At 45.2% G+C, this 144,179-nt stretch overlaps 1 protein-coding gene across 2 annotated transcripts; it reads right to left on the bottom strand.

Moving 5' to 3' along the window:
* Window positions 1-36,776: 36,776 nt before the first annotated feature.
* Window positions 36,777-142,228, bottom strand: LOC115463685 (alpha-1,4-N-acetylglucosaminyltransferase-like). Of its 2 annotated transcripts, XM_030194407.1 has the most exons (4): window positions 142,133-142,225; window positions 81,485-81,527; window positions 60,541-60,976; window positions 36,777-38,268 (listed from the first exon to the last, which is right to left on the bottom strand). In XM_030194407.1, the coding sequence occupies exons 3-4, from the start codon at window positions 60,943-60,945 to the stop codon at window positions 37,696-37,698; spliced, it is 978 nt and encodes a 325-aa protein (XP_030050267.1). In that variant the 5' UTR covers window positions 60,946-60,976; window positions 81,485-81,527; window positions 142,133-142,225; the 3' UTR covers window positions 36,777-37,695. The 2 variants fall into 2 exon arrangements, with proteins under 2 accessions (XP_030050267.1, XP_030050266.1); XM_030194406.1 differs by lacking the exon at window positions 81,485-81,527 and having other exon boundaries at window positions 142,133-142,228.
* Window positions 142,229-144,179: the final 1,951 nt, after the last annotated feature.

Raw genomic sequence — 144,179 nt, 5'->3', positions numbered from 1 at the left:
TATCTGTGCTTGGGGATTTGCATACAGAGCTCTAACTGCCTTCGCGAAAATTACAGTGATACCATAAGACCTCAGCACGCCAAACAGGTAGTTCCAATCTACTCTATCGAACGCTTTCTTGGCATTGAACCATATAAGCAAGGCCGGGGTGTGTTCTATTCTTACCTTCTCTAGGCAACCCATATCCGGCGCATGTTCTTAGCGATCACTCTCCCACATGTAAATCCCACTTGGGTATCCATAACCAAGGTTGGTAGAAATCTCGCTAGCCGGTTTGCCAAGATCTTTGCCAGGTATTTTAACTCAACATTCAGTAAAGAGATCGGCCTATATGAGTCTGGTCTGTCTGTTGGTTTACCCGGCTTTGGCAGGACACTAATTTGCGCTCTATTGAGATGTCGTGGCATCTGTCCCTGTTGTATGGCTACATTAAACACTGCGGCTAGCAGAGGGCTTATCTCTGTATTTAAAATTTTGAAAAATTCATTCCTGAAGCCATCCGGCCCTGGTGCCTTCTCCAATTTACTCCATTTAATCACTAATTCTACCTCCTCCTCAGCAATAGGTGCATTCAACACCTCTGCCTCCTCCTCCGATACCTTTGGTAAGTCCATGCTATGGAGATAGGCCCCACTAGGTTGCACCAGATCCTCCTGTTGTGTATACAGGTGCCCAAAAAAGTCGCGCAAAATATTAACTATACCCTCGTCAGTATTTACTCTCCCTCCTGTGCTAGCCTCCATGGTGAGTATTTTCTTAGCACTAAGCCTCCTATTAGCTAGTTGCGCCAAGAACCTCCCACTCTTGTTGGCGAACCTATATAGCTGATACTTATAGTACGCATTCGTTTTCTGCGTCCTCTCCTGTAGGAGTTCATTTAGGGTCTGCTGTGCTTCTAACATCTTTCTGCGAGTTCCCAGGTCATGGCCTTGGCCATATTTCTTCCGTAAGGCCACCACCTGCCTTTCCAATCTGATCACCTCCCTGTTCCTGGCCCTCTTTTTAAAGGCCAGATATGAAATGATGTCCCCCCTGAGGACAGCCTTGGCCGTCTCCCAGAAGAGGACGGGGTCTGCCCTATGTTGTTCATTGTTTGTGCTGTTCTCTTTCCAGTTCTCCAACAGGAAAGGCAAGAACTATCTCGATACAAGTAAGCTGGGAAACGCCATGCCCCTAACTTAGGTTTCCCCTCTCCTATCTGCATTATTTGCAGCTTCACCCAGGCGTGATCTGAAATCACAATTGGGCCTATCTGGACCTCCTCCACTTTTGTCATTAACTCCCTTGAAATCAATATGTAGTCTATCCTGGACATTGTTTGGTGAGCTCTAGACAAATGTGTGAAATCTTTATCTATAGGATGCAGCGTTCTCCACACATCCACCAGCTCTAGTGCGTCACTTATCCTAGAGGTACCTCTTTCCCTTCTAGCCAATTCCTTCCCTGTGGGATTGGATCTATCCCATACTGGATCCATTACATCATTCAGGTCACCCCCCACCACCAGTGGTATGTCTCCCAATGTGTGTATTTTCCGAATGACTTGTGTAATAAACTGCCTGTCATAATTGTTTGAAGCATAAATATTACAAAGCAATAGTGGTTGGTGTTCCACTATCACTGATGCTAGGACATACCTCCCCCATTCATCAGCCACCACCCTCTTGACCTCCACATTGAAGCTTTTCCTTATTAGAATCACTATGCCTCCCTTTTTCCTTACCGCTGGTGCATCATACAGTTCCCCCACCCACCATGTTTTCAGCTTAGCTTGTTCTTCCCGTGTAAGATGTGTTTCTTGCAAAAATGCTACTGACACTTTTTTTATCATTCAACGTTTTCAGTATTTTTTGCCTATTAACCGGGGAGTGTATGCCCCCCACATTCCATGTCATAATCTGCAATGTTGTCATGTCACACCTCTCTCTGCACTTCGGCATTCCACCATTTGCTTTTGTTCATTCTGTTTATACCAAGAGAGTGTCCCAGCCCCCAACCTCTCAGCCCATTGTGTCTCCAAAGCCACCATTATTTGGACTACCCACAATTCCATGCTCACAACTCCTACTGTACAACAACATGCATACAGGACTTCACCCTCCCTCCCCTCCCACCCCCCGCTTTAATTAAATTTGGAATTTTTAGAGGGGTTTTAGGTGAGATAATTGTGGGCAGACATTAAAAAATGGTATTTTTAAAATTTAAAAAAATATAATTTAGTAGGGAATGAAGGGTTTAATTATTGGGAAAATTTGGGGGTAGTTTGGATTAAATTTTAATGGGGTTTTTTTTTAATTATTTTGTTTTTCCATTGATTTCTATGGGAAAAGGAAGGTTAAAATGGGGATTCAGTTGTGCTGACCAACATTCCGTTGGTCAGCAGAAAAAAATTGGAATCCCGAGGGGGACGTTGGATTGGCTGAGGAGTCTCGGAATCTCAAGCTGAGATTCCGTAACCTGGGCAACAGCGCTGCTGACCGTTGGGCAGAAGGGTGAAGGCTGTTGAAGAGAGCGAATGTGTTGTGTATGGTGTCTGTGCAAAGAAATTACTAGGGAGGTAATAAGTACTGGGAAAGAGTGCTGGATGCATGAAATTAAAATTCTAACACTGTTTTGAAAGGGGGAATATCTGGTAATGTGTGAATAACATTTTGATTTAGGTAATTGAATTGAATGTTGTGTATGCTTAAATTGAATATACCCTTCCAGTAAAGGGAAGTACCAGTGATAGAATAGGCCTGGAAGTAAGGTGCCTTTGATTATTTTTATTTATAGTAGTTATCAGCCCCAGTATTTGGCAGACCATTTAAATGTCACCTAGTATAGTCTTTAGAGTTGAAGTGAAGGAGGTAGGGTCTTCCATCCATTTTATTTAATTTAGAGGTGAAGGAGGAAGAGTAACGTGGAAGCCAGCGTCTGATGAAAAGGTGACCGGGCCATCACGCAAGAAAGATTGGAACTGCAGCAAATCCAGAGAGAAGAGGAAAACCAGATAAGTAACTGAGAAATAAATTTTAAATACATACTTACTGAAGGGAAGTCCGGAGTCTCCAAAGGGAATCTGAAAGGAAAAAAAATTAAGGAATCACAAAGTATCAAATTCTTGCTGGTAGCAAGAGGATAAACAAATAACAGCTGTACCAGGTTAATAGATAAAGTAAATGAAAGAAAAGAAACTTATCTGATGTTTGTGTAGAAAAGTCTGTTTATTCTACCTGTACAAGAAAAAAAACAACAAGAAAACCTGTTATAATTTTCAGGTGCAATAGTTATATGGTTTTGTTTAGTGTTGAAGGTTAAACGAAACAGTGAATATTTGAAGTTAAAGAAATATCATAATTCTGTTGGAAACAAATAAAATTTATATTTTGCAATTATTCAAACTGGTCTCCTTCAAATTCAGAATCTATCCTAAATTTAGATTTTTATTCCTCTCCCGCCCTTTGAGGACGGGAGACGAGGTTAGTTGATTTGTACCCCATCCCGGTTTGGGGCAGAGAGTTCCTGAGTGTGGGCCACGACTACTGACAACCACCCCTCAGAGAACCTACAGCCAACATCGCCTGCCTTACCAGGGAGGGCTGGTCACAATATACTCTGCATTTTCTACATGTGACCAACTCTCCATTCTCTACCCTCCAGGAGTTCATTGCTGTGTGTGATGTGCTCCCTCACTGCCGCCCATTCTCTCTCTCCTTTGTTGAAGCAGGCAGCCTCTGGTCCCTTGGAGCCAACAGATTCTTGCACCACAAGTTCAAGGTAAGCTCATACCTCTCAGCCACCTCTTCCCTTTCTGCTATGTAGGTGCTAAACAAACACTTCTTGCATCTTGCAGGACAGCTGGTCAAGATGATTGCAAGAGACAGCAGTGGACTGAAACAGGGGCGTAGCCAGACAACAGATTTTGGGTGGGCCTAGGCAAGAATTGGGTGGGCACCAAGTGTTCTCACCCCCCCCCCCCCCCCCAAAAAAAAAAAAAAGATTATCTCAGCTGGTGGGAAAACGCTTCTTTCCACCTTGGCAGCAGGCATGCACTGAAAACTGAGCATGCGCAGGTGTCGTGGAGAGTAGCATTTTCGTTACCATCAGGGGAAAACCTTCAGCTGGCGGAGCTTGGGATTCCCACCAGTTACCACTAAACATGTGCTACTGTTGGGTGGGCCTGAGCCATAAATGGGTGGGCCCTGGCCCACCCAAGCCCACCTGTGGCTACGCCACTGGACTGTAATACACTGGACTCTGAGAGCCATGATTGTTTCTACCCAATTCATTGTACAGATGTCTTGTTCTCTATTGGACACACTCAGTTGTGGCTGCCTGTGGGGGAGGGGAAGAGGCCCTAAAAATGGATATGTGCATCCCTCATGGTCCAGGGTTCCCCATTCTCTCTCTGCTCTCTGCATTCAAATCTTACCTCTATTTTCATCAGGTTCACAGGTATCCACAGCTGGTAGTTTTTCTCCCGCTTTGCACCTCGTGTGTCTCCCTGCTAGGTTCCATCCTTCTTTATGTGGTGAACCCCAGTCCCCTATTCTCAGGGTCGTTGGGGGTGGGGAGGGGGGGCAGCATATATGCCCTGAATGTCTTTTCCACATTATTCAACACAGTCCTACAATCCTCCATAGTTATGGAACAACATTTCTATATTCTATCCTGCAAACTATTTTCAAGGTGGCCACAGGTGTGTGCCTACCACGGCCTTGAGCCCTTAAGTCATGGTGAGGGAGAGGGGTTCTGGTTACAGTTCCTATTCTAAATTACCTGCAAGTGGCTAGAGCCTGGTGCCTATATAATTCCCCTAGCCTGTGCCCTTCTGTACCTGATGTATTATATTGCAATTGTGATGAAGTAAACATCCATCTAATGCTTTTACCCTTGGTTTCCCTTTTCTCCTCAGCACTATATACTGCAGCTCCCCTATGGGTGAGGTTTTTTAAAGAGGGTGGTACGATGGTAAAATCACGGTGTAGGGTCCCACGCTAAACTTTCACCACTTAGGGAAGATACAAAGAAAGGTGGGGAAATTCTGTATTTTGTATATTATACAGTGTGCAATTCAAGATGTTAAGCGAATTTCCCTAGATGTTACAAAATTTTAAAGATGACAATATTGCACACTAACTTTTAAATTATAATAATTTATTGCACAAGATGTTTCTTTTTAACTTTTCAGAAAATATATCAACTTTCAATCAATAAACTATCCTCTGAAATTCTCAACACTACAAATCAGATAAGTAGTACAAATAATTACTTTCTCTGTTACTCAGAATTTACTTTAACTATGAAATTTTAACAAGAAAATTGATTTTGTGTCAATTGCTTTCTTACAGATGTCCACTTCCTCACTTTGCAATGTAACTGAATCTCAGCATAAACCTCCAGGTAAGTATTTACGTGTAAGTTTAAAGTCTCTGAAACGGTGTAGGTGGTGATTTTTGTACTTAGCTGCTTGAGTTGAACTTTCTTGTATGATGGTAACGTTGGTCTTTTGTGGTAGTTGGTGCACGTGTCGCTCCTGCGATGGTCCTCCTGCGTTGCCCAACAGCCTCTGTACCTGTACTCTGGTTAACCAAAAGAAATTGAAACCCTGTCTCCCTATCCTGTGGGAATTTTTATAGGGATTTTTGTTATCAAAACTGTGGCCAACCTATCTAGAGTAAATCAATAGATAATTAATGTTCCCTATTGCAGGACCTGCCTTATTACTTTTCCCTGCCTAATGAGGAACACTCTTCCATGTATGTTAATCACACCTTGTAACCAGTCACACATTTCATACCTCACTGCCCTCATACACAGCAGTTCAGCTAAGGACAACAGTCCTGTTTCAATTTTTAATCAGCACCAATTCTCACTGCAGACCGGTGCAAGGTGATCACAACCCTGCTTCGTGGTAGGTCAGTGGGAACACACCAGATTTGCACACTCACCTTTCACCAACAGGCTTCTACACAATTTGTATCCCCTCCAAACTCAGGCAGACCCCTCAGTACAACCACCCATTAATACATATGCATTGCACTCAAAGTGTCAGTCAAATGCACTGTGGCCACAACTCTGCTCCGAGACAGATCGATGGAAACACAACAGTTTTCCTGCACACTCACTGTCATTGGAGCCGACTCTGTGGGTGCTGTGGGTGCTTGAGCACCCCCAATATTGAGAAAATTCCTTGTATGTGTCCAGGGAGGGGTAATTACCATTGGGCTTAGCACCCTCAATAATTTTGAAAAGTTGGCTCCTATGCTCACTGTCACTAGCCACCTTCACTTGTTACCAGCAGGCTATTATACAGCTGATAGCCTATTTCAACTCGGGCAAGCCTTTCTGTATAACACTTAGCAAATTAACACATATGCACTCCCTCAGTGCCAGTCAGGTGTGCTGTAGTTATCAGCTTGTCTCTTATACATACACAGGCACAGCACCTTCCACACACACAGGTCTGTCTTCTCCTGTGTCTTCAGTTCCTCTCAACTTGTATGTTACGTCCCTCACCTGTTTGACGCTCCTCCCGGCTAAGTCATTCCTCAGCTTCGTTCAAGAGAGACAAGGTTCAGTCTTAGGGTCGGTTTCAGTTTCCTAAGTCTGGCAGCCGTCATCTGGGTTGGATCAAGGACAGCAGCCATCTTGGCTAACTCAGGAGGGGGCAGCCATCTTGGAGTAACGAGGTCAGGAAGGAAGCCCATATTTGGACGAAGGCACCTCTGCTGATGGGGGCAGCCATCTTGAATCAGCTGCACATACTTGAGCCTAATTCCTCCACTACTTAAAGCCCTGCCTTCAGTCCTTCGTTGCTTCGGCCTCATTTGTTCTGAGGAGTTGCTGTCGGAGTGCTGTTCACCGACTTTCTTCTGTTCCTGATTTCCTGTGTACCGGACCTTGGCTAGTCTTCTCGGATTGCGCTTGTTTGCTGTCTGCCTTGACCCTGGACTGAATTGACTATTTTTTGCCTGTTGGAGTTCTGGTTCTGGACTTTGTCTGTTTCTTGCTATTCTGGTCAGTGGCCGTGCAACCCTGCCGGTTCCAGAAGTCCTGGTGGCTACCTGCAGCTGGGAGCTCAACTCCCGGTGAACGGTGGTCGCTTCCCAGGTGAAGCTAGGGGTTGTCTGGCTGCCTGACCGAGTGCGGTGTCACTCCATCTCTGCCGTGCTCAGTCGGGGCACGGGGCTCACTACTACCGGGTCATAACATTGTATCAGACAACTCTTTATTTAAGCTCTCTCTCCTGTATAAATCAACTCTTACACATACACAGGCACAGCACCTTCCACACACACAGGTCTGTCTTCTCCTATGTCTTCAGTTCCTCTGCTTGTATCCAGCTCTGCCTCCCCCTAGCAACAGGACTGCAGCTAGGCCATCTGACCTAGCAGCACCAATCAGACACTAGCTTGTGGCAGGTGAAACAACTTTTATAGTTTGTAAACATTTCCACAGACTCCATTTTGAAATCAGATTTTTCCATTAGAGTGTATGGAGAAAATGGATTTCCATACAAAATACAAGGTAAATTACATTACACATTAATAAAAATTGTGCCACCATCCAGGTCACATTTTCCTGAATCCAATCCTTGTTCTATATTTTTAAACCATAAACAGGCACCATTTCACATCATTTGCATGTAAAACCCCCAAAGTGCCAGCAGACCCCGGGCAGCCCTAGCAGACCCAGGATGGCTCCTTTACAGGGGACACCCACCATTTCATTTATTTATTTTTTTAATACCCCATCTTCAATACCATTTGCTCATACATTCATTGTGAAAGATGACCCAGCTGTTTGTAGCTCCTTCCTGGCCCTCACCAATGAGGTTTGGCTGTGGGTAAGGCTGTCTGGTGATCAAAGAGCAAACCTCATCTTATGCACTACCTATGGTTATCTGCAAGTTTCTACTTGGCAGATCACTAGTGCCAGACAACATACCTATTATTTACACAACTCTGTGCTGTGGGGCTCTATGGTAAGGGGAGAGGCTGGATGGGCATTTCTGTTCCTCAACAGAAATGCCCACCCAGCCTCCCCCCTTACCATACAGCCATGCAGTTTGGAAGGAACAGGTGGCCTTCTGTATGGCCACACTTATCACACATATATATATATCAAAGTTTCTCTGTCACAGGTCATCTGTCATGCAACCCAGATTGCTGCCTCCTCTCAAATCAACCCCAGCATTTGATAATATGTAGTGCACAAAGTAGAGACACATACCATGTTATATAGAAAAATATAAAATATGTATTTAACAAACAAACAAATTTAACTCACGTACATTATATTTTGGGGAGGGAGGTGTTATTCTCCCCCTGATTCGCCCTCTGCAGCAGGCTAATGAGCAGCACCAGGAGCTGACCATTTGGAGTTGTTGGGTTTGGTTTTTTTTTTGGGGGGGGGGGGGAAGCACATAACTTTAATATGAGGCAATGACATCCACTAAGAGTAGGACCTCAGGCAGGAATACCATTAAACAGTATCCACCCCAGAAAGGGGGATACAGAAGTGAGGCATGTCATCTCATTCATCTCAGAGGAGGTTAGTTGGAAGTTGCAGCCACACTCATGGGAGGGTAGCTGCAACCTCAGGCCTTGATGTGGGACAGAGGTGTAATGACTTACTAGTTGCCTATTAGCCACATGGAAACTGATATTGTACAGGACATTTGCATTATTAAATAAATACATTTACAAATGAGTACAGGTGCCCTGTTTATAATACTTATGTCGAGCCCTGAGGTGATGTCTCACTGCCCTGATCATGTCAGGACTCTGCTGATGTATGTGGTGGAATCTCCGCCTTAGGGATTCCAGATCCCTCCTGATGCCAAATCATTTGCAAGATACAAGTTTGTACACCAGGAGTCAGAGGATGGCCCTTCTTGCCTTCAGCACACAAATTCATTTGGAAATCAAATAGGAGAGACTCACAACACTGATTGGTGGTGGTGGTGGGGGACATTACACTGGTACAGATGATGTCATTGAGGTGGACATGAGGACAGAGAGTACAGTTTGTGTGCAGAATTGTAGGGGTGTGGGGATATTTTTCCTTTCTAGTACATAGATTCTATTAATGAATATGCATGTGCACATATCACTGATTACCCTTGAATGCAGACTACAGTTTGTGCTTGCATTGCTGAGGGAGCTCTTATATGTGTAGCTACAGGAGTGAGCTCTGATAGCCCAGGAGAGGGGGGGGGAAGCAAACCCTTACCTCTCCAACCTGCCCCTTATCTCACCCTAGGCTTGGATGGAGAGAGTCCTGGGGGGCAGGTGGTGATGGTGCCTGAACAGGATACGCCTGTGCTTGGTGCACAGCTGCACCAAATACATAGTTTCAGCTTGGCTGAAATTTGGTTCTCTCCTTAAAGACATGTTTCTCAGTGAATAACCGTTGGAAAGCATGCATTGCCTTATATGGATGTCCTTTTATGCACAGCTCCATATACGGACGGCCATCCCATATATGGGCAGGTCAGTACGTGCACGTCTTGGCATCTCTAATGGCTCCACACATGGATGGCCGTGACGCATGGACGTTCATGGAGTATCACGCTTGCGGGGCCTACGTGCGGAGTTTTCCTTATATGGATCATTATCAAGTGTGCGGGGGGTCCCATGATGCACTGCGGCTGAATGGATGCCTAGAGACCCGGCTCCGCACCTGATTTCCCCTAATCTCTGAATTTACCCGCAGCACCTCACGATAAAAATAAAAGTACCTGATGATCTGTGTAGCGGAAACTTTGAGCTCCGCGCCAGAGCCATTGAGGGAGAGAAAGAGGGGTCAGGTGGCTGGCATGCCCGTAATGAATCAGCGGCCCAAAAAGACCCGAGTGCAAGACGTGAGCACTAAAATGGCGGAGGCGAAGGAAACTGCGGGGGAGGCAGGCCAGCCAGTGGACGCCTTCCAAGAGCTGATTCAGCAAGTTACAACTATACTAGAAGAAAAATTATCCAAATTCCAAACTTCGGTGGAATAGATCAGAGAGGCGGTGGAGAGGCAAGGGGCTAGACTGCAGAATTTCCAGGCAAGAAGACAGGGCGGAGGTGGCAGACATGAGGCTGGCAGCACTGGAGCAAAAGTGTGGCAAGCTGGAACAGCAGCTAGATGACCTCGAAAATCGAAGCAGGAGAAACAATTTGAGAGTTGTGGGTCTACCTGAATCAGTGAAGGACAGAGATCTATGGCAGCTGGTGGAGACATGGATTCCGGAACAATTGGGAGTGCAGGGACCTGACACAACATTGAAGTTCGAGAGGGTCCATCGAATTGGCCTGCTGAAAGAGGGAGAAAGGCAGCCACGGACGGTTATTGTGAAAATTCTCAGCTATGCTGATAAGGAGAAACTGCTACAAGCATTCCGGAAGAAGAGAATGCTGGAATATGAAGGTAGCAAAATCCTACTGTTTCAGGACTATTCGGCTGCTGTATCAGAGCAGCGTAGGAAGATAGGGCAGCACTGCAAATGGCTGTTTGAAAAAGGAGTGAAATTTGCATTGCTTTTTCCTTCAAAAGTACGGATTCTACAAGATAACAAGGCGATATTTTTCACAGATCCCAAAGATCTGGGCGCGTACGTGGAGCGCTTATAGAATGGAGCCCTTGTGAGAAATACTCCAACATGATTGACTTGCATGGGGGCAACAAAATCGCCAACTTATCGACATTGTACAAGAAGCAGGAATGGATAGAGAGATGTACTGAGCCAGGAAAAATGGGAGGTGTGATGCTGGTGGGTATGGTGTGCCCAATGTGCATGGATTTGAACAAGCAACAACTGATGAATGCACCCCCTGAGATGGCCAACGAGCGTGTCGCTTAAGATAGGGAAGATGAACCATGAGTATCCTTAATGTGCGGGACTGGTGCTTGCCTTCTGTGGGCCGATTGGGCAAACATACAAAAAGCTCAGTTAATTGTTCTTTATTCTATCATTATTAATGGTTGCCTAGTGGTGTTATTGCTTTAGTCCTCTTTACAAATGTTGTAGTTAAAAATGTTTAGCATTGGGAGGATTCCAAGATGGCGCTCTGACCAGACGCACCCGGGTTTGCTTCTGATGAGGCTCTGAGTTTTTTGAATCATTCGCGTCCTCGGACCCGTCCGATGCGATGGGAAGGCGGAGGGGAAAGGTGAAGATTTCCCCTCAACTCCTGGAGCCCTTCCAGCGATGAAGCAAACAACTTTACAGTTTCCGACGAAACAACCGGGACCTCTAAGTGCTTCATCTCCTTCTGCAACTCTCGACGCATTGACGTCGATAGAGAGCGGAGACGGGGCTTCTCTGAGCCCTGTGGAACGCACGGCACCACGCCAGCCGGGGAGTGAGATTTTCGCAGCAGCCCAAGCAGCAACGGACACCGGAGTAGTGCAACCAGCGCTGCTTGAGGGGAGGTCTTCTGCGAATCTGAACGGGACTCAGGAACATGTTTTCAACGGCCTCGCAGGCCTCAAAGGTATTACCCCAATAAATTGTTTCCAAGTTATCCCGCCGGGAGATCTTATCTCGCTCCCCTCCATTAGCAAGTGGTATAACTAAACCTGCCGTTGTGACATTAGAGTCACTGTGGGACATGGTCTACAGCACTCATTCTTCCATGCAGGCTATGATTCACGAAAATGCTAATGATATTAAAGTTATTTCTCAAGCCATTCTGATCCAAGCACAGGAGACTGCAGAACAGTCCTCTAAGATAGGAAACATGGACTCCAAGATACAAGAAATGGGGACTTTGGAAACAGCCTTAGTTAAAGATAATAATTTCCTTAATAAACGCTTGGAATACCTGGAAAACCAGGTTAGGAGACTTAATCTAAGGTTCCTCAATTTCCCCAAGTCTCCACTAATTTCTTCTGTGGATATGGTGAAAAAATGTATGACTGAGATTCTGGGGATGGATAAGGAATCATTACCTCCTATTATACGTGCTCAATACATCTGGAGCCTTAAGGGGAGGGATGGAGAGCCCCCCTTACCGGTAGTGGGAGAAGTTATGAACCTTACTTCTTTCCTGGAAAACTCATTGGAACTTATTACCCAGAGGACAACTATGCTGGTCACCTTTGTTTTGGAGCCAGACCGGAATGCTGTTCTAAGACTTTCATTAAGACACTTAGATAAACTCTTTATGGGCTCAAAAGTCAGAGTTTTTCCTGATCTCTCTAGGCAGACGCAGGTGAGGCGCAGGGCTTTTTTAGCCCTGCGCCCCAGAGTCGAGGCCATGGGAGCAAACTTTGTAATGCGTTTTCCTTGTATTTGTAATATAGTGCTAGAGGGTAAACAATACCAATTCATGTGCTAGAGGGTAAACAATACCAATTCATGGACTCTTAAATAGCTTACTGATTTTCTAGATGCAAGAATGGAAGTGAATGTTGTATGTCCTCCCTGAATAGCAGGCTGGAGGTTGACCTAAGAGGTGGCAGATGTAAGTTTTCTTTTTCTTTTTGTTAGGTTTTCTAAATCTTGGAATCATATTTCTTTCCTGGTGGACGAAGTTGATATTTGTTTTATTTTCCTTGTTTTACTGATTTATGTAAATTTAATGTGTATTTCAGTGTCTCAATGTGTTTGAGATTATATAATAAAAAATTGGCTAAAATAAAAAAAAAATGTTTAGCATTGATCTTGTAGTAGAAGGGGAACTGAAGGGGGTGAGATAGAGGGTGATGTAGAGAAGAAGTTAATGTGAGAGATATCAGAAAAAAAAGGGGGGAAGGGCAGCAGCAGGAGACAGGGGAGTTGGTGATGATAAGGGGGATGAATGTGATGATATGGATGGGGGTGTCAGTGCGGGGTGGAAGGTTTGGGGAGGATGGAAGACCGGGAGAGAGGTGGTCTATCCAGGGGAAGGAGGGGGAGGGATTGTCCACTACCATGGAAGGGGAGACCATTGTTGCTCATTACATAGAGAATAGGAATGCCTGGGGGGTCCAGCTGGGAGATCCCTTACAGTTTGCTATTGTGGAAATAAATCTGAATGGAAGATTACTGAGACCACATCCGCATGGCTAAGTTGTATCACTAAATGTAGATGGTGTGCACTCACCAGTAAAAAGATTTAAGATACTGCAGGCGCTGCAGAAACAGCAAACTGATGTAGCGTTGTTACAAGAAATGCACCTGGACAATACAGAGCATGTCAAACTCAGAAGGGACTGGGTAGGGGAAGTATACTATACCTCCTAAAATAGCAGACAGAGGGGAGTAGCAATCTTAATAAGGAAGAATATAGCCTTTGATATGCACAGAATGTTCCAGGATCCAGAGGGTCGCTTTGTGATAGTGGCGGGTCTCTTACAGGGGAGGAAGGTGGCATTATGTAGCATATATGCACCTAACATATACTCACGTAAGTTTTTTGCTCTATTAGCCGCTAAGCTCCTTACATTTGATGAATACCCACTTACATTGGGGGGAGATTTTCATATCACCACTGATCCACTCATAGACTGCAAGCCATCAAAGAAAGTGGGTAAAGACCACGAGGGGAAGGGGGTGAACTTCATTGCCAGTGAACTGGGAGTAATTGATATATGGAGGCTTCTTCACTTAGAAGAGAGGGACTATACGTTTTTCTCTCACCCGCACGGGGTCCTTGCACACCTTGATTATGTGCTTTTGAGCCAGTCCCTGGTGGGGCTAACGGAACGCACGAAGATTGGGGAATTTGTTGTTTCGGACCACGCTCCAGTGTGGGTCCAAATAAGGTGGGGGGAGAAAGCGGGGACGAATAGGTGGCGCATGGATCCTGCCCTGTATCAAGACACAGCCTTTTGTAAGTACCTCAGGCAGGTGTGGTCAGACTACATAGATGAGAATAAAGACCAACTGGTAAATGACAGGATTTTTTGGGAAGCAGCGAAGGCAGTGGTGCGTGGTAAGATAATAGCGTATACTGTGGCCCTAAATAAAAAGTGCAACAGAGACCTTCAGGACCTCATGGTCGCATTGAAGGACGCAAGGACAGGTCTTGTTCATTCTCCATCTGTAACAAATAAGAAGGAGTACATGGAGGTGAGGAAGCAGGTGCAAGCTGTTTTGGATGCCAGGGCTTTGTATGATATTAGACTCTAAATATCGGATGTATTGGTGGGGTAACAAAACCGGAAAATTACTAGCGTTTCTGGTCAGGCAAAGGTCTGGAAAAAACTATATCAGTAAAATAAAGAACGCACAAGGAAAGGTTCGAGTGGGGCGGGAGGAGGTACAGCAGGAATGTGTCAGTTTTTATTCAGCGCTATATGCGAAAGGCTCCTTCTCGGAAAAGAACTGCGAGAAATTCTTCGAAGGTATCAGGTTGCCATCCCTGACAGTAGACCAAGTGTCGGGTCTTAATGCACCAATAGAGGGACAGGAAGTACAGAAAGTCATAAAACAGCTGAAGTTAGCCAACGCGCCTGGACCAGATGGGTTGGGTACAGAGTTTTATAAGATCTTGCAGAACCAAATTGTTCCCCCGTTTGTGGCCATGTGTGCGGATGTGAGGGAATCGCAGAATATGGGAGGGTTTTTAAACCATGTTTATATTACTGTACTGCCAAAGCCAGGTAAAGATGCAGAGTTGGTGGGCTCATACCGACCTAACTCCCTATTAAATCAGGATATTAAGATTATGGCTAGACCTCATAGACCTACCTCCCAGAAATGCCAAAAGATCATCCTGCAAATTTCTCAACCTACACTTCCCCAGCTGTAAAGGACTAAAATACAAGCTAATACATGCTACTACCTTCTCCTACATGAGCACGCAGCTGTGGAATGCACTACCAACTGACTTGAAAACAATCAACAAAACAACTAATTTTTGTAAATCTCTGAAAATGTATCTCTTCAACAAGGCCTATAAAGAAAACCCATAGCTCGACTATACCACATCGCCAATCCAACCCAGTTCTGAAAGTCTTCTTTCTATAACTATCGGCTTAGATCTTGTTTCTCATCCTTAATCTTTTTGCAACACCAATTGTATCTGTTAATCCTGGAATGACTATGCCATAACAAGTCTCTGTAAGCCACATTGAGCCTGCAAATAGGTGGGAAAAAGTGGGATACAAATGCAATAAATAATAATAATGGCGGCAGTATTGGCGGCTAGGCTAGGTGAGTTGGTACCGCATCTGGTCTATAGCGATCAGGTGGGGTTCGTGAAGGGAAGGTATGCATCTGCCAACATATTAAAGGTTAGCCGCATTTTAATGGAAGGCAGCAGGGAGGCTGGTGATAAGATCTTGGCAAGCTTAGATGCCGAAAAGGTGTTTGATAAAGTAGTATGGGATTACTTGTTCTGGGTGCTGCAGAAATATGGATTAGTGGGGGGAATTTCTGGAATGGGTTTGGGTATTATATAGTAATCCAGCTGCTTAAATTATGATTGACATGTTAACGCCAATAGTGCATTTGGGGGGAGGAACCAGACAAGGATGCCCACTATCACCCCTCCTGTTTATTCTTACCCTGGAACCATTAGCAGCCAAGATTCGACAAGACCCGAGTCTGAACAGGGTACAAGTGGGTGGTAGGGAATACCGAATAAACTTGTTTGCTGACGATATGTTATTACTCATTGATAATGCATCCTCAGGCATCCTCCGAGTAATGGAGATCATCAGGGAGTTTGGTGCATTCTCGGGTCTGAGCATTACTTTGGTAAGTTGGAGGCATTGCCAATAAGCAGGCCCTGTGCATGCGCTCAAGCGACCAGCTTTCCCCTGATGTGGGCCAAGGGTGGAATCAAATATTTGGGAGTATATTTGAGCGCAGATACAGCTTGGATGTATAGGAAGAATGTGGTTGAAAGATTGGAAGCAATTAAGAAATTATGCTGGAGGTGGAAGGTCCTGCCAGTTAGTTTTATGGGACGAGTAGCTTTGACGAAAATGGTCTTACTTCCTAAGATATTATACCCGCTCCAGATGGTACCGTTGTGGATACGTAATCAAGAGGAATCCCTGTATCAAAGTATAGTTATGGCCTTTATATGGCATGCGAAGCGACCCAGAATATCGTTTACTAAGCTGGCACTGGATAGAGAGCAGGGAGGTCTTTGGCTGCCTGACGTCAGGGCATACAATGTGGCTGCACTTATGTGCTGGCTTCATGAACTTCATATGGAGGCGGAATTTTTCTCACCGGCTGACTTTTGGAAAAGTTGGTGCTCACCGTTGGCTCCGTTCGTGGTCATGGATTCGGTAAATGTTAGCAGATTGGGAGAGGCTCGGACAAATCCATATTTGATGGCATTGCGGAAGGCCTGGAGGTGGTGGAGAGAGTTAGGAGGAGCAAAAGGGGGGGGGGGGGTGAGCCCGGTTATGACACTGACAGGCAACAGGGATTTCCCGGCGGGATTGGGACAGTCTGTTTTCAATGAGTGGAGAATGAAGGGGTGCAGATACATAGGCGATTTTCGACAGGTGGGTGATCAGGTATTCCCAGCGTTTGCACAGATCAGGCGTGCATGGAATGTCCCGAATTCCCAATTTTTTTGCGTTCATGCAAGCAAGGGATTATGTGTTAACCGTTGAGAGGAAAAGGGGGACTCGTTGCTTTTGGGAAAACGGATTCCTTGTTCTTGCAACTGCCTCACACCTTAAACAAGTTATCACAATGGCATCAGCTAATTTGGGAAAATAGGAAGGCTAAACATCTACAACAACTAGCTAATACATGGAGCAGAAACATAGGAGACACAGTGTCGGTGGAGGAACTGGGGAGAGCATTTGGGGAACTCAGCAGGGTTACGCTGAATGCGGCATTACAAGACATTCAATTTAGAATTTTGCATAGGGTACACATATCCAAAGTGAAGGGGAAAATAATGGGGCTTTGGACTGATGACATATGTGTGAAATGTGGGGCGCATGCGGGTACCCTGTTACACTCATTCATGGAATGCCCGAAGCTGGTGAAGCTCTGGAGGGGAGCCCTGAGTCAGATAGAAAAAATAGTGCAAAGCGTGTTTGAATGGACACTCAGTGACCTACTGGGGGTGGGGGGGGGGGGAAATAAAAAAGAAGTCCAGGGTGTTTTGCTCACTTCGATGTACATGTGTTACAAAACTTTGGATGTTGATGTAAATGTTAACACTTTATTTCTTTGATGGGGAAGCAATGCGGGGACGGGGAGTTGCTATGTGCTGAAGTTTTGTACACCAAGAACTTAATAAAGATACTTAAAAAAAAAAATCAAGTGTGCGAACTTCATATATACACAATAAAATATGTATGTTCCTTATATTTCCCATAGCTGCATGTTCCGCAAGTACAGTGCATGTAGTTGCGGACATCCAGGTAGGGGAAAATATAAGGAACATTGAGAAATATGAAGTACAGTAACAAGGACGCGTTTCTCACATAACTGCCGTATTTTTCCTATACTTTGGGTGTCCCTGATTTGGTCATTTTCAACTGTGATAATGGAATGTCTAAGGGTGTCCTTTTTCCTACACTTTGAGCGCCCCTGATTTGGCCGTTTTCAACCGCGATGATGGATTGTCTGTGGGCGCCCATATAATTTTTTGATTATACCTACCTGAATTTGGTCAACTTCGTGGGGGCACCCAAATTCTGATTTGGACGACCTTTCGATTATGCCCCTCCATGCGTGCCCAACGCGTGCCAAAATGGAGTTACCACCTGGTTACTGCATGGCCCCCGATGCGTACGTCCGAAAAATAATTTTTATTTTCTGACGCACGTAGGTCATTACCACCCGGTTAACGCGCGAGACCTTACCACTAAGTCAATGGCTGGCCCAGACCCAAAATGGACACGCGCCAATTTTTATTTTGCCACACATCCATTTTCGGCAAAAATTTTAAAAAGGCATTTTTTACAGGTGTGTTGAAAAATGGATCTGCGTGCGTCCAAAACATGTGCCTATACTATCGCAGGCCATTTTCAGCGCACCTTAGTAAAAGGACCCCTTGGTGTCCAAACAGCTCTATGATACAAAAGTGCATTGATTGCATAAAATTAGCTGCTGATAAAGGTTTGATTAAGATGACCAAAGCGAAGTCTCAAGAATAAGATGGTTAGTGTCTTTCCCATAACGATTGAAGAGAGGTGCTGTATTTATGCTGACGTGATAATAAAATCTTGTATACAGATGGATGACCATTACTTAACAGGGTGTTAGAGAGGTGATAAATAGTAGGTTCAAAGCACTGAACAGTCAAACACTTAGGGGTCTTTTTACAAAGGCATGGTGAAAAATGGCTTGCGGTAGTGTAGGCGTGAGTTTTGGGTGCGCGCCGATCTATTTTTTTAGCGCACCTGTAAAAAAGGCCTGGGGGGTTTTTTTGCTGAAAATGGAAGTGCAGCAAAATCAAAGTTGCTGTGCGTCCATTTTGGGTCTGAGACCTTCTCACCATCCATCGACCTTGGTGATTGGTAAAGAATCTGGGCGGTAATGATCTACGCGTGTCAAATGCCACTTGGCGCGCATCCGTTACGCACGCCAGAAAATAAAAAATATTTTTCAGACACGCGTAGTGGATGCATGTGAAAATTGAAATTACTGAAAGGGTCACGCGGTAACTGGGTGGTAACTCCAATTTGGTGCGCATTCGGCGTGCATAGGTGCGTACACGGCTTAGTAAAAGGGCCCCTGAGATACTTGAAGCCAATGGAAAAATTGAGAGGAGGTCAGATGAAATTTAGATTGAAGCTCCTGAAAAGTTTGCGTATCATTTTTATTACTAGTACAAATGTCCTTCAAAGTCCAAATATTACACTATGCCCAAGTATTCCAATAGAAAGTAGTATTGTTAATAGAAAACGTAGGATTATTCCAAATAGAGATATACAAGGAGGAGGAATACATGGGGTGTTCAAGCATGTGGTCCAGGTCTATTACACAGAACCTAGTGCTGTGAATAATAAGGTTGCCCTTTTGTGAGTTTGTCAAGGAAGTAGTAATAAGCAAATTCAAAGGACTTGGTTGGAATGTTGAGTTTTCAAGTTGAAGCCAAATCTCTATCAGGGGAAAACCTGTAACAACCCTGTTGTATTATAAAAGCCTTGTGATACACTGAAAATCAGGGAATAGTACTCCAAGCTTCTCTTTAGGGGCTTTAAGTTTAGACAATGAAATTCTAACAGGTTTGGATTTTCAAAGAAACGATGATAATAGCTTATCAACCTGCTTGTAAAATGAGGTATGAAACAGCAGGAATCATACTAAATATAAAGTTTATTTTGGGGGAGACCATCATTTTAATAGTTTCAAGTCTGCCCCATCATGATATGGGTAAGGGGTGCCAAGCCAAAATAGGTTTTTAAGGAATTGTAATATATTATCACCATTATGTATTATAGTATCATGTAATGTGTGGCATAAATCAATACCTAGGTATCTGATTTTCTTAGATGACCAGAGTAAACCATATGGCTGGACTAATTCAGTGGTGGCATGAATGTTTAAAGGAAGTACTTCAGTTTTAATTGATTAATTTTATAGCCAGAAAACAAAGAGAGAGTATGAATGAGGGAAAATAGCGAAGACAATGGGGAAGAGGGATTAGAGACAAATAAAAAAATATCGTCGGCATGTGCAGATACCTTCAAATGTAAATCATGGTGCACTAAACCTGTGAGACTGAACTGAGAGTTGATAGCTATTAGAAGCGGTTCCAAGGCCAAATTAAATAAATATAGGGATTAAGGGCAGCCTTGACATGTTCCTCTATGAAGAGTAACATAGTCTGAGAGATGATTATTGGCTATAATTCTAGCTGTGGGATTAGAATACAGGACCTTAATTTTATTGATAAATTCCAGTGGTGCTCCAAACCAATGTAAAGCTGTAAATAGACAGGACAATTCCATCCTATCAAAGGCTTTTTCGGCATTTAATGATAGCACAATGATAGGGTAATCATGGGATTTGGCAAGCTGTAGAAGATGAAAATAATTCTAGAGTTATCAGTGATAATTTTGTTTGGCATAAAGCCTACTTGACATGGGGATATAACCTTACCTATAATCAGTGGTGTGCTGGTAAATGTTTAACAGGCTCTCTCCCTGATCCACCTCTGCGCCTCCCCAAACTGCAGAGCTGGCTATAGCCGGGGAGAGAGCCTGGGAGGGGGGGGGGTCAATGCATTACTCCAGGAAATAAAAAAAAAAATGATCCCAGGTTCCAATCTAATTCATGTTTAATGTGGGATAAAATGCCATAAATAAGTAAATAAATATAAAATTTTAATGTTGAGCACCTCATTCTCAAAGTGGACATATTCCAAACACTATAATGAAAATAAAATGATTTTTTTCTACCTTTGTTGTCTGATGACTTTGTTTTTCTGATCATGCTGGCTCAGTATCCGACTCTGCTGCTATCTGTCCTCTTAACTCAGTTTCCAGGGCTTCCTTTCTATTTATTTCTTTACTTTCTGCCTTTCTTCTTCATTTCTTGTCCTACATCTGTAAGTAAAAGCTGGGTCCTCCACAGATTTGACTGCCAGTGGATCCAGCTTCTGCCTATTTTCTTCATCCATGTGCAGTTTTTCTCCTCTCTTCCTTTTCCCTCATCTCATCTCCTTCCTCACTCTTCCCTCCCCTCCATCTATGTCCAGCATTTCTTCTCTCTCCCTTCCCTCTCCTCTATGTCCAGCAACTCTCCTCTCCTCTGCACCCCTCCAGCCATCCATACCCACCCAGCGATTCTCTCCTCTCCCCTGCCCCCCCTCCAGCCACCCATACCCAGCGATTCTCTCCTCTCTCCCCCCCCTGCCAGTAGGCTACATTTCCAGCCTTCTTCCAGCCCCCCGCTCCCCAGGTCGTCAATCATCTCCTGCCTGCTAGCTCCCCGATAGCCCTCGTTTTCTTCCTGCTGCCACCCTGCCTTTAAATATTACTACTACTAATCATTTCTATAGCGCTACTAGACATACGCAGCACTGTACACATTATATGCAGGTACTTTGTCCTTAGAGGGCTCACAATCTAAGGGGGGGTTGTACCTGGGCAATGGAGGATTAAGTGACTTGCCCAAGGTCACAAGGCACTGAAGTGGGAATTGAACCCTGGTTGCCAGGGTCAAAGTCCGCTGCACTAACCATTAGGCTACTCCTCCAAATGAAAACTACAATTCTATGCATGAAACAAAGAAAATACCAGGACTCGATCAGTCCCTTCATGATGACCTGGGATGAGATGATGACCCAAATATCTCATTCAAATTATGGAACCAGGACTCTAGGACTTCTGTTTCTGTGATGGTTGCACTGAGAGCTTCTTCATTACCTTTGCCTCCAACTGGCATTAGCCACAATGGTATAACCCTAAGACTGTCAGGCACATGGACACAGCTGTTCTGAGACTCCTTGTTCACATCATCTTCAATTACTGACTAGAAGCACTCTTACACAGTCTCAGGTACTGCAATGAGAAAACAGCACACAGTGCTCAAGATGTGTTCTCTCTCTACCACTCTGTGCTTTCCCGTTTTTTTCTTTCTTGGTTTCCTTCCACTAGATCACTGCCAGGTGTTTCTGAGCCTCTTCCCTTCCCATGTCCCACCTCTGCAACATACTCTCATCTGAAATGCAAGCAACTGCTTTCCAGTCCTCAGTCTGACGTGAGCTAACATTATACATAATCTGCCTAGTTCTCCAATTCTTTTATCCACTGCATCTCCTTTCCTTTGCTCAATTTTGTCATGCAGATAGGATTTTATGACTGTATCTCATAAGATGCCCCAAGCAGGGCACCATAAAAAAAAAAACTAAAATAATTTCATTCTGGCCTTTGTAACCCATTTTTCCAATCCACTGCTCAAGGCAGGAATGCAATTGAAACAGCAAAACCACAAACTTTAAAACCTGTTTACACATATTCAAATTACAAATCTGGTATCTGCAGCCTGACTCTAAAGATAACATCTCCATTGTCTGCTGCTTGGCCACAGAAAGGACACAGCTGGAGTTCTGTGCACTGACCAGGTAAAAAAAATGTGAGTTTACTCATTAAACTCCTAGCTGGCATCCTGTCCTAACCACTGCCTGCAGGTAGGACCTTAACAGTTTGGTCCCAGGACTGGGGGGGGGGGGGGGGGGGGAGGGAGAGGGGTGAGATTGAGGGAGGGTAGAGCAGATCCATGCCAGAGGGAAGAAACTGAAGAGGACAAAAAGTTAAACTGGAGCAGTGCGAGAAGGGCAGCAATTCTTACCATAGGCTGAGGGTAATGCTGTAGCAAGTTCAGCCCAGCAGCCAGCAGGGCTCTCCTCTGCAGTGGCGTAGCCAAGGTTGGGCCTGGGTGGGCCCAGGCCCGCCTACCTTGGGCTCAGGTCTACCCAGTAGCAGCACACCTATGAAGTGTCTGGCAGGGATTCTGAAGCCCCACCAGCCGAAAATTCCTGTCCTTCCTGCATACCAGCCTTCCCTCTGATGTATTCCCTCCTATGCGAAAACAGGAAGTTGCATCAGAGGGAAGGCTGTGGAGCCAACATGAGCAGTGTGTATTATTTGCTGCTTGCTGCCAGTGAAAATCTGCTATTTAAAAGGTATGGGGGGGGGGGGGGGGGAGAGGGATGTTTGAGAGACCATATGGCATGCAGGCGAGAGAGGAAGAGACCAAATCACTTGTAGGACAGGGCGGAGTTCTTCTGCCCACCCATCTTGGACCCAGGCCCACCCAAAATTGGGTGTCTGGCTATGCCCCTGCTCCTCTGTCCTCTCTGAGGTTGGACGGTACAGCTCCACGACCAGCTGGGCTGTGATCAGGAGCGAGGTGAGCGAGCCAGCCAGCCCAGGAGCACACGAATCTGTTGCCTGCAGTGCAGCACGAGGAGGCAGGGTTGCCACACACCACGCATGCACCAATATCAGGTGACAGCTGGTGTGTTTGGGCATGCGTGCCTCCAGCCTCCTGTTTTGTGAAAAAAAAAAAACCCATTCAAGTCCCACTCCCAGCTGAGAGCACAACAACCGGCTCGCTAAATTGTTGAACAATTAACAACAGGCTCTGCAGAACCGGTGCGAGCCAGCTCCAGCACACCACTGCCTATAATCTTTTTTAGCTTATTAGCCAAAATCTTGGCATACAGTTTATAGTCTGAATTGAGGAGAGTTATGGGCCTATAGTTTTGCACCAACTGAGGATCTTTATTGGGTTTGGGAATCACCGTGATTACAGCCTCCGCTATCATGTAACATTCTAATAATCAGATCCCTAGCCCCCCTCCCAAAGCCTCCCTTTCTTGCTGGTAATTTGTCCACAATGTGGTTAAGCACAATATTAAAATCCCCTCCAATAAATAGGGAGCCTTTTCCCTTATCAGATACAAGATTCTGTACCTTTTGCCAAAAAGATAGCTGACCATCATTGGAAAAGGTTAGAACAGCTGTCATACCTGGCGATTCAATCATTAGGAATGTAGATAGCTGGGTGGCTAGTGGGTGGGAGGATCGCCTGGTGACTTGCCTGCCTGGTGCGAAGGTGGCGGACCTCACGCGGCACCTAGACAGGATTTTAGATAGTGCTGGGGAGGAGCCGGCTGTCTTGGTACATGTGGGTACCAATGACGTAGGAAAATGTGGGAGAGAGGTTCTGGAAGCCAAATTTAAACGTTTAGGAAGAAAGCTCAAATCCAGATCCTCTAGGGTGGCATTTTCTGAAATACTACCCGTTCCACGCGCAGGCCCCAAGCGGCAGGCAGAGCTCCTGAGTCTCAATGCGTGGATGAGACGATGGTGCAGGGAGGAGGGTTTTAGATTTGTTAGGAACTGGGCAACATTTTGGGGAAGGGGAGCCTATTCTGAAATGATGGGCTCCATCTTAACCAGGGTGGGACCAGGCTGCTGGCATCGGCATTCAAAAAAGAGAGAGAGCAGCTTTTAAACTAGATATGGGGGAAAGGCCGACAGTCGTACAACAGCGCATGGTTCGGGATAAGGTATCTTGCAAGGATACCTCACAAACAGGGAAGATAGGGTTTCTGGATAGTGAGGTTACACAAGAGACCGTGGTAGGCCAGGTGCCCTTAAATCAGTGGTGTGCTGGTAAATTTTTAACAACAGGCTCTCTCCCCAGTCCAATTCTGCGCCCCCCCCCCCCCCCCCCCAAATTGCAGAGCTGGCTATACCCGGGGAGAGAGCCAGGGGGAGGGGTCATGCATTACTCCGGGAAATTGTTTTTATTTTTAAATGCTTCCAGGTTCCAATCTAATTCAAGTTTAACGTGGGATAAAATGCCATAAATAAGTAAATAAATAGATAGAAACTCTGAACATTGAGAACCTGATTCCCATAACATGATGTCTGTTTTAGAAGCCCATTACCAGGAGAAAAAAAATTTCTGCACCAATAACAGGGTTAAATGTCATAAATAAGTAACTAAATAGATAGAAACTCTAAATGTTGAGCACCTGATCCTTATAATGACATCTGTTTTAATGGCCCTTTACCTGGAGAAAAAAGATCTCTGCACAAATATAATACATGCTAGGGTGTCCCTATAACCAGCCCCTCTAAATGACACACTGAATATGATTTATAACAAATTACTACTCTATCTATGAAACGTTATTCCATTACTATACTTCCTCTGATCTCTGTGTACATCTGTATGCTGCCAAAGCTGGCACGTTTGAAAATATAAGAGACATTGAATTAAAATGCTGCCAACAATAAAGAATGACAACGTAGATGCAGCAGCTCATAAGTTTGCTTGATTTTGTTTTGAGTTTTAACGGCGAAGACAGCTGCGCGGGAAAGGGAAACAGATTAACCTAAATAGCTTCAAAAAAATTTTTTTACTTCATGCTGTCTCTGTCTTCATCCAAACCCAGTACCATCTCCCTCCTGCTCCTCTGTGAGTCCTACCTGTCTCAGCTTCCATTCCCTCTCCAGCAGCTGTAGTGGTAACCAGTGGGACACTGTCATACCGGGGTACAAAGTATATTGTAGTGATCGGCTGGACCGGACTGGTGGAGGGGTAGCATTGTATATTAACGAGAGCCTTGACTCAGATAGATTACAAATTCAGCAGGACACAAATCACACCTTTGAATCATTATGGGTTGAAATTCCATGTATAAAAGGGAAAAAGATGGTGATAGGAGTGTACCACCATCCACCTCGCCAGGATGAGCAGGTAGACGCAGAAATGATAAAAGAAATCAGAGACGCAAACAAAATTGGCAATGCAATAATAATGGGTGACTTCAATTACCCAAATATAGACTGGGTAAATGTAACATCAGGACACACTAGAGAGGTGTGATATTTTACAGTGTGTTGTAAATTGCTAGGGGGTTTTCTAAGAGAGGAATTGTGAATGTAAAATAAAAACTAAAAAAAAAAACAAATGCAACAACCGACCAATTGCCTTCATAATGCCTTCCAATGCTCTCCCCTTCACTCTCACCCCCAAGCCAATGCACACTTCCTTAGAGCTCCTTCCTCTTCAAATTCCTTGATGAAATCAAAGATAGCTTTATGGAGCAGCTGGTGCAGGAGCCAACAAGAGAAGGAAAAATTCTAGACTTGGTCCTTAGTGGAGCGCATGATCTAGTGAGGGACGTTATGGTACTGGGGCTGCTTGATAACAGTGATTATAATATGATCAGTTTTGATATCAACCTTGAAGTAACTATACATAGGAAGTCAAATACGTTAGTGTTTAACTTTAAAAAAGGAGACTATGATAGAATGAGAAGAATGGTAAAAAAAAAAAAAAAAGAGGGGCAACTGAGAGGGTAAAAACTGTACAACAGGCGTGGATGCTGTTCAAAAGTACCATCCTAGAGGCCCAGGCCAAACATATCCCGTGAATTAAAAAAGAAAGACGGAAGTCCAAAAGACAGCCGGCGTGGTTGAAAAGTGAGGTGAAGGAAGCTATTAGGGCTAAAAGAAATGCCTTCAGAAAATGGAAGAAGGAACCGTCTGAAAATAACAAGAAGCATAAAGCAAATCCAAGGCACAGATAAAGAAGGCCAAGAGGGATTATGAAAAAATGATAGCATTAGAGGCAAAAAACATAGTAAACATTTTTTTCAGTATATTAATAGCAGGAAGCCGGCAAAAGAATCAGTTGGGCCGTTGGACGACCGAGGGGTAAAAGGGGCAATCAAGGATGACAAAGACATAGCAGAGAGATTGAATGAATTCTTTGCTTCGGTCTTCACCAAGGAAGATTTGGGTGGGATACCGATGTCTGAAAATTGGTATTTCAAGCGGACGATTCAGAAAAACTTACTAAATTCACAGTAAACCTGGAGGACATAATGGGGCAGTTCAGCAAACTGAAGAGTAGCAAATCTCCAGGACTGGATGGTATACATCCTAGAGTATTGACAGAACTGAAAAATGAGCTTGCAGAGCTACTATTAGTGATAAGCAATTTATCCTTAAAATCGAGCGTGGTACCGGAAGATTGGAGGGTGGCCAATGTAACGCCGATTTTTAAAAAAAGGTTCCAGGGGAGATCTGGGAAATTATAGACCGGTGAGTCTGAAGTCGGTGCCGGGGAAAATGGTAGAGGCTATTATTAAAAACAAAATTACAGAGCACATCCAAGGACATGGATTACTGAGACCAAGTCAGCACAGCTTTAGTGTGGCGAAATCTTGCCTGACCAATTTACTTCAATTCTTTGAAGGAGTAAACAAACATGTGGACAAAGGGGAGCCGGTTGATATTGTGTATCTGGATTTTGAAAAGGCGTTTGACAAGGTACCTCATGAAAGGCTACAGAGGAAATTGGAGAGTCATGGAATAGGAGGCAATGTCCTATTATGGATTAAGAACTGGTTGAAGGATAGGAAACAGAGAGTGGGGTTAAATGGGCAGTATTCACAATGGAGAAGGGTAGTTAGTGGGGTTCCTCAGGGTTCTGTGCTAGGACCGCTGCTTTTTAATATATTTATAAATGATTTAGAGATGGGAGTAACCAGCGAGGTAATTAAATTTGCTGATGACACAAAATTATTCAAAGTCATTAACTCGTGAGAGGATTGTGAAAAATTACAGAAGGACCTTATGAGACTGGGAGACTGGGCGGCCAAATGGCAGATGACGTTTAATGTGAACAAGTGCAAGGTGATGCATGTGGGAAAAAAGAACCCGGATTATAGCTACGTCATGCAAGGTTCCATGTTAGGAGTTACGGACCAGGAAAGAGATCTGGGTGTCGTCGTTGATAATAATACACTGAAACCTTCTGCTCAGTGTGCTGCTGTGCCTAGGAAAGCGAATAGAATGTTGGGTATTATTAGGAAAGGTATGGAGAACAGGTGTGAGGATGTTATAATGCCATTGTATCGCTCCATGGTGCGACCACACCTTGAGTATTGTGTTCAATTCTGGTCGCCGCATCTCAAGAAAGATATAGTAGAACTGGAAAAGGTGCAGCGAAGGACGACGAAAATGATAGCGGGGATGGGACGACTTCCCTATGAAGAAAGACCAAGGAGGCTAGGGCTTTTCAGCTTGGAGAAGAGACGACTGAGGCATATCAGTTTAGTGGGAAATAGCAGAAAAGTGGAACTAGATTTTTGGAATAACTATTCTCATCTCACTACTAGTGTATATGATATACTTATACACACTTTTGATAGTTTGTACCCCTGATGCAGCCTGAGGGCGAAACGTGGCCACGTCGGGTATTATTCCAAATAAATGCATTTGATTCCACTGCTTTGTTGTTTTTTATCTACTGTTTTGTAAGCAGTTATGTGCCTTTTTGTTTTTTTGGTATCCCCCAGATTCTATACAGCGTGACTTAAGTTGTTTATGCAAATCGAGTCATATTCTGGATTTGCGCTTGCAACGTAATTAGTTAAGCCAGTAAGCGCCAATAACTGCCACTTAATAACCAAGTATTGACACTAATTGGCATTAATTAGAATTTACGCGCACAACTTTTTAAGTGTATTCTATAACATGATGCACGTAAATACTAAGTCACATATTTGAAACGGAGCATGGAATGGCGGGTCATGGATGTTTCTAAAATATATGCACATTGTTATAGAATAAATCCAGTCCGTGCCTAATTTAGACGTCGGGATTTATACCAAGTTTTAATTGGCATAACTGCCCATGACTAAATTTAGTTACGTGGACAGGTGTTCAGCATATTCTATAATGTGAACTGAAATTTAGGCTTATTCTTATCATGTTTGCCTAAATTTAGATGTACTTTACAAAATACGCCTAGGCGTATTTTTTTCGGCACAGATTTTTTCAGGTGCCATATGTAGAATCTAGTCCTATGTGTGTCAAAATATGGTAATTTGAATCAACCAGAGCATTTTAAATAATAGGATCATGCCCCCCATACCCACCTTCTTTCCCTTCCCAATCCAACCCCTTCTGACCCTCCACCCAGTCCCCACTACCCTTTCCAGTTGTTTGTTCCCCCTGAGACCACCTAACTCCACTGAAGCAGTTAACACCAGCATCTGGTAGTCCAAGCCTAACTTTAACACCCCTCCCCCCTACAGCCCTCCCAATGCTATTCATACCCTGTTATAATCCTTACTCTCCCTTACAAACATGCATTTGCTAACCATTTACATTATAATATTCCTCTCTTCACCTCTGTCATTCATAAGCGGTATGCATAGTCATCCTGTAAGTTCAAGTAGCAACCACCGCATTCTTCTTTTCCTTTGTGTGATCTCCATTAGAAAATCTCATCAGCCTTTTCCCTTTGGGAACTGGCTGCCATTTGGTTGGGTACTGTTTAAGCCATTGTATTGAGAGCTATCTTCTCGCTTCCCCCTTGATGTTGTCCACCTGGAGTTCAATCAGTGCCCACCATGCCTCTTCTTGTGCTTGCACTCTCCCTTTGCTGAAAATATAATCCAAAGGAATATCCACTCCAACCTCAAACGTTCGTGACACCTTTAAGCGCTTTCCTCTCCTATAGGGTAATTTCAATTTGGAGGGCCTGATTTCCATGCTTCAGCTATTATCCTCTTCTTAGTTCCAAAATTTGTAGGCATGCTGTGATGTCTCTCGATCGAGTCTCTCTTCTAGGGCCTGAGACTCCATGTGCTCTATCCACTTTTATACCGGGAACTCTTCAGTAGTATCCTGCATCTCAGCCAACAAGTATTTAGCAATGTCTTTAATTAGGCTAGCACTGTCTGTAATCACAGTTACTTAACATGTAATTAAACTCTGAAATTCATTGCCAGAGAATGTAGTAAAAGCAATTAGCTTAGCAGGGTTTAAAAAAGGTTTGGATGGCTTCCTAAAGGAAAAGTCTATAGATCGTTATTAAGATGGACTCGGAGAAAATCCACTGCTTATTTCTAGGATAAGCAGCATAAAATGTATTATACGTTTTGGGGATCTTGCCAGGTACTTGTGACCTGGATTGGCCACTGTTGGAAACAGGATGTTGGGCTTGATGGACCTTCGGTCTTCCCCAGTATGGCAATACTTATGCACTTATGAAACCCCTCTGATCCCAATGTTGCTCCAACGAGATCTGTTTTCCAGGTCTAACTTCCCCCAGAGAGCCCTGTTACCTTTGCCAAGAGGCTCCTGCTGGGATTTAAGTTCACACACAGTATCATCGATGCCATCTATTTTGGGCTCGAGCACCTCCTGGCATATACCAAGTTCACTCAGCTCTTTTTTTATGTCCTCAAGAGCCCCTTTTATTTAGTCTCACCATCTGCAGCTCCATGCTTTATATCACTCATCCACTGTTGCAGTGTGCTGTTATATTCCATGTGGCCTGTTTTTAGGCTCCTTGTACCCCTTCCCAAATTAACATGTACCAGCCATCCACAATTTGGGAGGATAAAAGAAACCAAGGCAACGTGCATATAAGAAAGTATATTTTTTTATTTGCTTACCAAGTACAGATACAATTAATAGTTTCTCATGAGAGATCAGTACAGTTACCTAAAGAGGTGTTCACTGTCTGCATCTGTTACGTCCATGCTCACCTCGCCCTCTGGTGGCTCGAACTAGTGGCTGCTATGGACTTTCACCCATTCCAGACTTTAGCCGAGTCCAGTCCGGATCATCCAGGCTGCCAGACTTGTCTATCTTGTTTGACCCTGCACAGCACCCGTAGTTGCCTTTGCATCGCCTAAGGCCCTGGTATGTTGGTGCTTGTTGCACTTCAGCCTAGTTTGATTCCTGTTCTAGTTCCTTGCCTGATTCTGTTTAGTTTATGTGTAGCTTAGCTTGTACTGTCCTAGTCTTGACTCTTGTTTGTATTTACTGTGTCTGGTTCTGGGTTCTCTGTGTTTCTTGTTTAGTGGCTGCCTGGCAGCTTTCAGTCTGTCTTTTGTTTTTCAGTGTTTGGTTCCCTGTTCTAGTGGCTGCTTGCAGCTTTCAGGCCTGCCCTGACCTGGCTTGTATCCTGATTTTCTCTATTGCCTGCTGCCTGCCCTGACCTGGCTTGTATCTTGGTTATTCTTTGTCTGCTGCCTGCCCAGACCCGGCTTGTATCCTGGTTATTCTTTGTCTGCTGCCTGCCCAGACCCGGCTTGTACCCTGGTTTATTCTTCTGTTCTGTGTCTTGTCTATCTGTCTTTGTTCCCTGCTGCAGTGACTGTTGGCAGCTTTCCGTCCTGTCCTTCAGCTTATTCATTTCCTGCCTTGCTTCCTCTGTATATTCCTTTCCCCTCTGACCCTCAGCCTGTTCTGCCTACTGGGGATTCTGTCCTGCTCTGTCCTGCAAGTCCTGTCAGCCGCCTAAACCCAGGGGCTCAACTTCTGGTGAAGGGTGGCCAAGTGCAGGTGAAGACTACCTGTTTCTGTCCAAGTTCTGCCTTGCCCCTGGTGTGGGGTGGTTTTGCCTGCCGCTCCTCGGCAGTGGCCCAAGGGCTCACAAACCTAGTTCCTGCCTTGAAAACGTGACAGCATCTCTGAAATACTGTTCTGATTCAGCTGCTTATATTGTTTGTTTCAGACAATGATTTACATTACTTTTTTTTGTAAATTATCCTTCTCACAGATTATTATCTAGTTCCCAGCATCTGGTTCCCTTAAGCTGCTAGACAACATTCTTCTGTTGTTTATACTAGTTTCTTTCCCAAGCCTGCCTTGCCCGCAAGGGTATCATAATAGATCATAAATACCAGAGATCCTGCAGGCTCATCAATCTCTGATAGATTCCAAAGTCACACAGGCTTATCAATCTCTGGCCTTTTAACCCATTCCATAGTGCATAACTGTGCTCATAATTTTACATCTCCCCCCTTGAAGGCCTTGAAAATAAGGGCTTCACTTATATTAGATTTGTGTTGTTACACAAAACATAAACCACAGCGTAGTCCTGCACCTAGGACCTGTGTCTCACCTTTATTTCGTTAACTTATTCTACATATTCTGTGTTAATGCCCCGGCCGCAGGCTGGCTTAGGTTGCAGGCCACTCAGGCTCCCTCAGCAGAATGAGAATCCTGTTCCTGTCTTACTCGTCATTGCCATACGACCTCATGAGCACTAAAGGGCGATTTCAATTTCCTGCATAAGTGTCTAGATCTTAGTCACCTTGTTAAGGTTAGGCAGTAGGGTGAGTCACAATTCATGCCAACTCTATTACATAGGCTATATATGACAGGTATTGGGCTATGTGTAACAAGACAAGGTGATTATAATGAGATATATATTACCCTTTTTTAACCTTCCCCGGGCCTTATGTTACTTACAATGCCTCCCCATCTGAATAATCCTAGAGGAGGACAATGATGCAGAACAAAAAATCACAAAAAATTTAAATGGTATCTGCAACATTTTAAATCTTTGCGTTAATATGTAGTCTTTCATATAGGACATAGTCATGTCCTTTAGTTTCTTTCTTACTTAAAGCAGTTTCAATGAATTGTTGCACTAAACTCCTAATGCAAGGTATTACACAACAGCCAAGAAGTACAAATACAGCAATAACAATTATCATTGTGGTTAAACTAGATACTATAAGAGTTTTCCATTTCCTAAAAATATTGTCCATCCACCCAGTCCAGGCGGTATCTACACCAGAATTCTCAGCAAGTTCATGTGGCATCTAATTGAGCAGCAATACCTTTAACTGCATCTTGAGTATAATTAATGAAGTGCTGTTGATTATAATAAATGTAATTAATCCAATCAACATTTTTGTTAATAGTGGACCACCAAAACAAAGTGGATTCAAAACCTGCAGCAATTTGGTTGCGGGCCTTGAATTCATCTGGCACCCACCTTGGTACACCTATAGAGTCAATATAAATTCTATCATCAAAGGAACCAGGGATTTCTCACTTCTTTCTAGAAAGAACTAGATTATCAACTGATTGGGTTGCTATGGTAAGTAGAATTACTAATTGGACTAGACCACATTTGCCCTGCCAGTTGGTGGGCAGCATTGAATATAAGGTTTTGGTTCCACAATACCACCATATGTCCGCCCGAGGACGAGAAAAGTCAGAAAAGTCAAGGTTGATGGTACAGGTTAAGTTAGAGTTACATAGTGAAAGATTACCGACTGAGTAAGGATTCGGGACTTTTTCTCGGATTAAACAGGTCTCATAAATTGTCCCAGGGACTGGTGGTCTGAATACTGGGGGTGTTTTCGCTTCCTTGGGTAAGTCGGGGAACTTATTGCCAAAAAAAGTCCTGGAGATTGAAGACACGTGTGCTGATAGAAGTAAAACTAATGGAAAGCCAATAGATAGTATACATATCAATGGTTATGCTAAACAAAAACAATACAGTTCCTTTCTAATAACAGTAATATTATGGCTAATAGGAAGGTGAAGGTTAATAATAAGTCCTATGACAGTGAATCCCTAATCATAAACAGAAAGAAAAATTAACAGATACCAGAGCAAACACAGCTATGCCCACAAACAATAGTCCCCAGATAGTAAACTTAAGAGTCTGTCGCTCCAGGCACTGTTGTTTCAGGGTTGTGGGCTGCATGAGGCAAGGATGTCTGTGTAGGAGACTGGTTGTCAGCTGAGTCAGAACTGTGGAACACTCGAATAGCTTTAAGGTGCACCCAAGAAGTGTGGTCCTGTAATGTTGCTGCTATGGCTAACAGGACCTCAATTCGGAAAGGTCCAACATAAACAGGAGCCTTCCAAGTTTTATGGGTATAATATTTCCTATAGACTAAGCCTCCTGTTTTCAATGCTTTGGGGTCTTCTGTACCACTTTCCCCCCTTCTGTCTGGCAGTTCCTGTGAAATGCAAGACAGAAATGTGATTAGAAAGTTATAGGGCAGTGTAAGGATGAGGATTAGGAAGCAGCAGTCTGTATGCCGTGGGGAGGCTCACATAGGCAGGCATCATGTTGCATCTAGAAGACTTCAATTTAGAGGGCCATATGGTGTCCAGGAAGGTAAATAGTCCATATAATAGTTGTCTAATTCATAAGGAACATGTCATTAACTTAAGGGTGTGCTCAGATTTGATTCAGCGCACAGTTCAAGGTATATGTAGGATATAATAAAAATCAATAGCTATACTGGTCTGACCATAAAAGGATGTCAGAAGTCATATACAGGTCCCTGTACAAACATTTCTACATGCATATTGTAGACTTTCTCATGGGGCAAAGATATCTTCCAAGTAAAAGGAATCTCTAAGGGTTATGCTTGAAGAGAAAGAAAGACCCTAAATTCTGTACTGAATGTGAAAATATTACACTTTAGCTGTAACAAATGCATGAAAAAGGTTGATAAGAGACAGAATATAAGTAGTTAACATATCTACTATAGAATGCAGAAAAGAAATCTTTTGTTATAAGGCATATGCAACTAATTTGTATTCAGGAGAGAAATTTTTTATATGTACTGATTGTATTACCCACAAAATTGGGGAAAAAAGACAAAAGATATCACTTATACTGATTGTATATAAGGGGTAACAAAGACAAACCAACAAAGGAAAAACAAAGAATGAAGAGGTTGTAAATTAGAGCATGTTATTGGAATGCAGTACTGGGCATAACCATTAAATAAACATGGTGTTATTCACAATTATGTATGATAGATTACCAAAACTGTGTCCTAGGGCTAGAAGTACTGCTTATGGTTAATAACATGGCATAGTTACTCCAAAAATAGGAGAACAATGTAAAAACAAATACCATTTTAATGCTCCAAAGAGGTTCTTTATTTCTGCAGGTAATAAAGACAGTCTTGGTGGAGTACTTATATTTCTAAAACAAGCAGGGAAAAATACCATAAATTTTCATACTTGAATATGGACCAAATATTCCTGATATTTTAAACATCCTGAAAATAAAATTGTAGAATTCTTAGCAGGAGTAAAACAATTATCTAGAAATCAGATACACAACATAAAACATTAAAATAGAATTATATAAAAAAGAAAACATTGAATTAACAACAGATACCAAATAAATATAAAATATAAATATTAGATTTAAGCCAAGAGAAATAAAACTGTAAGGCAAACTTAGGAAACTGGTCTTCTACTGATTTTTGATTTTTCTTTTGTTGTCTTTGATGAGGCAAAAATAGTGCAAGGCCAGCAGTTAACTGCTTCGGGCTAAGAACAAAAGGTAATTTAAGCCTTATCAGTTTGGCAGGATTTCAGAGCTCACACAAAGAAGGAGATAGAAAGCTATTTACAAAGGAATGTTGCTAAGTAATCATGACAAACAGACACAAACCATTCATTCCAGACGAAAGAAACAATTCAGCTATATTCCCTCCAAGAAGGAAGAATGTTTTAAAAGAAAACACTGCCTACAACTAAAATTAAATATATCCCTAGTTACAGTGCTTTAGAGCCATGAAATCAAACATTAAAAAAAAAAAAGAATGTAGAGAAGTTTCCCGTGGCCACTAAGAATTTCCTTCAGCAATTCTGTGTTCCTTGTTATTTATTTTTTTATAAAGCACTGTAGATTTAACAATCCAAGCAACTGTAACCATCTGGAAATAAGAAAACAATCACAAAAATTAGCATGCCATCAGAAATACAAGAGTGTAAAAAGTCTGCCACATATAGACAAAACAGGAAAAAACAATGTTGGCATGAGCATGTGAGGAAATCTAATAACTAATGTAAAAGCTACCTAGCTATGAAACATACAACAGAGTATTCAGAAGAATTAATGGCAAGCTTTGAACCCAATCTAATAAAATTGAGCTGTAAAAAGTACAAATCCTAATGAGGTAGGCAAAGGTGCATCCTTGGCTGACCTTTACAAGATTCATATAGATCAGGCAAGAAATAGCACATAAACATTTGCAAGTCTTATGAAGAAATTTGGAAATTAATGATTGTATTGTATTTTAAATATAAATCACATTCCTCCTCTGCGGTTTGAATCGGGCCCTGAAACATAAAGCAGTGGGAAAGAATGGTATTCCACATACTGTAAAAAGAAACAAAAAACAAATGTGGTGTAATTTAAATATAAAATGCAATTAATTAAATCAGCCGTAATAGGGACAGCCGAATAATCCCATAAGACTTGAGTGAGAAAAAATCATAACGGGAACAAGGGCACTGTCCCAGAGGAAGTTCAATACAGGACATAACTGATGGGCAAAACGAATGTGCACAGCTCAAAGAAGATAGCAAAAGGCAATACAAGAAAACAGTTTATTTCAAAGAAAAAGTCTCTGTACATCAAAGTTCAGGAATCTCATATAACGCTAAAAGTTAGTGCTCTCAAACAAAGTAAAGTTTCTGTCACATAACTTAAAACAAGGCAATTAGCAAAAGAACATGGCTAAATATACAGAAGCAGAAACTGGACTGCACTCATGCCCACACATACTTATGAAGGATAGCAAAAGAAAGAAATGATCGCCGGGAAGCAAGGAAAAGAATGTTTAAAAAGATATGACTTTCCTATCCCCAGATTAACTGCCAAAAAATAAATGTTTTAGTACACAAAACAGCGCTTTTTTTTATCAAATAACACAGACTGTTTGCAACTAAAAAAATGTATATATGTATCCCTCTTTTCTCTACTAAGGGACGTCACAAGAAACCTCTCTGTACAATAAACTCTCCAGCACTGTTTCTCACTTTATTCCACAGTTCAAACAGTAATAAATGCTGTGACAAGCTCTTAGCCCTCTCACAAATATCCAAGGCTCTCAACAAGACTACAAGATAATGGGGCAGGGAAGATCCCTCCTTGAACCAGGAGAAAAAAAAACAATTTAATATCCTGAGCTATTAAGGAAAGAACAGTACATACACAAATTACAGATACTGACTTTTTATCATGCACCCTCTTTGTAGGTTTCATTATATTTAATTAAGGTTCGGAAAATAGTCGGATTAAAGGATCTCTTTGGGGGCCAACAAAGGTCGGGCTCTAACGTTTATAATTTATAGTTCTCAATGTTAGTATTAAAAGAAATTTCTTAACTTGCCATTCTTAACTTACTACACTTAAAATGTTATGTGCAAGTTAACTTACCATTCTTCGTCCAAATTATCGGTGTCCCAACCCTGCAATGGATGGGCACGATCCCGAATGGCATATCCAGTGATCTGCAGCTGAACCTGGATTCAATCTGAGTCTTCTGTTTCCTGGAATCGTCTGCTCTGGCGTCCCAGAGACAGACATGTGACTCCCAATATAATTTTTTCTCTTTTTTTTGTTTAATTTTTTTTTCTTTTTGCTTCCCCCCGACTTGAAATCTGGGTCAATCGGAAGGTCCGTGCACGACTCTCAACTCTTAACGGACGATCCCTCCTATCAATGTCGGGGACACCAATGTTTTTAGGCTCCTTGTACCCCTTCCCAAATTAACATGTACCAGCCATCCACAATTTGGGAGGAAAAAAGAAACCAAGGCTACGTGCATATGAGAGAGTATATTTTTTATTTGCTTACCAAGTACAGATACAATTAATAGTTTCTCATGAGAGATCAGTACAGTTACCTAAAGAGATGTTCACTGTCTACATCTCTGAAATACTGTTCTGGTTCAGCTGCTTATATCGTTTGTTTCAATGATTTACAGGACTTTTTTCCTGCAAATTATTCTTCTCACAGATTATTATCTAGTTCCCAGCATCTGGTTCCCTTAAGCTGCTAGAAAACATTCTTCTGTTGTTTATACTAGCTTCTTTCCCAAGTCTGCCTTGCCCGTAAGGGTATCATAATAGATCATAAATACCAGAGATCATGCAGGCTCATCAATCTCTGATAGACTGCAAAGTCACACAGGCTTATCAATCTCTGGCCTTTTAACCCATTCCATAGTGCATAACTGTGCTCATAATTCTACAGGCCGGATCGCTCTATATCTGTGCTCTGCTGTCCTTCAGGAATCTATGCTGCCATCTTGTTCTGCCTAGACCCACCTGCCACTCTCATTACTGCTGTTGCTTTTTCTCAAGAATATCGCCTGCTGAGAAGGTCGATTTGAGGGGTTAGTATTAATTTATTTGCTTAGCTTCAGCTCAGTGCTGCCAATATGCTGATGTCACTTCCTCCTTCATGTTATTTTAACATTTTATATAATTTGTAATTGCTTTATAGTATTAAGATTCTCATCAAGTATAATTTAAGGAAAACAAATATAATTAAAGAAAATAAGGAATAAAAGATGAAGGTCTGAATAGTTTTATACAGGTTCTCATTGCCTCTCTCTACATTTAAGAAAAATATTGGGTAAGAAGCTATTACTTTGAATAATATTGCTCTCCTGTGTTTATTTCTATAATGTGTGCATATAATGTGTACAGTGCTGCATATGTCTAGTAGTGCTATAGAAATGATTAGTAGTACTAGTGTCTTACAATGAATTGATAGGTATATGGACAGTATTTGATAAAGAGGTTCTCAGCCAATGAATTGCTTCCAGCAATCACTTTCTTTCTACCTTTGTTCATGATATTCCAGAAGTGCAATGCATAAGAGCTTTTAAAAGTGTCACTGGGATTCCAGACCTGAAAGTACCTTTCCCATGCAGGATAGGGAATTGGATAGAATCGCTGTGGGTTCAGAATGAAAAAATCTCCACATGTGGTATCTTCTGTACCCTTGACAACTGGCATCCCATATTGCCTTTCTACCATTCTAGTAAGTAGTTTAGGGCCTTGTTGTCCCCATATCTCTCCTCTGTAGTTCTTCACAAAGTCCTCCATGCAGTCCCTGAGAAACTGATAGTGCCTTTGGAAACCAAGTGCCGCATTGTTGCAGGACTTAGTGGTCTCCAATGCCAGGAAATCGACTTCTGGGATAGGCCTCAAGGATATCATATCTGTGTCCATGTAAATCCCACCATACTTCCAAAGCACTGCTAATCTGAAGCCATCTGAACTGACATGCGTCCAGAATTTCTCCTGGGCCGGATTTACCTGTAAATTAATGAAAGATGTTGCGTTTTTATTCTTTCACTTGTTTTGTTTCATTATCAGTATACAATCAGGAACAGATTAACACATACTATAGCATATGCTAAAGTGATTACTCCACTACAGGGGTTTTCAACCCAGTCCTTGAGGCATATCCAGTCGGTTGGCGTTTTCAGGATATCCCCGATTGGTTGGGCATGCCCCAAGGACTGTGCTGAAAAACCTCTGTTGCACTATGTAGCTATTCTGCCCTGAAAAGCCAGAACACAGTAAGTCAAATGTTTGTCAAAACTAAGATAACCCACCAGATGTCCTATAGTTACTGTGCATTTCTTAATATGAAAGCCATTTAACATTTGGATGCATTTTCAAGCCTATAGTAAAAGTCAAAAACACTGGCTGGCCAATATTCAAGGTGAGTTAACCAGCCAGGAACAGCCACCGACCGGTTAATACAATATAGTACAAAATGTATATTTCGCTATGTACCAACTAGGATCAATGCGGATAACAATTTAAGCAAAAAACTAGGCCATCACTAGTCGAAAAATAAATGTACAATAAACTTAGGGGTCCTTTTACTAAGGTGCGCTGAAAAATGGTCTGCGCTAGTGTTGGCGCGTGTTTTGGGTGCACGCAGATTCATTTTTCAATGCCTTTTTTAAATTTTTGCCCTAATTGGTGCATGTCCATTTTGGGTCTGAGACCTTACCGCCAGCCATTGACTTAGCAGTAAGGTCTCATGCGTTAACCAGGCAACTTATTCTCATATATGGGTGACATCCTCCATATATGAGCTTGTAGCAACACTCTCACCACGCATGTGCAGGTGCCTTCCCGCCCAACTCGCAAGCATGGGACTAATTAGTATATTAATATAGCTATAGGAGACAACTCCAAGGGGAGGTGGGAGGGTATGTGAGAATAAGTGGCCTGCTGTCCTCGGAGAATACCTGCTGCAGGTACAGTGGGGGAAATAAGTATTTGATCCCTTGCTGATTTTGTAAGTTTGCCCACTGACAAAGACATGAGCAGCCCATAATTGAAGGGTAGGTTATTGGTAACAGTGAGAGATAGCACATCACAAATTAAATCCGGAAAATCACATTGTGGAAAGTATATGAATTTATTTGCATTCTGCAGAGGGAAATAAGTATTTGATCCCCCACCAACCAGTAAGAGATCTGGCCCCTACAGACCAGGTAGATGCTCCAAATCAACTCGTTACCTGCATGACAGACAGCTGTCGGCAATGGTCACCTGTATGAAAGACACCTGTCCACAGACTCAGTGAATCAGTCAGACTCTAACCTCTACAAAATGGCCAAGAGCAAGGAGCTGTCTAAGGATGTCAGGGACAAGATCATACACCTGCACAAGGCTGGAATGGGCTACAAAACCATCAGTAAGACGCTGGGCGAGAAGGAGACAACTGTTGGTGCCATAGTAAGAAAATGGAAGAAGTACAAAATGACTGTCAATCGACAAAGATCTGGGGCTCCACGCAAAATCTCACCTCGTGGGGTATCCTTGATCATGAGGAAGGTTAGAAATCAGCCTACAACTACAAGGGGGGAACTTGTCAATGATCTCAAGGCAGCTGGGACCACTGTCACCACGAAAACCATTGGTAACACATTACGACATAATGGATTGCAATCCTGCAGTGCCCGCAAGGTCCCCCTGCTCCGGAAGGCACATGTGACGGCCCGTCTGAAGTTTGCCAGTGAACACCTGGATGATGCCGAGAGTGATTGGGAGAAGGTGCTGTGGTCAGATGAGACAAAAATTGAGCTCTTTGGCATGAACTCAACTCGCCGTGTTTGGAGGAAGAGAAATGCTGCCTATGACCCAAAGAACACCGTCCCCACTGTCAAGCATGGAGGTGGAAATGTTATGTTTTGGGGGTGTTTCTCTGCTAAGGGCACAGGACTACTTCACCGCATCAATGGGAGAATGGATGGGGCCATGTACCGTACAATTCTGAGTGACAACCTCCTTCCCTCCGCCAGGGCCTTAAAAATGGGTCGTGGCTGGGTCTTCCAGCACGACAATGACCCAAAACATACAGCCAAGGCAACAAAGGAGTGGCTCAGGAAGAAGCACATTAGGGTCATGGAGTGGCCTAGCCAGTCACCAGACCTTAATCCCATTGAAAACTTATGGAGGGAGCTGAAGCTGCGAGTTGCCAAGCGACAGCCCAGAACTCTTAATGATTTAGAGATGATCTGCAAAGAGGAGTGGACCAAAATTCCTCCTGACATGTGTGCAAACCTCATCATCAACTACAGAAGACGTCTGACCGCTGTGCTTGCCAACAAGGGTTTTGCCACCAAGTATTAGGTCTTGTTTGCCAGAGGGATTAAATACTTATTTCCCTCTGCAGAATGCAAATAAATTCATATACTTACCACAATGTGATTTTCCGGATTTAATTTGTGATGTGCTATCTCTCACTGTTACCAATAACCTACCCTTCAATTATGGGCTGCTCATGTCTTTGTCAGTGGGCAAACTTACAAAATCAGCAAGGGATCAAATACTTATTTCCCCCACTGTAAGTAACTTCACTTTCTCCAAGGACAAGTAGTCCAGGTAATTCTCAAATGTGGATATCCATAGCTATCAGGCACGCAGAAAACAATAACACTAGAGCAATAGGAACTTGCAACAGTGAGCTCAAAAAAGTTAATTAACCTTGTAGGAGTGGACGACTCTGTAATGTAGCATCTACGGGACTGCCAAGATGACCTCCGCCCTTGTGCATAACACTTATGAACTTTTGCCTTACCTGTGGCATGCTCCACATTTGAATAACTACTGGACTTTTGTGCACTTTTGTTCTAACAGGATTTTCTATTTGGACCTTGCATTCACATTTGCACTTTTGCTTTGTATCTAGATCTCAGTTTCCATATAATGAGCCTAGATTAGGACCTGAACCTGTGCAGTTTGAACTTTTACTAGTAGTGTGTATTTGTTAACTAGCAGCTAGATAACAAATTGTAGTAGTCAGCAAGTTAGGAGTGTAGGGAAGGCAGCAGGCTCTGCCAAAGCAGTCTCGTGATCTATGCATAGAGGCTGTATTGTGCAAACGTGCTGGAACACTGCAATAAGTTACATTTTCTTGCAAAGTAACAATTTCTGTGAAAGCTATGAAACTGACGTATCTTTTCTCTGTGAGAACTACAGAACTACTAATGTACTGCGCATGTGCAATTACTGCGCATGTGTATGCGTGACGTATGGTGTGTTTTATGCGCATGATCACTAATTTGTATAAGACCGAATGTCAGATGACGCTCAGGAGGCAGTATCCTGAGACTGAACTCAGTACTGTTCATTGCTAGCAAATAAAGGTGTCCTGCTTTCGGAATCATTTGCCTCTTGTCTCCTGATTTACTAGCCGAGGGCCTGTTTCAACCTGAAAACATGTATAAACTGTTGTGAAGGTGACACCTGGAGCAGAATAAACTAGGCCTAGGAGTTGGATTCTAAACCCCAAACAAATTCTGCAGAACTGTCTGACCAAGCCAACTGTTGCATCGGGTGTCTTGCTCAAGGCAATAGTGGGATGTGAATGTGTAGACTGAAAACCACGTTGCAGTCTTGTAAATCTCTTCAACAGAGGCTGATCTGAAGTGAGTTACCAAAGCTGTCATGGCTCTAACATTGTGAGCCTTGACATGACCCTCCAGAGTCAGCTCAGCTTGGGCATAAGTAAAAGATATGCAATCTGCTAGCCAATTAGAGATTGCGCATTTCTTGATGGCAACCCCCATCCTGTTGGGATCAAAAGAAATAACTGTCTATAGGACCTACTCTGCTCCAGGCAATAGGCCAATGCTCACTTGCAGTGCAAGGTATGCCGTGTGCTTTTGCCAGGGTGGGCATGAGGTTTGGGAAAAAAATGCTAGAAGGATGATTAACTGATTTAGATGGAACTCCGACACTACCTTAGGAAGGAACTTAGGGTGTGTGTGGAGAACTATTCTGTTGTGATGAAATTTAGTATAAGGTGGATCCACTATTAGGGCCTGAAGCTTTGTCAAAAGCAAACCTTGCATGAACCAAACAACTAGCAGCTTTCCAGAGATGGGCTTACCCTCTACATGGAAATGGCAAGCACTAATCGCACTGAGGTGAACTCTTACAGAGTTGGTCTTAAGACCAGACTAAGAGAGGTGTAGAAAGTATTCAAGAAAATGGGTCTAGGGCTTTGCCCTCATACCAGACAGCAAACCTCCTCCATTTGAAAGAATAACAGTGGAATTTTTCCTGGAAGCCAGCAAAACCTTGGAGATACCCTCTGGGAGGTAAGAACATAAGAATAGCTATATGGTTATGGTTATGAGTTATTCGAACTTTCTAGACCACTCCAGTGGCGTAGCCAAGGGTGGGCCTGGACGGGCCCAGGCCCACCCATTTTGGGCTCAGGCCCACCCAGTAGCAGCACACCTATGATGTGACTGGCAGGGATCCTCAAGCCCCAGCAGCTTAAAACTGCCAACAACTGTCCCTCCTGCATACCTTGTAAATAGCAGATCTTTGCCTGCAGCGAGTAGCAACTGATACATACTGCTCGCACCGGCCCCACAGCCTTCCCTCTGATGTATTCCCGTCTATGCAGAAACTGGAAGTTGTATCAGAGGGAAGGCTGTGGGGCCAACATGAACAGTGTGTATTAGTTGCTGCTTGCTGCCAGTGAAAATCTGCTATTTCAAAGGTATGCGGGGGAGGGGGATGTTTGAGAGACCATATGGCATGCAGGTGAGAGAGGGTGAGACCATATCACTTGTGTGACAAGCATAGGCGGTCGGTGGCCCAACTGTTTGGGGAGGCTAAAGGGGGTGGGGTTAGGGGGTGGGGTCAGGGGCGGGGCTTACATCCATAATTTTCTGACAACTCAGAAAAAAAATAAGTAAAAATAAGTCACAATTAATACCTTTTATTAAATTTAGATATTAAATATGAATCATATGTCAAAGAATAAAGTGGTTGCTCAAAGCATGTACTAACCACAATTGCTCAACTGCAAAACACTATGCACAAATTTGTGCAAAAACACACTCAGAACCTTACTGTACCATAACACTGGGCAGACCCTAATAAACCAAGATACCACCCATACGGAAAATGCAGACCATCAACAATATGAAACAAGGGATCATAATATCACAATTCTCATGTAGAGCCACAAAACACCGTTCACAATGAGCTCCTTTTATGAACGACTATATGTAGATCCTTCAAGAGGTAGTGTGTCATGATTTAGGCTCTAAAACCCTTTCTGATGATTTGGTGCCACTTCAGTAAGCCCAATACACAATCTCTCCACTGCAAAACACTATACACAAACTTGTGCAAAAACACACTCATGTAGCCTTACCAAACCATAACAGTACTAATTCCAAGGACAGGACGAGCTAAACCTTATGCGTGGAAAGGCAGCACTGTAATTACACCAGGCTCTAAACATAGTAACATAGTAGATGACGGCAGAAAAAGACCTGCATGGTCCATCCAGTCTGCCCAAGACAAACTCATATGTGTATACCTTACCTTGAATTTGTACCTGTCCTTTTCAGGGCACAGACTGTATAAGTCTGCCCAGCAGTATTTCCCGCCTCCCAACCACCAGTCCCGCCTCCCATCATCGGCTCTGGTACAGACTGTATAAGTCTGCCCTCCCCTATCCTAGCCTTCCAACCACCAACCCCTCTTCCCCCCCACCTGCTCCGCCACCCAATTTCAGCTAAGCTTCAGTGCACAACCTAGTGAAACAAAAAAAAACCCCAAAAAGAGCTGAAAATACTACACGCTAGCAGAATACTGCACCTTGATCACACATGAAAAACACATGACACAACAGATATGAAGGCAAAATACTGAACTGGAAAGTTACCTCAAGAAGTCAGACTCAGCATGCAGCAATACTAGAAAAATTGAAATTTACATGCAAAACATCACAGATGCACATTTCCAAAAGCTGACATATTCCAGTTAATAAATTCTGAATAAAATACTTTTTTCTACCTTTGTTGTCTGATCATTTAGTTTTTCTAGTAGGTTTGGTCCCAGTGTCTTCTGTTTTATGCAGTGTCTTCTTTCCATCTGATATTTTTTCTCTCACCAGGTCCACCATCCTCCTGTGTCCTTATGCGTCCTGTCTACCATCTGTAGCCCTGTCCCTATCCTTCAGTATCACGATCCAGCTCTTAAATTCAACAGTTTACCCTCCATCCATATCCAGCATTTCTCCTCTCTCCCCTCCATCCATGTGCATATACTTCCCTCCCCTCCATCCATGTCCAGCATCTTCCCTCTTTCTCTCCTACCATTCCATCCAGTGTCATCCCTCTTTCTCTCTCCATCCTTCCACCCATTATCCTCTCCCAATCCTTCCGTCCATTGTCTTCCTCTCTCACCCCATCCTTCCAGTGTCTTTCCTCTTTCCCTCCCTACCAGTTTCTTCCCTCCTTTCAGCATTTTTCCTCTTTCTCCCTCCTTTCATCCAGCCAGCATTTTTCAGTCTGACAGCTAGGGTCTCCCCCAGTTTCTCCCCAGCAGCTTCTCTCTCTCTCTCCTGCCCATGTCCCCTCTTTCTGTCCCCATCTTTCCACTCATCTCTCTCTCTCTCTCTCTCTCTCTGTGTACCCCTCTTCCATCCAGCATCTTCTCTCTGGCTCTCCCCTGCTCTTTTCCATGCCCCTGGCTCTCCCCTGCTCTTTTCCATGGCCCCCCTTTCTCCCCTGCTCTTTTCCATGTCCCTGGCTTTCCCCTGCTCTCTTCCATGTCACCTTTTTCTCTCCCCATCTCTCTCTGGCTCTCCCCTGCTCTTTTCCATGTCCCTGGCTCTCCCCTGCTCTTTTCCATGTCCCCTCTTTCTTTCTTTCCCTATCGCTCTCTGGCTATCCACTGCTCTTGTTCATGTCCCCTGGCTCTCCCCTGCTCTCCTTCTCTCTCCTTCTACCGTTTCCACACGTTCTCTTCTCTCCTTCTGGGCCGGGCCTCTTTACAGCAGCGCTGACAGAAGAAGAAAAAGAAGCGCGGGGCCGCAGCAGCGTTCAGACATGCGCTGTAGGCTCTGCCGGGCCTCTGCCCCCGGAACGGGAAATTGACGTCACGGGGCAGAGACCGGCAGAGCCGACAGCGCATGTCCGAACGCTGCTGCGGCCCCGCGCTTCTTTTTCTTCTTATTATGCTTATGCTGGCTCTGAGAGAAGCGGCGGCGGCAGCGGATGAGGGTAGGTGTCATTCTTGGCTGCCACTGCACTGCTCAATAGAAGCGGCGGCAGCAGAAGATTTCGTCGTCGGGAGTCTCTGGCTAAATTTGGAGAGGGAGGCAGGCGGGGCCGCCACGAAGGTCACAGCTGGGCTGGGGAGGCTTAGGGACATATTTTCAAAGCACTTAGACTTACAAAGTTCCACAGTAACCTATGGAACTTTGTAAGTCTAAGTACTCTGAAAATACGCCTCTTAGCCTCCCCATGCCTCTTATATGGGACGCCTATGGTGACAAGGTGGAGTTCTGCCCACCCATCTTGGGCCCAGGCCCACCCAAAACTGGGTGTCTGGCTACGCCCCTGGCACTCAAGCTGCCATGGTAGAACTAAGCGGTGTACAGTCTATTACAATAAGCAGTAGGAAAGGAATGCCATTAATAATAGGAAAGATAAACACTCTCACAAAAAAAGGGAGGAAGAAACACACAGAAGAAAATCAGAGAGTGATAGCAGAGAAAGAAAAGGTAGAGGACATCCAGTTGGTGAAAATCTACTTAATCAGACACTTCAAACACCTGTCTAAACAACCATGCTTTTAGCTAAGCTTTAAAAATCTTAAGGCAGGATTCTGTACGGAGGGGGTGGGGAAGATTGTTCCAAGTGTGTGGGGAAACATAAAGAAAAAGGCACAACGCTTAGTAGATTCATAGTGGGCGAGCTTAGGGCCAGGGAAGACAAGCCTGTGGTCATCAACAGATCGGAGCATCCATGCAGACGAGTAAGGGATCTTAAAGCAAACAAGATAGTCTGGTAGGCCCATCCAAAGGACCTTAAAGGTTAGAAGAGCTACTCTGTAAATTTTACAGTATTCTATGGGTAACAAATGGTGATGTTTGAACAGTGGAGTGGAGTGATCGTTGCAGTGAGCGTGATGTAGGAGATGAATAATGGTGTTCTGAAGAGTTTGAAGTTTTTTCAAGGATGATGGTAAACCAGCATAAACAATATTGCAGTAATCGAGCCGAAATGTGAAATGAGAAAGAATCAATTCGTGAAAAGTATTGTCTTTGAAAAAATGGTGAACTGCACATAGCTGACAGAACAGAAAAAAGAAGTCTTGGATAATTGAGTGATTTGTGGCTGAAAGGATAAAGTAGAGTCTAAGACGATCCCAAGGTATCAAAAACTTGTGACCGGAGTGACCTGGGTCCCTAATAGGGAGATAGGAAATGTAGGAGGAGACAGAGCACCAGTGAACCAGCAGGCGATCATCTTATCCACATTAAGCAGTAGTTGATGATCTACTAACCTTTTTGCAATAGAGTCTAAACATGTCTGTAATGCGGTCACAGAAGTGCGGGAAGGGTAAGAAGGGTAGGTCAGGTAAAGAAGAAGAATATCATCAGCGTAAAAATATGCTGAGATCCCTAATGAGTGGATGAGGGCCGCAAGAGGGCTCAGAAATAAATTGAATAATAAAGGGAAAATAATGGAACCCTGGGGGACACCACAGGAAAGTTGCTTAATGCTGGAAAAGGAAGAAGCGGTAAAAACTGTAGAAGAAAAGTGAGACAGGAAAGAGGTGAACCAAAAGAAAGCTTCGCCAGCAATACCCAGAGAAGCAAGATGAGAAAGGAAAAGGGAGTGATCTACAAGGTCAAAAGCTTCGGAAAAATTGAGAGAGACAGGCAGAACAATTCTGTATTAATCAGGAAAAGAGTGTATATTGCTTAGGAGTGCTGTCTTGATTGTTTCAGTGCTGAAATGTGTTTTAAACCTTGATTGGCGAGGATTCAGTGCTATAACATTATCAGAAAAGGAAGTCGATCAAAGACTACTTTCTCAAGAACTTTGGACATGAATGTGAGATTAGAGACTGGGAAGTAATTACTGGGGACTGAGGTGTCAAGATTATTTTTTTTCAGGATAGGATGAACAATAACCAGTTTCCAGATATCCAGGAACTGGCTTGAAGAGAGGCTGAGATTGATTGTTGATAAAAGAGTAGGAAGAAGGCCAGTTTAGGGATCTTTAGCCATGATGAAGGAATAGGATCACTTAAACAAAAGGTTGGCTTTACACAGGTCAGAATTTTGCCCAAAGAGAAAAGAGTTTGTATCTGGAAAGTTGACCAAACTGATGTACTTAACTGAGGAAGGAAATAAGATGAAATATTAGGAATAAAGGACAATGACTGAAGAAGTTGCGCGCAATGTGAGGAATAACAAGCAATTATCAGCACTAATTGGAATTTACGCGCATATCTTTTTAGGCATATTCTATAAAGAGATTCGTATAAATTCCAGTGTGTGAATCTGAAAAGGAGCATGGCCATGGGAGGGGCATGGGTGGGTCAGATGCATTCCTAAATTTTATCTGCGTTGTTATAGAATTTGTGGGATCCGCACCTAATTTAAGCCTGGGGGTTTACACCAGGTTTTCATTGGTGTAATTGGCCATGCCTAAAAGTAGTCAATGTTCCCAGAGCTATTCTGTAAACTACGCCTAACTGTAAGTGCGGTTTATAAAATAGCGCTAAACACTGTTTTGTTCAGTGCCAATTTTTTAGGCACCATTTATAGAATCTAGGCTTATGTAAGTTAAGTGGGTATTTGCAGATTAGACCTTAAGTGCATTGCTGGCAGTTTCTCAGGTGAGGGTACATTTACACGAATAGGTGCTAGTATTCTAGACATTTGTATGTGCAAGGGGCATGGAAATGTGGGGGCCTAGATTATAAAGTTGCCCTTATAAAAAAAAAAAAGCCTCAAAATAGGCACCTACTTAGCCTTTTTTTCTTTCGGCTAGGGTTCTGCATTAATTATAGTTAACTTTATAAAACTTCAAACTTTTTCTTTTTATTATTCATATCAGTACAAAAATATTTGTTGATTTTCCCAATTCTTATACATTTAAAGTGTTTAAATTTGTGTGCTCAGAAAAATAAATAGTGCCCTTTGTTGGGATACCAAAACAACCAAGAGTTTCTATCATCGCATACCAACAGTTCCATTATATACTGTCACATCTGGGAAAGTGAGCCCTTGTGCCCCGGCTGAGCACGGCGAAGATGGAGCAGCACCGCGCTCAGTCAGGCAGCCAGACAACCCCTAGCTTCACCTGGGAAGCGACCGCCGTTCCCCGGGAGTTGAGCCCCCAGGTGCAGGCGGCCACCAGGACTTCCGGAACTAGTGGGGTGAACGGTCACCAACCACAGAGGCAGGAAAGCTGACACAGTCCAGGAACCAGGGAGGCAGCAACACAGCAGAGTAGTCAGGAGTCAGTCCAAAGTCTGGGCAGGCAGCAATACAGCAGAGTAGTCAGAAAACAATCCAAGGGTCAAAACACAGGAACACAGGATCATAAGCTAACCGGCAGTAGAACACAGACGAGGACCGCGACCTCTACAGCAATAGAAGCCGAAGCATGGAAGGACTGGTGGCAGGGCTTTAAATAGTGTAGAAATTAGGCTCAAACATGTGCAGCTGTTCCAAGATGGCTGCCCCCATCAGAGGAGATGCTCTACGCCCAAATATGGGCTTCCTTCCTGAAGCTGCCCAAGATGGTTGCCACAACCTAAGATGCCCATCTCCAAGATGGCTGCCCTATCCTGGAGATACCCAAATCCAAGATGGCCGCCACATCCTCGAATGCCCATACTCTGCGCAAGCAGGGTGTACACTTGGAGGAGTGTAACAGAGTGTAACATATACATTTGTGTTTTCAATGATAACGTCAATAGAATTTTTGTACTTATCTTCTGTATTATGTGGCGATCATATCCTGGAAGCCTTGTTGCAACAGGCATACCCAGTTATTAACAGCCACTATTCACCATTTCACCATTCCTGGTTTCCTTCATTTCATTGCTATTATCATCAAAATTGTCAACTATCCCAACCTTGCAGTCTTGGAGGGGCATAATTGAACGCCTATTTTGGCGGTGGCGCAACAGCTGGCCGGAACCGTATTATCGAAAAAGATGGCCGGAGTTCACCGGGTTTGAGATGGCCGGTTTTGTTTTTCAGCGATAATGGAAAAAAATGCCGGCGACCTCAAACCCGGCGAAATCCAAGGCATTTGGTTGTGGGAGGAGCCAGCATTTGTAATGCACTGGTCCCCCTCACATGCCAGGGCACCCTAGGGGGCACTTTTAAAAATGTTTAAAAAATACAAAAAAAGCTCCCAGGTGCATAGCTCCCTTTCCGTGGGTGGTGAGCCCCCCAAATCCCCCCCCCCCAAACCCACTCCCCACACCTCTACTCCATTACCATAGCCCTTATGGGTGAAGGGGGGCACTTACATGTGGATACAGTGGGTGTTGGGGGGGGGGGGGGTTGGAGGGCTCAACACTTAGCACCACAAGTGTAACAGGTAGGGGGGGGATGGACCTGGGTCTGCCTGCCTGAAGTGCACTGCACCCATTAAAAACTGCTCCAGGGCCTTGCATACTGCTGTCAGGGATCTGGGTATGACATTTGAGGCTGGCATACAGGCTGGCAAAAAAGTGCTTTATTTTTATTTTTTTCGTGTGGGAGGGGGTTGGTGACCACTGGGGAACTACGGGGAGGTCATCCCCCATTCCCTCCAGTGGTCATCTGGTCAGTTGGGGCACCTTTTTGAGGCTTGGTTGTGAAAATAAAAGGACCAAGTAAAGTCGGCGAAATACTGCTTAACGCCATTTTTTTTTCCATTATCCGTGAAAGCCGGCCATCTGGTAGCCTCGCCCATGCCCGGCCATGTCCCGCCTTCGCTTCACTGGTGACACGCCCCTTTGAACTTTCGCCGGCGAGGCGACGGGAAAGCGGCGATGCTGTCAAAAAAGCAGCTTTCGATTATACCGATTTCGCCGCTTTTCCGAGATCGCCGGCCATCTCCCAATTTATGTCGGAAGATGGCCGGCGATCACTTTCGAAAATGAGCTGGTTGGTGACCTGTTATAAAATTGCCCTCATGATATCAACTTAGCCAACTGAACTATCTTCAGCAATACCTAGGATAAGAGTTGTATAAATCTATCAACAGGGCTCACTTAAGAAATTCATGGTTTTATGTCATTATTGTAGATTACCTTTCAACCCTTGAGATGTATTAGGATGTTTGTGTCTCTGGGTGTAGCTACAAACACTGCGTTATTTAGGATTACTATTATCCTTAGAGCGTGAATACTCTTGATACATTTGGGTAGGAATTGTTTCTTGTTATGAATGATATTCCTTTCTGATTTTTATATTGGTATTTTTACTGTATTTTGTATCTTGTAAACTGCTGTGATCTGAGAAGGTCTAGCAGTATAGTAAATTTTAGTAAATCATAAACCATATTTCCATATCATCAAGCTGATCAATCCATAGACTGGTGGGTTGTGTCCATCTACCAGCAGGTGGAGATAGAGAGCAAACTTTTGCCTCCCTATATGTGGTCATGTGCTGCCGGAAACTCCTCAGTATGTTCTCTATCTCAGCAGGTGGTGGTCACACACAGCAGCAGCTCTGGCTAGGCCTCCAAGCCTAATTTTTAGGTTTTGTTGAGTGCCTGGGGTTGAGGGCTCTTTTGAGCAAGTGCAAACCTGGTGGTGCCAGGTCCCTCCTTTTCTCCCCCCTCCCGCTGGCTCCGTTAAAAAAAAAAAAAAAAAAAAAAATTTTAAACGTCTTTAAAGGCGTTTATTTCGACGTTTATTTAAGCGTCTATTGCAGCTACTCACTGGGACACCAGGTCGTTACAACTCGGAGCGGACAGCAGGTAATTTTACCTTTTTATAGCGGGCGGGGGTTCCCCGATTCTTCTCCTCGTGGCACATGGCGTCGGAGGGCGAGGGCGCAAAGGGTCGCTCCCCGGGTCGCTTGAGCGCTTCTAGAGGGGATGCGGGGGTCTTAAAGCCTGATTCGCCCTTGTTGGGTGGCAGTTTCGTGACCGATGAATGTCCCGGTCCTTCCTCCGGCGTGGCGGTTTTTCCCGCCATAAACGCCCATCCCCCGCTCCTCGCCTCCGCCATTTTGGCCGGCCACGCGGCTCGGACGGCTTCTTCTTGGGCCGCCCTTGAGGTTGGAGACATTAATGCCATGAACGCCCTTAATTTGGGCGACGGCACAGAAGCGGCTAAAGTTAAGAGCCGTTCTTCCCGCGCGGCTCCTTCGCGGAGTTTCGCGCCGGACGCCATTTTGGATGCGCAGCAGGCCTCTCCCCCGCTGTTGCGAGCGCCGGTTGAGAGTGCGCCTAGGGCTGTTGCCCAGGCTGCGGAAGTGCACAGTCTGGGGGGTTTCTCCCCCGAGTTTGTTTTGCTGCTGCATCAGGCCTTCCTCATGCACAACGCTGCCCCCGCTCCCTCGTCTGGTAAAGAGGTTGAGGTTCCCAGAGGTAAACGCCCTCGGGTTGATTCCCAGGCCTTGGAGGAATTTGTCTCCTCCGATGTAGATGAGGGCAGCGTGTCTGAGGTCTCCCAACGGTCCTTTGCGGATTCCTTGGAGGAGACGGATCCCCGCTCGGATGGAGCGGATGACCCCTCTGCAGCGCGGCTTTTTCGCCCAGAGGATTTGCCCAACCTGTTGTTACAGGCCATGGACACTTTGAAGATTTCCTCTCCGGAGGACGTCTCTCCCTCAGCCCCTGTTGGCTCTGCCATTATGCTGGGGACGAAGCGCCCGCCTAGAACCTTCCACGTGCATGATGCCATGCACACCTTAATTTCGGCTCAATGGGATGTCCCAGAAGCGAGCCTTAAAGTGGCTAGGGCTATGTCCCGCCTCTATCCTTTGGCTGTGAGTGAACGTGAGGCCTATCTGTGGCCTACCGTGGATTCTTTAATCACTGCGGTGACTAAGAAAACGGCATTGCCGGTGGAAGGTGGCACGGCCCTAAAGGACGCCCAAGACAGGAGATTGGAGGCGGCCTTAAGGTCGTCCTTTGAGGCGGCTGCTTTAAGTTTGCAGGCCTCGGTTTGCGGCTCCTATGTGGCCAGGGCGTGCCTGACTATGGTGCAGCGGGCTTCCCCCTCGGATCATTCCTTGAGGGATGATTGGCCAGCCCTGGAATCGGGCTTAGCCTATTTGGCAGACTTGCTGTATGATGTCTTGAGAGCATCAGCTAAAGGCATGGCTCAGACAGTCTCTGCGCGGCGGTGGCTTTGGCTGAAACATTGGTCTGCTGACCACGCCTCTAAATCCCGCCTGGCTAGGTTGCCTTTTAAAGGCAAGCTGCTCTTTGGGGTCGAGCTGGACAAAATCGTGACCGATCTCGGCACGTCTAAGGGCAAGAAGTTACCAGAGGTCAGGGCTCGGGCTAGTGCTCGTCCCGGTACCTCCAGAGGACGGTTTCAGGAAGCCCGTCGGTACCGCCCGGGCAGGTCGGGTTCTTCTGCCCCCTCTTCCTTTAAGAGGCATTTCTCCCCCAAGCAGCGTTCCTTTCGCAGAGACCGCCGTCCCGGAGGTGCTCCCTCCGGTCCTCCCCCAGGGTCTCGTACCCAATGACGGGGTCTTGGTCCACGCCCCAGTGCAGATTGGAGGACGGCTGTCCTCGTTTCTGGGCGAGTGGACCACAATAACTTCAGACGCTTGGGTGCTGGAAGTCATCAGAGACGGCTACAAGCTAGAGTTCTGCCGACCCTTAAGAGACGGGTTTGTACTCTCTCCCTGCAAGTCTCCGGTCAAAGCTGTGGCAGTGCAGCAGACTTTGAACAATCTGATCCGCCTGGGTGCGGTCGTTCCGGTGCCAGAAAGTCAGCTTGGCAAGGGGCGTTACTCCATTTACTTTGTGGTACCAAAGAAAGGAGGTTCTGTCCGGCCTATCCTCGACCTCAAAGGGGTCAATCGGGCCTTGAAAGTGCGGCACTTTCGCATGGAGACTCTCCGCTCTGTTATAGCGGCAGTGAAGGCAGGGGAGTACCTGGCTTCCTTGGACATCAAGGAAGCGTACCTGCATATTCCCATCTGGCCTCCTCATCAACGCTTTCTGCGTTTTGCAGTCCTGGGCCGACACTTCCAGTTCAGAGCCCTCCCGTTCGGGTTGGCTACTGCTCCGCGGACCTTTTCCAAAGTAATGGTGGTCATAGCGGCCTTCCTGCGAAAGGAAGGAGTACAAGTCCATCCTTATCTGGACGACTGGTTGATCCGAGCCCCCTCTTATGCAGAGTGCGGCAAAGCTGTGGACCGGGTAGTTGCTCTTTTGAGCTCCCTGGGATGGATCATCAACTGGGAGAAGAGCCAGCTGCGCCCGACTCAGTCCCTGGAGTATTTGGGAGTTCGATTCGACACCCAAGTGGGCAGAGTGTTCCTGCCAGACAATCGGATTGTCAAGCTTCAGGCTCAGGTGGACCAGTTCCTGGTAGCCTCTCCTCTTCGGGCTTGGGACTATGTGCAGCTGTTGGGCTCTATGACGGCCACGATGGAAGTAGTGCCCTGGGCCAGGGCTCATATGAGACCACTACAACACTCTCTGCTGCAGCGCTGGACTCCGATGTCGGAGGATTATGCGGTGCGTCTTCCCTTGGATCCAGCAGTGCGCAAGGCGCTGAGCTGGTGGATGCAGACAGACAAGTTGTCTGCAGGAATGCCTCTGGTGACCCCAGAGTGGATTGTCGTCACGACGGACGCCTCATTGTCGGGCTGGGGAGCCCACTGCTTGGGAAGGACGGCGCAGGGGCTCTGGTCTCCTGCAGAGGCGAAGTGGTCTATCAACCTCCTGGAACTCAGAGCCATTCGGTTGGCGCTTTTGGAGTTCATCCCGGTACTGGTGCTGAAGCCTGTACGGGTACTGTCGGACAATGCCACGGCTGTGGCCTATGTCAACCGCCAGGGAGGTACCAAGAGCGCCCCTCTAGCCAAGGAGGCTATGAGTTTATGCCAGTGGGCGGAAGCGAACCTGGAACAGCTGTCAGCGGCCCACATTGCCGGAGTCATGAATGTCAAGGCGGACTTTCTCAGTCGCCATACCTTGGAGCCCGGAGAGTGGCAGCTATCTGCTCAGGCGTTCTTGGACATCACGAAGCGCTGGGGCCAGCCGAGCCTAGATCTGATGGCGTCATCGGCCAATTGCCAAGTGCCGCGCTTCTTCAGCAGAGGACGGGACCCTCGATCCCTGGGAGTAGATGCTCTTCTCCAACAATGGCCGACACAAGAGCTTCTCTATGTGTTCCCACCCTGGCCCATGTTGGGCAGGGTCCTAGACCGGGTGGCAAGACATCCCGGCAGGATAATCCTGGTGGGTCCGGATTGGCCCAGACGTCCCTGGTATGCGGACTTGATCAGGCTCTCAATCGACGATCCTCTGCGGCTGCCAGTGGAGCAGGGCCTGTTACATCAGGGTCCCGTGGTGATGGAGGATCCCTCCCCCTTTGGTCTTACGGCCTGGCTATTGAGCGGCAGCGTCTGAGGAAGAAGGGCTTCTCAGACACGGTCATCGCCACTATGCTGAGAGCGAGGAAACGCTCTACTTCTACTGCTTACGCCAGGGTTTGGCGTATCTTTGCAGCGTGGTGTGAAGCAGGCTCACTTTCTCCCTTCACTGCTCCAATTTCTTCAGTGTTGGCGTTCCTGCAAGAAGGTCTGGACAAAGGCCTGTCGCTCAGTTCCCTTAAGGTCCAGGTAGCGGCTCTGGCTTGCTTCAGGGGCCGCCTGAAGGGTGCTTCCCTGGCTTCCCAGCCAGATGTGGTGCGCTTTCTCAAGGGAGTTAATCACCTGCGCCCTCCTCTGCACTCAGTGGTGCCTGCGTGGAATCTCAACCTGGTGCTAAGAGCATTGCAGAAGCCGCCGTTTGAACCCTTGTCGAGGGCATCTCTGAAAGACCTGACGTTGAAAGCAGTCTTTTGGTGGCTATCACTTCAGCCAGAAGAGTTTCCGAGCTCCAGGCGCTCTCATGTCGAGAGCCTTTTCTGCAGTTCACTGAGGCAGGAGTGACTATTCGCACAGTGCCTTCCTTTCTGCCCAAGATTGTTTCTCGCTTCCATGTGAATCAGCAGCTCTGTCTCCCTTCCTTTCGTAGGGAGGACTACCCAGAGGAGTACTCTGCTCTTAAATATCTGGATGTGAGACGAGTCATCATCAGATACTTGGAAGTGACCAATGATTTCCGGAAATCGGATCATCTGTTTGTCCTGTTTGCAGGTCCTCGTAGGGGTCTGCAGGCTGCTAAGCCTACAGTGGCAAGATGGGTCAAGGAAGCCATTGCAGCGGCTTATGTGGCCGCAGGGAAGGTGCCGCCTATCCAGCTGAAGGCTCACTCCACAAGAGCTCAGGCGGCCTCGATGGCAGAGGCCGGTTCCGTCTCCTTGGAAGAGATATGCAAGGCGGCAACTTGGGCTTCGGCCCATACATTCTCCAAGCATTACCGCTTGACTGTGGCTGCTCGGGCGGAGGCCCGGTTTGGAGCTTCAGTGTTGAGGTCAGGGATGTCAATGTCCCGCCCTGGGTGAGTACTGCTTCGGTACATCCCACCAGTCTATGGATTGATCAGCTTGATGATATGGAAGGTAAAATTATGTATAATCATACCTGATAATTTTCTTTCCATTAATCATAGCTGATCAATCCATAGCCCCTCCCAGATATCTGTATTGTTTTATTCTGGTTGCATTTCAGGTTCAAGTTTACTCTTCAGTTACTTCAGAAAGACTTCGTGTTCAAGTTTTTTCACTTGGATTCTTCAAGAGTTAAGACGAGTTTGTGTTACAGTGAGCTGCTGCATTCCTCTCCCCTCCGTTTTACGGGGCTGGATTGAGACTTATAATTCTGCCGGCACTCCCTCCCGCTTCGTGCGGCTGTAGGGCAGTTTTGTACCCCTCCCGCCTCGGCGGTGTTCGGGTCAGTCAGCTCCTCCCGCGGTTGCGGTTGCAGGATAAGCCAGATCCCCCCGCATCGGCGGGTGTGGTGTCCCTCCCCCGCTCCGCGGGGATGAGCTGGACGGATTCCCCTCCCCCACTTGTGTGGGGATGAGCTGGGTTAATTCCCCTCCCCCGTTTCGGCGGTGGTGAGCTGGGCAGAGTGTCCCTTCGTGGGTGTAATTCTCTAAGTGCTGAGTCCTGCGGATGGAGCTTTGATATCGACATACTGAGGAGTTTCCGGCAGCACATGACCACATATAGGGAGGCAAAAGTTTGCTCTCTATCTCCACCTGCTGGTAGATGGACACAACCCACCAGTCTATGGATTGATCAGCTATGATTAATGGAAAGAAAATTATCAGGTATGATTATACATAATTTTACCTTTTCTCTCCGAACTTAACTGGAACTGCTTCAAACTAAATATTTGCACAATGTATCCACTGGAAAGGGAAATTTACGCATGGGAAGCACAAGAATTTGCAAACTGAGGGGCTCTTTTACATAGTTGCAGTAAGTCCAATGCGGGCTTACCGCTCGCTTTTTCGGGACTGCCGCCAGCCCAACGCAACTGCCGGCAGTAGTCCCGCCCCGTGCGCACATCATTTCTGGGGGGAAAAGAAAACCCCAGGAAATGGCTTGTGTAGCAGTAACCCGGTGATAATCAGGCATCACTGCGCGCTGCCCAGTTACCGCTGGGTTACCGTGGAAGCCCTTATCGCCATCTCAGTGGGTGGTGGTAAGGGCTCCCCGTTGCATGGCCATATGGTAAGAGTTCTCTTAGTGCATGGCCATGTGTGCTGGGGGCTTTTTTACCTGCTGCAGGAAAAATGGCCCCTGCCACTACCGCAGGGCCTTTTTTCATGACGCTTCATAATAGGGCCTTTGACCATTCAAAAGGTGCTATAAATTAACAGTTTAAAAGACAGCACTTTACTTCAGAAATGGTATATTTTAAGAGCAATGAGAGAATTATGATTTGGGGTACAGTTGGTATTGCAGTTATGAGACAGGTTACGGTAGGAGAATGCAACCACCCTCCAATGATGGGGTGACGTTAGCTCCAGAGAGAGAGATATAAAGGAGTTAAACTGGAGAAACACATAAAGTACTGATGCCCCAGTATTCAAAAGCAGTTATCCGAATAGTGGGAGTTGCTAAGCCAATAAGTGCCTTATCTGCAAATTATCAGTGGCACAATGGTGATAATTCTCAATAGATCACCTAAAGTTATGTGGGAGCAAAAAGGTCCTAAAGAAGGCACTATGGAGCACTGCATGCCACTATATAGCAAAGCTGTATAGAAATAATGGTGCCTGAAATTATTCAGCTAACCTGACTTTGTGAAATACAGACTCTGGCTATTTCCATCTTTCAGTGCTGGGGCCCAGGGCCACCGAGAGGGGGTGGCAGGGAGGTCAAAATTCTCCGGGCCTGGGCCTGCAAGGGGGGGCCGGCATCGGGGTCTCTCTCCCTCTCCTGCTCCCAGGCCGCAGTCCCCAGTCTCCACCTGCCTACCCTCAGCTCCCTCGACAGCCCCCTTCTGTCTGCCACTGGGCCTCCTGCATTAAAAAAAAAAATCTCTAATTCGGCAGCGCCTCGCGTCTGTGTGAAAGCGGCAGATCGCCTTGGGCTTTCCCTCACTATATCCCGCCTGCGTCTGATGTAACTTCCTATTTCCACGAGGGCGGGGCACAGTGAAGGAAGGCCCGAGGCGATCTGCCGCTTTCACAGGGATGCGAAGCGCTGCGCTGCTGATTTAGAGATTTTTTTTTTTAATGCAGGGGGCCCGGTGGCAGACAGAATGGGGCTGTCGAGGGAGCTGAGGGTAGGCAGTTGGAGACTGGGGACTGCGGCGCCGGCAGCCTGGGAGCAGGAGAGGGAGGCAACAGCAGTAGCAATGGGGGCGGGTGGCAGCGATCCTTGGGGCAGGGCCGGGCCTGGCTTGGTCTCTCGGCGGCCCTGCTTGGGCCTGGTGCTTGTTAGGCCTCATATTTGCTTGCAGTCAGCAAGCATGCTGAGAAATATCCCAAGGACTGCAGAATTCCCCTTGGTAATTGGGGCAACACAATGACTGGACAAACAATATGATATCTACACACCGTGATCAGTGACCCTGCTATATCTTGCATAGCATATGGCATATTGTTTTGCTTCTCCAAGTCAAAACATATGAAGTCAGCAACTTACTGTTCCAGACTGGTAGGCCCTTATTACCTAGAAAAAAAGGTATAAGAAGCCTCCACAAAAATATGATTTTATCTGGTTGTTATCCAGAGCAGTTATCAGAAGGACTGCTGTTAGTGAAACGGCCTGATTCGAGCCAGCCACATCATGGAGACATCTCCTGCTCGTTAAAGGTGGCCCTGCTGTTTGCCTGTTTGTTGAGGCATCATCGTTTTACTGTCACCTTCCCTGTTTCCTGAGTGTATTTTTGTTCTTGTTCATGTTTTGTATTATTATTCATTTTAATTCAATACAATTTCTTGGACAAAAAATAAACAAAACAGGAATTTATCACAGCTTGTGGAATTTAGCTGTGGGGCAGTATCCAGTATCCAGCATAGTGAAAGCTCCGGAGAAATAGAAGACAGTGGACAGTGACGCTGGAAAAGCTTGAGAGCAGCAACGCTGCTGGGTGTCAGAGAAGTGCACATGTTTCCACTAGCGGTAGAAGCTGGTATGCCTTTTTCAGCATTTTTCCTATTAATTCATGAAGTTGTTTGATCTTTTTCACACAGAGACATATTTATTTGGTTTCTTATTTTGTATGTGAGTCTAGTGGGGATTTTTTAGAACCAGTAGTTTTTCCCCAATTGCTTGGAGTTTGTTTTACACTGGTTCAGTTTTTGTCCCCTAGTAGGAACCAATGATATAAAAGGACCCCTAAATGTGATAGAGGGTGACGTGGAGGGGCATAATCGAACGGGGACGACCATCTCTAAGAGAGTCCACCTCTAAAGACGTTCCGGTGAAGGGCGGGGCAACCCGTATTTTCGAAACAAGATGGACGTCCATCTTTCATTTTGATAATACGGTCGGGGACGCCCAAATCTCAACATTTAGGTCGACCTTAGAGATGGTCGACCTAAATGTTGAGATCGTCGACATTAGAGATGGTCGTTGCCGTTTTTCAGCGATAATGGAAACCGAGGACGCCCATCTCAAAAACGACCAAATCCAAGGCATTTGGCCATGAGAGGAGCTGGCATTCATAGTGCACTGGTCCCCCTCACATGCCAGGACACCAACCGGGTACCCTAGCGGGCACTGCAGTGGACTTCACAGATTGCTCCCAGGTGCATAGCTCCCTTACCTTGGGTGCTGAGCCCCCCAACCCCACCCCTACCCCCAAAACCTACTCCACACAACTGTACACCACTATCATAGCCCTTAGGGATGAAGGGGGCACCTACATGTGGGTACAGTGGGTTTCTGGTTGGTTTTGAAGGGCTCATATTTACCACCAACAGTGTAACAGGTAGCGGGGGGGGGGGGGGGTATGGGCCTGGGCCCGCCTGCCTGAAGTGCACTGCACCCACTAAAAACTGCTCCAGGGACCTGCATACTGCTGTGATGGAGCTGGGTATGACATTAGAGGTTGGCATAGAGGCTGGCAAAAAATGTTTTTTAATATATTTTTTTTTTGGGTGGGAGGGGGTTGGTGACCACTGGGATAGTAAGGGGAGGTCATTCCCTACTCCCTCCAGTGGTCATCTGGTCAGTTCGGACACCTTTTCGAGGCTTGGTCTTGAAAAAAAAGGGACCAAGTAGTCGGCAAAATGCTCGTGAGGGACGTCCTTCTTTTTTCCATTATCGGCCGAGGGCGCCCATCTCTTAACCACGCCCCATCCCGCCTTTGGTACACTGACGACACGCCCCTATCAACTTTGGTCATCCCCGCGACGGAAAGCAGTTGAGGACGCCTAAAATCGGCTTTCGATTATGCCGATTTGGGCGACCCTGGGAGAAGGACGCCCATCTCCCGATTTGTGTCGGAAGATGGGTGTCCTTCTCTTTCGAAAATAAGCCTGATAAGCTTTAAGATTTCCCCTATCAGGAAATTTGAGGTTCCAGTTATTTAATTATTTTTATTATATAAGATATCGAATATTACGGCTCTGTTGGAATTTTGAACAAACTTTTTGGTATGTAAGTATTGTCTTTTAGAAGTTTGTTATCCCATTACGGAAGTTGTATTCTATTAAAAAAAACAACAACAAATAAAACAGTTACCTTTTGGTACCAAGGATAGAGAGGAGTGTCTTTAAAAACGTCTTCAAAGTCTAAGGGAAGGATGTGGACATTTGCAATAGATGACAGCAGTGGAATGGCCTTGTAGAAGGAATTCTCGGTGACAGTCAAGTCTTTGGTCAGCCCTTTCATGAAGAAATAAACACTTCTGTTGGGGTACGTCCGAGCTGCTGATTCTACTGCACATACTGCTAAAGGGGAGGGCTCCAGTTTCTCTGTGGTCTCAGCGAAAAAGATTCCAGTATTAGATTTAATAATGTCTTCAGCTGTGAACTGCCTATTTAAGAATCTGTGCAATGTCCGTAAAGACTCCGTTTTCATCCAGTAGACAGCAGAACAAATAAATATCAAAAAGAAAAGAGGTAGACATAATATCCATAATTTCATGACTGATTGTTGGAGTAAAGCGCTGTAGGACCTAGTGAGAGAAAAAGAAAGTGGCCTGATATTAGAAATTTTGAAATGCCCATTAAAAGGCTGCTATATTCATATTTCACTTTGAAAAGAAGCTGCCATTAACTGGTATGAACATTTATAAATATAACATATTATTTCAATTCAGCAATGCAAGGAAAAGAGCAGAGCAAAAAGACATAAAAACAACATCACAAAATACAAATAAAAAGCAATTCTAGGTACTCATATTTGTGAGTATGGTGCTTAAATATTATTCTATAAATGCCACTTAACTTACATAGGGCCCCTTTTACTAAGCGACAGTAAGCCCAATACAGGCTTACTGCTCGCTAATCCATAACTACTGCGGGGCTACCGCAGGAGCCCGGCGGTAGTTCCCATCCCCAGCATGCGCCATTTCCGGTGCTACAAAATTATTTTTTATTTTTGTAGCACTGGTGCAGTGCTGCGTGCAGCCCAGTTACCGCCGGGTGAGGTGGCAGTAAATGAACCCCCCTGAAATGGCCACGCAGTAAGTGATTCACTTACTGCATGGCCATTTCTTTAAAAAAAAAAAAAAAAAAAAGACAGCCTTTTACCTGCTGCGGTAAAAGAGGGCCTCAGTGAGCGTAAAAAACATGCCCTGATGCTAGCACAGCCCCCCCCCCCCCTTTTACTGCAGCTTAGTAAAAGGGGCCCTTAGTGCATATTTGAGAGAGAGTGCACACAGAATGGGACTCCCACTTATGTGCATAACTTCCAGAATATTGTAAGTTTCATGCATTCCTGCCGAACTTAGGTGCATGCAGTCACACCAGCTTTATAACTAGCAGAAGTGTGGGCACTTATGTTTTAGGCACTTTGGGGTCCTTTTACTACTAAGATGTGGCAAAAGGGTGCCTGCGCTGGCATTAGCGTGTGTTTTTGACGCACGCTGAGGTCCCCTTTTACCGCAGTGGGTAAATGGCAATTTGTTTTTAAAGAAATAGCCGTGGAGCAAGTAAAGCACTTGCCACATGGCCATTTTCAGGGGGGAGCACTTACTAACTCCCATTTTGAGGTGGCATTAAGAGCTCCTGCGCTAACCCAGCAGTAACTGGGTAACAGGCGGCATTGCCCTAATACTTCTGGGTAAACACCAGTGCTATTGCACGTGCTGGGGTGAGAACTACCACCGGGCTGCTGTAGTAGCTCGGCAGTACTTCCGATTTAGCAAGCGGTAAGCCCGCATTGGGCCTACCACTGCTTAGTAAAAGACCCCCTCTGACAGTTAAACACTAAGGGGTCCTTTTACAAAGGCTGCTGAAAAATGGCCTGCGCTAGTGTAGGCACGTGTTTTAGAAGCACGCAAATCCATTTTTCAGCGCGTCTGTAAAAAGGCCTTTTTTTGGCCAAAAATGGGCGTGCGGTAAAATAATAATTGGGTCTGAGACCTTACCGCCACCCACTGACTTAGCTACATTGAATCTGACTTTGCTTGGGATAATGTGTGATATAAATATTTAAAAGCCTTTGGATGCATGACTGGGGACACAAACATACACTTATTTATTCAATATCACAATTCCTCATGTATAGCCACAAAACAACCTTTTAGGGTGGAAAGAGTTCACAATGAGCTCCTTTTATTATCGACCAGTTAGAGATAAGAGTTTTCAGTTTTGTCACAATATAAGTCATCACAAGAACAAAATATAAGAAAACTAATAGACTGCATTAGGGGCTTATAGCCCATTTAGTTATCTACTATAATAAAACGCACCTTCAACGTTCTGAAGCTGACTCCGTGGCTTCAGTGAAGGGTTCGTAACATTCGTAAGTCTGTCACATCTCTCTCTGCCCCGCCCTCGCGTCAAAACGTGATGACGTCGAGGGCGGAACAGTGAGAGTGAAGGCAACCCTGCACAGTTGAAAGGCAATGGTACGCGACGTCGAGGGACCTATCAGAGGGAAGTGTATGGGAAGAAGGGAGGAGCGTCAGCAGAAGGGGTCATTTTGTGTACTTGCCAGGCAACGGTACGCGACGTCGAGGGACCTATCAGAGGGAAGTGTATGGGAAGAAGAGAGGAGCATCAGGAGAAGGGGTCATTCATTTTCTGTGTAGCACGCAGGAGAGGAACATCGCTGGAACGACAACAACATTGGCTGCTTTATTTTTCTGTATTTCCTGTGTGGTAATATTTTCCTCTATTTGCAGTGTGGTAAGAGGGAGGGAGGGGACAGCCCTGTAACTTGGAGGGAGGGGAAGGGACAACCCTGGAACTTACAGGGAGGGAGGGCATGGCCCTGGAACTCGGAGGGAGGGAGAGAGGGAGGGGAAGGATGACCCTAGAACTCGGAGGGAGGGAGGAAGAGGGGAGGACCCTGGAACTCGGAGGGAGGGGGGATGACCCTGGAACTCGGAGGGAGGGAGGGAGGGAGGAGGACGACAACCCTGGAACTCAGAGGGAGGGAGGGGGACGACGACCCTGGAACTTGGAAGGAGAGAGGGGACGACGACCCTGGAACTTGGAGGGCGGAAGGGGAGGGGACCCTGGAACCCAGAGGGAGGGAGGGGACGACCCTGGAATTCGGAGGGAGGGGGACGATGACCCTGGAACTCGGAGGAAGGGGACGACCCTGGAACTCAGAGGGAGAGGATGACCCTGGAACTCGGAGGGAGGGAGGAGGACGATGACCCTGGCACTCGGAGGGAGGGAGGGGATGACCCTGGAACTTGTAGGGAGGGAGGGGATGACCCTGGAACTTGGAGGGAGGGAGGGGACCCTGGAACTCAGAGGGAGGGAGGGAGGGGATGACCCTGGAACTCAGAGTGAGGGACGGAGGGAGGAGACGACCCTAAAACTCAGAGGGAGGGGGACGACCCTGGAACTCGGAGGGAGGGAGGGGACCACCCTGGAACTCGGAGGGAGAGAGGGAGGACCCTGGAACTCGGAGGGAGGGAGGGAAGGAAGGGGGGGCGACCCTGGAACTCAGAGGGAGGGAGGGAGGGGATGACCCTGGAACTCAGAGTGAGGGAGGGAGGGAGGAGACGACCCTAGAACTCAGAGGGAGGGGGACGACCCTGGAACTCGGAGGGAGGGAGGGGACCACCCTGGAACTCAGAGGGAGGGAGAGAGGGAGGACCCTGGAACTCGGAGGGAGGGAGGGGAAGGATGACCCTGGAACTCAGAGGGAGGGAGGAAGGGGGGAGGACCCTGGAACTCAGAGGGAGGGAGGGGAGGACCCTGGAACTCGGAGGGAGGGAGAGAGGGAGGGGAAGGATGACCCTGGAACTCGGAGGGAGGGAGGAAGGGGGGAGGACCCTGGAACTCAGAGGGAGGGAGGGGAGGACCCTGGAACTCGGAGGGAGGGAGGAGGGGATGACCCTGGAACTCAGAGGGAGGGAGTGAGGGAGGGAGTGAGGGAGGGAGGAGGATGACAACCCTGGAACTCGGAGGGAGGGAGGGGGACGACGACCCTGGAACTTGGAGGGAGAGAGGGGACGACGACCCTGGAACTTGGAGGGCGGGAGGGAGGGGAAGACCCTGCAACTTGGAGGGAGGGAGGGGACCCTGGAACCCAGAGGGAGGGAGGGGACGACCCTGGAATTCGGAGGTAGGGGGACAATGACCCTGGAACGCGGAGGGAGGGAACGACCCTGGAACTCAGAGGGAGAGGATGACCCTGAAACTCGGAGGGAGGGAGGGGGACGATGACCCTGGAACTCGGAGGGAGGGAGGGGACGATGACCCTGGCACTCAGAGGGAGGGAGGGGATGACCCTGGAACTCGTAGGGAGGGAGGGGACGACCCTAGAACTCGGAGGGAGGGAGGGGACCCTGGAACTCAGAGTGAGGAAGGGAGGGAGGAGACGACCCTAGAACTCAGAGGGAGGGGGAGGACCCTGGAACTCGGAGGGAGGGAGGGGACCACCCTGGAACTGAGAGGGAGGGAGAGAGGGAGGACCCTGGAACTCGGAGGGAGGGAGGGAGGGAAGGGGGGCGACCCTGGAACTCAGAGGGAGGGAGGGAGGGGACAACCCTGGAACTCAGAGGGAGGGAAGGGGACGACCCTGGCACTCAGAAGGAGGGGGGAACCCTAGCACACACTCATTCTCACACACACACTCTCTCACAGACACAGTCACACCCAGTCTCACTCTCTCTCTCTGTCACACACACACACTCGCACATTCACTCTCTCTCTCACACAGTCACTGTCACACACACTCTCTCAAACATACACACTCCGAGGAAAACCTTGCTAGAGCCCATTTCATTTCTTTGAGAAACAGGCCTTTTTTACTAGTGTTTAAATAAAAGAGATCTGCACGAAACAAAATATTTATATTTATTTTGACTTATGAAACCACTTGCTCTTGAAACATGTTCAAAACAGAATAATCTATTTGTGTACCTAAAAGGTAAACTTGTACAAAACCGATAAAGATGTGATTCCATGTGCCCCAATGAAAGGAGAGTTTACTTCTACTTCCATTTAATTTCAATATATTCCATCATCTTTATAACACCAGGCTTCCCAAGGCAGATTACAACAACAAGATGAACCCATCAGGAAACAGGATATCCTCACTGAAATTTGGCCATCTGTATTGTATAGAACAATGTAGAAAACTTAGTACAAAATATAGAGTTTATAACTGCTTTTGCTACCAGCTACAATAATTTTTTAAGCTGTTTTAGTGATATGCAATTTTTATTTCCAGATATGGGAAGCTTTCGAATAAATTAAAAAGCTGTCAAATAAGTAAAAAAAATATGTATATTTTTCCTCCACCTTTTAAGGCACTGCTATCCAACTGAAACAGCTTTAGACTTGTTACAGATGGACCAGGTATCGGCAGTCCCTTATTTCTATTAATCTTTTGATAATATACTTTCCTACATCCATGACCTCTTTATCTCTCGTACTCTCCATCTGCTTGCCCTAACTGAAACTTGGCTTTACCCTGAAGACTCTGATTCAGTCGCGGCCCTATGCCATGGAGGTTATCTTTTTTCCCATACTCCTCACCCGGTTGGCCGCGGAGGTGGTGTCGGGCTACTACTTTCACCCTCTTGTAGATTTCAACCTCTTCCACCACCTCAGTCTCACTGCTTTTCCTCCTTCGAAGTCCACTCCATCCGTCTATTCGCTCTTCTGCCTCTCCAAGTAGCAGTCATTTATCGACCCCCTGATAAGTCCCTTTCTTCCTTTGATGCCTGGCTTTCCTTCTTTCTTGAACCTTCATCTCCTTCCCTCATTCTTGGGGATTTTAACATTCATGCTAATGATCCCTCTGACTCTTATGCTTCTCAGTTTCTTGCTTTATCATCCTCTTTCAATCTTCAACTGTGCTCCACTGCCCCTACTCACCAGAATGGCCACTGTCTTGATCTTATCCTCTTCTCAAACTGCTCATCTGATAACTTTCACACTTAAACACCCTCCTCTCCAGTCCCATCCAATCTTAACCAACATGTTTAGGAATCTTCAGGCTATTGACCCTTCTACTCTGTCCTAAAGTGTTTCAAATCTCTTCTCTACCACTATGTTATCCAAGTCTGTCAATGAGGCTGTCTTTTCCTATAATACTATTCTCTCCTCTGCTCTGGATACTCTCGCTCCTCCCATTCCCCGTTCTGTAAAATGTACCAAACCCCAGCCTTGGCTGACCTCTAGAATCCGCTACCTACGTTCCTGTGCCCACTCTGCCAAACACCTTTGGCTAAAATCCCATGCCCATGCTGACTTCATACATTTCAAATTCTTGCTGACTTCCTTCCAGTCTGCTCTTTTACTTGCCAAACAGGACTATTACATCCAGTTGAAAAATTCTCTTTGCTCAAACCCTCAACATCTCTTTGCCACACTGAACTCTCTCCTCAAAGTGCCTTCACCTCCAACTCCCCCTTCACTTTCACCCAGACTGGCTGAGTACTTTCATGATAAGGTTCACAAGATTAAACTTGAATTCTCAACAAGGTCACCTCCACCTCTCCTTCCCTTAATCCATTCTCTCAACCCTCCAACCCCTGCCTCCTTTTCTGAAATCACTGAAGAGGAAACTACACATCTTCTTTCCGCTCGAAAACTAACTACCTGTTCCTCTGATCCTATTCCCACCCATCTACTTAACACTATCCTGCTTATTTTTGAAAGGAGAAAAACGCCCATGTTCGGGAGATGGGCGTCCATTTCCCGTGTGCGGCCAAATCGGTATAATCGAAAGCCAATTTTGGTCGTCTTCAACTGCACTCCGTCGCAGGAACGAATAAAGTTGACGGGGGCGTGTCGGAGGCGTGGTGAAGGCTGGACTGGGGCGTGGTTATCGGCCGAGCAGAGATGGGCGCACTCGGCCGATAATGGAAAAAAGAAAGGCGTTTTTAGCGAGAATTTAGGACACTTTTTTGGACCCTTTTTCTCACAAAAAGGTCCCAAAAAAGTGGCCTAAATGACCAGCTGACCATCGGAGGGAATCGGGAATCACCTCCCCTGACTCCCCCAGTGGTCACTAACCCCCTCCCACCAAAAAAACCCACTTGCAAAAACCTTATTTCCCAGCCTCTATGCCACCCTCAAATTCCGTACTCACCTCCATGACAACAGAATGTGTTTGATCCTCTCACAGCCTTTCCCTTGGTCAGATGTGGCTCTCGGGTGCACTGCAGGGTCACATCAGCATTGCATTGTGGTGGGTGTAGGGTATTGGGCTCCGTGATTTCACTAGCTTGTGTTACAGTCTCACGATGTTGGTAGCTGGTAGGCTCTTCTCCCATGGTGCTTTTCCCTCTGCTTACTGGGTCAGAGTGTGCCCTGTTTTGTTTCCGGTAGTCCATGAGGTAGTGGCCATTTTTGTAACACAGTTTTAGATCCTTTTCGTGTGTTAGCCACGATACAGAACTTAGTTCTTACCTTGAATGTTGCTGAAAGAGGGCATTGTACACCATTCTGCCAGCTCTGAGCTACTGCTAATCTTAGTACCAGGGAGACTCGTTGCCAGTGGGGCACAAACTCTGATCCGCAATTAACTGTGAGTAAACGTGCTTATTCCAATAAAGGACGTTTTCAGCGAGATTAGTCTGATGGTGTGAACTGCTGTGCCAAGGTTATACAGCAACAACAAGTCCTGTCCCTAGAGCAGTATTAGTGGGTAATGCAGTGCACTTCAGGCAGGCGGACCCAGGCCCATCCTCCCCTACCTGTACCACTTGTGGTGGTAAATGGGAGCCCTCTAACCCCCCCCCCCCAAAAAAAAACCCACTGTACCCACATGTAGGTGCCCCCCTTCACCATTAAGTGCTATGGTAATGGTGTTGAGTTGTGGGGAGTGGGTTTTGGGGGGGATTTGGGGGTCTCAGCACCCAAGGTAAAGGAGCTATGAACCTGGGAGGTAATTTAATGTTTTTTCCTATTTTTTAAAAGTACCCCCTGGTGCATTAGGCGAGGATTTGAAAGATGCATGCGATTGGTGGAGGTGGTGGAGAGAGGGACCTTTCTGGTGCGTCTGGGGTGTGGCTGGGGGCCCCAGAGGCTGTCTTAAATTGGAACATCTGGACAGATTCCATAGAGGGTTCAACCATGAGCGGTAAGACGCGTCTGATCTCCTGGAATATCTGTGGCATCACTTCTCCTATTAAAAGAACTAAGATTCTGGCTGCTCTTAAACGCCACCAAGTGGGAATTGCCTGCTTACAGGAGATCAGACTGTCAGGGGAGGAACATGAGAAATTAAAACGGGGTTGGGTAGGAGAGGTGTTCTACTCGCCAGCTACCGGCAGACGTGGTGGGACAGCAATCCTCATACACAAAGCCTTAATGTGCACAGCCAAACTAGCATTCAAAGATGGCGAGGGCAGATATGTGGGAATTAAGATTAACTTGCAAGGAGCTGAGATTCTATTGGTGTCAGTATATGGCCCTCACACAGAAGCAGACAGATTTTATTCCCAGCTACTAGCACACTGTCAAGCTCATGCAAACCTGCCCACGGTGATAGCAGGAGACATGAATCAAGTAATGGACCCGGCGTTAGACAGGTCTACACAGTCACCTGTGAATTTACGCAGTCCCCATCACTTTTAGATCTGTTCTGCCAGAAGTTAGGCTTGCTTGATCCCTGGAGATTGCTCCATGAGGAGGAAAGAGATTACACACACACATCTAGAGTACATCGCTCCCAGTCCCGGCTAGACTATATATTTACATCCCAAGATCTGTTTCAGAGGGTAGTCGGGGCCATGATTGGCCCGGAGGAGATCTCTGACCACTCGTTGGTGTGGTGGGAGTTAGAACCTACGGCTTATTTCAGTAGGCCCCATAGTTGGAGGTTTCCATCCTATTTGTTTCACTCGAAAGAGCTTCGGGAACACCTACAGAAAGACTGGGAGGAATTTTACACACACAACCAGGGGCACTTGGAAGACCCAATCTTATTTTGGTCCATGGCAAAAGCAGTACTAAGAGGTGGGATGATAGTGTTTGTCAGCAACCGCAACCGGAAAATAACAAGAGGTATCATAGACTTAGAGAGGAAACTTCGATTAGCTAGACAGCAGTACAGTAGGCGGCCTACACCCGCACATTATGAATCTTTCATGGCCACGAGAATAGCACTTAACAGTTTGTTACATGAGCGCACGACTTGCTCCCTTCTTTATCGGAAGTACAGATTATACAAATATGGGGATAGGGCCGGAGGGATGCTAGCGAGATTAATAAAAGGAATGCGCAAGAGGAACTACATCGCAGCCATACGTCAACACATAGGGGACATTGTCACCAAGCCAGAAGGGATAGCGAGGGTATTCCACAGACACTTTGCTGACCTATACAAGGGATCCCAGGAGCCCACGGACATAAGAGTAGCCATTCAAAAATATCTTGACAAGGTTCAAATGGGAAAACTTATGGAGGAACAATTGCCACAAATACACAAACCGATAGAGACCAAAGAGCTGCATAAAGCTATTGCCGCACTGAAGTTACACTCAGCGCCGGGGCCCGATGGTCTATCAGGGGAATTTTATAAAATGCTAAAACCCCAGATAACAGGACCATTATTGGATTACTTCCATGCAGTGGTGGGGGCGGGGCGGTTCCCGATCCATGCAAACACGGCACTCATAAGCTTCATACCCAAAAAAGGCAGAGATCAACTACAGCCTGGTTCTTACCGGCCTATTTCGCTCATTAATGTGGAGGCCAAGCTGCTGGCCAGAATTCTGGCGGACAGGTTGGCCCCGCTGCTGCCACAGCTGGTGCGGGAGGAGCAGGCTGGGTTCGTTAGAGGGCGCCAGTCGGTTATAAATGTACGTAAAGTGCTCCTGGCCACCTCCGCAGAAGCCGACACACCATCTTCAGGGCTATTAGTGAGTTTAGACGCGGAGCGCGCGTTTGATCGCGTGCTGTGGCCCTTCCTCTTTGAAACTTTGAAGTGGGTAGGGTTAGAGGGATGGTTCCTACAGGCTATATCGACTTTATGTACAGGGGTACGGGCCATGGTGTTGGTCAACGGGGGCCGAACGGAAGGCTTTGATATACAGAAAGGGACGCGTCAGGGGTGCCCCCTGTCACCATTATTATTCTTGCTGACCCTAGAACCTTTGTTGTGCGAGCTGCGCAAACACAAACAAATACAAGGGATACGCTTACATAGACATGAGCTAAAGGTACTGACGTACGCGGATGACTTGATGTTCCTGTTGAGTCATCCTCGGACTTCCCTGGACCAGCTCCTCTGCACCATCGAGGGCTACAGCGCACTATCTGGCTTTCAGCTAAACTTAACAAAATCACTAGCGATGCCGCTGGACCCGGAGCTGCGGCGGAAATGGGGGGGGTTCCTTTCCTCTACAGTGGGCGGAGGGGCAGGTTCAATACTTCGGTGTGGTGATTCCCTCTGATAAGGGGCTGCTATATGACAGGAATGTCCTCCCATTGTTGGCACAGACGAAACACACGCTGCAGCTCTGGGGGCATTCCCGCTGTCCCTATCGGGCCGCATTGGACTATTAAACATGATGATAGCGCCCAAGTGGCTTTACCTGTTCCAGATGTTGCCACTATATTTGAGACGGAGGGAAGAGCGGGTTCTGAATGGTGTGACACAAGCTTTTCTGTGGCAGGGGAAGAAATCCAGACTCCCACTTCACATTATTCAGAAGCCCAGAGCTCATGGTGGGATGGGACTGCTAAATATCAGGTACCTTACAGTGGCGTGCTCAATGAGACATATAAGGGATTGGTTGATGGAGCAGAAAGACTTTTCTAATACGCGATTGGAGATGTCCCTCTCTCCCAATGCACATTTGGGCTGGCTGTTCAACGCACTTGGAAGGGAGATAGCTGCCAGAGTAGGGAACAACCCATTAGTTACATCAGCACGAGCAGCATGGAGGTGGCTCTGCAGGAGGCACCACTTTGATTGGAAGGTGACTCCTTTTCTGCCATTATACCACAACCTGGACTTTCCAGAGGGTTCCTCCTCGGCGTCCTTTAAGCGCTGGAGAGACAAAGGAATACTTTATTTGTACCAACTTCTGACTGAAGAAGGGAAAATACGTCCCTTTGCGGAGCTTAAGCGAGAACACCATTTGGCTCAGACTGATCATTTTGCATATCTGCAGATTCAGCACTACCTGAAAGCCCTGGGCTGGATTAACCTTAGTGAAGATGTACAAGACACCTTAAATACGGCTATGACCCTTGGAGCCCAAAACTCAGTGCCCCTCCGATATCACCACAGGTTCATCCAGGACTCTACAGAGGACATTGATTACATTAGCAGAGCACAGGCCTCTGGACCAGAGACTTGGAGACCGAAGTAACAACAGAGATATTCAAAGACTTTCTTCGTTCAGCCCAGAGCGGTGCAATTTACACGCGTCATTGGGAGTTACAGTATAAATTTGCGATGAGGCTGTGTATTTCTCCATCAAGAGCGCTGAAGGCGGGGTTTGGTGACTCTGGGGCGTGCCCCAGATGTGGACAATTACTTGCAACACTTGGTCATATGTTTTGGTATTGCCCTAACATAGCAGACTTCTGGTCTCGGGTACTGGCCGAAATTCAGACATACTGGGGTCGCACCATACAGAAACATCCGTTGCTGCTCTTTGGAATCTACAAAGAGTCTATACCCACAGTTCCGGGACTCACCTCTTTCCTCAGACGAGCAGTGTTGACTGGGAAAAAGACTATACTATTGAACTGGCGAGAAACAACAACCCCGCCAATAAGCGTTTGGAGGACGCAGATGATTGAACTACTAAAACTAGAAAGATGTGGAGTTAAAGATTTCGCCTCCAAAGAAGGCAGGAGCCTAAAGAAAACGTGGGCGAACTTTTGGGATACACTGCAGCCAGCGGCAAGAAGCAGAATACTGAATTGAATACGTTGTTGGCAGGATCCGTGTGACTTGGACTCCTTGCAAAGAACAGAGACAGTGTGGGGGTATGGGGGGGGGGGGGGGGGGGTAGGGGGGAAGGGAGGATTTTGGGGAGGGATTAAGGGATTTGGACAGGAAAGGAATGTTGGGAAGGTTCTTTGTACCTGTTTTGAAAATGTTTTTGCAGATTGTTTTCTCCATTATATGTCTTGTTCCTTTTGAAACTTAATAAAAATTATTTAAACATAAAAGTGCCCCCTAGGGTGCCCGGTTGGTGTCCTGGCATGTGAGAGGGACCAGTGCACTATGAATCCTGGCCCCTCCCACGACCCAAAGCCTTGGATTTAGTCGTTTTTGAGCTAGGACGCTTCGGTTTTGATTATTGCTGAAAAACGAAAACGCCCAGCTCAAACAAACGCCCACATCTCAAAAACACCCACATCCAATGCATTTGCCAGACATAAACCGTATGTTCAAAACTAAAGATAAACGTCCATCTTTTTCGAAAATATGATTCGGCCCACCCCTTCACGGACCCATTCTCGGAGATGGACGTTCTTACACATGGGCGTTTGTGTTCGATTATGCCCCTCTACCTCTCCTACTGTCATCTCTTTTATCTGTCATAACCTCAATCTTTCACTTTCTACTGCGACTGTTCCTGATGCCTTCAAACATGCCATAGTCACACCACTCTTTAAAAAACCTTCATTGGACCCTACCTGACCTTCCAACTATCGCCCCATCTCCCTCCTCCCTTTCCTATCCAAGATACTTGAACGTGCTGTTTACCGTCGTTGCCTTGACTTTCTTTCATCTCAAGCTATTCTTGATCCACTTCAATCTGGCTCTCGCCCCCTTCATTCAACCAAAACAGCGCTTGCTAAAGTCTCCAATGACCTGTTCCTGGCCAGATCCAAAGGACTCTATTCTATCCTCATTCTTCTTGATCTATCTGCTGCTTTTGACACTGTTGATCACAGCCTACTCCTTGATACGCTGTCCTCACTTGGATTTCAGGGCTCTGTTCTTTCCTGGTTTTCTTCTTATCTCTCCCAGTGTACTTTTAGTGTATACTCTAGTGGATCCTCCTCTACCTCTATCCCACTGGCAGTTGGTGTACCTCAGGGATCTGTCCTGGGACCTCTTCTTTTCTCCATCTATACTTCTTCCCTTGGTACTCTGATCTCATCCCATGGTTTTCAGTATCATCTTTACGCTGGTGACTCCCAGATCTACCTCTCCACACCAGAAATCTCAGCCGAAATCCAGGCCAAAGTATCAGCCTGCCTGTCTGACATTGCTGCCTGGATGTCTCACCACCATCTGAAACTAAACATGACCAAGACTGAGCTTCTTATCTTTCCACCTAAATCAACCTCTCCTGTTCCCCCATTCTCTATTTCTGTGAATAACACTCTCATCCTTCCTGTCTCATCAGCTTGTAACCTTGGGTCATCTTCGACTCCTCCCTCTCCTCTTTACATATTCAGCAGACTGCTAAAACCTGTCGTTTCTTTATCTGTAATATCACCAAAATTCGCCCTTTCCTTTCTGAGCACACTACCAGAACCCTCATCCACACTCTTATCACCTCTTGCTTAGACTATTGCAACTTGCTTCTCACAGGTCTCCCACTTAGCCATCTCTCTCCTCTTCAATCTGTTCAAAATTCTGCTGCACGACTAATATTCCGCCAATGTCGCTATGCTCATATTAGCCCTCTCCTAAAGTCACTTCACTGGCTCCCTATCCGTTTCTGCATACAGTTCAAACTCCTCTTATTGACTTATAAGTGCATTCACTCTGCAGCTCCTCAGTACCTCTCCACTTTCATCTCTCCCTACACTCCTACCCGGGAACTCCATTCACTGGGTAAATCTCTCTTATCTGCACCCTTCTCCTCCACTGCTAAATCCAGACTCCGTTTCTTTTATCTTGCTGCGCTGTATGCCTGGAATAGACTTCCTGAGCCAGTACGTCAAGCTCCATCTCTGGCTGTCTTCAAATCTAAGGTAAAAGCCCACCTTTTCGATGCTGCTTTTAACTCCTAATCCTTATTCACTTGTTCAGAACCCTTATTTTATCATCCTCACTTTAATATTCCCTTATCTCTTATTTGTCCTGTTTGTCTGTCCTAATTAGATTGTAAGCTCTGTCGAGCAGGGACTGTCTCTTCATGTTCAAGTGTACAGCGCTGCGTACGTCTAGTAGTGCTATAGAAATGATAAGTAGTAGTAGTAGTAGATATTGTTTTAAATAGCGTTTGCTATTGTTTTGGGTGTACTAAAACTGCAGCAAGCTCCGCCTATTGCTGGCAAGCTCCGCCTCCTGGCTTCAGCTCATATGATCACTTTGTCTCCTGTTTTCATCCAACCTCCTTGTATCACCCCTTTGAGGGAGTTGGTGGTACAAGGCGATTTCCTTAAGGACACTGCCTCAAGGAGGCTGGAACTGAGCTACCTTAAAGCAGGGAGTAGCTTAGCCTGTCTGTCCAGGAGGGTGGGGTTCAAGGAGAGAGCAGAAAGTTAAAAGCCTTCTAGCAGTACATGAGGGGGAGGCCTCGAGTGAGGACCTCTCAGGGTGTTCTGGCTTGGCTGTAGTACTTGAGGGGAGTTCAAGGGAAGAGGAGTGCCCTCTCAGATGCTTGCACCCTGTGTTATAAAAATCCTCAAGTCTATGCCTCCAGGGATTCCAGAGATTGTGTGAGAGGTAACTGAAGACTGTCAAGGTAGGCTAGTTATCTCTTGGCTGTTGGAACTGTAGAACCATGTATGGGACAAGCTGTGGAGACTGTGATTTGAGAAAGCTATAGTGGGAGGGCAATATTTATCCAGCGGCTATGAGCATTTTACTCACGGCCTCTGGTGTTATTCCTGAATATTCAATGCTGGGCATTGAATATTCATTTTTTGAGGCGCTGGCTAAAACATAACCGATTAAGTCGATATTCAGAACTTAAGCAGTTATGAGTTAGAACATAAAGATAGGACCAGTGGTATAATGGAGCTGGCTCGTGAGAGCTGGTTGTTAGTTTTTCTTTAATTTTGCAAGCCGGTTGTTTCCTCAGATCAGCTGGGGCAGGAGCGATCCTCCTATGTATGCTCCTGCCCATGCAATCTCCACTCTCCGTATAGAAAGTGACTGCCGTAAGTTTCAGCAGCAGTTTCACAAGATTGCCACAGGAACTCATGGCAGCCATTTTCAGTACAGAGAGTGGAGACTGCACGGGCATGGGCATAGGAGAATTGCTCCTGCCCCAGCTGACCACTGGACCACCAAGGCTGTGTAAGATAGGCCTGGGGAGCAGGGATCAGGAGTGGGGTTTGGGTATGGATTTTGATAACCATGTTGCCTGCTGCATGAGGGAGAGAAGAGGACAAGTTGCGTGGATGAGAGAGAAAGAAGGGGACAAGATGCAGTGGATGAGAAGGACAGAAGGGGACAAGCTGCATGTGGATGAGAGGGACAGAAGAGCAAGGAGAGGGAGACATGTTGTACATGGAGGAAAGGGAAAAGGGAGAAATGCCTCACTTAGAAGGAGAGGGGGACATGTTGCTCATGGTTGTTTGTTTTTTTTTTGAAATATATTGCACATGGATGTTTGCTTTTTTGAAAATAGATATCTTTTCTAATTTTGTATTTAGGAGAATATGGAAGAAAATGTATTTCTGTTACTTTTACCAGTGCTTTCACTGCGTTTAGAATCTGGCGTTCTTGGGGTGTGGTCTTCAGTTTTTGTCTGCATGTTTTTTGTGTCCCCCTATTTTGTATCAGTTGAGGATTTGTCTATGACCTGCATGTTTGACTGAGGCAGTGGCGTAGCCAGAAGGCAATTTTTGGGTGGGCCAACAGTTCAGATGGGTGGGCACCAGGGTTGCCAACTTTTTGAAATTGAAAAACTTGCCACCTGATGCCCCACCCCATGCTCCACCTCTACCCCACTCCCAATAACTTCAATGAGGGTAGCAGTGCAGGCTTCAGTGACTGTAGGCCACATTGAGGGCTAGGGGGAAGTACAAGAGATTGCACTCTTCAGCCTCCATTGAGACTCGGTCCCCTAACACACATTCTTAGCCTGTATAGCAAGACCAAACACTTTTCAGCATATCTCTCCAGTTACATGCTGTAGAAATGATCCCAGAAAGTATAGTCTAGTATTAAATTCTGCATCCACAGAACCCCCTGGCTTTCCCCCAATGGGTGCAGAGCAGAGTTAGGACATTTCCCCATAAAACTCACCGTAATTTCAACAGCCACCATATAGTAAATAAAACAATCTTTAAAACAAAATGTCACTCATAACCTAGAGCAAATCTACAATGCCAGCACTAACTTCCAAAACAAGGATCCTACCTATGAAAAAGGCATTGCCTTACATATTACAGAGGGGCCCTAAAATATCAATACATCCATTGGGAAAACTGAACAAACCAAACTTACTACAGAAGGCTGCATAGAAAATTCATGCTAACAGAATACCTTGATCACACACATGGAACAAAAATGCCAACTATAGAATAATTGACTACAAATTATAAAAATAACCAAAACCCCAGGAAGCCAGACCTTGCATTCAATACAATACCAGAAAAACAGAAAGTAATGAATTTCCTCCTGTGCAAAATATAAAGATAGTGCATGACAGGAATGGTGTTAGAGGAGTGCAACTGGAGCAATTGCTGTTGGTCCCCTGGCCAGAGAGAACCATAAGCATGATGGAAGCTGAAGGCAATGCAGCCTGGTGATGGCTTTGGGGTTCCCTCCCAAATTTATGGCCTGGGCTCCAGCCATGTCTAACACCAGCTCTGGCAAGATGTACATTCCAAATCTGACATATTCTAATCAGAAAATAGAAAATAAAATTATTTTTCTACCTTTTGTTGTCTGGCTATTTTACTTTTCAAATCAGCTTGGTCCTAGTCTCTGGTTTCTTCTTTCCTCTGTCTTAACTCACTCACCAGAGTCTCCTGTCTATTTGTCATGTCTTCTCTCTCCATGTCCACCATCCATCTCCCTTCTCTGTATCCCCATGGTTCCTTGTCCAGTATCCCCTACCCCTGTGTCCAGCATCATCCCTTGTGTCCCTATGCCCTCCCATGTCCAGTACCTCCCTTCTGAGTTCCTATTCTCCCCTATGTCTAGTATATCTCCCCTGTGTCCATATACTCCTCCCTCCCCGTGTCCAGCATAGCCTCTCTATTCCCAAATTCCTCCCCCCCCCCCCCCCATCAGGCATTGTCATCCCCATATAGCATCTCACATCTGTTTCTGTATTTCCCCTTTCTCCCTCACCCACACCAATGTCTCTCTCTCTCTCTCTTCTGTGATCCCACCTGTCCAGCTTCGGCTCTTTCTTCCACTGTGAGGTAAACATTTGTCTCCCTCTTTCTTCATCCCATTGACCCGTCATCTCTCTCCCTTCCCTCTAATCGTTCCCCCTGGTACAGCACCTCTGTTCCTTCCCTCGAGCCTCCCCTGCAGGCCTTCCCTCCAGCCTCTAGCCCCCCTCCCCACACAGGTTTAGCACCTCTCTCCCTTCCTTCCAGCCTGCCCCCCTTGAAGGTCCATCAACTTCCTTCCTTTCCTCCAGCCCCCAGCCTCTCCCCTTTGTAGGTCCAACACCTCTCTTACTTCCCTCCATCGTCATCCCACTATTGCAGGTCCAGCACCTCTGTCCCTTGCCTCCAGCCCCCTCCCCAATAAGTCCAGCACCTCTGTCCTTTGCCTCCAGTCAGCTACTCCCCTCCTTTTGCAGGTCCCGAACCTCTCTTCCTTCCCTCCAACCAGCCAACCCCCCCCCCCCCCCCCCCCACACACACACACACACACACTCGGTCCAAAACCCTATCCCTTCCCTCCAGCCAGTTAGTCTTCTCCCCCCCCTTGCAGGTCCTGAACCTCTCTCCTTCCTTTTGGCCCCCAGCCCCCCCCCCCCCAGGTGCAGCGACTGTCTCCCTGTCTGCCCCTCTCCCACCCTGCAGGTACAGCCACTCAGTCTCAGCCCGCCCCGCAGGTCAGCATTACTCCGTCCAGCATTACTCCATCCTTTTTCCTCCCTCATTCTCACTGTGCTGCTTCTAGTTTAAATTAAGGGCACCAGCCGACAGTGATTCAAAGACGGAGACCCACTCCAGGGCCTTCCCTCTGCCGTGATCCACTCTCTCTGTCGCAACTTCCTGTTTCCAAGAGGGCGGATCATTGCAGAGGGAAGGCTCCGGAGTGGTTCTCTGTGAATCGCTGCCGGCCAGCGCCCTTAATTTAGATAGGTGCTTTGAGGCACGGATGAGGGAGGGAAAAGATGATTCACCTCAGCCACCACTCGGATCGTTGCAGAGGGAAACTAGACGCTTCGCGGTGGGGGTGAGGGAGGGAAAACAAACTTCATCTTAGCCACCATGATGCCCGATTGCGATTGACTATTTTTAGGTGGGCCTTGGGTGGAAATGGGTGGGCCTGAGCCCAGGCCCACCCGTGGCTACGTCCCTGGACTGAGGTGAAGGATTCTGCTGGAATGTAGTGTCTGTGTAGGAATCTGTAACAGTCCAGTTTCTTCCATTTTCCCAGTAGTGGGTATATTGGTATATAGAGTGAGAAATGTCTGACAGTAAATCACATGTCAAATTTAATGTCAATAAATATAATGTGAAAAGAATTAGCAGATTGGGATGAATAGCAATCATACTCCCTTGTTTATTAAGCCACGCTAGTGCTGGCAGTGCGCTAATGCAGATACAGCCCATTCATTTTGAATGAGCTGTGTCGGCATTGCAGTGTGGCTTAGTAGACAGGGGAGCATAGATTGACTACAGATACAGGAGTGAGGAGAAAATCAATTGGCCATTTGGAATTTACAGTAAAGAATATTATATATTTTAATACTATTTGTAAATTGATTTCTGCCTGCGCATACCATTTGTACCAATAGAATGTATAATACTGTTATTTACATATCTACGGGTGTTTTTTTTTTCTTTTTTGGAGAAAGAGCCCATTGTTAAACAATTACCAGCATACCACTGGATAGGACTGTGATTTATGTGGTTCAATTTATACAGTTACCTTGGCCGGTTAAATGCTGAATATCGGCACTTAACCAGCCAACTGCTGAATCTGCCCTTGGAACATCCCCCAAATAGCCGTTTTTCACATATTTATTTTATTTATTTGTTGCATTTGTATCCCACATTTTCCCACCTATTTGCAGGCTCAATGTGGCTTACATTATGCCGTAGTGGCGATCGCCATTATCGGATTGAGAAATACAGAGTGGTATTGCATTAAAGTTCATAAGTGAAGTACTTTAAGCACATAGGTACTAACCACTGATTTTCAGCAGTGATAACCAGTTAAGTGCTGCTGAAAATTAATGGATAGCCCAGAAAAAGTGATTTAATTAATCAGCAGCTAGTTGAATCATTTTGAACATTGACCAATAGGGCTGGTCTTAGGGCGAGGCGACCAAGGCGACCGCATAGGGCCTCACGCTCAAGGGGTCGGCACGCCTGAAGTCGCCCCGCCCCGACCGCCCGAGCTCCAGTCCCTCCCTCCCTCTGAATTTTAAATTTACCTCGCATCGACAACGTCCCTCCCTCCCAGCCAGCTCCAAGGCCGACGTCCCTCCCTCCCTGCTGTAAGGCCCCCCTCCGTCTGAATTTTAAAAGCTACCTCGTCGACGTCGGGTTACAGCGCCGGCAGGTAACAGCAGCAGTCAGGGAAAAGCGTGCTCAGCGCTGCTCGGTGCTTCGGGAGCCTTCCTTTCCCGAAGCTCCGAGCAGCGCCGAGCACGCTTTTCCCTGACTGCTGCTGTTACCTGGCGGCGCTGTAACCCGACGTTGACGAGGTAGCTTTTAAAATTCAGACGGGGGGGGGGGGGGGGGGGGCTTGGAGTCCTGTGGTTGCTGCAAAGTAAGGAAGGTGGGTGTGCTTAGTTTGCAGTCTCTCACCTAGATTCCGATCTTTATCAAAAAACCTTTTCTCCATTCTATGCCTGTGGGAAACATTGTTACTGGATAAGATCCTTTGAGGAAAGAGAGAGGCTGAGTGAAATGCTGAATTGCTAGAATCTTTACTTTAGATGCGGCAGATTACTAATGTTTAGCTTGAAATTCTAGGAGCTGGGGGCCCTAGGAGGGAGAAGCCCTGGAGCTGGGGGCCCTAGGGGGGAGGGGGCCTTGGAGCTGGGAAGGAGCAGCCCGGGAGCTCGGAGGGAGGAGTGGCCGGCCCTGGAGCTAGGGTGGGGCCCCATCAAATTGGTCTGCATAGGGCCCCGCACTTGCTAAGACCAGCCCTGTTGACCAACATATGTTTGAACTATGGAGCCACGTCTGCGACAGGCTATTGGAATTGTGGATATGCTTGAGAAAGCATATTGCATATTGAAGTGTGGCACAGTAACAGAATCAGGCTACTGAAACTGTGGCTGTGCTTGAAGAGACTAAGCCTGTGAAGAAACAGGGATGGCTATTTCCCTTCTGTGTACATAATAAAGCAGGGGCTTAGTCAGACACCCAATTTTGGGCAGGCCTGAGTCCATAGTGGGTGTGCACGAGAATCCCATCCCCCTGCTGAGCATCTCTCCCTCCCCTACCCCCAGGCGATCGGGGGGGGGGGGGTCTCTTAACTGCACTCGCTCAACCCCCTTAGTACCTTTTAAGTCCTTAAGGGCTCCTTTTACCAAGCTGCGGCAAAAGGAGGCCTGCGCTGGCATCGGTGCGTGTCTTTGACGCGCACTAAGTCCCCTTTTTACCACAATGAGTAAAAAGTAGATGTTTCCTTTTTTTCAGGAAATGGCCGTATGGCAAATTCCTGGTCCTGCAAACAGAAAATTATAGAAGGTGAGCCTGGCGTCGGTGCAGGGGAAAATGGAAGAGATCATGATAAAGAACAAAAGAGGGGGGGAAGGGGGGAGGGGCTAAAAGGGGGGGGGAAGGAATAGAAAAAAAGGAAATAAAGATGTAGGCAAGGGAAGGAAAAATAAAGGAGTTTGAAGTTGTAGGAACGGTTTAAATGATAGACTTAGAATATTTAACTAGGTCTAAGCTTTGTACTTTACATTAGACCACATAGTCCGAAGTAGGTAATTAGATGAGTAGAGAGAGCTCTTGGACATGATAGAGACATTAAATGTACATTAGTAAAGCTATAAGTGTAAACTCACAATTTATAACCTGATGCCTTCCTCTGTTTGAATGTTCACTTGCCTAATAAACAAAATATTAGAATAAAATAAAGCAAATACAACGGCATGGATGAATGAGATCAAGCCAACATGGATATAGTGAAAGGATATCTTACCTAACCAATCTACTACATTTCTTTGAAGGGGTGAATAAACATGTGGAAAAAGGCGAGCCGGTTGATATTGTGTATCTGGATTTTCAAAATGCATTTGACAAAGTACCTCATGAAAGAGTCCTGAGGAAATTAGAGAGTCATGGGATAGGAGGTAGTGGCCTACTGTGGATTAAAAACTGGTTAAAAGATAGAAAAAAGAAAGTAGAGTTAAATGGTCAGTATTCTCAATGGAGAAGGGTAGATAATGGGGTTCTCCAGAGGTCTATGCTGGGACTGCTGCTTTTTAACATATTTATAAATGATCTAGAGATGGGAATAACTAGTGAGGTAATTACATTTGCTGATGACATGTGGAGGGGCATAATCGAAAGGGATGCCCAAGTTTTGCTGAGGACGTACTTGCAAAATGTCTCGATGGAGGGGGCGGGGAAACCCGTATTATCGAAACAAGGTGGTTTTGGAGGGCTTACATTTACCACCATAAGTATAACAGGTAGGGGGGAGTTGGGCCTGGTTCCGCCTGCCTGAAGTGCACTGCACCCACTAAAACTGCTCCAGGGACCTGCATACTGCTGTGATGGACCTGAGTATGACATTTGAGGCTGGCATAAAGGCTGGCATAAAATATTTTTAAAGATTTTTTTTTAGGGTGGGAGGGGGGTTAGTGACCACTGGGGGTCAGTTCGGGCACCTTTTTGTGCCTTGGTCATAAGAAAAACAGGACCAGGTAAAGTCGTCCAAGTGCTTGTCAGGGACGCCCTTTTTTTTCCATTATGTGTCGAGGACGTCCATGTGTTAGGCACGCCCAAAATGGGCATCCTTCTCTTTCGAAAATAAGCCTGATTGTTTAGTACAAGCTAGCCTCCAGTTATTGTTACCACCCCTCTCGGCTGGACTGTAGTGATGTGCTCCCAGATACCTGATTGTTGTAATCGTGGCGAATATCCAGGGAACACACACTCACAGCCGAGGGAGTGGAACAAATAAACTAACCTCGTCCTTTACTCTCAAAGAATAAAGGAGGAAAAGAAGCTAAATTTAGGATTTGTTCCTGAACTGGAAGAACTGCACCTTCAGATCTGCAAATTATCGTTTTCTTTATTGAATACAAATGCAAACAAATTTTCATTCAAATAAACTCAATTTCACAATTAGTGTGTGGCTTAATAGAACTGCAATAACATATTCAACATTCAAATGTAGTTTTACATGTATACCCTTAACTTTTTCTGTTTCTTTCAACAAAATCACCTAAACAGGCAGAAAAGAACCGTTTCAGATAAATATTTAAATTGTCTTTTAATCAAAATCAAATATTTGTTTTAATACTCTTTCCTTGCTATTGATGTCAGAATTTGAGTCTTTATGGATATTATGGATGTTTGTGCAAGGATCTCACTTGAACCCAGAACACTTAGGCAAGTCAGGAAAACATGGATTTTTTTTATATTTGATGTTGTTCTGTTCTTTAGTTTTCCCTTAAAATGTTGTAGACCAAAAAAAACTATATGTCCTTCAACACCCTTTGCCAATGTCACTTAGCTGTGGTTGAATTTATTTAGGTGAGGTCTTTCTTGCGTTGGAGCTCAGCCGGAACCCTTCAGAGGATAATTCACCAATCTCCCTAAACCTCACTTATAAAGAAAATAATCAGGGAAGCAAAATCTTAAACTCCCTGCTTGTCCAGGAACTGACTCCACTCTGGTGACAATCAGTTCTCAATACTGTTGCCACACTCTCTAATTGAAATAAAATAAGTTAAAGGTTTTCTCACTACAAAACCTATTTCTCACTGTTGTTTCCCTATTGTAAACTGTTGCAGAAGAAGACTTTTGCACTGCATTCAGGGATCTCACACAGTAACCCATTCCATATTCAAATGGTGATTCAACATTCCATCTCACAGACTTCACATAAAAACATAACATTTCCCCTTATAGTAATCAGATCTGTTTTGAAAATACAGCACACTCATACAGAAGCAGTGCAGGATTTTCTGTAATCTGCAGTCAGATTCCAAACCCTGTATTCCAAATATCAAATTCACCTTCAACCTCTCCTCTGTTACACCTTAAATCCGTATACACTATTGCCTGACTCCCTTATAGGCTTTCTCATTTAGTACAATTTCCAGCACAAAGCACAACCTCTCTCACTCTTATCAGGATAGGCAGCCATGTGTCCTCTTAGTACCTTTGCATACAGACTCTCATTCCACCTTCCATGACCTTAAATTCCCTTAGAACTTAACCATTCCATTCACTGCCTGCAGGGACATACCTCTGTTTCACTCCAAACCAAACTAAATTTGGTTTAAAATTTCTCACAGCTTTCTCTCACGCAGAACACATCCGTTTTCCCCACATGTATACAGCAATACAACCATGAGAAAGGCAGTCTGTTTATTGAAGTACTCACTTCTAAGCTCAAATCATCTCATTCTCAGAACCAAGGCTCATCTTCACTCACTTTCAATATCAAAGTACCCTTTTTCAATGTCACATTTCACTTTAAACTCATAAAATATACTTTTGTTCCTTAGGTTTCACACACCCAGCAAATGTTTTATTTACTCTCTCTCTCTCTCCATGTTCACAGCCCTCGTCTTCAACTCACCCAGTCTCCTTAGCAACTCACCCCCCTAGAGGAACATCTGACATCACTCAACCAATCAGCTTGTCAGAGAAAGACAGGTTTTTTTTCTTATCTGTTTGGAATCTTGGCTGTCCCAACCCCCATAGAAGTAAATGCAAAACTTCCTATATAGAGAGTTTCAAAGTCAATTGTAACCTGACTTGTACCCAAAACAGCAAAGAACATTTTAAAGTACAATCCCCACCTAATCAAGGGTTATTCTTTTGTAAAATAAAACCATATTTAAGAAACATCTCACACTTCACCTAACTCCATTAATAATTTCCAAACTAACTTTAAACCTTTTTCCAGCCAGCTACATCCACCAAAACCCTGGAACAGCCCCCCCCCCCCAAGAGCCCCAGAAAAAAACATTTAATATATGTTACCATATATTACATTATCTCCTGGGAAGAGCGGAGGAGCGTACTTCACAGAGACCATGGCTCCAAGTTTTTAATGAGAATTAAGAGGGAGGTTTGCTTGCCGTCTGATAACAATTTCTTTGCTATAGCAAAGTCCAGGGCCGTGCCGACATGGTAAGCGAGGTAAGCAATGCAGGGGGGCGCCGACCTCTAGAGGGCGCCACTCACTTGCAAAATCTTTTACCTGAAGTTGTGATTCTCCTCTCTCCCCTGCCCTTCCCACGCATCAGGAAGTGAAGGTAGCATCAGGAAGTGAAGGTAGCGCAGCAGTGCTGAGACAGACACGCTGTTCTGCTAAAGCTGCTTCAAAGAGTACAACCAGCAGCTATTTATGGCTTTGGTGTGTGAACAACTTTCATTCAGGGTGAGCTGGAACAACATTCAAATTAAAGAGAACAGGTTTGGAGGCAGGTGTGCAAGTGAGACTGGGGAGAAATAAAAAATAAATAGTGTAATTGTTATCTGTAAGTGGTTCAAAGTTTTTGTTTTTTGAGCATGTACACTGAGAGGAGGGCATGACTGCAATGATGTGTACATAATTATCATAGCTACAGCTAAAATCCATTTAATTGGCTGAGCTTCAAAGAGGAAGTTTACCTGACGTATAGTGTAGAATAGCTGGTAAGTAAAAATCTGCTTTTTTTGTGTGTTTGTTTTTATATAAAACATTCTGCTTGGATAGGGAGAGTTTGTAATATTTGAAAATACATTTTGCTTTAATGAAATTGCTAAACTTTAGAGTCAGAGACTTATCAATGAGGGATACATACAGTGGAAAGGAAGCCCTGGAAACAGAGTTAAGAGGACAGATACCAGCAACAGAATCAGATACTAGGCCAGCATGATCAGAAAAAGAAAGTCACCAGCCAACAAAGGTAGAAAAAAATCATTTTATTTTCATTTTAGTGTTTGGAATATGTCCACTTTGAGAATTTACATCTGCTATCTTATTTTGCAATGTATAGCAGTCTCCAAGAGACTGGGCTCCCAGTGAGCCAGGGAGGTCAGACTGTGTAAATGAGATGAAGAGACCTCCCCCCCCCCACACCCCCACACACCCCACACACCCCCACACACCCCCACACACACCCCCACACACCCCACACACACCCACACACACACACACACACACACACACACACACACACACACACTCTCTAACAAAGACAGGAACATGCATAATCAAACCTTAGGTCTCTGCAGTTACAAGGGCTGGCCATTCCTAATTATGCTAATAGTTTTTAATAGGCTAAGTCCCACTGAAAAGCCTTTGTATAAAGGCAGTGCTTTCTCTGGAGAGCAGTGTTAAGAAACAGCAGGAATTGTGTTTATTTTTTAAACTGCTTTCCTGTGTAAGCTAATTTACAGTTTTCTAGTATATGCTTGACATTGAAGGGTGTGGTAGACCCTTTTGTCAGGTCTGGCTGAGCCTGTAGTTTTCACTCTAAAGGAAAGACAGGTAGCAATGGAGAAACATCTAATGAAGAAGCGAGACGGGGGGGGGGGGCACCAACTGATAGTCTGCAGGGGGGCACCAGAGACCCTTAGCGAGATGGGGGGGGGGGGGCACCAACTGATAGTCTGCAGTACCCACCAGAGACCCTTGGCACGGCCCTGGCAAAGTCCTCTCTTCATGACCATGAATTTGGCTGGACATTATTACTCCATTGTGATTGGTCCATAGGCATCATCTGACCCAAAAAGATGTCAATAATGGACTGAAGAAGGAGAACAGAAAGGAGAAGACTTGCTGGTGAATAGAAGGCTCGGAGAGAGAGCGCAAGAGACTGATTTCTTAAACACCAGTGAACTGCATACCTTGTAACAAACTCACAAGGTTAGCTCAGCTACAGTACACGGCCTCACCGAAAGATGGTGTATCCAGAATACAGACCTTGGACTTTATTCCTGGACTGAGAGACTCGTTAGGTTTGATAAGTCTTATAACTATTTTTTATGAGACACATACTTTACTTTGGGAGCTACACATTTTTGTGCAAATGTAATTTCTGATGAAACTATCTATATTGAATTCTAGTCATTAGAATGTATCTGGATCAAATGACCTTTGAACCTAGGACCAATCACAGAACATGTAATTAAGGGCCCAATCACAGAGCATGTTACTATGCTGTCAGTTCAATGAACCGAGTGGGTCTGAGTGTGGTGAGAAGTGGGAAAAGTAAGTAAAGAAATGTTGCTTTTGTACTTTGATTCTGAAGGAACTAGATGATTATTTTGTAGGAATACATTTTAAGATGCTGCTGCTTAGTAGCTCATGTAGATGTGTTTAAATATCGCTATTTAGACAATTTAGTATAACAAATGAAGATGGTTATGGCATGAAGTAGATTAATGAAGTTAAGACCTGTTACCTGAGTTGATCAAGATGCTACTGTTTTTTTAAGAAAACCGCTATGATACATGGATACATTTTGATATAATGCATAAATATGGATGTGGCATGAAATAGACAAAGTAAGTGAAGACTTGATACCTGTATATCTTGATTTTTATGAAATACTGCCTAATCGTCATAAATGAAAATATAGGTATACGAGAATACATAAGAGCATTATGTCACTGATAAACTCCTATACTACACATTTGAATGTGGTTGTTTAGAAGTTTTTAATTCATAATATATAAGGACAGATATATAAATGTGCTTTGTGATTTTGATCCTTCACTATTGATTTCATATCCATTCATGTATTTTATAAATACATCTGTCTAAGGTTGCTAAGACCCATATGATATTATTAGATTTACTAGACACACCCACTACTTCATCAACACCAAGCATTGAGATTCTGTCATATGTTCTGCATTTCAGGTGGTTTGATTTTTTACTATGAAGGGTAGACCCTGTTACCCACCCCTTTTAGGTATGTAGAGAAGTACTTTCTGTAAATCTTCAGTATGAACACTTGAACACCTAAGTCACATGAAATTATATGTTTCATTGAATAGCATGTCACTATGGATAATACACTGACTTATTTATTTTGCCTTCACATTCATTGTCACACTACGGTCTCCTGTTGCCTGTTTGTGAGTATATATTCTTTTTAAACTTTGATTGCTATTATATTTAATGTTCTTTTAAATTAAAGTTCTCTGTTTTTATTGTTTTACTATTTTATATTTTTAATATGATTTTAAATTATTTAATACTTTTTTGAGTTATTGTTTGTAAGTTTTGATTTATAATGATGCTGTAGATCAATTTGTATGTTTTTATCTTGTAGATTTTTTACCCCTGACGCAGCCTGAGGGCGAAATGTGGCCACGTCGGGTAACACTTTTAATAAACCACTTCTCCTTTTTTATTCACTCGATTCTGTGGTTTTTATGTAATCTGCTTTTATCTTGTTGATTTCTCAGTGGGCAGATTAGCGCCTCTTGTTTTTGTTCTTGTCATAATATATACACTGCATGTCTTTTTCCTGCCATTTTGGTGCAATACAGATATTGTTTGTTCTAATTTAGGATATCTTTAAATACATATTTGAAACATGTCTCTCTTAATGTAAAAGGAGTTACAAATCCTATTAAAAGAAAAAAGATTTTGTCTTATTTACAAAACCTTTCAGCTTCTGTGGCTTTATTTTTACAAGAGACACACCTGCTTATAATCGAAAGAGAAAAACGTCTATATAGCGACCCAAATCGCGAGATAGACGTTTATCTCCCAAAAACGAATAAATCAGTATAATGGAAAGAACAATTTTAGAGCGTCCGTGGCACACGTACGTTCAGAGAAAAACACCCAAATAAGGGGCGTGTCAGGGGCATGTTAGGGACGGTGTTACGAGGTGGTCGTCTACAACGTATAATGGATAGCAAAATGATTTGGGGTGGGCGTGAACATGGGCGTCATTGCTTAGACCCGAAATAAAAGCGATCAGAGCAAGAGGGAAATCGTCTTTAGACCCATTAGCGATTGTGTGGAGTTGGAGAGTGGCGAGATCGGTGTTGGGAGAGAGCTGAATTGTTGGTTGCAGAGAGAAAGCTGAGTGTGCTCTGCCTCTTTTGTGTCTTACCCTTTGACCTTTCCCTACTCCTACTCCTTGCTTTATCGCCCCCTTCCTCTCCCCCTATCCCTCTCCATTCACTGTTCCCACGTGTATACTGTAGTCCCTGACCTCCGTTTGTCTCTGTGTTCTTGTACTGTTTGGCGAGTGAGTGGACAGAGGGCGTGGTGGCTGCAACTGAGAGATCTGTGTGCTGTTTGTGTTTTACTACTAGTACTAATACTTGCACTGGTGGGGACATGGATGCAGTTAATGTACTGGTGGCTGGCATGGTACAGGAAGAGGGCACACACCGCAGGAGGTATTCACAGCCCCGAGTGTTCAGGCCCCGCACCACCTTCCTACAACTCACTGACCAGCAGTGTCTAACAAGGTTCAAGTTTGATAAGGCAACCATTGTGCAGCTTTGTGAGCAGCTGAAACCCCTCCTTCAGCCCCAGACCCGTAGGAATAACCCCATCCCTGTCCATCTCAAAATCACAGCCTTTCTCTCTGTCCTGGCCACTGGGAGTTTTCAATCTGTATTAGCTGCTAACACAGGGCTCACCCAGGCTTCTATTTCAGGAGTGGAGGAGTGGCCTAGTGGTTAGGGTGGTGGACTTTGGTCCTGGGGAACTGAGGAACTGAGTTCAATTCCCGGCACAGGCAGCTCCTTGTGACTCTGGGCAAGTCACTTAACCCTCCACTGCCCGCCGCATTGAGCCTGCCATGAGTGGGAAAGCGCGGGGTACAAATGTAACAAAACACTGTCTCACCCAGTTCCTGGATGCCTTTCTAACTCACACCTCTCACTACATCATTTTCCCCACCACCACCACCCCCCAGGCCCTGCACAACAACATGCTGTTGCTAGATTCCCCTCGGTCATAGGTGTGATTGACTGCACACACGTCCCACTCAGACCCCCCCCCGGCCACACGAAGCCACCTACAGAAACAAGAAGGCATTTCATTCGATGAACATGCAAGTAGTATGTGATGCCCAGGGGGATATATTAGACGTGTGTGCCAGGTACCCCGGGTCCACCCACGATGCCTACATCCTACAGCACTCAGGCATCTTCCGCAGGTTTGAGCGAGGGGAGTTCACCAGTGGATGGCTACTAGGTAAGTGCAACATGGATGTACCCATACTATACTCCTCCACTGGGCAACCCTCCGCCCTGGCTTCTTCCACTTCACTCCACAACCCACTATCCTAATCCCCCCTCCCCCCCCCCCGTACCTGCTCCAAACAATACACCCTCATCTATCTCATTCTGCTTTTCTCCAAAGGTGACCGAGGGTACCCGCAGAGGACATGGCTCATGACCCCCGTGGTCCACCCACAACCAGGGGCAGAAGAAACCTACAACAGGAGGCATCGCAGCACCCGGGGGATCATTGAGCGGACCTTTGGCCTGTTGAAAAACCGCTTCCGCTGTCTGGACCTGTCTGGAGGAGAGCTGCTGTACAGTCCAGAAAAGGTGGCCAAGATCTTTGTGGCGTGCTGCATGTTGAACAATTTGGCCCAGCGCAGAGGAAAGCCTCTCCCAGAGGAGCCACAGCCACCAGAGGAGGCCCCAGAGGAGCCCCCTCCACCCCCAGCCCACAGAGCAGAGCTCAATGCTTACCAGCTTGGCGTAAGAGCAAGACAAAGACTCATTGAAACAAGTTTTGAGTGAAAGTAAGTGCACATTTATTTATATTAAGTGCATAAGTGTTCACCCCCCCCCCCCCCCCACCAACTTCCTTTGCAGCTGGTGCTGCAGGGGAAGTATCTTCACACTTTGGTGATGTGCTGCTCCCACTGTCCTCCTCCGTATCCACACAGCAGCCTGCGGCTTCGGCTGCGGTGTGGAAATCTGGCCACCTTGTTGGCTGTAGCCTGGCCACAGGACCCAGAATGGGAGCTGGTTTGGTGGTGGGTGCTGCAGTAGTGGCTGCGGAGGCGCCCGATCTCATGGCCCACCTCTTAGCTGGTGGTGGTTGCTGCCCACTGGAGAAGGAAGTGGATGGCAGGTCTTGCTGCACCACCACCGCTGGAGTAGGTGGGGTCACCTGAGGGCGCAAGCCTTCAATGCTGTGCTGCAGCTGTTGCAGTTGCTGGAGCACCTCTTGGTGGGCTTGCTGGTGTGCCTGGAGCACCTCTTGGTGGGCTTGGCGCTGCGCCTGGAGGGCTTCCCGCTGCAGCTGTAATTTTTCCTGCCGGTACTCCTCCAGGCGCACATTGTGCCTCAGCAAATCAGTGGCCAGCCGCAGGAGTTGCCTCCGTTGGCTGGATGGCCTGTGGCGAGGAGCTGGCCCCCTATATGCATCCTCGTCAGCAGAGTCAACCAGTGGTGGAGGTGCCGCCTCTGCCGGTGGTGCTGGTGGAGGTTGAGGCTCTACTGCTGGTTCAGCTGCTTCAGGTGGTGGTGGTACAGGCTGTACTGGTGCAGGTGGTGATGGTGGTGATACAGGCTGTACTGGTGCAGGTGGTGGTGGTGGTACAGGCTGTACTGGTGCAGGTGGTGGTGGTTCAGGCTGTACTGCTGCTGCAGGCGGTGAAGGTTGAGGGTGTCCTGCTGGTGTATGCCTTTGTTGGGCTTGCAGGCCACTAGGGCCAGCCTCCTCAGAGTCATCACCTGTATAGCACAAGGGTGAGGAAGTGTGTTAGTGAAAATAACCCACTTTTGTCTTTCAGCATTCATATACATTGGCCCCCAAACTGCTGACCCAGCAAAGAGATGGTGAGGAGGAAAGGAATTGACACCGATGTGAAAGAAAGCCCCAGGGCCAGCTGGGTAGAGGTGGTGGACGGACAGCCAAGAGAAGGACACCGCGCACAACTTTGTGGACAAGCTGTTTGTTGTATATTAGTTAAAGTGTATCTTGATCATTTATAGTGGACTAAGTAAGAAAGATAATTTCTGAAAATCCATGGTAATGTAATGGATGGTTCTTTATTTCTTTGGAAGTATTTCCTGTTTTCTATACATTTATTTTTGTGAATGTATTATTTTGAAATTTAATAAATAAATAAAAAAGAAATCCATCATCAAGCGCATTCTAAGGAATTATTTTGTAGTAACCCAAGAAACACTACTCATATATAGTGCCCACCCATATTAGCTCTGGGTCCACCCATAATGTCAGGTCTGGCTACGCCACTAGTCCTCAGTATGGGACTCTAGACCTATACCCAGATTGGCTGAGAATTTTTGCATGAAAAGCCAGTTTTCTAGTACAAAGAGGAAAAGATAGTGCTGCTACTGCATCTTTCTTTCTTAGCCCTGTCTCTGCAGTTATGATGCTTTTTCTGTTTTGTTTTTTTACACTTTTGACTTCAAGCAAGTAAATATTCAAGCTAGTATTTTTCTTTGATCCTCTCTGGCTGAAAGTAAGACAGAAAATGGTGCTATGATCTGCTTTCTTTCACTTTCCTAGACAGGTGCATATGACATTATTTGCCATAAGATTGGGAGAAGGGTGGTATAGGTTTGTTTGGATGCTTGTGAACATGGTTTTTCAACATCATTCATGAAATTCCCTTCTGCCTTTTCCTCCTCCCAAAGTGGGTTCAGTTGTATGCCTTCCCCTCCCCCACCTACCCAGGGCCGTGCCAACACGGTAAGCGGGGTAAGCACCGCAGGGGGGAGCTTGCCTTCAAGGGCGCTGCTGCGTGCTGCCCCGCCTCCCACCTACCTTTAAAAAAAATTTGTGAAGCCGAGTTGCAGACAGCACCTCGCGTCTGCCCTGCTTGTAAAACAAGTAAATCTCTCTCTTCTCCTCCTCATCGTCGGGCCTCACTGTGTCCCACCCTCCTCTGAAGTAACTTCATATTTCCGCGAGGGCGGGACACAGAGAGACCCGACGATGACGAGGAGAAGAGATTTAATAGTTTTACAAGCAGGGCAGACACGAGGCGCTGCCTGCAACTCGGCTTCACAACATTTTTTTTAAAGGTAGGTGTCACACTGCACTCCTCCTTCTCCAGGCTCCATCCTCCTTTTCCACTGCTGTGCAATAATGGAGGCAGATCTGAGTGGGAAGGAGAATAGAGTGGGGGAGGGGAGAGACAGAAACAGGGGGAGGTCAAGAGAAGAACATAAGGAGAGAAAGTCACAACAGGGGCAGAGGCAAAGATTTTGCCTTTTCCTGTGCTTGCTGCAAGGGCGCAAGAGCTTGTACAGAGCCACCGGCCCCTGGGACGCCCTAGACTCCTGCACAGGAAGGCCTGGCTTTTTAACAATGGGGCTATTGATTTCCAATGCAAGCTGACATAAATAGTCTCCTGCAGCTGTTTAAGCTGTCCCCGAGGACTCGGGCTGACATCCAGAATAAATAACTGTGCTCGCCCTTCCTGCAGAACAAGCTGGCACCAGGGGCAGAGGCAAAGGGGAGTTTAAATCAGTAACCGCTGCAAATCTGAGCTGGGAGTTGCAGAGCTGAGGCCCGAAGTGGCTTTATCACTGAAGGAAAGCTCTCTGACCCCATACTGAAACCTTCCGAACTTCCTAGTAGTGAATAATAACAAAGACCTGCCACCAGACATAAGCTGTGGAGTACAGGAAAGCCACTCGAAGAAAGCCACGGGGTAGAGTAGAGATACATAAGTACAGGCACATCATCATTGAAAAGGCTGGAACTGTACATAGGGACAGAGCACTGTTGAGACTGCTGTACCTGTCAGCAACCAGCCTCTCCAAATGACACACTGATCAAGGCTCACAATGAATAAATCACAAAGAAAAGTTATCCCATTATTATACTTCCTCTGTGTACATCCCCATACCGCATAAGCCGGCTTCCCTAAGCGAGTTCAAACAAAAATGCCACCAACAACAAAGAACGACAACGTGGATGAAGCAGCCCACAGCCCCGTCCGCCCTGCCCCGAGATTATAGTTCTGGCTGTGGGGGGAGAGGGAAAACATCGACCAACCTATGAGTCCGTGGCGTGCTGTGGCCTCAACCCTTCGATGCCATGCCGTCTCCCGCTCTCAATCTAAGGGTCCTGGCTGGGGGCTCACTGGAGATGACGAAATTAAACCTCACCGTGCCAGATCGATGCATGCCGTGCACTGCAGGGCAGACCACGTTAGTGCAAAGGCTAGAGGAGATGCGCTGCAGTAGGCAGCCATAGAGAATGGAGGCAGTCGCAGCAGCAGAGACGAGAAGAGTGTGGAGCGGAGCGCTGTGGTGCCCCACTCCCTCCTTCCTGTTTCTCTGTGTCGGACGTTTGTGTCTTAAGGGGCGGGAGTTGGAACACTGCGCAGAGCTGCTACCGGGCATGTGGCTGGTCCCACGCTGCAGTCTAAAGGAATCATAACTTCGCTGCTGAAGCTGCAACGACGGAGGAGGGAGTGGTGGCTGGTTTTCTGGTGGGCGGGCCTGGGATGAAAATGGATGGGCCCCGGCCCACCCAGGCCCACCCATGGCTACGCCCTTGGTGCACTAGTCCCCCTCACATGCCAGGACACCAACTGGGCACCCTAGGGGGCACTTGTAACAATTAAAAAAAAAGTTAACTACCTCTGAAGTCCATAGCTCCCTTCCCTTGGGTGCTGAGCCCCCCAAATCCCCCCCAAAACCCACTGCCCACATGTCTACACCATTACCATAGCACTTATGGCTGAAGGGGGGGGGCACCTAGGTGTGGGTACAGTGGGCTTTGGGGGCGGTTTGGAGGGCTCCCATTTACCACCACAAGTGTAACAGGTAGGGGGGATGGGCCTAGGTCCACCTGGCTGAAGTCCACTGCACCCACTAACAACTGCTCCAGGGACCTGCTGTGATGGAGCTGGGTATGACATTTGAGGCTGGCATACAGGCTGGAAAAAAAAGTTTTTAAAGTTGTTTTGTTTGGGTGGGAGGGGGTTAGTGACCACTGGGGGAGTCAGAGGTGGTCATCCCCGATTCCCTCCGGTGGTCATCTGGTCATTTAGGGCACTTTTTGGGGACTTGTTCGTGAAAAAAAAGGGTCCAAAAAAGTGACCCAAATTCGCGCTAAAAACGCCTTTCTTTTTTCAATTATCGGCCGAGGGCACCCATCTCTGCTTGGCCGATAAACACGCCCCAGTCCCGCCTTCACCACGCCTCCGACACGCCCCTCGTCAGCTTTGTTCGTTCCCACGACAGATTGCAGTTGAAGGCGCCAAAATCGGCTTTCGATTATACCAATTTGGGCACCCACCGGAGAAAGGCGCCCATCTCCCGATTTGGGTCGAAATATGGGCGCCTATCACTTTCGAAAATAAGGCTGATAGTGTCACTTAAGCTGAACTTGGAGGGCTTGCTGCACACGTAGTGCCACTTATCCAGGAGTTGGGGGTTTGCTACACACACACTGTAATTTATACATGACTTGAGGGACTTACTGCACAGACAGTGCAACTTAACCAAGACTCGGGGAAATTGCTGCACACATAGTGCTACTTATCCAGGACTTGGGAGACTTGCTATTCACGCAGTACCACTTAACCAGAACATTGGGGACTTGCTGCACATGCAGTGCTACTTGACCCAGACTTGGGACACTTTCTGCATACACAGCGTGACTTAATGAGCACTTGTTGAACATGCTGTGCACACAGTGTCACTTAACAAGGATTTGGGAGACTTGCTGCATACACAGTGTCACTTACTGAAGACTTGGAGGACTTGCAACACACAGAGTGCCACTTTAGAGGGCTTGGGGTACTTTATGCACACATTGCCACTTAACCAGGACGTGGGGCACTTGCTGCACAACTAGAGGGGCATTTTCGAAAGGGACGTCCAAGTTGCGATTTGGACGTCCTTGTAAGACAGCAAAATCCAGGGGCGGGGAAACCCGTATTTTTGAAACAAGATGGACGTCCATCTTTTGTTTCAAAAATACCATCAGAGACGTCCAAATCCTTAAATTTGGATGTCCCTAGATTTGGTCGTCCCTAGACATGGACGTTTCTGACTTTTGGAGATTTTCGGAACCAAAGACGTCTATGTCAAAAACGGCCAAATGCAAGCCATTTGGTCGTGCGAGGAGCCAGCATTTGTAGTGCACTGGTCCCCCTGACATGCCAGGACACCAACCAGGCACCCTAGGGGGCAGTGAACTTCATAAAATGCTTCCAGGAACATAGCTCCCTTACCTTGTGTGCCGAGCACCCCAAAACCCACTACCCACAACTGTACACCACTACCATAGCCCTTATGGGTGAAGGGGGGCACAGTGGGTTTTGGAGAGCTCGCTGTTTCCTCCACAAATGTAACAGGTAGGGGGGTATGGGCCTGGGTCCGCCTGTCTGAAGTGCACTGCAGTACCCACTAAAACTGCCCCAGGGACCCGCATGCGCTGTCATGGACCCGAGTATGACATCTGAGGCTGGCATGACATATTTTGAAAGATGTTTTTGAAGGTGGGAGGGGGTTAGTGACCACTGGGGGAGTAACAGGGAGGTCATCCCCGATTCTCTCCGGTGGTCATCTGGTCATTTTGGGCACCTTTTTGTGCCTTAGTCGTTATAAAAACACATCCGGGTGAAAAAGTCCAAGTGTTCGTCAGGGACATCCTTGTTTTTTTCGATTATGGGTCAAGGACATCCAAGTGTAAGGCACGTCCAAGTCCAAGCCCCGCCTTCACTACGCCTCCGACACACCCCTGTGAACTTTGGCCGTCCTTGTGACGAAGTGCAGTTGGGGATGTCCTAAATTGGGTTTTGATTATACTGATTTGGACGTCCGTGGGAGAAAGACATCCATCTTCCGATTTATGTCGAAAGAACCATTGACGAAATAACTAACTTTCGCAAATCTTTGAAGACACATCTCTTCAATAAGGCCTACAAAGAGAACCCATAGCCTTACAAAACTACCTCACCAACCCACCCAGTTATTAAAATCCACCATCTATACTATCCTGCCCAACACCTTCCTTCTCTCTTCCCTTTCTTAATTTCTGTATATTACTAATTGTATCTGATATCCTGGAATAACTATGTCATAACAAAACGCTGTAAGCCAAATTGAGTCTGCAAATAGGTGGGAAAATGTGGGATACAAATGCAATAAATAAATAAATAAATAAAATGAGCCCAATAGTGTCACTTAAGCAGGATTTAGAGGACTTTCTGCACACACAATGCCACTTTACCAGGACTTAGGGAATTTGCTGCACACATATTGCCACTTAACCAGGATTTGGAGGTCTTTCTTCACATTCAGTGCCCTTTCACCCTTGTTTGCTACCAAAGTGTTAAGTTTTCTTAGATGAGGGCTGATAGGAGTGTGGTTCCCCCTCCCCACCTCTGATCCATGCATATGTGCCATGTTTTTTAACATTACAAAAGTAAGATTTTCCTGCACTTTAATAATGTATTTATTGTTTCTGCTATATGGGCTGTAGGGCCCACGCAGAGCTTTTCAACTCAGTCCTCAGGGCACACCTAGCCAGCCGGGGCTTTTAGATTATCCTTATTATCTTGAAAATCCTGAGTGGCTAGATGTTCCCTGAGGACTGGGTTGAAAACCTCCGTGTGACTGTGACACCTTAAATCCACTGCAACAGGGCCGGTCTTAGGCAGAGGCGACCAAGGCGACCGCATAGGGCCCCGCGCCTAAGGGGGCCCCGCATGGCGCCTCAACTCTGCCTCGCTCATGCCTCCGCTCCGACCTCCGCCGCTGCTCGCCTTAGTCGCCTGAGATGATCCCCATTCCCGCGGCTCAGCCGCTCCGCTCCCACCACCACCGGCGCGGCGCCCACTCCCGGCTTGGGCCCGCTGAGCCCGCCATCAGCTCCCGAATCCCCGGACCCCGGCGACTAACTGAGCAATGCCAAAGAGCCAGCCCAGGCAGCGACGGCCCCGCCCCCGACGGTGATGACAGACAGTTGCAGCGCGACGGCTCACCTCCAGGCTCCAGCTTCCCGCTCAATGTCCCGCCTTCTGATGTATTTCCTGTTTCCGGACGCGAGGGCGGGAGTCACTGAGCGGGAAAAGCTGGAGCCTGGTCGGAGGTGGTGAGGACGCGAGGTGAGCCATAGTTGCTGACGCCCAGTGGTGTGCTGGAGCAGGCTCTCACAGGCTCGCAAGAGCCGATTGTTAAGTTTTTAAGAATTTTGGGAGCTGGTTGTTAAAGTAGAGCTCTCCATGGCTCCCAACTGGCTCCCAAAATGTGAACTTGGGCCCCCTGCTGAATTATCTTTTACTTTGCTGGTGGGGATGCTGAGCCCTGCCAGCCAAGTAAATAGACTACTGCTGCTCCCCGCTCCTTGTTTCCAGCTCTGGGCAGCAGTCTGGGACTTCTCGAGCATGTGAGAGAAGTTCCAGCATGCTGCTCAGAGCAAGACGTTGGGAGTGGTGGCAGTCTATTTATTGGCTGCCAGCAAAGGTATGCCTAGCATGCCCGCACGAAGGGAGGGAGGAGAGAGAGGCAAGTGTTGCTCCCCCGCCACCCAACTGCAGAGCTGGCTACGTCCGGAGAAAGAGCCTGTTGTTAAAAATTTACCAGCACACCCCTGCTGACGCCAACAGTTGTGCACTTATGCCAAATCGAAATCGGATTCCATGCAGGCAGGAGATCAGAAGTGTTTCTCTCATCTAACGACGCTTGTGGACGGTGCAAGGGTTAGAAATGTCTGCCTCCCTGAGAGGAATTTGGCCCAACAACATTAGTTGCTGGAGAAGCTGAGCAAGTAAGATCTTCTGGCTTGGATGAGGCTGTTTCTAACATATCTGGGTTATTTTCACATAGATCTGCAGATATTTCTCCTGATAAAAATTTGGATGGCAATAGCAGATTTAGCTAAAACACTGCTTCCAGTAATTAATGATATGACACCTCGAATTAATCATTTGGAAGCTAGACTGCAATCACAGGAAGAAAAGATTACTAAGCTAAAATCTGAGCATGGAAATCATTGAAGTAGCAAAATCTGATATAAAGTAGGTACAATCAGTTCAAACTATTTAGTAACTGATGAGGCTACTTGCCTCTCTGGTTTGATGGGTTACAGAGTAATAGGGGAATTTGAAAGTACTGGATCTTTTCTTAATATTTTTCCTTTATTCTCCTTTGTTATGAGAATTGGAACTACTAATTGTAGTGGACTTGAACTGAATAATTTCTGGGGAGGGGAGGTTTCATGATAGCATTGTGCTTATTATTTCAATCAGTTTTTTTGTACAAGTTTAGCTTCATTTGTCTTTATTTGAAATTTCATAAATAAAAAAATGTTCTAAAAATGGAATAATCTTATCAATGGGGTGGAGCTAGGGTGGGGGCGGAGCTAGGTGGAGGTGGGGCTAGGGTGGGGCCCCACCAAATTGGTCTGCAAAGGGCCCTGCTCTTGCTAAGACCGGCCCTGCACTGCAGTGTGTGTTTATTTATTTATTCTTTAAAAGAAATACATTTTTTTGCATCACCTTAGTTTGAAAATTCTGGAGGTAAGATTTTAAGATGTTATGGCATTTGGCAGACAGGTGTCCATTATGTTTCTGCTGAGTGGAAGAAGGCAAAAGGTCTGAAGTTTAGTTTACCATGTTGATCCATTAAGCTTGGGTAACAGATTGTTTTAGGATGTGACCTTGCTCCTGTTTCCTTTAGATGTTACCAGAAGGTAAGGATTTTGGCATTCCTAACAGACTTATTTTCGAAAGAGAATGACGCCCATCTTTCGACACAAATCACAAGATGGGTGTCCTTCTCACAGGGTCACCCAAATCAACAGAATTGAAAGCCAATTTTGGGAGTCCTCAACTGCTTTCCGTTGCGGAGACGACCAAGGTTCACGGGGGGGGGTCGTAGACATAGCAAAGGCAGGACTTGGGTGTGCCTAACACATGGGTGTCCTTGACCCATAATCGAAAAAAAGGGCGTCCCTGACAAACACTTGGGTGCCTGAACTGACCAGATGACCACTGGAAGGAATCAGGGATGACTTCCCTTTACTCCCCCAGTGGCCACTAACCCCCTCCCACCCTCAAAAAAAATTAAAAAATATATTTTTTGCCAGCCTCAAATATTATACCTAGCTCCATGACAGCAATATGCAGGTCCCTGGAACAGTTTTAGTGTGTGCAGTGCACTTTAGGCAGGCGGACCCAGGCCCAGCCTCAACCCTACCTGTTACACTTGTGGTAGTAAATGTGAGCCCTTCAAAACCCATCAGAAACCCACTGTACCCACATCTAGGTGCCCCCTTTCACCCATAAGGGCTACGGTAGTGTTGTACAGATGTGGGGCCTAAGTTTGGGGTGGGGAGTGGGTTTGGGGGGGGGGTTGGGGGGGCTTAGCACACAAGGTAAGGGAGCTATGTACCTGGGAGCTTTTTCTGAAGCCTGGTTGGTGTCCTGGCATGTCAGGGGGTGACCAGTGCACTACGAATGCTGACTCCTCCCACGACCAAAGGGCTTGCATTTGGTCGTTTCTGAGATGGGCCTCCTAAGTTTCCATTATCACCAAAAATCAGAAACGGCCAAGTCTAAGGACGACCATCTCTAGGGATTACCTAAATGTCAAGATTTGGGCGTCCCTACCGTATTATCGAAACGAAAGATGGACATCCAGCAAGGACGTCCTCAGGAAAACTTGGGCATCCCTTTCGATTATGCCCCTCTAAGTATTTTGGACAAGGGTCACTAAAGTTTAGTCTCTGGCCACCCATGTAGATGCACTTTTTTGGCACTGCTGTTCTGGAGATGGTGCTCAACAATGTGTAGCAGCAGAGAAGGATATAGAAACATAGAATCCACTCCTCTGGTATCACATTGGAAGAAGATGGGACATTCAATACATGACCTAAAATTCTTTGTTTTTAAAACATTCAGAGGTAACTGGCGTAGACACATTACAGACAAAACATTGCTACGTGAGGAACAAAGATGGATTTTTCAATTGCAGAGCTTGGAACCTTTGGGGCTGAATGTACAAATTGAATATAAACATTTTTTGTGATCTCATAATTGCAGACTTATTTCTCTCCCCACTTTTTGCATTTGAAATGTTTTAGAATGCTAACAATATTTAGATAAGATATTTTTTTTATTTTCCACTCTTACTACAATATATTATATTCCCTTGATGAATGATACATTTTAACTCCAGCATTTTATTTATTTACTAGTAAAAAAGGCCCGTTTCTGACACAAATGAAACGGGCGCTAGCAAGGTTTTCCTTGGAGTGTGTATGTTTGGGAGAGTGTATGTGAGAGTGACTGTTTGAGAGTCAGAGTGAAAGTGTGAGTGTGTGAGAGAGAGTGAGTCTGGGTGTGAGTGTGTTTGTGAGAGAGTGTGTGTGAGAATGAGAGTGTGTGCAAGTCTGTATGTGAGACACAGTGTGAGAGAGTATGTGTGTGTGGGCAAGAGAGAGAGTGTGTGTGTGAGACACAGATTCTCTGTGAGAGTGAGTGTATGACACCAAGCGAGTGTGTGTGTGAGCCGTGCCCTCCCAATCCATGGCCATCTGTCCCCTGCCCCCTCCATTCATCCTTTTCCAGCAATTCCCCTCTGTCCCTGAGTCGTGCCCTCCCAATCCATGGCCATCCATGTTTGTCTGTCACCTGCCCCCTCCATTCATCCCTATCCAGCATTTCCCCTCTCTGCCTGAGGCCTGCCCTGCAATCCATATCCATCCATGCCCATCTGTGCCCTCCATTCATCCCTATGCAGCAATTCCCCTCTCCCTGAGTCCTGCCCTTCCAATCCATGCCCATCCATGCTCCTCTGTCACTTGGCCCCTCCATTTTTCCCTATCCAGCATTTCCCCTCTCTGCCTGAGGCCTGCTCTGCAATCCATATCCATCCATGCCCATCTGTCCCCTCCATTCATCCCTATCCAGCAATTCCCCTCTCCCTGAGTCCTGCCCTTCCAATCCATGCCCATCCATGCTCATCTGTCACCTGGCCCCTCCATTTTTTCCTATCCAGCATTTCCCCTCTCTGCCTGAGGCCTGCTGTGCAATCCATATCCATCCATGCCCATCTGTCCCCTCCATTCATCCCTATCCAGCAATTCCCCTCTCCCTGAGTCCTGCCCTTCCAATCCATGCCCATCCATGCTCCTCTGTCACCTGGCCCCTCCATTTTTCCCTATCCTGCATTTCCCCTCTATGCCTGAGGCCTGCTGTGCAATCCATATCCATCCATGCCCATCTGTCCCATCCATTCATCCCTATCCAGCAATTCCCCTCTCCCTGTGTCCTGCCCCTTCCAATCCATGCCCATCCATGCTCATCTGTCACCTGGCCCCTCCATTTTTCCCTATCCAGCAATTTCCCTCTCTCCCTGAGTCCTGCCCTCCCAATCCATGCCCCTCTTTCCCCTGCCCCCTCCATTCATCCATTTCTAGTAATTCCCCTCTCTCCCTGTGCCCTGCCCTCCTAATCCATACCCATCCATGCTCCTCTGTCCCCTGCCGCCTCCATTCATCCTTTTCCAGCAATTCCCCTCTGTCCCTGAGTCGTGCCCTCCCAATCCATGCCCATCCATGCTCCTCTGTCCCCTGCCGCCTCCATTCATCCTTTTCCAGCAAGTCCCCTCTTGCCCTTCCATGACCCCCCCCTCGCATCCATGCTACTCTCTCTCCCATGTCCCAGCCTGGCCCGCCCTCTTCTCCCCCCCCCCCCCACTTCGCATCCATGCCTCGCATCCATGCCCCCCCTTCGCATCCATGCATCCCCCCCCCCCCCCCGTTCGCATCCATGCTTCCTTTTTTTTTTTTTTTTTCTTCTTCGTTTTAACTTTACCTCCGTGGCGGTTCGTGCAGCGAAGCGTCAGGGAAGGAGGCGGCGCTCCCGACGTCTAGCTTTACGTCGGGAGCGCCGCCTCCTTCCCTGACGCTTCGCTTCCCGATTTGTTTGGTTTGAGGCGAGGGCGGGGCAGAGACGGCTGGCTGGCTTGAAGGCTTCACTGGGAGTGACGTCAGATGGCTTCAAGGCTTCAAGGCTTCAAGGCTTCAGCTTGAAGCTTCCGGCTTCAAACTTCCGGCTTCACAGAACGTTGTCTTCAGAACGTTCACGGTGCGTTTTATTATATTAGATTTTTATTTGCCCCCCCCCCCCCCCCCGAAGACATAAATATACTCTTATCTTCATAATTTATTATTCATTGTTTTCCATCTTTTGTTGTTCATTTTCATTTTGCTTAAGTACTGTAATTCCCCAGGGGTACTCATGTGCTGAAGACCCGCTTGTGGCTCCAGTTCAGCATCAGAAGCCCACAGTCAGCGCTCACTAGCACTTTGCTTCTGAGAAAGACCGAGAGACAAGTCTTCTCTATAGCAGCCTGTAATCCTAGTCTCAATGTTTGGGGCTCCTCTTTCACTCAGGGTGACTGTTCCTCTTTATCATCCTTTCTTAGAATCCTCCTCGGATGTATCCTCAGGGAACACATCACCTTTCTGGTACATCTGATGTGCCCCTTGACTCAGCTTTCACAAATATGCAAATTGGATATACCGGATGCAAATCCACTTTATTAGCACCCTGCTCCAGTCTTGTGGGAAACAACTTCTTTCCAGCATATCATTCAACTTCCAATAATACACAGTTCCATTACTACCATATCCAGGTAAGTACCTTCTTGGTTTTTAGAGGGATCTTTCTCTCACAGCTTCCATGTGATCTCCTTCAGCAGGCTTTCCCAGTCCCCATCTACTCTCCTCTTTTCTCTTCTTGAAGGGTGCTCTTTATAGGGTGGCTAATAATCCTCCCTACCTCTTTAGGCCCCTCCCCTAGTTCCAGAAAAGTCCAGGCCCAGAACTCTCTCCACCTTTCCCTCACCTACTTTGAGAGCTCCCCCTGGTGGCCTCTTCAGGGAAGGGCAGGTCCTATACCATGAGCACCCCTAGCTGTCCCTTCAGGTCATTACTTGGACATACCCCTTTTGGCTCCCTCTAGTGACCAGATCAGGGCATTTTCCAGACTTTTCCCTGGGACAGCGCCCTCTGGTGGCCTCCTCAGGCTAGGGCAGTCCTGTGTTTATCATTTTTTGTTTTTACCAAAATGGTGCTAGCACCAACATATATTATATACATTATTGTTTCCCAGTGACATCTACGTTCATTGAAACATTTTATTCTTCTTTTTTTTTCTTTATCGCTTCGTAGTGTCCTCAACAGTGTTACAGCAACATATTCCCTAGCATTTACTCTCTGTTTTTATAATATCTCCACGTTTGGACAAGCTTTAGATGAGAGTAAGCATTTGCATATTATCTCCCCCCTTGGACCTATTTTAGATGAGAACGAGCATTTGCAGCTCTAGATGAGAATGAGCATTCAAATCTTTTTATTACGCATTTCCTTTTGCCCCGTTTTTCTCGGTTGCATTTTTTCCTTGATACATAGTTTTATATAGACGTTTTATTCATATACATAGCCATAATTGTTTTGGGAGAGATCTGTTTGCCTACGTCCTTTTAGAGAAGCAAGTTTTGATTTTGACAGTGGAGGTTGCTCCGATGCGTTGTTAGAAATATGCATGATGCATCATGAATATGCAGGATGTCTGTCTCAGTACGTATTATGTTTATTATTATCTCACGTCTCCGTATATATATCATGTCATCTTTTATGTATTGTGGAGCACAGCCTTTTTTCTCCATCAGTTTATTTTTTTTTTTTTGTGCTTTTTTAGTTTGTGTATATTCATGCACATGCATGATAACGTTCGTTACTTTTGGCGCATTTTCTGGCCATTTAATTAACAGACGCGGTGTGTAAACCCTCTTGATGCTTCACTGAGACCATTTTGACTGTCCATAGAAGTTGTTTTATCCAGATTGTGGAAAGTGTCTCTTCGCTTATGTGCACAGAATTTTAACGCTGTATACTCCACACCGTGCTTCTATAGCACTTACAGATCGATCGGCAGTGTTTAACCCAGTATTCGCTGTCCCTGATACACTAACATCATCAGGTTTTGTATAGATTTAGCTTTATGTTACAAAAGATTTTGTCTAATCTTAACGTCACTCTGCTCCACAGCCATTCAGTGTATCCTTTCTCTCATAGGGCCATAGACCCACCGTGCCATATACAGTTTTGTATATATACATTTGTTTGGTACTCAACATTACATCATATCATGAGGTCAGTAATGCTTTAGACACTGGTTGTGCCATTTTTATGTCTTTCATTAGCAATTTCAATGTCTGTTTCCATGGTCTTTGAATATATATACAAGCCGTTAAGCCCATTAAAACGGGCAATATTTTTTATTTCTGACATATAATGTAAAATTTGATGAACGTAATGTGTATTGCTTGAAAGGGTGCGAGGAAAAGTTGGGGGTACAGAGAGAGTGACAGTGTGTATATGTGTGTGTGTGTGTGTGTGTGTGTGTGTGAGAGAGAGAGAGAGAGAGAGACAGAGAGAGTTGCTAGGAGTCCCTGTGAGAGTGGAGGGGCATTTGCAACTTAGCCAGTTATTTCAGGCAGCAAAATAGGGCTCGTTTTTGAGTAGCCTGCCCCCCTCCCCCATACATCGTCCTGTAACCTATATGGCGTATGGTGCGGTATTGTTGAACTTCGATGAGTTCACTGTATGTGTGGTGTGTGTGAGTGAAGTGCCTGGGATCCATTCCCGGCATCAGGGCTGTGCCTAGGTTCTCTGGTGCCCCCCTGCAGACTCTTCTCGCACTCAGTGGTCTCACTCTCTCACTGTCACAAACACACACTCGCACATTCACTCTCTCTCACACAGTCACTCTCACACACACTCTCTTAAACATACACACTCCAAGGAAAACCTTGCTAGCGCCCGTTTCATTTGTGTCAGAAACGGGCCTGTTTTACTAGTAAATAAATAAACAGCCCTACCAGGCACCCCCTTTATAGGAGATAGAGAGTAAGTAACACCAGACATCCCCTGCTTATAACAGACAATCCATGGGCTGTAAGTCTCCAGATGTTTGCACACTAACCTAGCTCTAAGGTCCCTGTGTGTGCCAGACCTTTCCAGAAGTCCCTGCCCTCTCCCCCACAGAAGAATGTTAACCTGGTCCTGACAGGTACAGCAGTCTCAACAGTGCTCTGTCCCTGCAACTCGGCTTCACAAAATTTTTTTAAAGGTAGGTGGGAGGCGGGGCAGCACGGCAGCGGCGCCCTTGAAGGCAGGCGCCCCCTGCGGTGCTTACCCCACTTACCGTGTTGGCATGGCCCTGCCTGGTGTCGCTGTCCCGCTGTGTGTGTGTGTGTGTGTTTGTGTGTGTGAGAGAGAGAGAGTGTGTGTGTGTCTGTGTAAGACAGAGAGAGTGTGAAAGTGAGTTCAGAGAGAGATAGAATCAAAGTGTGTGTGTGTCTGTGTGAAAGAGAGAGAGAATGAGAGTGAATTGAGAGAGAGAGAGAGAAAGTGAATTGAGAGAGAGAGAAAGCCTCTGAGTTCCAGCCCTCCCTCCCAGTTCCAGGTCCCCTCTCCCAGTTCCAGGCCCCCTCCCTCCCTCCGTTCCAGGCCCCTCCCTCCGTCCAAGTTCCAGGCCCCCTCCCTCCGAGTTTCAAGGCCCCCTCCCTCCAAGTTCCAGGCCCCCCTCCCTCCCACCCAGTTTCAGGCCCCTTCCCTCCCACCGTCCTCAGGGATAGAGTAAAGAATAAGAACTTTTCCTTCACCTCCCACTCAATTGAGCCACTATTTATTTATTTGTAGCATTTGTATCCCACATTTTCCCACCAATTTGCAGGCTCAATGTGGCTTACATTATGCCGTAATAGCGATTGCTATTTCCGGGTTGAGGATTACAAATGGTATTATATTAAGGCACATACATACATGGTACAGTAGAGTACATTATGGTATTGCAAAGAGGTTCCTGAGTGATGTGGAGGGGCATAATCAAACGGAAACGCCTATCTCCATGGGCATTTATCTCCAAGAACGGGTCCGTGAAGGGGCGGGCCGAACCGAATTTTTCGAAAAAATGGACATTTTTGAGCTGGGCGTTTGTTTTTTTTAGCGATAATGGAAACTAAAAACGCCCAGCTGAAAAACGTCCTAATCCGAGCCATTTGGTCGTGGGAGGGGCCAGGATTGGTAGTACACTGGCCCCCCTGATATGCCAGGATACCAACTGGGCACCCTAGGTCAGTGCGGTTGACTTCAGAAAAAGCTCCCACATGCATAGCTCCCTTACCATGGGTGCTGAGCTCCCAACCCCCTCCCCCAAAACCCACTACCCACAAATGTACAACACTACCATAGCTCTTAGGGGTGAAGGGGGCACCTACATGTGGGTACAGTGGGTTTTGGAGGCCTCCCATTTACCAGCACAAGTGTTACAGATGGGGGGGGGATGGGCCTGGGGCCACCTGGCTGAAGTGCACTGCGGTACCCACTAAAAGTGCTCCAGGGACCTGCATACACACAGGCCTCTAGGACTGGTTGCTGCTATATAACATTGGCACACCAGTTGACACCTGAAGACAAATCTCTCCGAAAACGTCCTTTATTGGACTAACCGCCTTTACTCACAGTTAACTATTATTCTGTGGGATATTATTCTGCGGGAGGTGGTGGAAATGAAAACGGTAAGGGAATTCAAACATGTGTGGGATAAGCATAAAGGAATCCTGTGCCGAAGGAATGGATCCTCAGGAGCTTAGTAAAGATCGGGAGGCGGGGCTGGTGGTTGGGAGGTGGGGATAGTGCTGGGCAGACTTATACGGTCTGTGCCAGAGCCGGTGGTGGGAAGCGGGACTGGTGGTTGGGAGGCGGGGGTAGTGCTGGGCAGACTTATATGGTCTGTGCCAGAGCCATTGGTTGGTTGGCGGGGCTGGTGGTTGGGAGGCGGGGATAGTGCTGGGCAGACTTATACGGTCTGTGCCCTGAAGAGCACAGGTACAAATCAAAGTAGGGTATACACAAAAAGTAGCAAATATGAGTTATCTTGTTGGGCAGACTGGATGGACCGTGCAGGTCTTTTTCTGCCTCATCTACTATATGTTACTATGTTACTCACAGTTAACTGCAGATCAGAGGTTGTGCCCCACTGGCAACGAGTCTCCCTGGTACTGAGATGAGCAGTAGGTCAGAGCTGGCAGAATGCTGTACAATGCCCTCTTTCAGCCACATTCAAGGGAAGAACTAAGTTGTCTAATGTGGCTAACACAGGAAAGGGAACTAAAACTGGCTTACAAAAATGGCCACTACCGCATGGACTACAACAGGAAACACAACAGGGCACACTCTGACCCAGTAGGCACGGGGAAACGCACCATGGGAGAAGAGCCTACCAACTACCAACATCGTGAGACTGTAACACAAGCTAATGAAATCACGGAGCCCAATACACTACACCCACCACAATGCAATGTTGATGTGACCCTGTACTGCACCCGAGAGCCACATCTGACCCAGCGAAAGGCTGTGAGAGGATCAAACACATTCTGCTGTCATGGAGGTGGGTACGGCATTTGAGGCTGGCATACAGGCTGGAAAAAAAGTTTTTAAAGTGGGGTTTTTTTGGTGGGAGGGGTTAGTGACCACTGGGGGAGTCCGGGGAGGTCATCCCCGATTCCCTCAGTGGTCATCTGGGCAGTTGGAGCACTTTTTTGGGACTTGTTCGTGAAAAAAAAGGGTCCAAAAAAAGTGACCCAAAATCGCGGTTAAAACGCCTTTTTTTTATTATCAGCTAAAGATGCCCATCTCTCCTCAGCTGATAATCACGCCCCAGTTCCGCCTCCACCATGCCTCCGACACGCCCCCGTCAACTTTATTCGTTTCCGCGACGGAGTGCAGTTTGAAACGCCCAAAATCGGCTTTCGATTATACCGATTTGGGCACCTTTGCGAGACAAACGTCTATCTCCCGATTTAAGTCGCACTATAGGCGTTTTTCTCTTTCGAAAATAAGCTGGATAGTGAGTTATAACATAGTTGGATAATCAACTATAGAAAGTTCAATTCAACATGAGGAATAAAGTGATAGTGCAAATAGCAATAATAGCAATAAGGTTATCTAGTCTGGTCAGGAGAGTTCAGGTTTTGTCTGGGTGATGTGGAGTCTGCTTGTATCGTCTGTTTGTTTCGTATTTAGGATGTGTCGTTGTGGTATGCCTTCTTGAATAGATCAGTTTTCAGCAGCTTTCGGAAGATTATTAGGTCGTGCATTGTTCTTATGGCCTTTGGTAGTGCGTTCCATAGTTGCGTGCATATGTAGGAGAAGCTGGAGGCATATGTTGATTTATATTTAAGTCCTTTACAGCTAGGGTAGTGAAGAATGAGGAACGTGCGGGCTGATCTTTTTGTGTTCCTCGTAGGTAGATCTATGAGGTCTGACATATAGATCGGCATTTTCCCGTGAATGATTTTGTGAACCAGGGTGCAGACTTTGAACACAATTCGTTCTTTTAGTGGGAGCCAGTGTAGTTTTTCTCTTAGGGATTTGGCACTTTCGTATTTTGCTTTCCCAAATATGAGTCTGGCTGCTGTATTTTGGGCAGTTTGAAGCTTTTTGATGATTTGTTCTTTGCATCTGGCGTAAATGGCATTACAGTAATCTAGGTGGCTTAGTACCATTGATTGTACCAAAGAGCGGAAAATATCCCTCGGGAAGAGAGGTTTGATTCTTTTGAGTTTCCACATTGCGTAGAACATTTTCTTTACTGTATTTTTTGCATGGTTTTCGAGTGTGAGGTTTCGGTCAATTGTGACTCCAAGAATTTTCAGACTGTCTGAGATGGGGAGGGTGTATTCTGGGGTGTTTAAGTTGTTGGGTTTGTTTGTGTTATATTGTGAGGAGAGAATGAGACATTGTGTCTTTTCTGCGTTTAGCTTTAGTTGGAATGCATCCGCCCATGAATTCATTATTTGGAGGCTGTGATTAATTTCATTTGTGATTTCGGTCAGATCATGTTTGAACGGGATATAGATTGTGACATCATCTGCGTAGATGTACGGGTTGAGTCCATAGTTGGATAGCGATTTGGCTAAAGGTGTCATCATTAGATTGAAAAGGGTTGGTGAGAGTGGTGATCCTTGTGGTACTCCACATTCAAGTTTCCATTGTGATGACATTTTTGAATTTGATATCACTTGATATGTTCTTGTGGTTAGGAAGCCTTTGAACCATCTAAGCATGTTTCCCCCAATCCCGAAATAATCTAGGATGTTCGAAAGTATTTGGTGGCTGACCATGTCGAATGCGCTAGACATGTCAAATTGTAGGAGAAGCACATTATTTCCGGTTGCGATTAGTTGTTTGAATTTGGTTAGGAGAGTGGTTAGCACTGTTTCGGTGCTATGGTTGGATCGAAATCCTGACTTGGATTCATGTAGTATCGTGAATTTGTTTAGGTAATCGGTAAGTTGTTTAGTTACCATACTTTCCATTAGTTTGATTATCAGGGGGATGGATGCTACTGGTCGATAGTTGGATGTGTCATTTAGTTTTTTCTTTAAATCTTTGGGAATAGGGGTAAGTAGTATGTTTCCTTTGTCCTTGGGGAAAAGTCCGTTCTGTAGCATGTAGTTCATATGTGACGTGAGGTCTGTTATGAAGCGTTGGGGGGTGAATTTTGTTAGGTTGTTGGGGCATATGTCCAATTTGCAGTGGGATTTGGCGAATTTGTTGATTGCTTGAGTGATGGTTTCTTCAGTTAGAAGATCGAACGCTGTCCAGGTTCAATCTGCTGGGTGTTCATCGGGAGTTGGGTCCAGGCATTCCATGAATTTTTCGTGATCAGTGGTGTTGAGTGTTAGCATGGATCGTAGTTTTATAATTTTCTCATTGAAGTATTTGGTGAGATTGTCTGCTGATGGGGTGTCTGTGCTGGTTGTGGTAACCGGTGTGGTATCTAGTAATTTATTTACGAGTTGGTAGAGTTTATATGTGTCTTTGTAGTCTGGTCCTATTTTGGTTTTGTAGTATGTTCTTTTGGTTTGTCTTATTGAGTATTTGTATTGTCTTTGCTTTTGTTTCCATTCATTGAGTGTGGACTCATCTTTCATTTTTTTCCATGCTCGTTCTAGTCTCCTAACTTGTGTTTTTAGTATTTTCCAAGGCATTGAGATTTGTCTTCATGTGGTTCTTGTTTGTTGTGGTGCAATTTTGTCTAGCGTACTCCTGCATCTGTTGTCCCAATTTATTAGATAATGTTTGGAGTCTGTTTGTGCTGTCCATTCATTATTGTAGATCTGTTGCCAGAATATTACAGGGTCAATTTGGCCTCTCATGGTGTAGGTTGTGCGTTCTTGTTTGAGGTGCGTACCTTTTTTCCCGCCATTGTAGGGTGAGGTTTAGTTTAAAGTGGTCTGACCATGGTATGTCTGACCATTTTGTGTCCTTTAATATAAGGTTTAGGTCTGTGGAAAGATTGTGTGTGAGGAGGTCAATTGTGTGTCCTTTGGCATGCGTGGCTTGTATAGTAGGCCAGTTAAGGTCCCATAGTTGGAGGAAGACTTTACATTCACGTACATTGGTTGCGTTAGGGTCTTCTAGGTGTATATTTATGTCCCCGATAATAAGTAGATTGGAGTTAGAAACACAGATGTTTGATATGAAATCCATAAAGTGTGATTGGCATTCTTGCCAGTTTCCTGGTGGTCTGTAAAACAAGACAACGTTTAAGTTGTCAAGTAGGTTAGTATGATTAATTCTGACTGAGGCGATTTCAAGTTTTGGTGTTATAGATTCGGCAGTTGTTGTTACATTGAATTGAGATCTATAGATTAGTGCTAGTCCTCCTCCTCTTTTTTCTTTCCTTGTCCAGTGAGTAATTTTGTAGCCTGGGGGGGGGGCAGAGTTCCAAAATTATGGGGTCTTTTTGGTCATGGATCCATGTTTCGCTGATGAGTAGTAGGTCAAGATTTTCTGCTGTGATCCAGTCTGTTATAGTTGTTGTTTTATTAACAACTGATCTGGCGTTTATGAATCCTATTTGGATTATTTGGAAGGGTTCCGTGTTTGATGCAGTGTGGATTTTTATTAGCTGTTGTTCCTTTATTTTAGTAGGTCTTTCCAATTTCTCTAGAAAGTTATGCACGCTTTTAAAGGTAAAGATTCCTTGATATTGCTATGCTAAACCCTTTCTAAAAGAAAAAGAAATGAAAAGGTTTCCATAAAAGGGGTTAAAGTGCAGTTGCCAGATTCTGTATAGCACACCTGGAGATTGGCGCCAAAATCCAAACAGATTCTATAACAGTGTGTGTAACTTAACAAGCTAATGAGCACTGATAACAGCACCTAACAAGCAATAATGAGCACTAGTTGGCACTGATTAGAATTTAGGCGCACAACTCGCTAAGCGTATTCTATATCAAAGTGTGCTGAACTTCTAACATGCACAGGCAAAATGAGCATTGTTCTGAGCAGGGAAATGGGCATTCCGTGGGCATTCTGAAATTTATGCTCATAATTATAAAATATGTCCCAGTGAACGTAAATGTACGCACTGGGATTTATGCCACATTTTCGTTGGTGTAAATGGAGGCACGTAGTTTTAAATATACTCTAGAATCGGTGCTTAAATCTAGGTGCTGATTATAGAATATGCTTAGTCGGCACTGATTTCAGCACCAATTTTTTTATTCATAGTGTAATAAATTCAGAATTGTTTGAATTAAGAATGACTGTAAAGGTAAAGATTCTTCATAACATCTTTGTGTCTTATCAAAGGCAAAGCTTTTAAAAGACATTCTACTATCTCTTTAATACCCAGTTTTGAACACAAGTAATTCTGAGCTGCCTTCCCAGAAGATAAGAACATCTACACATCCCTGGACAACAGACATCATAGCAAGCAGTGCAATTAATTATAATAACAAAAATGTACCTTTTTGTTTCCTCTTAATCAGGTTTTCTGGAGACCCACGGAACAGCCAAACAGCTCCCAGGATGCTTTGTTACCTATATTATGTCTGTCTCGTGGATTCTTTTATTTATTTATTTATTTATTTTATTTATTAGGATTTATTTACCGCCTTTTTGAAGGAATTCACTCAAGGCGGTGTACATGAGCAATAGGCAATAACAGCAGTAAAAATATTCAAGTAACAATACAAAATATGGCATGGTATGCTACTTGCAATTACAACACAACACAATACGTAATAGAACATTATAATTGGTAGTGAAGGGTAAGGCAAAGTTGTAACATATAGATGAGTAAGAAAGTAGAAAGAATTAGAAAGTAAGGTGACTGATTTGAAGAAAGTTGCACATGAGGTCATAGAGATGGTTAAATATTATCTCGGTTAGGATAGGAGTGGATAAACATGTCCCGCTGCAGTATGTGCAGCCCAAGTCAATCCTTGTATGTGTGAGTGAGACTAACAAGTTAGTTACTTCTTCCATTAAAGGCTTGGTTGAAGAGCCAAGCTTTCACCTGCTTCCTGAAGTAGAGATAGTCTTGTGTTAAGCGCAGCCTTTCAGGCAATGCATTCCAGAGTGTGGGGGCTACTCCGGAGAAGGCTCGCTTGCGGGTATCACATCGTGTAATGGCTTTTTTAGAGGGTGTAGTTAGTGAAAGTCCTTGGGAGGACCTTAGTGTCCTTGGCAGTGTGTGGAGGATCATCCTATTCTTTAGATACTCGGGGCCATTTCCTTTCAGGGCCTTGAAGATCAGACATAGAGTTTTAAATTTAGCCCTGTATTGTACTGGTAGCCAATTAAGTTTTTGCAAAAATGGTGTGATGTAGTCACGTCACTTGCAACCTTCTATGAGTCTTGCTGCTGCATTCTGAATCAACTGGAGCTGGTGCAGGCCCTTTGTAGTCAGACCATTGTATAGTGCATTGCAGTAATCCAGTCTTGTCATGTAGAGTAGTTAATATTTTTGCTTTTAATTAGTTACTAACAACTAATTGTGCTAAGTTTAACAACACCATTGAATTTGTGTGTCTATGTGTATACAGATTTGTTTCTCTTTAGATAAACCAGGAAAATTAAAGCAGAGAAACACAGCTACAGTGAGGCTTTCACCTATGACTCATAAAAATGCTACTTATCTGCTTCTGCCATAGGGCAACCAAGAGTACATGCTTTAGCTCATTGTTTTCTTTCTGTTTTTAAGACAAACTGGATTCAGTGTTCTACTTTAGCAAGGAAAGAGGCCCTGATTTAGGGCCCTGTTTACTAAGCCATGCTAATGTTTATAGTACAAGCTAAAATTAGCTAATCATTAGTGCGCACCAAAAAAGCTAAAATGCCTTTAGCGCTGCTTATTAAACAGGGCTATTAACGTTTGCTTTGCTTCTGGCCTAGCACTTTGTGGCCAGAGAATTTATTTTTGGTTTTCTGATTTTGACCAGCAGTTATGACTCATTATAGTTTTGCCATAAGGTCTGGAAAAACATAGTAACATAGTAGATGACGGCAGAAAAAGACCTGCATGGTCCATCCAGTCTGCCCAAGAAGATAATTTCACGTGTGCTACTTTTTGTGTATACCTTACCTTGATTTGTATCTGCCATTGTCAGGGCACAGACCGTATAAATCTGCCCAGCACTAGCCCCGCCTCCCAACCACCAGCCCCGCCTCCCACCACCGGCTCTGCCTTCCAATCTTGGCTAAGCTTCTGGGGATCCCTTTCTTCCAAGCAGGATTCCTTTATGTTTATCCCACGCATGTTTGAATTCCGTTACCGTTTTCATCTCCACCACCTCCCGCGGGAGGGCATTTCAAGCATCCACCACTCTCTCCGTGAAAAAATACTTCCTGACATTTTTCTAGATTCTGCCCCCCTTCAATCTCAAGCCACATTGAGCCTGCAAATAGGTGGGGGAATGTGGGGTACAAATGCAATAAATAATAATAATAATAATTTCATGTCCTCTAGTTCTACCACCTTCCCATCTCCGGAAAAGGTTCGTTTGCGGATTAATACCTTTCAAATATTTGAACGTCTGTATCATATCACCCCTGTTTCTCCTTTCCTCCAGGGTATACATGTTCAGGTCAACAAGTCTCTCCTCATATATTTTGTAACGCAAATCCCATACCATTTTCGTAGCTTTTCTTTGCACCACTTCCATTTTTTTAACATCCTTCGCAAGATACGGCCTCCAAAACTGAACACAATACTCCAGGTGGGGCCTCACCAGGGGTATTAAAAACTCTTTTCTTCTGCTGGTCACACCTCTCTCTATACAGCCTAGCAACCTTCTAGCTACGGCCACCGCCTGTTTTGTCACCTTTAGGTCTTCAGATACTATCACCCCAAGATCCCTCTCCCTGTCCGTACCTATCAGACTCTCCCCGCCTAACACATACGTCTCCCTTGGATTTCTACTCCCTAAGTGCATCACTTTGCATTTCTTCGCATTGAATTTTAATTGCCAAACGTTAGACCATTCTTCTAGCTTCCGCAGATCTTTTTTCATGTTTTCCACTCCCTCCGGGGTGTCCACTCTGTTGCAAATCTTGGTGTCATCCGCAAAAAGGCAAATTTTACCTTGTAACCCTTCGGCAGTGTCACTCACAAATATATTGAATAGAATCGGCCCCAGCACCGATCCCTGAGACACTCCACTACTCACCTTTCCCTCCTCTGAGCGAACTCACCTCTGGCGTCTGCCAATTAACCAGTTCCTAATCCAGTTCACCACTTCGGGTCCTATCTTCAACCTGTCTAGTTTATTCAAGAGCTTCCTGTGGGGAACCGTGTCAAAAGCTTTGCTGAAATCTAAGTATATTATGTCCATAGCATGTCCTTGATTTAATTCTCCGGTCACCCAGTCAAAGAATTCAATGAGATTTGTTTGGCACGATTTCCCTTTGGTGAAATCATGTTGTCTCGGATCTTGCATCTTATTTGCTTCTAGGAAATTCACTATCCTTTCCTTCAGCATCGCTTCCATTACTTTTCCAATAATCGAAGTGAGGCTTACCGGCCTGTAGTTTCCAGCTTCTTCCCTATCACCACTTTTGTGAAGAGGGACTACCTCTGTCATTCTCCAATCCCACGGAACCTCTCCCGTCTCCAAGGATTTATTAAACAAATCTTTAAGAGGACCCGCCAGAACCTCTCTGAGCTCCCTCAATATGCTGGGGTGGATCCCGTCCGGTCCCACTGCTTTGTCCACCTTTAGATTTAGATGGAAGTTGTTCATACACACTTTCTTCCGTGAATCTCACATGTACTTTTGCCAGTCAATCGCGGTCCTGCTCCAGGATTTTCTTCTGTGAAAACAGAACAAAAGTATGTATTTAGCAAATTTGCTTTTTCTTCATCATTATCTACATAGCGGTTCGCAGCATCTTTCAGTCTCACAATTCCCTTTTTAGTCTTTCTCCTTTCACTAATATACCTGAAGAAATTTTTGTCACTCCTCCTTACATTTCTAGCCATTTGTTCTTCCACATGTGCTTTCACCAGACGTATCTCTCTCTTGGCTTCTTTCAGTTTCATCCGGTATTCCTCCCCGTGTTTCTTTTCTTGAGTTTTTCTGTATTTCAGGAACGCCAACTCTTTAGCCTTTATTTTCTCAGCCACTTGTTTGGAGAACCATATCGGTTTCCTTTTTCTCTTGCTTTTATTTACTGTCCTTACATAAAGGTTTGTGGCCCTATTTATAGCTTCTTTCAGCTTGGACCACTGTCCTTCCACTTCTCGTTCATCCTCCCATCCCATCAGCTCCTTCCTCAGGTATTCCCCCATTTTACTAAAGTCAGCATGCTTGAAATCCAGGACTTTGATTTTTGAGTGGCCGCCCTCCATTTTAGCCGACATATCAAACCAAACCGTTTGATGGTCACTGCTGCCCAGGTGGGCACCCACTCAGACATTTGACACACTATCTCCATTTGTGAGCACCAAATCCAGCGTCGCTCCCTCCCTCGTGGGTTCCGTCACCATTTGTCTGAGCAGAGCACTTTGAAAAGCATCCACGATCTCTCTACTTCTTTCCGATTCCGCAGATGGAACTTTCCAATCTACATCTGGCAGATTGAAATCTCCCAGCAACAGCACCTCTCTCTTCTTTCCCAACTTATGGATATCTGCGACCAGATCTTTATCTAGATCATCCAATTGTGTTGGAGGTCTGTAGATAACACCCACGTGTACAGAGGTTTTATCATCTCTTTTTAAGGTGATCCATATCGCTTCTTCCTTTCCCCAGGTCCCTGACATTTCAGTTGCCTCGATCATAGGCGGTCGGTGGCCCAATTGTTTGGGGAGGCTAAAGGGGGCGGGGTTAGGGGTGGGGCCAGGGGCAGAACTTACCTCCATAATTGTCTGACAACACACAGAAAAAAAATAAGTAAAAATAAAATAGTCACACTTAATACCTTTTATTAAATTTAGATATTAGATATGTATCACATGTCAAAGAATAAAGTGGTTGCTCAAAGCATATACTAACCACAATCGCTGAACTGCAAAACACTATGCACAACTTTGTGCAAAAACACACTCAGAACCTTACTGTACCATAAATATTACACTGGGCAGACCCTAATACACCAATATACCACCCATACTGAAAATGCAGACCGTCAACAATATGAAACAAGGGATCATAATATCAGAATTCTCATGTAGAGCCACAAAACACCCTTTTAGGGTGGATAGTGTTCACAATGAGCTCCTTTTATTAACGACCATATGTAGATCCTTCAAGAGGTAGTGTGTCATGATTTAGGCTCTACACCCTTTCTGATGTTTTGGTGCCACTTCAGTAAGGCCAACACACAATCTCTCCACTGCAAAACACTATACACAAACTTGTGCAAAAACACACTCATAACCTTACCAAACCATAACAGCACTAATTCCAAGAACAGGACGAGCTACAACCTTATGCGTGGAAAGGCAGCACTATAATTACACCAGGCTCTAAAACACCAGTACACAACCTAGTGAAACAAAAACAAAACAAAAAGGGCTGCAAATACTACACACTAGCAGAATACTGCATCTTGATCACACATGAAAAACATGACACAACAGATATGAAGGAAAAATACTGAACTGGAAAGTTACCTCAAGAAGTCAGACTCAGCATGCAGCAATACTAGAAAAATTGAAACTTACATGCAAAATATCACAGATGCACATTTCCAAAAGCTGACATATTCCAATTAATAAATTCTGAATAAAATACTTTTTTCTACCTTTGTTGTCTGATCATTTAGTTTTTCTATTCGCTTTGGTCCCAGTGTCTTCTGTTTTATGCAGTGTCTTCTTTCCATTTGATATTTTTTCTCTCACCATGTCCACCATCCTCTTGTGTCCTTATGCGTCCTGTCTACTACTTGTAGCCCTGTCCCTATCCTTCCTCCAGTTTCAGCATCTGCCCTTAAAATGTTCCGATCCAGCCCTTAAATTCAGCAGTTTCCCATCTATGTCTTTGTCTTGCCTTGGCCTGCATTTCCCTCTCTTTTTCCCTATCCCCTGCTGTGATCAGTATTGCCCCTCTATGTCACTAACCCTTTCCCCCCCCCCCCCCCCCAGTGGTGCACCTTTGTGTTCATATCTCTTTCCCTCCATATCTCACATCTCTTGTTTCCCTGTCACTCTCCTCTCTCTTCCCTTCTTCCCCCACCCTAGGGCCAGGATATCTCCCTCTTTCATCCCCCTCCCCTCCCCCACAGTTCCGCCAGGGTCGCTTTACTCATACTACCCCTCTCCTCAAGACCCTTCACTGGCTCCCTATCCGTTTTCGCATCCTGTTCAAACTTCTTCTACTAACCTATAAATGTATTCACTCTGCTGCTCCCCAGTATCTCTCCACACTCGTCCTTCCCTACACCCCTTCCCGTGCACTCCGCTCCATGGATAAATCCTTCTTATCTGTTCCCTTCTCCACTACTGCCAACTCCAGACTTCGCGCCTTCTGTCTCGCTGCACCCTACGCCTGGAATAAACTTCCTGAGCCCCTACGTCTTGCCCCATCCTTGGCCACCTTTAAATCTAGACTGAAAGCCCACCTCTTTAACATTGCTTTTGACTCGTAACCACTTGTAACCACTCGCCTCCACCTACCCTCCTCTCTTCCTTCCCGTCCACATTAATTGATTTGATTTGCTTACTTTATTTATTTTTTGTCTATTAGATTGTAAGCTCTTTGAGCAGGGACTGTCTTTCTTCTATGTTTGTGCAGCGCTGCGTATGCCTTGTAGCGCTATAGAAATGCTAAATAGTAGTAGTAGTAGTATGTCTCCCTCCTAGGTCTCCAGGGTCTTTCCCCCCCCCCCCTTTCTTTACCTAGTCAGTCAATCAGTCTTTCCCTTGCCCCCCCCCCCCCACCCTCCAAGCTGATCCAGCATCTATGTATCCCTCTCAGCCTCTCCCTCTCCCTCCAGCACCTCTTCCTGTTTGTCTCTCCCTGGGGTTTTAATACACTGTTAATCAGACATACATAACAAAATCACTGATTAAAAATCATAGTCAAATATCCAAAGTTAAAATAGAAATTAGAACAGAGGGATATATACTGTATAAACATAATAAAAGTACTTGCATAAATAATAGCCTTGCACAGAGAAAGGTCATATAAAAACATATGAACATGTATAAGATCATAACACAATTATATCAAACAGTGATGGATGTGAAATTGCATTTTAGATATAATGGTTGTGATGCTTACAGAAAAGCTGATAATGTGTATAATAAAATAGTTTTTATCTTATCTTGAGTTTTGTGCATGAATGCCCAGATAACTAGTGAACACAGATCACAAATGAAAACAGAAGGGACACATACTTAATAAGGGGTGAAAAAGTGCTTTCCCTTAGTTAGCAAATCCGAATCCAAGACAGTCTAACATGTTAAAATTCCAAATCAACCTCCAGTATCAGCTTATTACACAAACACGGGTCCCTCCCCTAAACAGCTTCAGGAAGAGGCATTGCACCTGCTCTTCGCAAACAAATTTCTTCTAGCCTGCTCCCTGTTCCCACCGCCGCGTGCCAGAAATACGGGATTTTCGACTCACCCAGCTGCTGCTGCTGCGTCCCTGTGCCACCTCCTGCTTCTCAGTGTGCAAGTGCCTGCCCTTGAGAGCTGCTGAATATGGCCTTATGGACAGCTCTGTGCTGGCTCCCGCTGGGCGCCACAGCCCTGGTCTTTCTCCTGTATTGCGCCTACGTGAAATACAATCATCTGAAGTACGACCACATCCTGGGGCCTCCCTGGAAAAGGTGAGACCCAGCCCCAGTGAGAATTTTCCCTAAAAGCTGATTAGGGGCAACGGTGACTTATTGATTGACTCTCCAGTGGGTTAGGGATGTGCAGCCAGAACATGTCAACGGTGTCATTTCCCGTATCGTTTCTTGGATATCTATTCCTTTCTTTTCATTCTGTCATAGGCCGCCGGCGTTTAAACCATTTAAGTTGCAGCGACGGCTCACCTCCGCTCCAGCCTTTCCCTTCTCGCTTCTCGCTCAGTGTCCTGCCCTCGCAGAAACAGGAAATACCTCATCAGAGAAAGGCGGGACACTGAGCGAGAAGCGAGAAGGGAAAGGCTGGAATGGAGGTGAGACGTTGCTGCAACTTAAAAAGGTTTAAACGCCGAGCGGGAATGGAAAGGTCGGGGAGCTGAGGGTGGGCTCAGCGGGGGGTGGACGGCGTGCTCTGTTTAACTGCATGCTGTACTTCGGTCCCGTTTTTGGTGCCATCAATTTCTATGGGGACAAACTTCAGTTTAGCGCATCACTGATAAGTGCAAGATTCGCTTATATGCATGGTTTAAGATTGCTCCTCTGCAGGAAAGACTCCGCATATGTGCGTGCACGGAATATGGAAGCCGATTGGCGCGTGACAACCAACGAGATTTCAAATTTACTGCCCCTTTAACTGCCACAGGCAGAATAAGCGAAAGAATGTTGTTAGAGTGTACACTGGGGTTGTCATCATTGTCATCGCACAACTGTAAGACTTTAACACTGGCTGAACGAATAGATGTTCTTAAAAAATTAGAAAACAAACAAAGTCAAGCATCTATTGCTAAAGAATATGGTGTCATTCCCAGTCAAATTTCAAGTATCTTGAAGCAGAAAGATCAGCTTCTGGAAGACTGGCAAAACAATACAAATCCACAATGGAAACGAAAACAGTCGGGAACAGCTGAGGAGGTAGAAGATGCTCTTCTTCGGTGGTTTTCTCAAGTCAGGAGCAGACAGTTTCCTGTCAGTGGTCCACTGCTTATGGAGAAAGCTAATAAGCTAGCTGAAAGTCTTGGACTAACTGAATTCAAAGCCACTGTTGGATGGTTGGAAAGATGGAAGGAGAGGAACAACATAAAGTTCAAGAAACAGTATGGTGAAAAACAAGACACTGATGACTTTGGTGCTGAAAATTGGATTGTTTCAGTTCTTCCTACCATCTTGAACGAGTTTGCACCTCGTGACATTTTCAATGCTAACGAAAACGGTCTCTACTGGCAAGCGATTCCTGATGGAACACTTGCATTCAAACAAGCCAAAATTACAGGAGGTAAAACATCGAAGGACCGACTGACAATCCTCCTTTGCTGCAATATGGATGGGAGTGAGAAGTTGGAACCACTCGTCATTGGAAAGAGCAAACAGCCCCATTGCTTCAATAATGTTAAGCGACTTCCTGTGTCATACGAGGCTAACGCAAATTCATGGATGACTGGGAAAATTTGGAAGCAGTGGCTAAAGAAGTTCGACACTAGAATGCGGGCACAAAAGCGTCAGATTTTGTTGCTTTGTGATAATTGTGCTGCACACAGTGATGATGTCAGGCTGTCTAACGTCAAGGTAGTCTTCCTGCTACCAAACACTACCTCTCTGATCCAACCTATGGATCAGGGCATAATAACCAATTTCAAACTGTTACGATTCTGCCCATGTTTCAGGCTCTCAGTCATCTCGCCAGCTGGTGGCCAGACCTGGTGGCTGCATTGAACTGGCTGGTTATTGTCACCCGTTCCAGATTTCAGCCCAGTCCGGTCCGGATCTTCCAGACTGCCAGACTTGCTCCTTTGTTTGAACCTGCACAGCTCCCGTAGTTGCCTGGTGATTGCTGAGCCTCAGCTGCTGCTGGGTTTATTAGCCATTCTGAAATCTTTCTGCTTTGCCTTTGCATTGCATAAGGCCCTGAGGTTTGTTGGGGTGCTGTTTGCGCTTCTGCTCAGTCTGGTTCCTTGCCTTGATTCTTATCTGTTTTAGTTAGTCATTGGGTAGTTAGATTAGGTTGTTGTTTGTTTGCTAGTCCTGTCGCTGGGTTATAGCTTTGTGTTTAGTCTTTGTCTGTTTGTGTCTTTGTGGCTGCTCTGCAGCTTTCAGTTCTGGGTCTTGTCATTCAGTGTTTTGTTTCCTGTATTAGTGGCTGCTTGCAGCTTTCTGTCCTGTCCTGTAGCTTATCCTTTCCCTGCCTTGCTGTCCCTGTATATTTCCTTTCCCCTCTGGCCCTCAGTCCCTGTTCAGCCTGGTTGGGATCCTGTTCCTGCCCTGTCCTATAAGTCCTGCTGGCCACCTGCAGCCAGGGGCTCAACTCCTGGTGAAAGGTGGCCATGTGCAGGTGAAGCCTAACTGTTTGTCAGAGTTCTGCCCTGTCTCTGGTATAGGGTGGTTTTGCCTGCCGCTGCCGCTCCTTGGCAGTGGCCCAAGGGCTCACAAACCCAGTTTCCTGCTTGGAAAGCGTAGCACAAACAACATTATCAGGCTCTTGTGCTACGTCGTCTGATGAGCATTATGGATGACCAGACTGGCAAGGATAAAAGTGCTGTTGCACTGGCTCGTAATCTGTCACTGTTGTATTCCCTACATATGCAGAATGAAGCCTGGAATCATGTTACACAGGCAACCATTGTGAACTGCTACAAGTGGGCAAGCTTTGTTAGAGATATGGAGAGGGACAAAGCAGACGCAGCTGTTGCAAACGCATCAGATGAACAGGCTATTGACATCCCAGCCGGTGTTACTGAAGAGGAGTTTCATCACTACGTAGCTGTTGATTGCAATCTACAAACAGCTGATGACAGCACTGATGTCCAGATATGCGCCTACACACAGGCAATGGTTGATGATGAAACAGATGATGAAATGAGCAGCGAGGCACATGCTGACAAAATTCAACAACCTCCTGTCACTTTTGCAAGAGCGCTGGAGAGTCTCAACACCATGCGGGCCTATCTGGAGGCCACTGGATGTCAGTGCTATGACAGTTGTTACCATCTGGCAGACATAGTCTATGGAACTCACAGACACAAGAGTGTACAGAGGACTATGACTGATTACTTCAAGTAAGCCTAACGTCAGTTAACGGAGACTGTATAACATCAGTTAACGGAGACTGTATACTGTACGTATAATAAAGAGTACTGTACATATGTGTATCAGATGTCAAGCTTCTTTGGGTCACAACGGTTAAGTGCACGCTCCGGTTAACTGCATGTATTTCTTTGGTCCCAGACCCTTGCACTTAAGTGGATTGCACTGTATAGATAGATAGATAGATAGATAAAACAGTATGAGAATAATTTGAAAATAGTTTCACGCTTGAATTATGTATATAACGTTTATGTAGATACATGTACAGATTTCACAGCTAGGCCTGAACCTTGTCACCTGTTGGTGTCATCTGTTCTCTACCTTGAAAGGTTTCTATCAAGGAATACAGTGCAGACCCTCTGATAGAGTCCTGACCTGTACATTGTACATTATCTTGTTTGGCCTACACTCACATATATTTGAAACATTTTCTTTTTGGTCTAATTATTGTTTTTAATTTCCCCCTCTTGGACCTCTTTCTGACTCCAGATCACACGGGGGACTAAAGATACCTATTTCACATAACAGGTTCTGTATGATTTCTCCCACCTTCATTGTCACCCAATCACAAGGAGGTCTGTTCTGGGTTTGCATTAGGGGCTGTAATCGAATTCTAATTCCCATAACTACTGCTTTCAGTCTTCCTGGATCTAGGTATACTCTGAGCCATTTATGTTCCCAGATAATGCCTATTAAAAATCTGTCTAAGTTTCTCCAGAGACTGAGTGTATGTGATGTGCCTTGTAAGCTAAATGTAAGGTAAAGAGAAGATAGAATAAAGACAGAGAAAGGTTTAAATAGATAGATACATTTTATTTCTTACCCAAAGACAAGTCTTCAAGTTGGTACAAATACAGACATCAGACTTTAATCAGGTACAATCAGCAGACAGATTCTGGGTACGACCGGACAGAGCCCTGCCGTCTGACAGAAGCGTTGGGGAAAATTCCAAAGCTATGGCAATTTGTCCCCTCTTTTATACACAAACCTCTCCATAGAAGTCTATGGTGAGGTACCTAGCTCTCACTTTCTGAGATGATACTTTCCCACACAGTCTTATCAGCATGTTTTGGGAAGCGTTGAGATAACAGTTCCACATCTGTCTGTGTCGCAATACTTTTCACACCATCTTAAGAACTCTGTATAACCTCTGTAGCCTTCTATACAAAACTAATAAACTCCATTTTGTTCATCTGATTTAAAGTGACAGTTGTACCAGTTTGTGTCAGGACTCATTGTTCAGACCTGCTTTTTGCAGATTCTCAAATATTAAATCACTTTCTTGTTGTTTGGCCTAGTCAGTACTTTTTCAGTTGTTTTAGCTATTTAAGGTATGTAAATTGACCCACCACTATTCCAGTGGATGGATCCCAAGCGGGGACACATATTAACTTACAGGAAAAGCAAGTCCTTGCGCAGCCAGTCATAGATTTTTAAACCTAGCTGGTATTTTTACAGCCTGAGTCCTAAAATCTGGCCTTCCACCCTTCCGGTGGATCCAGTGAGGGTCTCTTGCTGTAGTATAATTATACATTCCCCACTTGTCACCCCCTCTGGAGAGGGGTGACACAAAACTCGTCAAGCTCGTCATCATCTATTCCAGAAGGTGGCAAGCTATCAAACGAGAGGGGGAGTTTTGCTCTTATGGATTGCTAGCAGATATTATGCAAGACAGAAAACTTCATTTTTAGGTGGTATATTTCTGGGCATATGGAATTCCCTTTATATTACCCAACCTCTTGGGCCTTAATCTTGATGTTACCCCTCTTGAGGTGTACTCAAACCTGTAGTGAGAGAGGTTTTATGAATGGGACAAAACCATGAGTTCATCTATACGGGTAATAGCAATTTCAGGTGGATCATACTAATAAATACTTTCAGGTCTTTTTATGACTTAGTACATGGGGAGATAATCTAATGTATCTATCTCAGTGGTCTTGAGAAGGGACAGTGGTTTCGATTAAGCATTGTTATGGGCTCAACAAATATGTGGTTAGTATTCAGATTGCTGTTTAAGGTTATAGGTATTCAGAATCCTTAAATAGGTCGGGATTCCTGGACCTTACCAGTACTCATCATTGGCATCCAACCATGAGCACTAATAAGTGGATAGTAAGCATGAGGTTGCCTCATACAGCAAAAAGAGTCAAACCTAGAAAAATTCATATCACCAGAGGTCATGCATGGATCTTGACATATGCATAATGACCTGGAAGTATGGGAAGCAATTTATATATCCATTACCCCACTTGGAGCTTAGTCAAACCTACAGAAAGACATGCAACGTAAGTAAGCCTAAACAATTGCATAGCTGGTTGATACTAACAGAGTAAAGGAAATAATAGGAAAATAAAAATAAAACCTTTTCAATATCTAGACAGGATTACTGCTAAACTAAAAATAAAACAAAATATGTATCTATAATGTCCATAAACAGCAACAGTAATTCTCAAATTAAGTATCAGTTCTAAATTCTCTTTCATCGATCATGGTTGAGGCGGTGGAAGCGCTGAAGAATCTGGACGGAGTTCTGGAAGATCTAACAGGGCTGGATATTCAGGCTGGCCTGCTGAAGGAAGTGGTCGGTCTTGAGATGGTTAGGCTGGTAACATCTGGTTTTGCGGCTGAGTAAACACGTATATCTTTCACATGTGGTCCAGTAGATCTTGAAGACGTACTTATGGTGTACAAACTGGGATCTTTCCATGGAATTGGGATTTGGAATTGGAATTTGCATAATATATCCCCACTTCTGGCTTGCATAATGTGCGAGACAGATTGGTAATTTTTAGAAAGACATGATCAAATAACAATGGGAAAGTATATGGAACAAAAGAGAAAAACAATTAAAATTTAGAGATGATGGTAAATGTTCAATTATTGATGTATGGAGGGCAATGCGTCGCAATCTATCGCCAATAGATATGGAATCTTCACCTACCATGACTACCATTCACCAAGGGTTGAGCCCTCAGCTGCAGGAGGCCAGCAGGACTTACGAGTTAGATGATTCAAAAAGCAGCTTCAAAGATAGCAGGGAAACCTAGAAATGATAATGTGTTAACAGTTTACAAAAACAGGCGATGATTATCCTGATAGTAGAACATACAGAGACATAACACATTCATACTCACGCATCTACTAATGTACTCCAACATAGAGACCCAAAATAAAAATTACTAATTAGCGGAAAGCTCAACGCTTTGACCGCAAGTGACATTAGGAGAAAGCAAGACAAAAACTGTAAACAGAAATATGCCTAGAGAGACAGTACAAAAGTAAATAAATACGTAGTGTCAGCTATTATATATTTATACTACTCTATCCCAAATTAATAAATACTACTCCCCAGAGTGTGCTTCTAAAGACAGCTACAACTTGCCTGCCAAAAACTACACTGGTAATTATTGGCCATGGGCTCCAACGCCATGATAGAGCCCCCAAAAAGGGACATTGCAAACACTCCCAAAATGAACCCAGAAAAAAAACCTGCGAATAAGGTCCTCTGAGTCGAGGAGCAGCGGTCCACAGGGTCCCGCTGATTAGCTACAACGTAATCACCCCAATGAACCTTAAGTGGCTACAACGCACGTAGTGAAATAAAAAATTTTATAGGTTAGGCTCTCCCGCGTATACAACTAACCATTTCTAAACAATTTTAAATTACCCGAGTCAACCTGTACACAATCGCAACGAAAGTCGTTAGACGTCTCTTTATTAACCCCGCGGTCATCTATACAAGTAACTCATAGGTGGGCAATAGTGCCGAAACCGCAGGCCACTCCGAAAAATGGAATGGAAGTCTGCTCAAAATCTAATAAATGAGATACCGTCATCCATTGAAGGGGCACCTTCGATGGATGTAAGTCTCAGACATCAGTATCAAAATTATAGCATGACACTAGTAGAAGGAAATTAAATAAATTAAAATTAAGAAATAAATAAAGGGAAAAAGAAAAAAGAAATAAGAAATATAGCCTGTTCCTAAAGAGAATCTCTGAAGCCTAATCCAGAAGTAGCAAGCAAAGAAATTATTTTAAAGGAAAAAAACATGTAAGCTCTTCTGGTAAGGCACCTTAACTTTACCGTGTATACTGAGGAAAGCTTGGAGGTGGTAGAGCGGAACAGGAAGGAAGCTAGGGCAAGCAGTACAAACTCAGTCATGCAAGACGAACAAAGCTGAAAAAGACTGTGAAATACTTAACAGTTTTTACAAGAAAGAGTCTGTAGCTAGCATGCTCTGGAAATCACGCTAGACCCCTGTGTTATAGAACACAGGCACAATATAATAGCATTTAGATGTAACAAAAACAGTTGCTTCTCAACAATATAACCAAACTATGCAACAGTCTTCCTAGAATACTACCAGTTAAGCATTCAGCAAGAAATACATGCGTACTAATCATACTAAGGTAAATGTGACACTATAGTGGAACATTAAGACATATATCTGTACAGGGCAAAAGAAAGTAACATCTGTAGGAATTGAGTAATACCATTTAAAGTGCGAAAACCGGGATTATGAAGCATAAATCATGGGGGGCCACGTAAATGAACTATCAGCATAATACCAAAAACAGATTAAAGAAGCATTGTAACATAATTACAGAAAGCCACACTCGGACAAAGAAGGAGAAAGCCGGTTTTCAAAGGGGTAAGTTATGTATGTTTGAAGGAAAGATATCTTTTTAACACTTTGTAAGCACATGGTGTAGCACAATGAAGTCTATCAGGCTGTCACTAGCAGCGTAAAAATAAAGAAACCTATCTCGGGTTTAAAATCATGACTCAGAGACAGAGTGAGAAAGCATTAGAGTATCTATTGTTTAAGGGTGGTGAGCTGAAAGAGAGGGCAACGCACAAAAGTCAAAGCAGTATGAGCATAAATTTTGGGGAGTGGGAGACAACGTCCTAATAAAGGGAGAATGCAGAGTAAGGCTAGGATGCAGTGCCGTAATCTTAAAAGTGAAGGAAAAAGAATACATCCGTACATTCTTACATGCAACGAACTTGGCAGCATGAAAAAGATATGAGAGGGAGTTAGTTAAATGGATTTAGGAGCAATGCAGTTGACAGAGGATAGACAGTGAGAGGTTAAAAAGAATACCTGTGTAAATGACTATTTAATTTGTACCACTTCAGCATAGAACAGGGAAAAAAATGAACGGAACAGGGAGGGAAAAAAAAAGTCACTTTCTGAGCTTTAAAAGTGATCTGCAGAGCCTCGTCTGCCAAAGCAGTGCTGGACTGATAAGGCAGCTAAAGTGGGCAAGCTTCCCAGATTCTCGTGTCCTTGAGATAGTGAACTACAGCGCTTGTTAGGGAAAACTTTTTAAAAGTTACAGAAAGAAATGGCAGTTTCGGAAGCCTGGATAAGGATATGTGAGGGAAAAAAGGGTTTAGAATTTCAGCTCTTCGGGCAAATGTAAATGGATTTATAAAGGCAGATTCGAAGCCCAAGAGGGAGTATATATGAAATATGACAATTACTAGTAAAGTAAGTTTTGTTCCAGAAAGAAAATTAGAAAGAAAATTAAAACGCACACCACATGGGACTGAGAAGGAAAAAGAATAGTTTTATAGGGAATCAAAAAAAATGATTTCTAGTTTGCACCAGAAGCCAAAAAGGTGTATGTAAGGTGTTAAGTTACCCCAATTGGTATCGTGCGGGCCACATGCTTATAAATTTTAGGAGTCGGCAAAGCATCAGAGAAGAGGGCAGGGAGGATTGATATGGCAGAAAAAGTGGGAAAAGAACAAAATGTTGTGGAGGAGGGAAATCAGATTGGACTTAAGGGAAAAAGAAATGGCTGAGCAGCAGTAAAAAAGGACAATTAGGTGAACTACGCAGTAAATAATAACGGGCAGGAAATGCGCTTCAAAGTGAAAAAGCCAAGCCAGATTTAGACAACGGCATACAGAGATAAGAACTAAGAAAAACAGAGACAGTATAGTATAGTGCACTCAAGTCAGACGGAGTGCAAAGACACACACAAAGATGTAAAAGGAAAAAGAGCGGACCCGCAGACCACAAAAAAAGGGGAGATAAGAGATACAGAATCAGGAAATGTATGTAACAGCGGAAAAGATAACACAGGAGCATGAGATAGAAACTACATATCCATGAGGAGAAACGGAAATCAAAGGTTCTAATGCTGCACTATGCAAAAAAGCCGAGAAAAGTACAGGAAGAAGGGGGGCCGTGGGCTGTTAGAGGGAAAGCATAGTTCAGAAAACTAAAAGAACTGAATAGGGTCTTATGGGAAGTGTAGTGCACAAAGATTTGGATACGGCTTGCATTTGTTCAAAGTCATGGGAGACAGAGAAGTTTAGAGATAAGGGGAAAACAGCAGTTGAACGGCGGTAAGCAGCTACAAAGCGGAGCCCCGTAATTAGTGTTTGCAGCTGAAAAGAGAAGAGAGTTGTAGGAAGTAGGAGGGACAGTCCCGAGGCAATAATAAAAAAAATCTCGAGGATAACTGTGTCAGCACAAGCAAAAGTATGTGCCGCACACACAGAGTAAAGGCAATAGCAGATGTAGAAAGGTGGGGGCTGTCAGGTATAGGAACAGAGAAACCAGAAGGATTTTAGAAGGGAGCAATCTGAAAACGTGCTGTTCTCCTAGGGTAAAGAAAATTCCCCCGATCCGGGAGTATACAGAGAAGAACGGAGCAGGATTAGACCCAGGGGATTAATAGGAAGAGGTAGGCAGAGAAGGTTAGGATGAAGGAGAGCAGGGAAAGGGATTGGGGGGGCGACAGAAGAAGAAAGAACAGAATACATAGTGAGGACAAGGATTTGATAAGGAGGGATTAAGACAGAACACAGGGTGGGATGGGAAACAGAAAATGCACAATCTCTGAGGATTGTTAAGCGAGTATGCTAGCATAAAGACCAATCCAAAGATTTTGAACATTGAAATAAACATACAGCAAACCCCAAATCGCAGTCGCCTGGATTCGGTGTTATGCACCATGCACACAACAAGCACAGTCTTGCGCACATCTCGCAAATCAAAGAGATGGACAGGATAGGAGAAAAAAGAGGGTGAGAAAGAACAGAACAGAATATAGAAGTGAAAGTTAGAACTCAAAGAACCATCCCCAGTAGATTAAAAATTAGGGAAAGAGATCAGCATAGACAAGGGCAGAGAACCAGGTGTGTTAGTTCAGCGCAAGGCATGCAGACATTCAGGGAAGAAAGTAAAAAGACAGAAGAATAGAGGAGTATTTAAAGTAGGGGTGAGAATGGACAGGACATTAATGCCCCTGACGTGTCCATGATAGGGGAAAAATGAAGGAATAACAGCAGGGAGATTGGGGAAGGAAAGATGAGAAAAAATGAGAAAAAAGTGATAGAAAGATAACATAGAACATTTGAACGCACAAAATAAGTATCCCCTCTTGCGTTCAAAAGAAGAGAAAGAAGGATAGAATGAACGGTCAGCGTACGGCTGGTCACCACTGTTTTAATTTCCCCCTCTTGGACCTCTTTCTGACTCCAGATCACACGGGGGACTAAAGATACCTATTTCACATAACAGGTTCTGTATGATTTCTCCCACCTTCATTGTCACCCAATCACAAGGAGGTCTGTTCTGGGTTTGCATTAGGGGCTGTAATCGAATTCTAATTCCCATAACTACTGCTTTCAGTCTTCCTGGATCTAGGTATACTCTGAGCCATTTATGTTCCCAGATAATGCCTATTAAAAATCTGTCTAAGTTTCTCCAGAGACTGAGTGTATGTGATGTGCCTTGTAAGCTAAATGTAAGGTAAAGAGAAGATAGAATAAAGACAGAGAAAGGTTTAAATAGATAGATACATTTTATTTCTTACCCAAAGACAAGTCTTCAAGTTGGTACAAATACAGACATCAGACTTTAATCAGGTACAATCAGCAGACAGATTCTGGGTACGACCGGACAGAGCCCTGCCGTCTGACAGAAGCGTTGGGGAAAATTCCAAAGCTATGGCAATTTGTCCCCTCTTTTATACACAAACCTCTCCATAGAAGTCTATGGTGAGGTACCTAGCTCTCACTTTCTGAGATGATACTTTCCCACACAGTCTTATCAGCATGTTTTGGGAAGCGTTGAGATAACAGTTCCACATCTGTCTGTGTCGCAATACTTTTCACACCATCTTAAGAACTCTGTATAACCTCTGTAGCCTTCTATACAAAACTAATAAACTCCATTTTGTTCATCTGATTTAAAGTGACAGTTGTACCAGTTTGTGTCAGGACTCATTGTTCAGACCTGCTTTTTGCAGATTCTCAAATATTAAATCACTTTCTTGTTGTTTGGCCTAGTCAGTACTTTTTCAGTTGTTTTAGCTATTTAAGGTATGTAAATTGACCCACCACTATTCCAGTGGATGGATCCCAAGCGGGGACACATATTAACTTACAGGAAAAGCAAGTCCTTGCGCAGCCAGTCATAGATTTTTAAACCTAGCTGGTATTTTTACAGCCTGAGTCCTAAAATCTGGCCTTCCACCCTTCCGGTGGATCCAGTGAGGGTCTCTTGCTGTAGTATAATTATACATTATGCATAACCAAAGACTAATTTTTAAGGTACCAATTATTTTTCTCACTCACATTTTTAGAGTGACTTGCACTAACACACCTGTCAAGTATTTCCAAATGACACTTGATCCAGGCTACTCCACTTGGTAGCTTGTTGTTTTGATACATCACTATCTTTAGTGCAAATAAACAAGGAGGGTTTTTTGTCCACACCACCTCATTTTCCCCTCTCAAAATACAATTTTTAATAAAATTGTTACCTAAAATAAAAACTGCCTTATTATATGCCACCTACATCCAAATGTCAAAGAAATTCCTAGGTTTTCCACACACTGTGTGTTTTTTCCCCTCTGTGTTATAAAAATCATAGTACAGGACTGGGACCAAGATGGCTGCTGCACGTACCTGATGTGTGGGAGTGTTCTCTGTGGTCCTTGTTGTTGGCCACAATGCTGAAGAGAAGGGGACGAGCTGTTGCGGATGCCTTTCAATGGCAGAATTCCTCTTATGTTTCTTCATGATAGATTCGTATCTTCAGAGGACTGAGATTCCTGTTGAGTCGGTGAGCAGCCTGAAGGAGCAGCACGGGGTGAATGGAGGTCCCGAAATGCACCATGGACTAGAGGTTACACTCAGCCCCAGCATGAGAGCTCCCCCTCAACAGCGAGGCAGCAGCTCCCCGATGTCAACATCTTCTACCCTGCATGTGGAATGTTCCGCAGAGGTCGAATGACGAGAGGCACTGGATCAGCCCAATGGAGTTCTGGGGAGCCAGGGGTTGCTGGCTTTACCAACAGAGGCAGCCGCGTTTTTTTTATCGCTAAGGGGGCGCTGGATGCAATGAGTAGAGAGTGATAAAATTACTATGGAACCTAAGGTACAGTCTATACCATTTACTTTATCAATTACCAAACCTGTTGAAGTCACTCTGGATAGTTTGTGGTCTCTCATAGTCAGGGCCGTGCCAACACGGTAAGCGAGGTAAGCATGGCAGGAGGGCGCCATCCTCTGGGGGGCACCCCGCCGCACCATGCTTACCTCGCCCTCTTCTCCCCAGATCCTTTTCCTTTTTTTTTTTGTTTAAATTTACTTCTGTCGGGCGGCAGCGTAGCGTTAGTGAGGAGGCGGCGCTCCCCCGCCCTGATGTGTCAGTCTTCCCTTCGCTCAGTTCCGCCATCTTCTGACATCAGAAATGACATCAGAAGAAGGTGGGACACTGAGCGAAGGGAAGACTGACATGTCGGGGCGGGGGAGCGCCGCCTCCTTCTCACTAACGCTACACTGCCGCCGGACAGAGGTAAATTTAAACAAAAAAAAAAGGAAAAGGATCTGGGGAGAAGAGGGCGGGTAGTGTAGCGATCGTTTTCGGGGGCGGGGCCAAGTGCAGGGGGGTGCTGGAGACCCTAGGCACGGCCCTGCTCATAGTAAACTTTATATCCCCAGGTCCAAAAATTGGGTCAAGATCTGACTACCTTGGAAGGAAAGTTGAAGAAAACTGATGTTGGATTAGAAGGTTTAATTCAACAATACAAGAGAGAGATATACAGAATCTACAAACCAACATTGTGAAAGATTTGTCTATCTTGAGGAGGAAAACTGAATCGCTTGAAAAATTATCCAGGAGTAATAATCTCTGATTCCTTAATTTTTCTAAACAATTTGCAGTTACCCCTCGAGATATGTTTAAAAAATATATTAAGGAAATATTTGGGGGGGGGGGGCACTGAAGAATCTATTCCACCTTTTCCACAAGTATATTATTTGCCTAGTAAACCAGTAAATGATGAGCAAGCTCAAGAAATTCAAACATTGGATGTTTCCGCTCTCTTTGAGTCCTCAGACACTGATTTAGTTATGGCATCAACCTTAGTCCCTACTGTGGTATTGGCGCCTGATAAAAATTGGTTAATGAGAAAGTATTTCAAAAATAAGGAGAAAACATTTTTGGGATTGAAAATTCAAAATTTTCCAGATGTTTCTAGAGATATGCAGAAGAGATGTTGGCAGTTCCTGTTAATGAAACCAGGTGTTCTTCAGCTAGGGGGCTATTTTTTCCTGTGATATCCGTGTAAAGATATAGTCAGATACCAATAAGTCAAATATGTCTTTTACGAACCTTCTCACCTTACTGCTTTCTTGTCAGCTAAACGGTTCACTAGGGGGTAATTTGTACCTAATACCTACTGAATATGCTCTCTTTTTTGGTAATAGGAATTTAATGGCACGTTAGGTCATCTACCTTCATTTCTTGTTTCCTTAAATTAGAATTTCCATTGAATGTAATCATGGACCCAATATGTGGACTTGAGTATGATTGGTATAAAATTTTTCCTCTTTACATTTTTATTTATGTTTGTTGAGTATTGAAATAATGTAAAATCATACTTTTCTGTACAAGTACTTTTAAAATCATAGTACAGTATGTAATTCATCTGTTGTTGTTGACACTTATAAATTAAGTATGATGTAACATTTTACGCTACTCCGTGTCATTGTGTATCGTGCAATTGTTATGTTCCATCATTAACCTATATTACCTGGACTTTGATTTACCATGGCCACCCATTTTAAACAATCAGATGACTGATCACAACCTGGTTTTAGACTTTGGGGTTTGCCTTGGTTACCAGCTTTAAGTAATTGGAGGACTGATTACAGCCTAGTTACCTATCCACAATGAACATTACCTTTATAGTGAATACATTTAGCAGTTTTATCATTTGCACTTTATTAACTATTGGTAGTATTTGTTGCAGGCCTCAAGAAGAACATATCCAGCATCTAGTCATTCTGATGGAGTGTTTACAGGGTGCTAGAATGCCGCCTACTGGACATGTTGTATTTCTTGGATGCCTTAACTTTACCACCCATGTGGTTAATACTAGTGCATCATCATTACCTTGGTTCAAGTGGCATTTCTTTTCCAATGAACTGATAACTCTTGACTTTTACGAACAGTCACTGAAACTTTTGCATTACTTGGTTTACTTATGGACATTGACCCAGGTCATTTATATTGCTTGCAAATCTACAATAACCCACGATGTCATCTCATATGCTTTCATGTTCATGTACATTGTTAAGAGCCTTGTACTTCTGAACTGGCATAAGTTGTATTGATTCATATCTGTCTTGGTGAACAAGATTATGCACACTTTTGTCCTTTAGTTAGTGTTTCAAGCCCCTTTGGTTTCTATTTCAAGCCAAAGGTCCTTGACAGAGGGGGGTGTGTAGGGACAAAACCCTGCATAAAAGCACTACCATGAAGCACTATTTTACATTGTGAATCTGACAATTACAAACAGCCTATGTCAGCTCTCATGCAGAGACTTGGTACTGTAATAGGCCTCTAAGACATTGCAGAGACATCGAGGCTGACAAAGGCAAAACAACAACTTTTGTTTACTGTACTTGGGACAGAATAAGAACATACAGGAGGGTGAAGGCCTGGTTCTTAGGCCCAAGGATATACCACTGGAGAACACCATCAGGCTCATTTTCGAAAGAGAAGGACGCCCATCTTTCGACACAAATCGGAAGATGGATATTCTTCTCCTAGGGTCATCCAAATCGGTATAATCGAAAGCCGATTTTTGGACGTCCCCAACTACTTTCCGCCAAAGTTCAAGGGGGCGTATCGGAGGCGTAGTGAAGGCAGGACTTGGGCGTGCCTAACACATGGACGTATTCGACCCATAATGGAAAAAAAAGGGCGTCCCTGACGAGCACTTTGACGACTTTACCTGGTCGTGTTTTTCTTACGACCAAGGCATAAAAAGGTGCCCAAAATGACCAGATGACCACCGGAGAGAATCGGGGATGACCTCCCCTTACTCCCCTAGTGGTCACTAACCCCCTCCCACCCTCAAAAAACATCTTTAAAAATATTTTTTGCCAGCCTCTATGCCAGCCTCAGATGTTATACTCAGGTCCATCACAGCAGTATGCAGCTCCCAGTTTTAGTGGGTGCAGTGCACTTCAGACAGGCGGGCCCAGGCCCATCCCCCTCCCTTCCTGTTACGTTTGTGTAGGAAACAGCGAACCCTCCAAAACCCACCACAAACCCACTGTACCCACATCTAGGTGCCCCCTTCACCCTTAAGGGTTATGGTAGTGGTGTACAGTTGTGAGTAGTGGGTTTTAGGGGGGATTTGGGAGGCTCAACAGACAAGGTAAGGGAGATTCTTCCTGGGAGCATTTTATGAAGTTCACTGCAGTGCCCCCTAGGGTGCCCAGGTTGGTGTCCTGGCATGTCAGGGAGACCAGTACACTACAAATGCTGGCTCCTCCCACGACCAAAGGGCTTGCATTTGGTCGTTTCTGAGATGGACGTCCTTGGTTTCCATTATCGCCGAAAATCTGAAACGACCAAGTCTAGGGACGACCATCTCTAAGGACGACCTAAATGTCAAGATTTGGGCATCCCTGACCATATTATCAAAACGAAAGTTGGACGTTCATCTTGTTTCGTTAATACGAGTTTCCCCGCCCCTCCTTCAGGACGTTTTGCAAGGACGTCCTCAACAAAACTTGGGTGTCCCTTTCGATAATGCCCCTCCGTGACATCATGTTCCTGTCAAGCTGAGATTAAGAGCCCTTTCCTGGAAGCTGTTATCATCTGTTATCTGATGCAGCCCAAGTTTGCTACTATCGGCTCCAAGCCTGCCACAGGACAAAGGCTCATTAATCTGTGACATCACTTTCCTGGTTACTCTTGCCTGGCTGAGAAGAGTTTCACCGGCTGCCTGAATTCCTAATCATGTACCATCATCAGTTCCTGACTACTGAGTATCCCGAGGTTGTGAGTGTTATCATCTTGTCAGGTTGATCTGCTACTGCTTGAGTGCTGTAGGGGTATTTACCTGAGATCTCACCTTTGCTGGTCTTGGCCTGTAAAGCCTGAACCATTCTTAGAACAAGATGGATTCTACAACCTGTGACCTGTAAGCTTCAGTAACCATCAGAAACCAGCTTTCTTGCAATGGAAAAGTACTGCTGAACATTGCAAGATTTCTACATTCCAAGGACAGTCTTTGATGCAGACTTGCCCCGTTATCTCCTGTGAACATTGTAGGAGAAACAGTCATGGCTCCAGGATGTGTGAGACCAGACAGGGAGTTTGAATACCATCTAACAAAGGCTCACTTATTGCCCATGAAGTTGCCTGGACATTATGTCACCGTCCGTGATTTGTCCAAAGGTATCATCTGACCCTGAGATACCAAAAGTTTTGGACGGAAGAAAGTCAGTTAGACGAGGGGGGGGGGGATAAGGAGAGAGTCGGGGGGGGAGAACGGAAGAAGATAAGATCACCAGAGGATTTGCAAGTGAATAGCCGGCTCTGAGTCACAGCTAGAGACTGATTTTCCTATCATCAGTGAACTGTGTGCATTGTAACCTGTTCCTGAGGTTTGCACCACAACAACAAGGACTTATCTACTGACAGTGCCATCTGTATTCAGAATAGACCTTGGACCTTATCTCAGGCGTGAGAGAGACTCGCTGAGAATTCAGCTTGAGACTCTGAGGAGTTCCACTTATCTACCATTGGGAATCTGTGACAGACGGCAAAGGTGAGATCTAGAAATTTTCCTCTAGTCGGGGTAATTAGTTCTGGGGTTTTATCTGAGACAGACAGGTCTAGTGGACAGAACATAATAAACCTAATATATTTCATCTCTCTGGCATGGTTTATTCATACAGCACAGCTAAGCTAACGTATCAGTCTGATTACAGAGGTACACCCCTGGACCCAAGTTTATAATATTGCTATCTAGTAATGTTATCTGATAAGTACCTCTAAGTGAGCACTACCACCTGGCTACCACATACCCCAGGTGGTGATCCCATTTTTGGCACACGCCCAAAACACACAGTAGAAAATATTTTCTATTTTCTACCGCGTGGCGCTTACCTGGTGTTAATCGACCTGGCATTAATCGACAGTTTATGCGTGTTGAACCCTTACCACCCGGTTAGCATGTGAGACTTTACCGCTAAGTCAGTGGGTGGCGGTAAGGTCTCAGGCTGAAAATGGACGCGTGCTGGTTTTAATTTTGCCACAAAAATAAAATGCCTTTTTTCCAGGCGCACTGAGGAAATGGACCAGCGCACATCTAAAACACGTGCCTACACCAGCGCAAGTCACTTTTAGGCGTTTCTTAGTAAAAGGGCCCCTAAATAAGTAATACTAACCTTAATTGTAGTGGCAATGAAATCAGGGGGGGGGGGTCTAGATTCAATCACATGCATTAGCACAATTTAAACAATGTGATTTTGAATGCAATATCATACATTGGCTTTACAATCAAAAATCAACTCAGCATGTTTCCAATATTACTGAAATCAACAATTTATTAAAAAAAAATCAAATCAAAATTAATAAACTTTTTATGGGCAAACAAGACTCCAAGAATAGCCATAAAGAAATTAAAATCTAGTCCAATAAATGGTGGGGTAAATTTTCCTAGTTTTTATGACTATCACATGTCTTTTCTCCTGAAACAAAATTCAAAATTTATGCCCAAAGAGGAACTACTTAATTACCCTTCTTGGTTCTATATAGAAACTCATAAACATAAAGATGTGCCTTTAATTACCTTCCATGGTCTCAATATACTAAGTTAAATAAGAATGTTTTGTTTATAACTCTTAATACTGTATTCAATGAACTTGACACTGTTGTTAAAAAGCCATTAAGGCATTCCATATTTACCCCAATATGGAACAATCCTACCTTTAAAATCAACAAAACTTGTATAAACTGGCCACTATGGAAAAAAGCCGGCATATGGTCATTAAATGATATTATAAAAGACAAAACCTGGGTTCCCTCCTCACAGTTATGCTTGAAATTTGGTATTCCCAATACCCACCACTATAAATGGATACAACTTAAGCACTGCATAACTGCTACTACTGACATTACTAAACTTCCTACTGATCAGTGGCGTAGCAAGGGCGGGGCGGTGGGGGCGGTCCGCCCCGGGTGTCATCAGGTGGGGGTGGTGCTCCGCTCCCGCTGCTCCACCTTTAAAACCTTTTTTTTTCGAAGCGCCGGAGAGTGGCAGGCAGCGCGCCTCGCGTCTGCCCTGCTAGTAAAGAAGATCTCGCTGACGTCGTCGCCCTTCCCACATTGAGTCCCGCCCCACTCTGAGGCAACTTCCTATTACCGCGAGGGCGGGCGGGACTCAATGTGGGAAGGGCGACGACGTCAGCGAGATCTTCTTTACTAGCAGGGCAGACGCGAGGCGCGCTGCCTGCCACTTTCTGGCGCTTCGAAAAAACAGCTGTGGGGGGGGGGACTCAGAGGGGAGAAGGGGATTGGGGAGGGATGGGGGCGCTCAGAGGGGTGCTTAAAGGGGATTAGGGAGGGTGGGAGAGCATCGAGGGGAGAAGGGGATTGGGGAGGGTGGGGGCGCTCAGAGGGGTGCTTAAAGGGGATTAGGGAGGGTGGGAAAGCATCAAGGAGGGGAGAAGGGGATTGGGGAGGGGTGGGGGACCTCAGAGGGGTGCTTAAAGGGGATTAGGGAGGGTGGGGGAGCTCAGAGAGGGGAGAAGGGGATTGGGGAAGGGTGGGGGAGCTCAGAGGGGTGCTTAAAGGGGGTTAGGGAGGGTGGGGGAGCTCAGAGAGGGGAGAAGGGGATTGGGGAAGGGTGGGGGAGCTCAGAGGGGTGCTTAAAGGGGAATAGGGAGGGTGGGGAGCTCAGAGAGGGGAGAGGGGATTGGGGAGGGGTGGGGGAGCATCAAGGAGGGGAGAAGGGGATTGGGGAGGGGTGGGGGAGCTCAGATGGGTGCGGGGGAGCTCAGAGAAGGGGATTAGGGAGTGTGGGGAGCTCAGAGAGGGGAGAAGGGGATTGGGGAGGGGTGGGGGAGCTCAGATGGGTGTGTGGGAGCTCAGAGAGGGGAGAAGGGGATTAGGGAAGGGTGGGGGAGCACAGAGGGGTGCTTAAAGGGGATTAGGGAGGGTGGGGAGCTCAGAGAGGGGAGAAGGGGATTGGGGAAGGGTGGTGGAGCTCAGAGGGGTGCTTAAAGGGGATTAGGGAGGGTGGGGAGCTCAGAGAGGGGAGAAGGGGATTGGGGAGGGGTGGGGGAGCATCAAGGAGGGGAGAAGGGGATTGGGGAGGGGTGGGGGAGCTCAGATGGGTGCGGGGGAGCTCAGAGAGGGGAGAAGGGGATTGGGGAAGGGTGGGGGAGCTCAGAGGGGTGCTTAAAGGGGATTAGGGAGGGTGGGGAGCTCAGAGAGGGGAGAAGGGGATTGGGGAAGGGTGGGGGAGCTCAGAGGGGTGCTTAAAGGGGATTAGGGAGGGTGGGAGAGCATCAAGGAGGGGAGAAGGGGATTGGGGAGGGGTGGGGGAGCTCAGATGGGTGCTCAGGGAGGGGAGAAGGGGATTGGGGAGGGTGGGGTGCTCAGAGGGGCGAGGGTTCTGAAACTGGAACTGGGGTCTGACAAGGTGGCAGGAGGGAAAATGGGTCCATGCCTGGGGCAGGTGGGAGAATGGGTCTGGGGCTGAAAGAGGGGGATGCAAGGCATGCGGTGGATGAAGGAGACTGGAACTGGGGGCTGAAAAGAGGGGGCAGAGAGAGGGGACAGATCCTGGATGGAAGGGGGGCACGTGAGGGAGGGCAGACCCTGGACGAATGGGAGAGGGAGGGCAGATGGATTGAAGGGGCAGAGAGAAAGGGCAGATGGTGGGTGGAAGGAGAGAGAGAAAGAGGGCAGACTAGGGCAAATGGTGGATGGAAGGGGCAGAGATAGAGGGCAGATGTTGATGGAAAGGGGAGAGAGAGATGGCAGACTGGGGCAGATGGTGCATGGAAGGGGCAGAAGTGGATGGAAGGGAGAGAGGGCAGACAGTGGATGGAAGGGGCAGAGAGAGAGGGCAGACACTGGATGGCAGAGAGAGAGCGAAGACAGATGCTGGATAGAAGGAAGACAGTGAAAAGATGAGGAAAGCAGAAACCAGAGACAACGAACTGTAAATATATATTTTTATTTTTTTGCTTTAGGATAAAGTAGTATTGTAGCTGTGTTAATAAATGTTTATAATAGAACATGTAAATAAGGTCATCTTTTTATTGGACTAATTTTAATACATTTTACTTTCGGAGAACAAAACCCCCTTCCTCAGGTCAGGATAGGACACTGTAACAGTACTATACTGAATTGACCTGAGGAAGGAGGTTTTGGCCTCTGAAAGCTAAATGTATTAGTCCAATAAAATGATATTATTTGTTTTATTTCTATTTGTTAATTTGTAAAGTGGTGATTGGTATTTGTTAGTTTTTTCAAATTTACATCTGCTGTCTTTATATTTTGCACAGTACTAGAGGACATTTTCTGTTTCTGTGGTGTTGCATTGTATGCAGAGTCTGGCATTGGGGGTTCAGTTTAATTTTTGTCAAAATAGAAAGTTTATGATTACTTATTTTATAGTGGATTAGGGTATATCTGTATTTGTGAAAAAGACATGGCTTTCGGTTGGCATTGACTGTGCAGGATCGACAATCTGTACTAATCTGTCTGTTTTCGTTTTACAATAGGTGAATTGATGTTCTAGTGCTCACTGTAGTGTTTAAGATGCTTTCCTTTTCCTTGTGTGACTCGTACAAATTACTGCTTATGGTATGGTAGAATTGCTCTATAGGTCCTGAGTGTTTTGTATTCTCGGTATGCCTAGTACTGGATTTCGGGGGGGGGGAGGGGGGGTGTTAAAAAATGACCGGCCCCAGGTGTCAACTACCCTAGCTACGCCACTGCTACTGATCCTCCTAGTTATTGGCAAATTGGTAGAACTTTAATGTTATCTAAAGGAGCTGCCTCCAAATGGTACAAAATACTTCAACAAGCAAAATTCAAAGCACCTACTAAAATTATGGAATCCTGGGAACATGATTTAAATCTTCAACTCGACGAACAACTATGGAATAAATTTTGATTTAGAACTACACATACTACTAGATTTGCATCTACATCGCAATCCATGCTTTACTTGGCACATAGAGCTCTCTGGACTCCAAGTAAAATTGCCAAACTAAAAACATCAGTTCCCAAAAACAACACAGAAAAATGCTGGTCATGTAATAAAGATAAAGGAACTCTTAAACATATTATTTACTCCTGTACTTTTATACAAGAATATTGGAGATCAATATGGAACACCACATCATCTACATTGAAGATACCAGTGTCCTTCTCATATAAAATAGCCATATTAGGATCATTAGCTATACATTGCCCACTGGATAAATATCAATCACAACTTTTGGATTTACTTCTCCAAACAGCATTAAGAATACTTTTCTTCTGCTGGAAAGACTTATCCAAGGCAACCTACTTAACGTGCTGGAATTCAGTATGTATACTTGCCAAATATGAAATTGCAGCGGCTGAGAAGTATAATTCAATTACCAAATACAGGAAAACATGGTCTCCAAGATCAAATATGTAGTATTCTTGTGTAGATATGTTCTTTTAACTATCTGTTCTCACGATATGTCTACCTAACCATCGTTACAAATCTGTAACCATAATAATTGATATCTTTATCTTGTATCACATATGTATATTGTTTGATGCTCAGTTTATTGTTCATATTTGTATACTGGCTAACATTTTAGCCATTTGTGTTTTGTTCCATTGATAAAATTAAATAAAAATATTGGAAATAAAAAAAATACATTGGCTTTACCATAGATATAGCTTAATCAGTTCCCATATTTTTTGAATACACTTGAAAAAATGTACATATTTTATAAAAAATCATCTTACCTTATTGGTGCAAAGTGCACTGCAGTCTCATCCAAAGTCCTCTCCTTAATCCTTTCACTGTCTCGCAAACACTGGAATTAGTCTCAATCTTGGATGTATTTTCAACCTGCCCTACCAGTTTGTCCAGTTCCTCCCCTATCAGTTTGTTAGTTCCTCCTTTATTTTAATGAGGAGATGTTCCCTAACAAGCAGATGTAATAAACAATTTTGTAATAAGGAAAGTCCCTCTGGAATGGATTAACCCCCAGATTCTATACAGTGCAACTAAAATTGCACTTGCAAATCTGAGCTTATTCTGTTTTGCACGTGCAACTTAATTGGTTAATAAGCCAATCAGCATTGATAATTGGAAGTTAACAAGCAATTATCAGTACTAATTGGCACTAGTTAGGATTTGCATGCATAGCTCACTAAGGGGTCCTTTTACTAAGGTGTGCTGAAAAGTGACCTGCGCTGGTGTAGACGTATGTATTGGACATGCGCAGGTCCATTGTTCAGCGCACCTGCAAAATAGGCCTTTTTTTGACCAAAAATGGACGTGCTGTAAAATGAAAATTGGCACGTGTCCATTTTGGGCCTGAGACCTTACTGCAACCCATTGACTTAACGGTAAGGTCTCACGCGTTAACTAGGTGGTAATTGTCAGCTTGCAATCAATGGCGATGATTGCCAGGTTAGTGCCTTGCTCCGGAAAAGTTTCTGGCACGAGTAGCGGATGCACGTAAAAAATGAAATTACCGCCCAGGCCACCCGGTAGCCGGGTGGTAGTTCAAAATTGATGCACGTAGGACGTGCCTATACTGCTTAATAAAAGGGCCCCTAAGTCTAGTCTATAAAGCAGTGCATGCAAACACACTGCACGGAGCTCAAAAAGGGGTATGGCCATGGAAGGGCCATGGGTGCTATGCATGTGATCAAGGAGGTTGAAGAAAACAGGAGACAGGATGACGTCAAAAAGTTGAAACCAATTTGGATAGTCCCTGTTTCCCATTCCCCATGCGCAGTCATCATCTAGTACACTCAAAACAAACAAGGAAACCTATGAGCTGCTGCATCCTCATTGTTGTTCTTTATTGTTGGTAGCATTTTTATTTAATCTCACTTAAATTTTCAAACATGCCAGCTTGTGCAGCATACGGATGTACACAGACGCAGCATATTAACATAATAACTTTTCATAGGTAGAGTAGTAATTTGTTATAAATTGTAATCAGTGTGTCATTTGGAGGGGCTGGTTATAGGGACACCCTAGCACGTGTTGTATTCATGCAGACATTTTTTCTCCTGGTAAAGGGTCACTAAAACAGACATCATGTTATAAGAATCAGTTGCTCAACATTTAGAGCTTCTATCTATTTATTTACTTATTTATATCCCATATTAAACATGAATTATGTTGAAACCTGGGAGCATTTAAAATCTTTTTTTTTCCTGTGCCTAGATTTAAAGAGAAAGATGGTTTGTGGGAACTTGCTCCTTTTGTTTTGTGGAATGCAGTGGTATATTATGCACTTAATATTGTTTATTACTACTATTTATAAGAGGGATATCAAATAATGTATATAGATGTGTCCTGGGAATAATGAGAAGCTATTGGATTTTGTTGGCTGCGAAGTGACTATTACATTTATTTGCATGTTTAATTTCCTTTTTGATGTGCTGACATCAAGAAATTTGAAATATTGAGGTTCCAAGGCTCCATTGTAGTCAGCAAACATAGCTGATAGGAAGTCTATTTTACACATCTTTGAAGGAATCCAGACACGGCAAGTCTATGTTACATTCAGTTTGTGAAACTGGATTTCAGGGGTTTATAGGTTGCTTTGACAGTTTGCTAATGCTCTATGACTTTCTGATTGCCTTTAAAGTAAGCCAAGACTGTTTGGAGTCATTTTTTGGAAACATTTGTGCCCAGATGATCAAAAGCCCTGCGCTGTTCCAAACAGCACCCTAAAAATAGCGCAGGGACAGCGCAGGGCTTTTCTGCATCGATGATCAAAGATAATGCATGCAAATCTAAGCAGCGCTATTATCTTTGATCATCATG

This window comes from Microcaecilia unicolor, chromosome 2 (assembly GCF_901765095.1).
Source record: "Microcaecilia unicolor chromosome 2, aMicUni1.1, whole genome shotgun sequence".
NCBI lineage: Eukaryota > Metazoa > Chordata > Amphibia > Gymnophiona > Siphonopidae > Microcaecilia > Microcaecilia unicolor.
Note: the sequence above shows the minus strand (reverse complement) of the source record. Positions and strands in the feature narration are given on the sequence as shown.

Coding starts and splice junctions, on each gene's coding strand:
- LOC115463685 (XM_030194406.1), bottom strand. CDS start 60,945: ATGAAATTATGGATATTATGTCTACCTCTTTTCTTTTTGATATTTATT. Junction 38,269..60,540: donor TCTATCCTTGGTACCAAAAG/GTAACTGTTTTA, acceptor ATTAATTTACAG/GTAAATCCGGCCCAGGAGAA.